At 46.6% G+C, this 144,179-nt stretch overlaps 2 protein-coding genes across 3 annotated transcripts in view; both read right to left on the bottom strand.

Annotated features, from left to right (window-relative positions):
• The window catches only part of LOC128347758 (TGF-beta-activated kinase 1 and MAP3K7-binding protein 1-like), a 16,669-nt gene extending 3,794 nt beyond the window's left edge, over positions 1-12,875 (bottom strand). Inside the window, 8 exon segments of the mRNA XM_053302838.1 lie at positions 1,389-1,533; positions 1,651-1,762; positions 5,446-5,559; positions 6,026-6,164; positions 7,725-7,811; positions 8,882-9,035; positions 9,471-9,607; positions 12,733-12,875. Of these exon segments, the coding sequence (XP_053158813.1) occupies positions 1,389-1,533; positions 1,651-1,762; positions 5,446-5,559; positions 6,026-6,164; positions 7,725-7,811; positions 8,882-9,035; positions 9,471-9,607; positions 12,733-12,765 (921 nt within the window). The 5' untranslated portion in view covers positions 12,766-12,875.
• Positions 12,876-56,309: 43,434 nt separating this feature from the next.
• On the bottom strand, positions 56,310-133,324 carry ATCAY (ATCAY kinesin light chain interacting caytaxin). 2 transcript variants are annotated; one of them, XM_053296503.1, is made up of 13 exons: positions 132,801-133,323; positions 130,216-130,350; positions 110,050-110,108; positions 101,504-101,728; positions 99,767-99,952; positions 98,740-98,842; positions 84,233-84,364; positions 77,518-77,604; positions 68,993-69,091; positions 67,786-67,821; positions 67,619-67,654; positions 65,847-65,879; positions 56,310-62,003 (listed from the first exon to the last, which is right to left on the bottom strand). In XM_053296503.1, the coding sequence occupies exons 2-13, from the start codon at positions 130,290-130,292 to the stop codon at positions 61,994-61,996; spliced, it is 1,083 nt and encodes a 360-aa protein (XP_053152478.1). In that variant the 5' UTR covers positions 130,293-130,350; positions 132,801-133,323; the 3' UTR covers positions 56,310-61,993. The 2 variants fall into 2 exon arrangements, with proteins under 2 accessions (XP_053152478.1, XP_053152479.1); XM_053296504.1 differs by lacking the exon at positions 77,518-77,604 and having other exon boundaries at positions 132,801-133,324.
• Positions 133,325-144,179: the final 10,855 nt, after the last annotated feature.

Here is a 144,179-nt window from a genome sequence, read left to right as displayed (position 1 = left end):
CACCCAGGGCAAGGTTGAAATGACTCAACCAGATGGCTGCCTGGATGAGCCCTGACCACAGGCACCCTGCTAGGAAGGAGGTGTGTGCTGTTTTCAGGAGAGAAAAGTGAGAGGTGTTTTCATGTAAATAAATGTATGAACAAAACAAAGCCATCAAGCCTCATCCATGCAGCTGGGACCTTCAAAACATTCTCCAGCTACAAAGCAGTTGCTTAAAATGGGACGGAATGCTGAAGGACACCTAATACATGAAACTGCAATAGGTAACCTAATATGACTTCTCTAGGGTGCTTTCATCAAATCCATCGAAAGACACATGGTGCTTTTAAGAGAGAGAGAGCATTCATAGGGCTCCTATAAACAAAGCAATTCACCCTAGGCATACATAAGTTACTGCTTCCCTCTGCTGTAGGCACTGCAGAACTGAGAGAGGGGAAGCACGTGGCCCTTCTCTTAAAGTGCAGTTTCCCTTGCCTACTCCCTTTCCTGAAGAATCACTGGAAAAGGAGGAAAGAGAGGGGGAAACCCCACAGTTTTTAGTCCTTGGAGCAAAATAAATACCACAGATCCAGCAAGACAGAAATAATGCCCTCGGCCTCCTGGTGGAATGACCTTTTGATGGACAGAGAAGGGATCATTTTCTTTAGGAAAAAGGAGGCCCAGGAATCCTTTGCATCTCACTCAGGAATGAACATAGAAAGCTGCCTTATACCAAGTCAGACCACTGGTCTATCTAGCTTAGTATCATCAACACTGACTGGCAGCAGCTCTCTAAGGTTTCAGGCCAGAGTCCTGTCTGGAGATGCCAGGGATTGAACCTTGAACGTTCTCCATGCAAAGCTCTAACATCGAGCTATGGTCCCATCACCATTTATCTTCCTGTGGGCTTTGGATGGAAAGTACTTGCAACTATTACACACATTTGTTTCTGTAATCATCAAGTTGCCCAGAGGGAAACTGTGCATTGATGGTTCACACGCTTGAGGACAAAGTGCAGATCTAACAGGTGCGAACATCTGGAGCATACTATGCAGATGTAATTCAACACAAGATGCGGTGAGAGCCAACAGCCTGGATGACTTTAAGAGGGGTTTGGATAACTTCATGGAGGAGAGGTCTATCAATGGATACTAGTCGGAGGGCTATAGGACACCTCCAGCCTCAGAGGCAGGACGCCTCTGAGTACCAGTTGCAAGGGAGTAACAGCAGGAGGGAGGGCATGGTCTCAGCTCCAGCCTGTAGGCTTCCAGTGGCATCTGGTGGGCCACTGTGCGAAACAGGATGCTGGACTAGATGGGCCTTAGGCCTGATCCAGCAGGGCTGTTCTTATGTTCTCATGAAGAAGTTTAACATGGAGCAGCCCTTTCAAATGGCTCCAGAGCTCTTACCTGATTAGCTTGCCCAGGCCCATGAGCTGCTTCCAGAGCTTTGTAGAGTCCTTCAGACATTAGAACAAGAAAGCCTGTGACTCCATCTAGTGGGTGCCCTCCATGGATTTCAGGCTCTGCTATGATCGGTTTTGATTTTGCAGCACTTCAAAAGAAAAACTGAGTTAAGTACTGAAGAGAGCAACAGAGACAGGCAGAAGGACGGGTCTTTAAAGTAAAAGCTGGGTAAGCAAATAAGATTGCACATCAAGGCTTGCCTCACCTCAGAAGTTCAATATCACTGTAACCATATTTGACTTTGTAGTCCCCAATGCGCCGCGTGCTCTCCTGCCCGCAGATGGCACCTATTTGCTTTATCTTCGCAGCATCCAAACCTGCCAGACAAAAAGAAATCAGCTCACTAGTTTTGGTGCAGGTGCTGAATTTCCTGCATAGGGGTGTGCACGGATCAGTTCGGAGGCCATTCTACTGGCCTCTGAACCGGTCTGGAGAAGGGGTGGTTTTGGTTCGGGAGGGTTAGGGTGGGGGGTTCCATTAAGGGCGGGGGGGGGGCTTTACTTACCCCTCCCGCCCTTTCCCGCGTTGGCACCGTAAATATTGTAAGAAATCTGGGCGGCCCCCTCGAAGCCCCCTGCTGCCACTGAAGCCCCTTTAAATCTTGCCCGGACCGGAGATTCCGGTGGAGAAACCGCCCGGCAGCGAGACGTCCGTCCGCCCGCCCGCTCCCTGCCTTGCCGAGTGCAAAGTGCAGGGAGCCTTCTGCGCACACGCGAAGAAGGAACTAGGAAGCCTTCTTCGTGCGTGCGCAGAAGCCTCCCTGCACTTTGCACTCGGCAAGGCAGGGAGCGGGTGGGCGGGCGGACGGACGTCTCGCTGCCGCCCGAGTGCGGTTTCTCCACCGGAATCTCCGGTCCGGGCGAGATTTAAAGGGGCTTCAGCGGCAGCAGGGGGCTTCGAGGGGGCGGCAGGGAAGCACCCTGCCGCCCCCCGATGTTTAAAATTCCGAGGAGCAGAGCCATAATTGGTAATAGAAGCGGGCGGCGAGGGATCCTGCCGCCCGGATTTCTTACAATATTTACGGCGCCAACGCGGGAAAGGGCGGGAGGGGTAAGTAAAGCCCCCCCGCCCTTAATGGAACCCCCCACCCCAGCACCGAACTGCAGCTCCGCGGTCCGGTGCACATGACTATTCCTGCATCTGCGCTCCATGTTAGGGAGAGGAAAATGCAGCCAGTTAAAATGGGCATGTCAACTGGCAAGAAAAGCTAATGAATGAGGCAAGTCACAAGGGGCTAGCAGGGAGGGAGTGACAGAGAATAGCTTTCTGCCAGTAATTATTAATCAGGAAAAGAGTGTCTGCATGCATGCACTCTGCCATTGCTTCTATGTCCCTGGCTGCATTCTCAGGATGAGAATGAGTGCAGTGCAAGAGTTAACTGTGAGTGGCAAGCCCCAGGTGCTTGCACGGAGTATATTATGAGAACCCAGAATTTTCAGGAAATCCCACTTAAATTGCTATGGTTAACCCCTGCTAACTTGGCAGAGGCACCTTTTAATGTGGCAATTCTCTTTATTTAGCAGGAGGAGAGTAACTGGCCCTATCCACCCCCAGCACAGTATTTCCAGTGACTGTTACTGGTGTGTGTCTTATGTTTCTTTTTAGAATGTGAGCCCTTTGGGGCCAGGATCCATCTGACTGATGTATTATTTCTCTGTGTAAACCGCCCTGAGCCATTTTTGGAAGGGCGGTATAGAAATCAATCAATCAATCAATCAAATAAATAAATAAATAAGACCAGGATCATGAACCAGGATTGGCTGCTGATCTTGGTCAAGCAGGAAACATGGGTGTATGAGGGTCAGGGGAGAACCACAGGTATCCAGATTTGCTCCCACCAACTAAAGTCTATGAAATAAGGAGCTCTTTGTAAGTGAAACTCACAGGTGTTGCTATCGAGCGGCAGGGGAGAGTGGATATTTTGCCTCTGAAAATACAGTCTTCATTGGGGAAGCGAGCTGGTCTTGTGGTAGTGAACATGAATTGTCCCCTTTGCTAAGCAGGGCCTAAGCAGGGCAAGGTGGTTTGCATTTGGATGAGTGCCTACATGTGAGCGCTTAGGGGATAGGGCCATAGCTCAGTAGAAGAGCATCTGCATGCTTCCATGCAGAAGGTCCCAGGTTCAATCCTTGGCATCTCCAGGTAGGGCTGGGAGAGACTCCTGCCTGAAACCCTGGAGAACTGCTGCCATTCAGTGTAGACAATACAGAGCTAAAGGAACCAATGCACAGACTCTGTATAAGGCAGCTTCCTATGTTCCTATCGAAAACTATTTCCAAGCACACACTGCTTGGCTAAAACCCAGATAAAAGGCTTTCTGTGGATAGTTTTGGAGACCCTTTCTTGCCATTTCAGTGGAGAGCTGCCTAAGTGGAAGAAGCACTCCTGGAAGTCACACCTCCCCTTTTCAAACTTCCTTCTTCAAGAGGGTGATTTAAAAAAAAAAAAAAAAGCTTACAAGGCAATTCTACATTCTTCATGTTCTCAGTATTCTACTCAGAAGCAAGCTGTAATCTGTTCTTTGGGCAATACTCCCTAGTGAGTGATTTTAGGATTGCATTCTTAAATGCCGGCCAGGTATGAGCAGGACTTTTAGCAGCAATTGGATTTTGTTCACACAGAAATATGCAAGAAGATATTTAAAGTTTTGATAGTGTGTTTTGAATTGTAACCCATTCTGAGTCACTAAGAATAGTGCAGGTGAAGTTGCAAAATAGAAGACAAAAGTGACTTCCCAGCTCGTAATGGCAACAAACCCCTTTCCTCAGTTGTTAGACATTTCTGACATTCAGGTATCCTGCTATGCACCCCCTGTGGAAGGAGATTAATCATCTTAACTTGCTAGTTCAGACATCCCTTGCCAACCAAAGAATGTGATGCTCTGCACGCCACACCCACACTCCTTCTTCTACTGGCTCTAGTGATGTGCACGGTCCGGAGAAGTCCGGACCGGCACCGAAGGGGGGCCTTGTTTTTAGGGCGGGGAGGGCTTGCTTAGCCCTCCCGCCTCCTTGCCCCCGCCAGCGCCCGTATTTTCTATTATAGGGGCGCTGGAAACCAGCCGCCGCCGCGGCGAAAGAACTCCCCATGCCAGCCCTCCCTCCCTCCCAGCTAGCTGCCCGCCCGCCCTCCCGCCCTCCCGCCCACTGCTCACCCGCTCACCGGATAGTAAACGAGAGGAGCTCCGGCACAGAGCTCCTCTCGTTTGGAAGGCCTCTGGCAGAATGGTGTTTTGCGCGCACATGCGTGCGCCGCAAAGCACGCCGTTCGCCGGAGGCCCGGTCTACCCGCCGGGAAAGGGCCGGGTAGACCGGGCCTCCGATCGCTGGGTAGACCGGGCCTCCGATCGCCGGAGGCCCGGTCTACCCAGCGATCGGAGGCCCGGTCTACCCGCCGGGAAAGGGCCGGGTAGACCGGGCCTCCGATCGCTGGGTAGACCGGGCCTCCGGCGATCGGAGGCCCGGTCTACCCAGCAATCGGAGGCCCGGTCTACCCGGCCCTTTCCCGGCGGGTAGACCGGGCCTCCGGCGAACGGCGTGCTTTGCGGTGCACGCATGCGCGCGCGCGCGCAAAACACCATTCTGCCGGAGGCCTTCCAAACGAGAGGAGCTCTGTGCCGGAGCTCCTCTCGTTTACTATCCGGTGAGCGGGTGAGCAGCGGGCGGGAGGGCGGGCGGGCGGGCAGCTAGCTGGGAGGGAGGGAGGGCTGGCATGGGGAGTTCTTTCGCCGCGGCGGCGGCGGGGGGGGGCGGCTGGTTTCCAGCGCCCCTATAATAGAAAATACGGGCGCTGGCGGGGGCAAGGAGGCGGGAGGGCTAAGCAAGCCCTCCCGCCCTTAAAGGCATACCCCCCACCCGGACCCGAACCAGGCAGGGCCGGACCGGTCCGGCAGTTCGGCCATTCTTTGGAATGGCCGCCGGACCGGTTCGGGCACACCACTAACTGGCTCAGCTGTGCCTTGAGGCCCACCCCTCTGCTCTTCCTGGAACACAGTACTCACCCAGCTGGGAAAAACGGAATAGCTCATCCTCATTCTCTGTAGTGTGATCCATGTTGAGTTGTGTCACTTGTAGCCCATCAACTGTAGATTTGCACAAGAGGGCCCGGTTTGTTCCTGCGGAGGAGAAGAGTATGATGCAAAGCAGGAGAAAAGAGGAACAAGAGGGGCAGACTGGAAAACCTACACACAGCCTTGATGCAACCCACTATCACAACTCTGAGGCAAAACCAGGAAGTAGAGCTTGTGAATACAAAAGCACCATTCAGGGGCGTAATGAGGCTGGAGTGGGCCCAGAGACAAAATTTTACAATGGGCCTCTCACTGATACACACACACTCACTTTACATGTGACTTGCCTCTGGGGGGCCCCTCAAGGCGTGGGGGCTCCCAGGCAGCCGCCTCCCCTTGCCTAATGGTAGTTACGCCCCTGGCACCATCCCTTCCCCACTTTCCCAAGGAAAATGTATCCTTTCAAGTACTAAAGAACTGCTCTGGTAGAAAGAAGATGAAGTAATCCAGCTGCCCTAGCTTGATTTCCCAGGAAACACCCACATAAAAACCATGTCAAAGAGGCACACACCTACATTGGCGATGTAGAGTTTGTTGTTAAGAATGACAGCCACAATAGCCATGGCTCCTCCAGAGATTTCCTTTTCTACAGCCTTCAACCGCTCCATGATTTTCTGGTACTGAGATGGTAGCTGGTGATGGGGGACTCCCTAGAACACAGGGTTGCGTTAACATCTAACAATTATCAGACACACACACACACACACACACACACCTGGTATTTTCTATATACATACCTCAAAACAACTGTACAGCATTGGAAAGGCTCTGGAGAAAACTCCAGAACAAAACAGCCAAGGAACTGTACTTCATTTAATTAAAGTTAGTTGTTCCTAAACACCATTAACCACACTACTGTATTCATGATCAGGGTTGTTTTTCTTCTCCTTTTACAACGCTTCACTTAGAGGGAAAGCAAGGATCCAAAATCACTTTAGTTATTATGGACAAAGAAAGAAGGGATTGTATTTCTTCTAGATTATGTACTGGAAAGTACAAGGGTGCAATTTTGTGCATAAAGGAAACAAGTTGTTCTAGTAAAAACTAATCAGTCTACTTTCCTTTCACAAGGAAAGGAACTGAACTAAACTTGGACTAAATTTGGTTCAAATCGAGGTCCACAAGTTAGATCTCTTGCACCTCAAATGTTCATGTGTCCGCCATCTTGTATTGGGGTGGATGACATCATTACAAACTACACCATTGAGGTGCCCCTGTGTGTCACTCACTATAACTGTACCAAATTTGGTTCAAATCGGTTAAGCGGTACACAAGATAGCCCACTTGTGCCTCCAAAGTTTACACATCTGCCATCTTGAATCGGTGTGGATGACTTCATCAGAAACTATGCCATTAAGGTGTCCCTGTGTGTCAATCACTGCAACTGTACCCAATTTGGTTCAAATCAGTTAAGCGGTTCACAAATTAGCTGGCTTGCGCCTCAGACGTTATTGCAACCACCACCTTGGATTGGGGTGGAGGACATCATCACAAACTACGCTGTTGAGGTGTCCCTGTGTATCACTCACTGCAACTGCACCCAATTTGGTTCAAATGGGTTAGGCAGTCCACAAATTAACCTGCTTGTGCCTCAGATGTTCACATGGCCACCATCTTGAATTGGAGTGGATAACATCAGCTCACACCACACTATTTGGGCATCCCTGTGTGTCCATATAGCTGTAGCAAGTTTGGTTCAAATCAGTTAGATGGTTCACAAGTTCGCCCACTTGCGCCTCAAAAGTTTATGTGTTCACCATCTTGGATCGGGGTAGATGACGTCATCACAAACTACTCCGCTGAGGTGTCCCTACAACTGTACCCAATTTGGTTCATATTGGTCCAGGCGTTGCAAAGTTGAAAGGGGGACACACACAGAAAATGCCAAGTGATCTCATAAGCCTACTGGAAAGTAGGCTAAAAATGACCAAAGTACCCTGTTCCGATTATGCCCTTCACCGTGCCTATATGATCTACATCAGCTCTGGCAAGTAAAGTCCTTAATTGCTCTGTTATTATGTGCTTCCGAGGCCATCAACAAGAGGGGGCAATTTAAAACATGAAAACACTAGAAATGGTAGTGAGATTGTTTCCCCTACCTTCAAATTAATTTGAAAGGCTGTAAGTGTCCTCAAAGAAAGAGAAATGTATCACTGAATACGCCCTACATTCAATTGTGTGTGTGTGTGTGTGTTTAAGTCAGATGTTACCTCTGGCAGTTGGGACTGCAGGCTGGCCTTTTCTGCCAATGCATCATCAATGGACTCCAAGAAACTCCTCTCCACCACGTCAAAAGCCTGGAGGGAGCCCAAAACCAAGTCAGTAGAAGCTTTGTAGAACCTGTTTCATGGGAATCGTTCAAATGCATTTCTTCCGGCACAATGCTTCAGCACCCTGCTAACTGAGCAAAGGAGCACCTTTTAAAGTGATGGTTCTCTTTATTTAGCAGGGGGAGAACAAAACTATCCATCCCCAGCACAACATCCCTCCAGTGGATTTGGAGGGATGTTTCCTTTTCTTATGTATCTTATGTTTCTTTTTAAAATTGTGAGCCCTTTGGGGACAAGAAACCCATTTTATTTATATCTATGTAAAGTACTTTGGGAACTTTTGTTGAAAGCAGTATATAAATATTTGTCATATTCAAATTACTACATAAGTTTCACAAATTTTTCAAGGGCTCTTGGAATGGACTAAAGTTACCCTGCTTGTGCAACTTTCCTTGTGCATTTATTGATGTTTTATATTTACATCCTGCATTTCTTCCATGTTGGAACTCAAAGCGGCATACTATGGGCTATGTCTCTGAGTAACAGTTGCAGGGGAGCAACGGCAGAAGAGGGGGCATGCTTTCATCTCCTGCTTGTGGGCTTCCCAAAGGCATCTGGTGGGTCACTGTGAGAAACAAGATGCTGGATGCGACAGGCCTTGGGCCTGATCCAGCAAGGATCTCCTTGGGGGCTTCCCAGGCAGTCTCCCATGCAGGCACTGACCAGACCTGGACCTGCCTAGCTTTGGCAAGGTAGCTGCATCATATGCTCAAGCTTCGTTCTCTCCTTAATACACGAGATCCTATCTAGATATGTTCTTCTTTTGCTCCGGCAGTTTCTCAGCAGCAAGAAGCTATTCCACACTGAGAAGGGAAACCCCTTCTCTGGCAGCAAGAAGCCTACAACCCCAAGTAGCCACCTATATAGACATGAGGAACAGCAGATGTAGAACACAGAACTTAAAGAGGGTACTACCTATACCATCAGATAAAGGGACTGCTATCACTTATTTCCTCACCCAGATCCTCTTGTGCCTTGTGCTGCAAGAGAGGGGCATAAACCCATGCCAGATGCCTCCAGAGACAGAACTCCATTACCTGCAGCAGGACCTTGCGCACGTCAGCATCATCGTGGTCTGCATTCAGCTGGCCCAGTAGAAGCTCTGCAGAGAGCCTCTCCCCTACAAAGTTGGTGATCCGGTTGCCATCGTAACCATTGAAGACGCCATAGAGGTAGCAGTTGTTCTCACTCCTGCCAAAGCCAGAATGAACAGGTTAAGAGAGCAGCATTCATTGTTTGTGGCCTGGAAGGAGCAGGAATAAGGACATGCAATAAGTATCACGAGGGTGTTTTTCACACAGGGCTTTTAGCTCGCGTCTCCTCCAGAATGGAGGGTGTGCATTCACATATCAGCCAGATTTACCCCGGGGGTCCCTGTGAGCTGTCGGGGAGCACTTTACACACAATTCGGGTTTTTCATTGCACGTTAAGAGTGTAGCGCGATCTATATCCAGGGTAAGAGAAAAATCCACTTTTTACGTCCGTTTTTTTGGGCAACTTCGAAGTCGCAGTAAAGCCCCACAGTAAAGCCTGCTGTGTGAAAAATGCCCGTGCTAAGGTGAGCTTGTTAGGAAGGCTGCCAGTAATGTCACTGAACCACTTCAAACACATCTGCAGGCTTCTTACCTGAATTTCAACCAGTTGTCCTCCAAGGGGTGAATTTCTATCCCCTTTCCATCTGTTGTGTAGGAACGGTTTGGGGCTGAACCCACACCAGAGAGCTGGCAGAGGGGCAAGTCATCTGTCCAGCTTGTTTGCTGCTCCTGGAAAAGACAGGAAAGAATCCCCATAGGACTTCCAGCAAAGCAGGAATAACAATTGTGCAGAGGTTGAAATGTTATGCTCTCCGTTAAGGTACTACAGTAAATTATCTGACAAACCCCTATCGAGTCCCCTTTCCCACCAGATCCCTTAATTTAACATTGAATCTTAATTCCTTAATTTTACATTGACTCTTAATGCAGTCAATGTTTCACTCATCATTCACGCATATCTCTCTCTCCCTTCTACTGTTCTTGCTTCTTTGAGCTCCTTGAGTCAACCCCTCCCTTCAAATTAAGCAAAACAAATAAATATCTAACACTGGGTGTTGAGTATGTGCACTCTGAGCTGCAGAGCAAAGTAAAAGAATATTCCTGCTTTTTAATTATTGTAACTGGAGATGAGAATTCTAGCTTTCTTGCCTTAACAGTTGTACTTCCTTGAACTGCTGAATTCCTAAGAGATAAGAAGTTCTTACAATAGTCTCACTAGATGTACAAGCTAGTGTTTGGAGACTGCAAGAGCTTTGTAAAGATTTGGCTACTGCTGTTTGTATATTGGTTTATATTTGTCTTCAAATAAAATAATAGAACAGTTGAACTTGCTCCATGCATAATTCTGATATTTTTGGTGCATACATGAACAGCTACCAACATTAGCTCTTTCCTTATGCTTTCTGAATTGTTACTGTTCAGGAAGCCCTGACTCTTCACTATCTACAAAACAGCAAGGGTGTAAGAAGCCTCTTTGTAAAAGATGAAAGGGTAAAATTACATTTCCAATAAAGAGTAGAAAGGAACTCGTACATTGGGAAGAACTGACATCATTCTGCCCTCCCACAGAACAATGAGAGAATCCTTCCAGAGGTCAGCTTCCCAAGAAAGACTACAGGAAATACTTCATAAAAGAGGTCTCTGTTTAAATGGCTTTGAAAACTGCCCTTAGTTTTGCTCAGCCACTACTGTTCCCCCATGCTGATCCTGCCGGTGTATTTGGACCAGCAGTTTTCGGCAGGAGGAGAGGGCCAATTCCCTTCTTGCTTGTGTGTACCCAACATGGCAGCATGCTTGTAACTCACAGACACACTATGATTGCTGAAAAACGCCAACATTTGGAACAGATCTGTACAACTAACCACCAATCTGAACACAGCCCATGTTTTAGTGTGGCTTGCCAAATGTTTGACAGGTCACTGCTTTTTCTGTCCCAACAAAGCCAGGAGGTTTTATCTAGCTGGGTCCACAAAGTCACTCACCACAGTGAATGCCTCTCCTCTCTCTGGTGAATCAGTCAGGCTGCAAGGATGAGCTTCCATCCTCCTCCTCAACTCTGTGGGGAGGATGGGCTCATCTCCACAGCTGGCCTGGATTGCAGAGGCACCCAAGCACCTCCATAGCTCAGCATGTCAGAGACAAGATCTGGCCCCTTCCCTTGTGAACCCAGATCTAGCTGCCGATAAGCCACCATACATGGCTGAGTGGTTGCATTCAGCTTGATGGGCCACAAATGGTGCAGCTTTTGTCTGGAAATTCCCGTATGATTTTCCTTGTACAGACACCTGACCTGAGACACATCTGTACAGGGATTTGTTTTAGGATCAGCATTTTAGCACTACGACCCAAGTTGAGGATACATTCCCTTAAAAAGCACATACAATGTAAAGAATCCTGCACCAACACCCTCCCTTTGGGGGTACATGTATACTGCAGCCTTCATTAGCCCCACTGTGCACCTTTGTGGGGTGCAAAGATGAGAAACCACCTTGGGCAGATCATATGAGAATGGTGAGGACCAGGTATGCAAAATGAGCACACCTGATGGGCCACACTGGGTGTGCACTTTTTCACTTTCAAACTATCATACTTTGGACACGTTATGGGAAAACACAGCTCTCTTGAGAAGTCCATAATGCTGAGAAAGCATTAGTGCATGGACTCAATTACAACAGCAATGAATGCACCATTAAGAGACCTTGAAGGCCAAGTTAAAGACAGATCATCCTGGATAGAATCTATCTATGTGGTCGCTAAGAGCCGACGCCGACTTGATGGCACTTAATCAATCAATCAATCAGTATTAACCAGGCAGGCTATTTTGCTATCCTTGCACTCCCACAAAAGTTCTTCCTTTCCTCAGGATTTAGTTTCCTGAAGCAGGTATATTACTCGTCCTTGTGCTGCCTGCACAGACCACACTCTGAACATCAAACGTCAGGAAAACCATCTCTCTTTACACTTTCCCTATTCACCTTGAAAAGAAATGTAAGCATTATATTCCTTCATTGGGGCAATTCATTCCTGACATGCATTCAGATTACCTGGCCCCAAACCCAATCTTAGAAAGTTTTTTCAGGTAGTTTCCCCTGCCACAGAACTGCAATTGCAGGAGAAGCTGCATCTGGTGACATTTCCCAGTGTTCAAATTACAAGGGGATCAGAGTTGGCCCAGCCCCCTGATCTTTTGCGATGGCCCCCAGCTACTATTTTTAGAAGGTGGGGCGTATGATTTGGTTAAACCTGATGGAAATCCAGCTTGTAGACTTTATTATTATTATTATTATTATTATTATTATTTTACATTTATATCCCGCTCTTCCTCCAAGGAGCCCAGAACGGTGTACTACATACTTGAGTTTCTCTTTCACAACAACCCTGTGAAGTAGGTTAGGCTGAGAGAGAAGTGACTGGCCCAGAGTCACCCAGCTAGTTTTATGGCTGAATGGAGATTTGAACTCGGGTCTCCCTGGTCCTAGTCCAGCACTCTAACCACTACTCCACGCTGGCTCTCTTCATTCTTCATTCCTCTGTCTTTCCTAATCCCTCCCATAATTTAAACAGCAGATTCCTCTCTTCAAGGAACTCCTAAGAGACACAGGAGCCCTTTTAGGGTCAGGCACTGACACTCTTACACACATCCTACACTCTCTGCAGCTACCCGGGGTGCAGGAATAAAGTCACCAGTAGCAAAGGAGGACAGGCACTCCTGCCTCTTTCACCGCTGTGTAATAGAGGGAATTACAGCACCCCCCAACCTTCCCCTTGAACCGGGGGATGTGTATCAAAGGTGTTTCCCTCTCTTTGGCTCCCCCACTCCCAGCCCCCCCTATGGAATGGGCTTGGCTGCTCACGCTCTGCAGGAGACTCCTCCTTGCCGCTGCCATCTTTCAGCAGAAGCGACATCCTCCGCCCTTCCCCTGGCAAGGGAGAGAGGAAAGCAGAGCAGGAAGGGGCAAGAGTGTTCTTTGGGAGGAGCTCGAACCTCGCAGAGTTTTTCAGCTTTGCCACGGCGCCTCTGGGAGGATGGAGGGAAGCACTGCAGGTCATCTTCCTTCCACCTTCAAGGTTGGGACTGGGCAGGACTTTATGGGGTATGGCGGAGACTTCGGGTATCCATGGGTATTCTACGCCCTGAAACTGGGATGGTGTCTTCTTACCGGCAGCGGGGCACTACAGAGCTGAGGGGCTATCCCAGAACCTGTGGCTTTTCGAAAATAATGCCTATAGATCTGCCAGGTGGTATGCAGTTTTGGCAAGGGACCGTGCCTCCCAACTGTTTAACAATGACAGCAAACAAATCAACTTTCTCTCCCCCACCCCCCACGTCTTCCTCCTAAATCCGGCTTCTAATTGCAAGAAAGCTTGGCGAAAAACCAGGAATGGGGTTTTGCGTGAAAGGACTGTGAGCTGGCGCTGAAAACAAATCCCTAGACTGAGATTGTATGCTCAGAGGCACCCTCTTCTCGTTGAATTCTAAGCATTAAATCCACGCGACCCTGGCACGATTTCGTGGACTCGAGGTAGTAGTAAAAACAAAAAAACAAAAAAACCCACTGGTAAACTCCAGTTAACCCACAAGCCTGAAGCAGGCCCTTTTCTGCTGTAGGAGAAAAGCTATAGCATCGTTGGTAGAGGACACATTTTGTGCAAAGGTAAAGTGTGCCGTCAAGTCAATTTCGACTCCTGGCGCCCAAAGAGCCCTGTGGTTTTCTTTTGGGAGAAGCTCCCAATTTCAATCCCTGCCGTCTCTAGTTAAAGGAGCTGCCCTGGGCATAGCAAGGGGTTGGACTTAAATACTTCCAACCAATGTCCTTTCCAACTCTAAAAAAGGGTATATTCTGTTCCAGACTTGTGGGCCATTGTATGAAACAGGATACTGGACTACATGGGCCTTGGGCCTGATCCGTCAGGGCTTTTCTAATATGATTATACAGCAAGATTGGGAGAAAATCCACGTCTGAGACACTCGAAAAACTGCTGTTAATGTGCAGACAATTCTGGGTTAGGTCAGTGGGAGCTTCATATGTTCATAAGGAGCGGAACCTGCTGAACTTCTGCAGATATTAAAGAGATGTCAGGAAACATATGGTTCAGCAATATCTTCTGGAGGCTCCCGGTGTGGGAACCACTGCCTTAGGGGACGGAGCCACTCTGGGAAGAGCATCTAGGTTCCATGTTCCCTCCCTGGCCTCTCCAGGATAGGGCTGAGAGAGATTCCTGTCTGCAACCTTGGAGAAGCTGCTGCCAGTCTGTGTAGACAATACTGAGCTAGATGGACCAACAGTCTGACTCAGTATATGGCAGCTTCCTATGTTCCTAACTTTAGGGTCGACAGAATGGCTGAATTGTGTCCAAACCATGGTGTGTTGCTGCAGAAACAGGCATAGATGAGGTCCCGGTACTTTTCCCCCTCAAGGGTCTCAGCAGGGGCACACGGCCCTTGACTTTCTACATGAAAATACATTTACACCTGATCTTCTTTTGATGGATCCTCTGTTTTCTTGATTGCCAATTTTTATTGGGAGCTCCTTGGGAGCAGGGACCTTTCTATTTTTTACTTTCTAAATTCTGTAGCATACCAGATAAGATACATGGATGGTACTGTATACATTCATAACAAATAATCATACTAAATGAATTAGGGTAGGCATCATTATGCTTCAGTGCCACTGCCTGCTCTTGCTCTGAGGCACCAATATTTAAAAATAAAAATTCTGCATCCAATCCAAATAATTTTATAAATGATTTGATTGTTCACATCATTTGCCTGCATTATTCTGAACCCCGTATCTGAATTTTTGTGTAAGGTTATACTTGTGGAGGGAACAGTGTAATGGAGATGTATGCCTAAACCAGTGAGCATACCTGGCTAGGAGAATATCAGTTTAGGTCATGTGGAACCATCTACCAGAGCTCTGTCCTGAACGCTGAAGCCATTGCAGATATAATTCCATGGGCTGTAAATGCCAAATGACATTTTGCAGCAGATTCCTCCACTGAGATGGGGGTTGGACTATAAGACCTCTAAGCTCCCTTTCAACTAACATTATATGTGACATGTTTCATGCAAATATGTAGAGGTAGCCTGATGGTCCTTTTAAAAACCCACAAAATCCCCCTTCTACCAAGAGGGACGGGGACTGGAGACCTTGTGAGCAGGGTGCATGCATGTTTAACCCATACTCCACTCACCCTTTCTGTTTCGAATAGCTTCCAAGCAGTATTTCTTCTGCAGGGTTTTAAATCAGGGGCGTAACTATAATAGGTCAAGGGGAGGCAGTTGTCTGGGGGCCCACTGCCTTGGAGGGGCCCCAGAGGCAAGTCACATGACTGACTCCCCCAGCCATGCACCTGCCCGGGCTTCCTTCAGGTGTATTCATCCTCCAAAACTGATGTGAGTGTTAAGACCTGGAGCTACCAGAACAGCATGTCTGTCTCTAGTACCATTAAATGACTTGCATAGTCCACAACTCACAAAACCTTTTAAAAAATAATTTAGAATTATCTTCTATTGTGGCACATAGGTTTTGTGTGTGTGTGTGTGTATAAATTTTACTATGTTTACTCAGCCTCATTTAAGATTTCTTTACTTCATGAGCTGAGCTTCAGTAAGTGGGGGGGCCTCATTTTAAAATCTTGTCTCTGGACCCACTCTAACCTTGCTACGCCCCTGTTTTAAAATGAATGTTTGTTTAAACCCTAGCAAGGAAAAGCTGCTTGGGAGGCCATCTGAAGTGCAGAAATAAATGGCCGGTCCCTTTCCTGCCCCTGCTTCTTTGCTCCCAGTCACTCTGGGAAGCAGCTCTTTCTCTTGGAAACAGGCCTCTGAGCCACAAAGTTCTTCCATGTGTTTTCTGAGTGCAACCGGCAGTTTAGCCTAATTTCTTCCAGTAGGGGGAGTCTAGGCCTTTGTTAGTCTACTTGTAAAAAATATTAGGCCCCCTTTGTCAGAGGCTGGTGTTGGTTTCTGCAATCTGTTCCCTGCAGTCTGGCAGGATCCCCTCTTTTCTGCACGTGTGTGAAGAAGCTGGACAAAATCCTGTGGAGACTGCAAGTAAAGCCTCACTGATCTGCTGATGGCATCCTGCTCCGCCACTTGAAGGGGGGCGCCCCAGAGACTCCCCTGTACCCCACCTGCCTGCCTGCTGGGGCTTCATTCAGTATAATTTAGTTTTGACTGGAGATCCCCCCCCCCCGCGTCGTCCTCATGGTCTTTCCCCTCTCCCTTCTCCTTCCCCCACACCCTTTTGCCTGCCTGTTGCCGGTTGCTGGCCCCGCCTCCTCCTTCCCTTCGCCCTCATTGGCTGGGCACTGCACGTGAGAGGCACAAAATCTTAGCTGCTGGCTGAGGCTGTCTTCAGTTGAGCAACAGAGATCATTGCAGCCAGGTGCCTGTGAGCCACAGCAATAGCCCTGGGAGGGTTGGGGGAGCTCAGCTAATATCCAAAGAAAGCTTTGCTTGAATTCAGCCAGCTTCTCTGCAGAGAGGAACTTCAGCTACTTAGTTTTGCAGCCTGCCCAGCTAGTTTGCTTTTTATTCCCTGAATTGATCACAGGATATTTGCATTGCAATAGTTCTTTTGGAAAGTGGAGGGAGAGGGGCGCCTGTTTAGAGCTCGAGGGGGAAGCCCATCTGATATCCAGATAGAGAGCTTTGCTTTAGTCCAGCCAGTGTCTCTGCAGAGAGGAATTTCAGCTACTTAGTTTTGCAGCATGCTCAGCTAGTTTGCTGTTTGTTTCCTGATCACAGGATATTTGCATTGCAATAGTTCTTTTGGAAAGTGGAGGGGGAGTGAGTGAGTGGGGGGGTGCCTGTTTAGAGATCGAGGGAGAAGCCTAGCTGATATCTAAATAGAAAGCTTTGCTTTAGTCCAGCCAGCGTCTCTGCAGAAAGGAACTTCAGCTACTTTTGCAGCGTGCCCTGCTAGTTTGCTGTTTATTTCCTGATCCCAGGATATTTGCATTGCAATAATGCTTTTGGAAAGGTGTGGGGGAGAGGGCTCCTATGTGGAGAGCAAAGGGGAAGCTGTTATCCAATCCAAATAGAAATAATTTCGCTACTGATCCCTGGGATTTCTGTGTGCCAAGCAGGGATTTTTAATTAATGGAGAGTTCACTGAAGCACCTCTACCAGCAAACCTGGCTGGAGCATGCCTCTGGAGTCTGCCATGTGTGTGTTAAAGAAAATGTGTATGTGTGCCTTTGTATAGTTTTTAAAGGTATCCATACATTTCATAGCTGTTGGATAATAATGGCTTGTATCAATTTGCTGAGGAATGCAATGCACTGGTCTGTTTGTAGAGAAAATGGGACTCCTCTTTATAGTAGGAAACTCTCCTTGTCTAACCTTGACTGCAGATTGCTTGTTTTTTATCTGCAAGAAAACCTAGGCTTCAAAAATGCTCTTGCAACAGATTTTGTCTAGGATATATTTAAAACAACAACAAAACAAATCTGCACTGATTCTTAATGCACTGACTCTTGGTGAATCTCTGATTTTGATGACTTCACTGAGTTGGATCCTTGCAGTGTAAATTGGCTTTTGATCAGGTTTCATTAGATTTCCAGTCTGTCTGGATAAATGAATGAAGGTTTGTCCTTCCTCTTTCTATCAATTCCTCCTTCCTATCAATTCTTTCATGAGAAAACTGTGACCAGACTCGCTCCTTTTTCACCTTTTTCACCACATGAATGCTGTATGTGGCTTGTCTTCACTTTTCTCCATTTAAATTATAAACAAACTTTGTAAAGGGTTTTTGTTTGTTGCATTTCATTGGTTGGGCAATATGTTTTTTTTTTAAGTCCTTCCTGATCAGTCATTTATTTTTGAGGAATGCTGTTCAACAATGCAGCAGCTTTGGGGGCATAAAGGAGAGTAGAAGGGAAGCTTTTGACAAATGTTAATTCCCCAAAGAGATGTCTTTTTAGAAAGCATTTTAGTTTAGGAAAAAACTATCCACTTCCTCCACATGATGTGCAGAGAGAACTTTCTTCCTCTCCCATAAGTTGGGGCCACCCAATGGAACTGCTGGTAAATTCTGAAGAGGCAAAAGAGAGTACTTTTTCACACATGCTGCCCTAGGATGTTGTGATGGCAGTTGACTTAGCTGGCTTGAAAAAGGGATTCGACAGAATCATGGAGGTTCTTTCAACAGGTGTTAGTCATTAAGGCTTTATGGAATCTCCATATTTAGAGTCCCTACATGGGTCTCTAATCCCCAGAAGCCTGTGTGTTTTCCTAGCAGTGCACAGGCTTGCCAGGGAGCAATTCTGTGCTCCCTGCCCGCCCCCACCCCAAACTCCCAAGGAACTCTGCAGTGCCCAACTACACCTGAGCCAGTGTTGGGTGGTGAATTAAAGGGCTTCCACCACCAGAGTGCTACCCAGGGCACTTGCCTCATATTCTGTTGCCTCCTGGTGGTGGGGGCAAGGAATTCCAAGATCAGAATTCTGATCTTACCGAAGCACTGTATACAGTTACAGCTTTTCACATCTTACATTGAACACAGGTACAGCAATACACTTCCTATCTGTACCATGTATGTGAGGGGCCTGTACCCAGGTTCAAATTTTAAATGAATGCAGCTACAGTCATTCACACAAAACAGACATCTGTACACATGTACAACATTGTATAGGCTAGAATACTACTGAATACTGGTTTCTGGGGAGCAACAATGAGAGAGGGCTTTTGCCTTCATATTTGTTTATGGGCTTTCCAGACATATCTAGCTTGACCCCTTAGATGCCCAAGAATGAATGACTGCAACTGTTAGTTCTTGTCATAAGTTCACTGAAGGTACTGCAAAACAACACTCCCCCTCACACTTTAATGAGCATAGTATGGAATAAAACTGGTTCAGAAATACCATAAGTTTCATGTTAGTGCCATAATTTGTTAATTAAAAGATTAATGAGCTTGATTTGTATTTTTGAGCTGATATTATTATAGTAAAGTTATCTGAAAGATGGGTGTCAGATGTTTAGACGGGCGCAATTTCAGTGCTTGCCCTAGGCGCTATTTTCCCTAGATACGCCTCTGCCTGCTCCTTCTGTCCTTACAAGCTAGCTCTAGGTGTTAAATCTCATTTCTTAAACATTAGTGGATAATGATGGGTGGAGATGAACCAGTGGAAATTTAATTCAGATGGGCCTGAGGCAGGCATTAGTGATGGTACTCTGCCTCCCCTGGTCGTTCACACTTAGAAATTCAGAGTGCTTCTGGAACTATCACAGAGCCTGGACAGGGCCGGATTAAGCTAGTGTGGGGCCTGTAGCATATGTTATGAAGGGGCCCCAAATTTAAAAAATGCACATAAATATTGAAACATAAATTATTTACTTGCATAGTAAAGTAATTCATTTTTTTCATTTGCCTAGAGTCCCCCCACCAACCACCCCATGCCTCCACTCAGCTGAGCCAGCCAGTCAACAAACTTTGCAAAACACCCCCCCACACACACACTTTTGTGACTCCTGACCATGGGTTCTCCTTTGGAGTTATTTTCACAAAGAGAAAGGGGGTTGGGGAACAAAATTCTGAATGTTTAAATTAAAATGTTCTCAGGAATTCTGTTCTCAGAAAATTCTGTTCTCAGAAAAAATTCTGTTCTCAGAAAAATGTTCTTAGGAATTCTGTACTTTGAGAAATCTGAACCTATTAGCAATTTTGGCACACAACAGTGGATGTTTGATTCCAATGTGTGCAGAACTTATTGGATCCCAGCAGCCATCACATTAAAAGGGCCATTTGACAATATTAAGAATATATGTTTAACCTCTTGTGCAAGCCTGACAGGAAGGCAGATGTATATTTAAAATAGTTGATGCATTGCAAATGAATGTGATTATGATAAGGTGCATTAGCAACTTCCATGAAAACAGAAGTATCCAAAAGACAATCTTTTGGCAGGAGGCACAGCCTCTTTCAATCTAAATTACACGAACATGCTTAATATTAAAAGGAGGAAACGCACAAATCATTCAGTGCAACCCTAAGCATGTTTACTCAGAAGTAAGTCCCACTGAACTCAATGAGCCTTACTCTCTCCCGGTTTCCATAGGACTTTCTGTTTGCACTCTGCAAAGTAGGCCATTAACAGTTTAACAGTTTCACTCACAACCTGCAGCTTGTCTCTGTAATCTGTCTCTCTTCTGCTTTCTTCCTGGAGCATAGAGTTACTGACTGCCACTTTTGGTCTTCCTTTAATCTGCTACAAACTTGGCAGTCAGCCTTGGTTTCATCAGCTTTCAAAACCAGTCTTTCTGATCTGCACGTTTTATATTTCTCTCAAAGCAGCAGTTAATCCTCTTTCAGTTGTTCCATATGCATGCAAGTCACAGTTTATAACACAGTATGTATCAAAGTTTATCCAGTACACTCATGGGTCACGTTCTTCAGTCAGGAGGCGTGGATGAACAAAGCAGTGCCAGGAATCAGCAGTGACATTTTCCCCTCCTAGTGGTGACCCCAATTTCTGGCTTCGCTGTTTGTGATGATGGTGGGGGGGGGGAATACTTCATCTTCAAATACTTCATCTAAAATACTTCAGAAAGCTATAATTCCTAGAGATTTAAGGAAGCTGTGATTTTGTTTACGTACATTTTTGTTTCTGTCCAGTGTCTTTATTTATTTTATTTGTTTATTTTTAAATTTCTCTACCGCCTTTCATTAAAATAATCTCAAGGCGGTTTACAAAACACTCAACAATATAAAACCATACAAACAAAACAATAAGAATTAAAATGGAATATAAAAATACAAATCTAATTAAAAGTTTAAAAAACATGTATATAATATAATGAAACAGCAGCAACACAAAACATTTAAAAGCCCGGGGAAAAGCCAAGATTTTTCTTGCTTTCTAAAAACTGTGATGGAGACTGGGAAGTGGAGGCTCACCAGGCGAGCATTCCAAATTCTGGGGGCAATGACTGAGAAGGCCCTGTCCCGCGTACACGACAGGCGAGCCTCCCTCATTGTCGGCACATGGAGGGGCCAGAAACGCAAAATGACTTCTCCTATCTGCAAGGTGTTCATTAAAATTAAAATAAAATGGAGAATTACAATAAAAACTAATCTAAAATAGATTAATACTAAGCAGAAAAAACACTGAGGCCTAGCTGAGCTGTTCCCCCCCTTCCCCAAAAAGTTGAGCCAGTGAGGAGCCTGACAAGTTTTTAGAAATCCAAAGAGACTTTCCATGGTGGTAAATAATGAAGATACTCAATACTGCCCTTTAATAGTGCCCTGTGCCACAAATTCATAAAGGAGTTTTGGGATTCAAAGTGAGACCAAGTGTGTTCTAAGATTCTTGTGGGCAATGAAATAATTTCTCATCTCTGGTTTGTATAGCTCATTTTGTGAATTTAGGAGATACTAGATCTCAGCTGAGTCATATGCCTGATTGGGCAGTGGATGCCATTGTGCTTGTGCAAAGGTTGACTGCCCAGTTCTTGGGCCTTAAAAGGCAGCTGGCTGCTGTTACGTATGTGCAAATGATAAAATGAGTTTAGGCTGGAAACTAGATCAGTCACACACACGTTATCATGTCCAAGTAGCGTTAAGAACAAATGTATCCCTGCTCTCATCTGTGTGTGCACATTGGAACAACACCTGGATAGATGCCCACCCTGTGGCAAAACCAGCCTATGAGCACATAGCAAACCACCCCAATTGGTCAAAAGCTACTGGTGTGTTGATAAGGGGGTCTAGACAGTTGTATACCCTCTGATTTTTAGAGAGGCAGTTGTCCCACTGGAAGTCTAACAGAAGATGCTAATCCACTGTTTGGCTTATACTAGAGTCCCAGCTACAACAGAACTCTTGTGTCAACACTAAAGCCCTCCAAGGTTTCTTGGAATCCTAATGGATACAATAACCTTCTTAGGCGGGCCATCCTAATGGGCCCCTTGGCCTTGCATAGGTGGGTTGTGGTTATTAGTCCAACCTTAACTAGATGGTGGTCTGTCCATGACAATGGGGAAATCACAGGAATCCCCACCCACGGAACACCACCCTGTTCAGAGTTAAAGACCAGATCAAGTGTGTGACCAGCAACCAGTTGGCTTGCTGCTACTAGTTGTAGGCAAAACAAATCTCTTGCTGGGCCCGACATCTGTGTGTGGTATGCCTTGCTGTCCTTCAAAGCACACTGATGGCAGAGGAGACTACACATGCTCTCTGCATTCCCCACCATCTGGAGTGCTTGATAAACCAAAGCCGTCATCTCCCCAGTGGCCCCGGTAATGAGATGTGGTTTGGGGTGATTGGGCCACCTACCCAGCGACCATGTCTACCATGCAGTCAACCTCTCCTGCCTGGAAGCAGGACTGGTTGGCTGCTGTTACTAGTTGAATCTTGCTGGGCCCGACATCTGTGTGTGGTATGCCTTGCTGTCCTTCAAAGCACACTGATGGCGGAGGAGAGTACACATACTCTCTACATTCCCCACCATCTGGGGTGATTGATAATCCAAATCCATCATCACCCCAGTGGCCCCAGTAATGAGATGTGGTTTGGGGTGATCGGGTCACCTACCCAGCAACCGTGCCTACCATGCAGTCAATCTCTCCTGCCTGGAAGCAGGAACGGTTGGCTTGCTGCTTCTGGCTGAAGGCACACTGAATCTCTTGCTGGGCCTGACATCTGTGTGTAGTATGCCTTGCTGTCCTTCAAAGCACACTGATGGCGGAGGAGAGCACACATACTCTCTACATTCCCCACCATCTGGAGTGCTTGATAAACCAAAGCCATCATCTCCCCAGTGGCCCCGGTAATGAGATGTGGTTTGGGGTGATCGGGTCACCTGCCCAGCGAATGCGCATCTGTGTGTAATATGCTTTGCTGTCCCTCAAAGCACACTGAAGGCAGAGGAGAGTACACATGCACTCTGCATTCCCCACCATCAGGAGTACTTGATAACCCCCCCCCCCCCAATTCAATTTTTATTAATTTTAACAGTAGTAATATTATCATTCATTGCAAATACACACAAAAAGGTGGACTTCCCACACACATCTCTTCGTGAATCATCAACTATAAAATTTACCATTGCTATAATAATAATTCAAAACATAAATTCAAACCCTTACAAACATAGCTAATCTACCCAACCTGCAGTTTTTTTTACTAAATTTCAAACCCTGCTCTAAAGTCCATAGTAGGAAAGTAATTCTTTAGATACAACAAGAATGGTTTCCAATCTTCTTTAAAACATTCCAAGTTTGGGTCTCTTATTAGTGCTGTAAGTTTTGCCATCTCTGCATATTCCAAAATTTTTATCAGCCAGTTTTCTTTTGAAGGCAGTTCATTACTCTTCCATTTCTGTGCATATATAATTCTGGCCGCCGTAGAAGCATACATAAGAAATGTTAAATTAGTTGTAGAGATTACACCTTGTGTTATTCCCAGCAGGAAGGATTCTGGCTTCTTAAGAAATGTCATTTTAAATATTTTCTTTAATTCATTATATATCATATCCCAATAGGCTTTAGCCTTCCCACAGGTCCACCACATATGAAAAAAGGTGCCTCCAGAATGTCCACACTTCCAACATTTGTTTGAAACATTTTTATACATTAATGCCAATTTTTTTGGTGTCAGATACCATCTATACATCATTTTATAATAGTTTTCTTTTATAGCATAACATGCAGTGAATTTTAAATCATTTTCCCATAACTTTTCCCAGGCTGCCATTTCTATATTACGCCCCACATCTTGAGCCCACTTAGTCGTTTTAACCATTTCCTCTCTTGTCTCCTCCAGAAGCAACAGTTTCTACATTTTAGAAACTAATTTTTCATCATTTTGACATAATTCCTTCTCAAAATTTGAAGTCTGATCCTCAAATCCAACTTTAAAGTCTTTCTTATATATCTCATTTAACTGATGATACTGAAACCAATCTCTAACCAAATCTTGTATTTCAGTTAAACTTTTTAACTTACAATCCTTTTCCTGAAAATGTAACAAATCCCTATAGGTACCCCAACACATTTGCATATTTACTTCTTTACGTGATAAGGCCTTAATCGGAGATATCCATAACGGAGTTTTAGGTTCAAACCAATTTTTGTATTTTAACCACACCCTCATTAAACTCCTTCTCACATAGTGGTTCAAAAAGTCTTTATGTATTTTACTTTTTTCATACCACAGATACGCATGCCATCCAAACCTCCTGTCAAATCATTCCAAATCAAGAATTCTAGGGTTCCTTAATGTTATTCATTCTTTTAAACATGTCAAACAAACAGCATCAAAATATAACTTTAGGTCTGGCAAGGTAAGACCACCTGTTTCCTTTGCATCTGTTAAATTCTTAAAATTAATTCTTGGTCTTTTCCCCTGCCAAACAAACTTAGTTATGTCCTTCTGCCATTGCTTAAAACAAGTTAAAGTGTTAATTATGGGAATAGTCTGAAAGAGAAACAACATTTTAGGCAAGACATTCATTTTCACCACTGAAATTCTTCCCATTAAAGACAAATTCATTTTAGACCATCTTTGTAGATCAATTTTCACTGAATTCCATATTTTAACATAGTTGTTTATGAACAACAAGGAGTTGTTATTTGATAACCAGACCCCCAGATATTTAACTTTCTTCTCACTTTCAACTCACTTATTTCAGAGAATCTGTCCTTGGTTTTCTGATCCATATTTTTAGTTAAGACCTTGGTCTTAGTCTTATTTATATAGAATCCAGCCAGCTGACCAAATTGTTGTATTTTATCCAAGAGTCTTTCAATCTTGTCCATTGGATTCTCTAAAAACAGCACAACATCATCTGCAAAGGCTCTCAACTTGTAATCCTGTTTCCCAATTTTGGGACCATGTAATTTATCATCTCCTCTGATAGTTCTACAAAGCACTTCTAGAACCAATATGAAAAGCAATGGGGAAAGTGGACGTCCTTGTCTAGTCCCTTTTTGTATTACACAGTTGTCTGATAGTTCCCCATTTACAATAATCTTAGCATATTGCTCCGAATAAATTGTCTTAATTGCCCTAATAAAATTGTTGCCAGCAGTCATTACCTCTAGTAATCTCCACATAAATTGCCACAAAATATTATCAAAAGCTTTCTCTGCATCCAAAAAAATCATCGCCATCTGTTTATCATTATGTTTTTCATAGTACTCCAATACATTCAAGACTGTTCTGACATTGTCTCTCAGTTGTCTCTTTGGCAAAAATCCAGCTTGATCTTCATGAATAAAATGCATTAATATAACCTTCATTCTTCTTGCCAAAATGGCAGCAAAAAGTTTGTAATCATTATTTAAAAGTGAAATTGGTCTATAGTTTTTAACTGACGTTAGGTCTTGATCTGGTTTTGGGATTACTGCAATATTTGCATACTTCCACAAATCCGGCATAACCCCTTTTTGTAGAATATCATTCATAGTCCATTGAAGAGGTTGTAGGATTTGATCTTTAAATGATTTATAGTACAAAGCTGGCCTTGTTGGGCTTAGCTTGATTTATTGCTTCTGTTACTTCCATAATTGTTATCGGAGCATTCATAATTTCTATTTGTTCCTTAGTGAGTTTTGGAACATTTTTGGTCCTGAGAAACTGCTCAATTTTTTAATCTTCAACTATTTTGCCTTTATATAATTCTGAATAATATTTAAAAAATTCTGCTCTTATTTCCTTTCCATCATAAGATAACCCATTTTTTATAAGTATTTTGGATATATAATTTTTCTTCCTCTCAGATCTAATTTTCCAAGCTAACAACTTGCCTGGTTTGTTTGCAAACTCGAATGTCCTTTGTTTAACATATTTCAAATCAAGTTCAAGTTCATTTGCTATCAACATAGAACGTTGTTGTTGCAACATTTTGATAGCTTGAGTGACTGTCTTCTTATTTTTAGCCCATAATAATTCCCTTTCCTTTTTGGAGATCTGCATCAATAATATCTCTTTTTTCAATCCTCTTTGCTTTTTAAAGTATGAATTTTGCTGTATAAAAAAACCTCTCATAACCGCTTTATTTGCATCCCAGACAATTTTATTGTCCATTCCCAGGTTTAAATTCAATTCAAAATAGTCCTTTAGTTTCTTTTTAGCTTTCTCCACAACGTCTGTTTTTTTCAAGAGGTATTCATTCAATCTCCAACGAAATGAAGTCGTTCCTTTCTTCTTCCATGTAAAACAAATTGGGTTATGATCTGAAAAGGTCCTAGGTAAAATATCCATCCTTTCCATACATGGTGTAATAGCTTTAGATGTCCAAACCATATCTATCCTTAAATGTGATTGATATTTTTCAGAGAAATAAGTATATTCTTTTGCATTGGAATTTTTAATTCTCCACAAATCATAAAGATCCATGTGTTCTACTAAATCAAAGAATACTTTGTGAAGTTTACCTTGTAAGTTCCTATCCGATATATCGGATTTTCTGTCCAAAGATGTCGAAACAACTCCATTAAAATCTCCCAATATAATCAAATTGACATTCGATAACTCCGCCATCTTTTGATCCAAGTAGTTATAAAATTCAACTTTCTTTTCATTAGGGGCATAAATTCCAATTATCACTGCTTTAATCCCGGAAATTAGAATTTCCAATGCTAATAACCTGCCTTCTTCATCTTTAAAAATCAATTTGGGTTCAAATTGTTGTTTGACATAAAATACTACCCCTCTTTTTTTTTTTCTTATCTGAAGAAACAAATTCTTGTCCTAAAGCCTTATTAACCAAAATTTTTCTATCTTGCTTTCTAATATGGGTCTCTTGTAAGCACACAATGTCCAAATTTTGTTTCTTAAGAAAATGAAAAACTCTATTTCTTTTAACTTTTGAATTTAAGCCATTAACGTTCCAAGAAAAAAATCTGTAATTTCATTTTTAATCCATGTAGTCTAGTTCTAATTATGTGTTGAGGAAGCAGAATACTGAGGAGATAAGTCTTTTTTGTATTTCCGCCAAAATTCTTGCACTTTAAGAAGCTCAGTGAATCTATTCTTCTTACCCTTGTAGAAGAAAGAAACTCCCTCTGGTAGTTCCCACCTAAAACGTATTCCATTGGCATTTAATGCATCAGTCAAAAATTTGTAATCCTTACGTTTTCTTAAAATTCTAGCTGGAATTTCTTTCAGAATTTTTATCTGGTGAGCTTCAATTGTGAGAGCTGTAGCAAAGTGAGCCTGAAAAATTCGCTCAGTAATTGATTTAGAAGTAAATTGCACCAAGCAATCTTTAGTTAATTTATTTCTTGTAGCGAAATCCGAATTTAGGCAAAAAGCTGTCTCAATCTGTGCCTCCATCTCTCCAGCTGTAATTCCCAAAAGTGATGCAAGTTCTTCCCCAAGTAATTTCTTAATATTCTGGTCAGCTTTCTCTGGGATGCCCCTGAACCTTAAGAATCTCTCTTTTTGTCTTAATTCCAGCAATGCCATTTGATCTAATAATTTTTCTTTGTCATCTTTCAGTGATCCCACATCTTTCTCTAAAGTGTCAACCCTTGATTTAAATTCTTTATTATCTTGTGCTAATTTTTTGACTGTTTCCTCAATGTTTGATGCTCTATCATTTATTTGCTGCATGTTCTGTTTGAGTTGAGTCATATCCAAAGTAACTTGTTGGAGAGCATTAGCGTTTGACTGAAGAATTTGTTTCATTTCTGACAGTGTCTGATCCAAATTTGCAGACATTTTGACTTCCTCCTGTAAGACCTAATCAGGTCAATTTTATATTGAATAGGTGTATAGATGGGTTAACCATGTTGTATTAGATAAATGAGTCTGATTGCTGATATAGTTCGGGTCTTGATCTTAACATGAGCCTTTGGGCAAATGCCAAGTTCCCCTATTCCAACACATTTTCCATGCTAGAGAAAATCGGCCTGTTGGCTTGGGCACGCTTCCTCATTTTTCGATAACTCTTATCGAGAACGTTCCCTCCCAAATGTTCCATCTGAGGAAGGGGAGAGGGTCACTCAACCTGCACCTGCATCTGGTTCCTCTTTCATATCTCTCCTGGTCATACAGCATACCTGGTTCCTCTTACCGATCTCCCCTGACCAATGATGTTTAAATGTCAAAAGTTACGGGTTGAGCAAGGGGTCATAAATGGTCAGGACCCCGTCTTGACCAATCATCGGTGCGTGGGCAGAGAAGTTGGGGTATTTAGAACCCTGATCTAGAGCAGGGAATGGTCATCATACGGACCAATGGTTGCCAAGGCTGAAGAATTAGAGGAGGATTGCCCAACTTGCCATACCCATACTCCGAAAAGGGGAACATCAGTCTCTCTTGGTAAGCTCAGGAGATAAACCACAAAGGGTGAGTGAAAACTCTTATGATCTATAGGGTGTCAGTTAGATATTATCTTAGTTGCTTTGTGTGAGAGAAATAACTCTGCTGTATGCTGTAATTCACCTGAATAAAATAAATCTGCTTTGATTGAATATATACCTTTCCTCTTCCCCTCGTATCTTCTTGGGTCTTGGGATTCTTGACAGCCAGCACCATCAAAATAACCCATTGATAATGTGAGGATTTTTGGAGCCCTCATTTATTCCTGGTTGCAAGAGTTTTGGGGTGACAAAGATCTCTTACACCCCACACCTGGACTTGGAAGGGAAAGTTTCCTAAGCTGTGGATGTATCTGGCTTTGGTGTATATATTTTTTGACATTATCTTTCTCTCTTTCTTGTTCTCCCCCCCCCCTTCCCCTTTCTTAGAGGAGAGAGAAAGGAGTAAAGCACTTTCACAGCAGGGTTTAATGTCCTTGATCTCAGAAGAGAAAGTAGAAGCCTGTAGTTATTTTCCAAATATAAACAGTTCTGCACCACAACTCATATATCTGTTGTCTTGTTTTTATGCTTGTTTTTAGCTTGATGTTTTTACTGCTTTTTATTGTATGTTTTAATTTTTGTAAACCACCTTGCGGTTTTCTTTTTACAAAAGGCGGTATAGAAATGTAAAAATAAATAAATAAATAAATCTTATTGCTAGCAGTTTAGTTTTCTCACAGTAGTGTGAACCGCCTTTTGGCTGTAATTGGCTGAATTAGTAATAGACAGCTTGAATGACAAACAGCAAATCTCCTCTTCCATAAACTTTTTCAAACAGCAAGAAAAATAGTTTCCACTAATAAGATCTTTTTCCAAATACTGAAAGCTTTTAAACATCAGTTAATCTCTTAAGTTCCAATAATTAGCAAGAAGATTGGGTTCCCCTCCTTAATTATAGCCAAAAAGAACTTACAGCCACGTCTTGTAGCTATCTTCCCAGTAAACGCAGGAGGAATTCCAGCAATTTATCATCAATCATGTTGAAAGGTGAGCTTCTTAAACTTTAGCAATTAATTAGATGCAAACCATAGAAATTGGCTGCCAGCCAGCTTTGGTCAAAAAGATTTCCGCAGAAGAAGACAGCTTGATTTAAATCCAGCCCCCGCCGCTCTTCACCTAAGACAGAATTGCGTCCTTCGACACAACTCTGAATTAGGGAGCTGGCAAAAGGGGGACAGTGGCTTATCTTGAGTCAGCCCTTTAATCCAGGGTGAGGTGGGGGGGGGGGGTTTGAAGCGTCAAAACCCCCTTAATTTCTTCTTCTCAGTCCTCCCCTGTCAGGGAGGCATGCAGCTGCGTTGGCAGTCCAACCGGAAGTCCCAGGAGTACTTCATAATCCAAAGCCATCATCTCCCCAGTGGCTCCAGTAATGAGATGTAGTTTGGGGTGATTGGGCCACCTGCCCAGCGACCGTGCCTACCGTGCAGTCAACCTCTCCTTCCTGGAAGCAGGACCGGTTGGCTTGCTGCTACTAGCTGAAGGTACACCAAATCTCTTGCTGGGCCCAACTGCTGTCCCTCAAAGCACACTGATGGCGGAGGAGAGCACACATACTCTCTACATTCCCCACCACCTGGAGAGCTTGATAATCCAAAGCCATCATCTCCCAAACTACATCTCATGAGATGTAGTTTGGGGTGATTGGGCCACCTGCCCAGCGACCGTACCCACTGTGTAGTCAAACTCTCCTGCCTGGAAGCAGGACTGGTTGGCTTGCTGCTACTAGTTGAAGGCACACCAAATCTCTTGCTGGGCCCAACTGCTGTCCCTCAAAGCACACTGATGGCGGAGGAGAGTACACATACTCTCTACATTCCCCACCACCTGGAGAGCTTGATAAACCAAAGCCATCATCTCCCCAGTGGCCCCGGTAATGAGATGTGGTTTGGGGTGATCGGGTCACCTGCCCAGGGAATGCGCATCTGTGTGTAATATGCTTTGCTGTCCCTCAAAGCACACTGATGACAGAGGAGAGCACACATGCACTCTGCATTCCCCACCATCAGGAGTACTTGACAATCCAAAGCCATCATCTCCCAAACTACATCTCATGAGATGTAGTTTGGGGTGATTGGGCCACCTGCCCAGCGACCGTACCCACTGTGTAATCAAACTCTCCTGCCTGGAAGCAGGACCGGTTGGCTTGCTGCTACTAGTTGAAGGCACACCAAATCTCTTGCTGGGCCCAACTGCTGTCCCTCAAAGCACACTGATGGCGGAGGAGAGTACACATACTCTCTACATTCCCCACCATCTGGAGAGCTTGATAATCCAAATCCATCATCTCCCCAGTGGCCCCAGTACTGAGATGTGGTTTGGGGTGATCGGGTCACCTGCCCAGCGACTGCGCATCTGTGTGTAGCATGCCTTGCTGTCCCTCAAAGCACACTGATGGCGGAGGAGAGCACACATACTCTCTACATTCCCCACCACCTGGAGAGCTTGATAATCCAAAGCCATCATCTCCCAAACTACATCTCATGAGATGTAGTTTGGGGTGATTGGGCCACCTGCCCAGCGACCGTACCCACTGTGTAATGAAACTCTCCTGCCTGGAAGCAGGACCGGTTGGCTTGCTGCTACTAGTTGAAGGCACACCAAATCTCTTGCTGGGCCCAACTGCTGTCCCTCAAAGCACACTGATGGCGGAGGAGAGTACACATACTCTCTACATTCCCCACCATCTGGAGAGCTTGATAATCCAAAGCCATCATCTCCCCAGTGGCCCCGGTAATAAGATGTGGTTTGGGGTGATCGGGTCACCTGCCCAGCGACTGCGCATCTGTGTGTAGTATGCCTTGCTGTCCCTCAAAGCTCACTGATGGCGGAGGAGAGCACACATACTCTCTACATTCCCCACCACCTGGAGAGCTTGATAATCCAAAGCCATCATCTCCCAAACTACATCTCATGAGATGTAGTTTGGGGTGATTGGGCCACCTGCCCAGCGACCGTACCCACTGTGTAGTCAAACTCTCCTGCCTGGAAGCAGGACCGGTTGGGTTGCTGCTACTAGTTGAAGGCACACCAAATCTCTTGCTGGGCCCAACTGCTGTCCCTCAAAGCACACTGATGGAGGAGGAGAGTACACATACTCTCTACATTCCCCACCACCTGGAGTGCTTGATAAACCAAAGCCATCATCTCCCCAGTGGCCCCGGTAATGAGATGTGGTTTGGGGTGATCGGGTCACCTGCCCAGGGAATGCGCATCTGTGTGTAATATGCTTTGCTGTCCCTCAAAGCACACTGATGACAGAGGAGAGCACACATGCACTCTGCATTCCCCACCATCAGGAGTACTTGACAATCCAAAGCCATCATCTCCCAAACTACATCTCATGAGATGTAGTTTGGGGTGATTGGGCCACCTGCCCAGCGACCGTACCCACTGTGTAATCAAACTCTCCTGCCTGGAAGCAGGACCGGTTGGCTTGCTGCTACTAGTTGAAGGCACACCAAATCTCTTGCTGGGCCCAACTGCTGTCCCTCAAAGCACACTGATGGCGGAGGAGAGTACACATACTCTCTACATTCCCCACCATCTGGAGAGCTTGATAATCCAAATCCATCATCTCCCCAGTGGCCCCAGTACTGAGATGTGGTTTGGGGTGATCGGGTCACCTGCCCAGCGACTGCGCATCTGTGTGTAGCATGCCTTGCTGTCCCTCAAAGCACACTGATGGCGGAGGAGAGCACACATACTCTCTACATTCCCCACCACCTGGAGAGCTTGATAATCCAAAGCCATCATCTCCCAAACTACATCTCATGAGATGTAGTTTGGGGTGATTGGGCCACCTGCCCAGCGACCGTACCCACTGTGTAATGAAACTCTCCTGCCTGGAAGCAGGACCGGTTGGCTTGCTGCTACTAGTTGAAGGCACACCAAATCTCTTGCTGGGCCCAACTGCTGTCCCTCAAAGCACACTGATGGCGGAGGAGAGTACACATACTCTCTACATTCCCCACCATCTGGAGAGCTTGATAATCCAAAGCCATCATCTCCCCAGTGGCCCCGGTAATAAGATGTGGTTTGGGGTGATCGGGTCACCTGCCCAGCGACTGCGCATCTGTGTGTAGTATGCCTTGCTGTCCCTCAAAGCTCACTGATGGCGGAGGAGAGCACACATACTCTCTACATTCCCCACCACCTGGAGAGCTTGATAATCCAAAGCCATCATCTCCCAAACTACATCTCATGAGATGTAGTTTGGGGTGATTGGGCCACCTGCCCAGCGACCGTACCCACTGTGTAGTCAAACTCTCCTGCCTGGAAGCAGGACCGGTTGGCTTGCTGCTACTAGTTGAAGGCACACCAAATCTCTTGCTGGGCCCAACTGCTGTCCCTCAAAGCACACTGATGGCAGAGGAGAGCACACATGCACTCTGCATTCCCCACCATCAGGAGTACTTGACAATCCAAAGCCATCATCTCCCCAGTAGCCCCAGTAATGAGATGTAGTTTGGGGTGATTGGGCCACCTGCCCAGCGACCGTGCCTACTGTGCAGTCAACCTCTCCTGCCTGGAAGCAGGACCGGTTGGCTTGCTGCTTCTGGCTGAAGGCACACCGAATCTATTGCTGCCAGCTGTGGCAGGGCTGCTGAGCCAGACATCTGTGTGTAGTATGCCTTGCTGTCCCTCAGTTCACACTGATGACTAAGAAGGCTACACATGCTCTCTGCACCCCAATCATCTTGCAATGACCACCATGCAGCCCTGACATGATCTCCCTGAATGTTCAGTACCAGGAGGGCACCACTTGCCTGGTGAAGGGGATCTTTTATTTGGGGGCGGCCGGTGCAGCTGGTATTGCCCACCATCTGGAGCAGCTGGTGATACAAAGCCATCAGCTCCTCAATGGCCCAGGTAATGAGATGTGGCTTTGCGTGATTGGGCCGCTTGCCTAGCGACTGCACCCACTGCGCAGTTAACTTTTCTTGTTTCGGAGCAGGACCAGTTACCTTGCTGCTTACTAGCCGAAAGCTCAACAAGCAAGCAGGAAGTAGACTTGACAGGACCTCCCTGAACATTCGATACAGGGAGGGCACCACTTGACGGCTGAAGGTGGTGCATGAGGGGATCTTGTAGTTGCGGGCAAGCAGTTGCTGCAGCCGGCATAAGATGGCATTCACCAGCATCTGGAGTGCCTGATCATCCAAAACTGATAATCATCTACACAATGGCCCGGGTAATGAGATGTGGTTTGGGACGATCGGTCTACTTGCTGAGCACCATGCAGTATACTTCTCCTTAGGAACAGGACCTGCTGCCGCTAGCTGAGGGCGCACCTAGCCTATTGCTGCCAGAAGGAGCAGAGAACCCAAGGTGATGTTGCAAGCACAAGAGCCTCACATGAGTACAGTCAGCAATGGGTTACAGTCAGCATTTGTGGGCTCCTCAACCACCAGTGTGCCTTGAAGGACAGCCCAGCATTCTACACACAGATGTTGAACTGTAGTGCAGGGAAGCAAGACTGATGGATTGTCCAAAGCGACTCTCACCCCAATGGCCTGGGTAAGGAGACGTAGTGCGAGCAACTGCATGTACCATGCAATAGACTTCTCCTCAGGGGCAGGAATAGCTGCCTTGCTGCCGCTAGCCAAGGGCACACCAGCCTATTGCTGCCAGAAGGAGCAGAGAACCCTGGGTGACCTTTCTATCAGAAGCACAAGAGCATTGTGGTCATCCCAAGACCCTTGGGGTCCTTGCCCCTGCTGACCCATGCCCCGCAACGGGTAAAGTCAGAATTTGTAGGCTCCTCATCCACCAGTGTGCCTTGAAGGACAGCCTAGCATTCTATACACAGGTGTTGGGCCCTGCTGCAGGAAGCAGTCCCAACACAACCTAACTAAACATTTGGTACAGGGATGGCACCACTCACGGTGGTGTGTGAGGGGATCCTGTAGTTGGGGGCAAGCAGCTTGAGCAACCAGTGGAGCCAGCGTTCCCCATCAGCTATAGTGGCTGATTGTCCAAAGACACCCTCACCCTACTGGCCCAGGTAATGAGATGTGGACTGGGCCAATTGCCAAGTGACAGCACCCACCATGCAGTAGATTTCTTCTCCTTGGAGGCAGGACCTGCTGCCACTAGCTGAGGGCACACCTAGCCTATTGCTGCCAGAAGGAGTAGAGAACCCGCGGTGACATTACAAGCACAAGAGCCTCGCATGAGTACAGTCAGCAATGAGTTACAGTCAGCATGTGTGGGCTCCTCAATAGGGGTGTGCACGGAACCGCGGAGCTGCGGTCCGGCACTGGGTGGGGGGTTCCAAAAGCCATTTGCAGCCGAGCCGGGGAAGGGGGGGTTCCTAGAAGTGGGGGGTTCCTAGAAGCCATTTGCAGCCGAGCCGGGGAAGGGGACGGGGTCGGCAGGAGAGCTCTCCTGCCGGCCGCCTGTGTATTGGAAGGGAAGGGGTGGCAGGGGTCCTGTGATTAAGCAGGGGGCGGCCGCCAGCCGAGACACGGGGGTATGGAAGAGCCGGGCGGCAGGGACTGGGAGCTACCCTGCCGCCCGATTGCAATTGAACCCAGAAATTTAAGGAGAAACGCGCGCCGCCGGAGGAGGGGGAGTGAAGCGGGCGGCAGGGAGGTATGCCGCCCGCTTACTCGAATATATACGTTCAGAATTCTTGAAGGGGTGAGTAAAGCCCCCCCTATTCTTTTTAGAACCCCCCACCCGAACCAAAACCACCCCGTGTCCGGACCGGTCTGGAGGCCTTTAGAATGGCCTCCGAACCGGTCCGTGCACATGCCTACTCCTCAACCACCAGTGTGCCTTGAAGGACAGCCCAGCATTCTACACACAAATGTTGAACTGTAGTGCAGGAAGCAAGACTGACTGATTGTCCAAAGCGACTCTCACCCCAATGGCCTGGGTAATGAGATGTGGTGTGAGCAACAGCATGTACCATGCAATAGACTTCTCCTTGGGGGCAGGCACAGCTGCCTTGCTGCCACTAGCCAAAGGCACACCAGCCTATTGCTGCCAGAAGGAGCAGAGAACCCCGGGTGACCTTTCTAGCAGAAGCACAAGAGCATTGTGGTCATCCCAAGATGCTTGGGGTCCTTGCCCCTGCTGACCCATGCCCCACAATGGGTAAAGTCAGAATTTGTAGGCTCCTCATCCACCAGTGTGCCTTGAAGGACAGCCCAGCATTCTATACACAGGTGTTGGGCCCTGCTGCAGGAAGCGGGCCCAACACAACCTAACTAAACATTTGGTACAGGGATGGCACCACTCACGGTGGTGTGTGAGGGGATCCTGTAGTTGGGGGCAAGCAGCTTGAGCAACCAGTGGAGCCAGCGTTCCCCATCAGCTATAGTGGCTGATTGTCCAAAGACACCCTCACCCTACTGGCCCAGGTAATGAGATGTGGACTGGGCGAATTGCCAAGTGACAGCACCCACCATGCAGTAGATTTCTTCTCCTTGGAGGCAGGACCTGCTGCCACTAGCTGAGGGCACACCTAGCCTATTGCTGCCAGAAGGAGTAGAGAACCCGCGGTGACATTACAAGCACAAGAGCCTCGCATGAGTACAGTCAGCAATGAGTTACAGTCAGCATGTGTGGGCTCCTCAATAGGGGTGTGCACGGAACCGCGGAGCTGCGGTCCGGCACTGGGTGGGGGGTTCCAAAAGCCATTTGCTGCCGAGCCGGGGAAGGGGGGGTTCCTAGAAGTGGGGGGTTCCTAGAAGCCATTTGCAGCCGAGCCGGGGAAGGGGACGGGGTCGGCAGGAGAGCTCTCCTGCCGGCCGCCTGTGTATTGGAAGGGAAGGGGTGGCAGGGGTCCTGTGATTAAGCAGGGGGCGGCCGCCAGCCGAGACACGGGGGTATGGAAGAGCCGGGCGGCAGGGACTGGGAGCTACCCTGCCGCCCGATTGCAATTGAACCCAGAAATTTAAGGAGAAACGCGCGCCGCCGGAGGAGGGGGAGTGAAGCGGGCGGCAGGGAGGTATGCCGCCCGCTTCCTCGAATATATACGTTCAGAATTCTTGAAGGGGTGAGTAAAGCCCCCCCTATTCTTTTTAGAACCCCCCACCCGAACCAAAACCACCCCGTGTCCGGACAGGTCTGGAGGCCTTTAGAATGGCCTCCGAACCGGTCCGTGCACATGCCTACTCCTCAACCACCAGTGTGCCTTGAAGGACAGCCCAGCATTCTACACACAAATGTTGAACTGTAGTGCAGGAAGCAAGACTGACTGATTGTCCAAAGCGACTCTCACCCCAATGGCCTGGGTAATGAGATGTGGTGTGAGCAGCAGCATGTACCATGCAAATAGACTTCTCCTTGGGGGCAGGCACAGCTGCCTTGCTGCCACTAGCCAAAGGCACACCAGCCTATTGCTGCCAGAAGGAGCAGAGAACCCCGGGTGACCTTTCTAGCAGAAGCACAAGAGCATTGTGGTCATCCCAAGATGCTTGGGGTCCTTGCCCCTGCTGACCCATGCCCCACAATGGGTAAAGTCAGAATTTGTAGGTTCCTCATCCACCAGTGTGCCTTGAAGGACAGCCCAGCATTCTATACACAGGTGTTGGGCCCTGCTGCAGGAAGCGGGCCCAACACAACCTAACTAAACATTTGGTACAGGGATGGCACCACTCACGGTGGTGTGTGAGGGGATCCTGTAGTTGGGGGCAAGCAGCTTGAGCAACCAGTGGAGCCAGCGTTCCCCATCAGCTATAGTGGCTGATTGTCCAAAGACACCCTCACCCTACTGGCCCAGGTAATGAGATGTGGACTGGGCCAATTGCCAAGTGACAGCACCCACCATGCAGTAGATTTCTTCTCCTTGGAGGCAGGACCTGCTGCCACTAGCTGAGGGCACACCTAGCCTATTGCTGCCAGAAGGAGTAGAGAACCCGCGGTGACATTACAAGCACAAGAGCCTCGCATGAGTACAGTCAGCAATGAGTTACAGTCAGCATGTGTGGGCTCCTCAATAGGGGTGTGCACGGAACCGCGGAGCTGCGGTCCGGCACTGGGTGGGGGGTTCCAAAAGCCATTTGCAGCCGAGCCGGGGAAGGGGGGGTTCCTAGAAGTGGGGGGTTCCTAGAAGCCATTTGCAGCCGAGCCGGGGAAGGGGACGGGGTCGGCAGGAGAGCTCTCCTGCCGGCCGCCTGTGTATTGGAAGGGAAGGGGTGGCAGGGGTCCTGTGATTAAGCAGGGGGCGGCCGCCAGCCGAGACACGGGGGTATGGAAGAGCCGGGCGGCAGGGACTGGGAGCTACCCTGCCGCCCGATTGCAATTGAACCCAGAAATTTAAGGAGAAACGCGCGCCGCCGGAGGAGGGGGAGTGAAGCGGGCGGCAGGGAGGTATGCCGCCCGCTTACTCGAATATATACGTTCAGAATTCTTGAAGGGGTGAGTAAAGCCACCCCTATTCTTTTTAGAACCCCCCACCCGAACCAAAACCACCCCGTGTCCGGACCGGTCTGGAGGCCTTTAGAATGGCCTCTGAACCGGTCCGTGCACATGCCTACTCCTCAACCACCAGTGTGCCTTGAAGGACAGCCCAGCATTCTACACACAAATGTTGAACTGTAGTGCAGGAAGCAAGACTGACTGATTGTCCAAAGCGACTCTCACCCCAATGGCCTGGGTAATGAGATGTGGTGTGAGCAACAGCATGTACCATGCAATAGACTTCTCCTTGGGGGCAGGCACAGCTGCCTTGCTGCCACTAGCCAAAGGCACACCAGCCTATTGCTGCCAGAAGGAGCAGAGAACCCCGGGTGACCTTTCTAGCAGAAGCACAAGAGCATTGTGGTCATCCCAAGATGCTTGGGGTCCTTGCCCCTGCTGACCCATGCCCCACAATGGGTAAAGTCAGAATTTGTAGGCTCCTCATCCACCAGTGTGCCTTGAAGGACAGCCCAGCATTCTATACACAGGTGTTGGGCCCTGCTGCAGGAAGCGGGCCCAACACAACCTAACTAAACATTTGGTACAGGGATGGCACCACTCACGGTGGTGTGTGAGGGGATCCTGTAGTTGGGGGCAAGCAGCTTGAGCAACCAGTGGAGCCAGCGTTCCCCATCAGCTATAGTGGCTGATTGTCCAAAGACACCCTCACCCTACTGGCCCAGGTAATGAGATGTGGACTGGGCCAATTGCCAAGTGACAGCACCCACCATGCAGTAGATTTCTTCTCCTTGGAGGCAGGACCTGCTGCCACTAGCTGAGGGCACACCTAGCCTATTGCTGCCAGAAGGAGTAGAGAACCCGCGGTGACATTACAAGCACAAGAGCCTCGCATGAGTACAGTCAGCAATGAGTTACAGTCAGCATGTGTGGGCTCCTCAATAGGGGTGTGCACGGAACCGCGGAGCTGCGGTCCGGCACTGGGTGGGGGGTTCCAAAAGCCATTTGCTGCCGAGCCGGGGAAGGGGGGGTTCCTAGAAGTGGGGGGTTCCTAGAAGCCATTTGCAGCCGAGCCGGGGAAGGGGACGGGGTCGGCAGGAGAGCTCTCCTGCCGGCCGCCTGTGTATTGGAAGGGAAGGGGTGGCAGGGGTCCTGTGATTAAGCAGGGGGCGGCCGCCAGCCGAGACACGGGGGTATGGAAGAGCCGGGCGGCAGGGACTGGGAGCTACCCTGCCGCCCGATTGCAATTGAACCCAGAAATTTAAGGAGAAACGCGCGCCGCCGGAGGAGGGGGAGTGAAGCGGGCGGCAGGGAGGTATGCCGCCCGCTTACTCGAATATATACGTTCAGAATTCTTGAAGGGGTGAGTAAAGCCCCCCCTATTCTTTTTAGAACCCCCCACCCGAACCAAAACCACCCCGTGTCCGGACAGGTCTGGAGGCCTTTAGAATGGCCTCCGAACCGGTCCGTGCACATGCCTACTCCTCAACCACCAGTGTGCCTTGAAGGACAGCCCAGCATTCTACACACAAATGTTGAACTGTAGTGCAGGAAGCAAGACTGACTGATTGTCCAAAGCGACTCTCACCCCAATGGCCTGGGTAATGAGATGTGGTGTGAGCAACAGCATGTACCATGCAAATAGACTTCTCCTTGGGGGCAGGCACAGCTGCCTTGCTGCCACTAGCCAAAGGCACACCAGCCTATTGCTGCCAGAAGGAGCAGAGAACCCCGGGTGACCTTTCTAGCAGAAGCACAAGAGCATTGTGGTCATCCCAAGATGCTTGGGGTCCTTGCCCCTGCTGACCCATGCCCCACAATGGGTAAAGTCAGAATTTGTAGGTTCCTCATCCACCAGTGTGCCTTGAAGGACAGCCCAGCATTCTATACACAGGTGTTGGGCCCTGCTGCAGGAAGCGGGCCCAACACAACCTAACTAAACATTTGGTACAGGGATGGCACCACTCACGGTGGTGTGTGAGGGGATCCTGTAGTTGGGGGCAAGCAGCTTGAGCAACCAGTGGAGCCAGCGTTCCCCATCAGCTATAGTGGCTGATTGTCCAAAGACACCCTCACCCTACTGGCCCAGGTAATGAGATGTGGACTGGGCCAATTGCCAAGTGACAGCACCCACCATGCAGTAGATTTCTTCTCCTTGGAGGCAGGACCTGCTGCCACTAGCTGAGGGCACACCTAGCCTATTGCTGCCAGAAGGAGTAGAGAACCCGCGGTGACATTACAAGCACAAGAGCCTCGCATGAGTACAGTCAGCAATGAGTTACAGTCAGCATGTGTGGGCTCCTCAATAGGGGTGTGCACGGAACCGCGGAGCTGCGGTCCGGCACTGGGTGGGGGGTTCCAAAAGCCATTTGCAGCCGAGCCGGGGAAGGGGGGGTTCCTAGAAGTGGGGGGTTCCTAGAAGCCATTTGCAGCCGAGCCGGGGAAGGGGACGGGGTCGGCAGGAGAGCTCTCCTGCCAGCCGCCTGTGTATTGGAAGGGAAGGGGTGGCAGGGGTCCTGTGATTAAGCAGGGGGCGGCCGCCAGCCGAGACACGGGGGCATGGAAGAGCCGGGCGGCAGGGACTGGGAGCTACCCTGCCGCCCGATTGCAATTGAACCCAGAAATTTAAGGAGAAACGCGCGCCGCCGGAGGAGGGGGAGTGAAGCGGGCGGCAGGGAGGTATGCCGCCCGCTTACTCGAATATATACGTTCAGAATTCTTGAAGGGGTGAGTAAAGCCCCCCCTATTCTTTTTAGAACCCCCCACCCAAACCAAAACCACCCCGTGTCCGGACAGGTCTGGAGGCCTTTAGAATGGCCTCCGAACCGGTCCGTGCACATGCCTACTTCTCAACCACCAGTGTGCCTTGAAGGACAGCCCAGCATTCTACACACAAATGTTGAACTGTAGTGCAGGAAGCAAGACTGACTGATTGTCCAAAGCGACTCTCACCCCAATGGCCTGGGTAATGAGATGTGGTGTGAGCAACTGCATGTACCATGCAATAGACTTCTCCTTGGGGGCAGGCACAGCTGCCTTGCTGCCACTAGCCAAAGGCACACCAGCCTATTGCTGCCAGAAGGAGCAGAGAACCCCGGGTGACCTTTCTAGCAGAAGCACAAGAGCATTGTGGTCATCCCAAGATGCTTGGGGTCCTTGCCCCTGCTGACCCATGCCCCACAATGGGTAAAGTCAGAATTTGTAGGCTCCTCATCCACCAGTGTGCCTTGAAGGACAGCCCAGCATTCTATACACAGGTGTTGGGCCCTGCTGCAGGAAGCGGGCCCAACACAACCTAACTAAACATTTGGTACAGGGATGGCACCACTCACGGTGGTGTGTGAGGGGATCCTGTAGTTGGGGGCAAGCAGCTTGAGCAACCAGTGGAGCCAGCGTTCCCCATCAGCTATAGTGGCTGATTGTCCAAAGACACCCTCACTCTCCTGGCCCAGGTAATGAGATGTGGACTGGGCCAATTGCCAAGTGACAGCACACACCATGCAGTAGATTTCTTCTCCTTGGGGGCAGGACCTGCTGCCGTTAGCTGAGGGCACACCAAGCCTATTGCTGCCAGAAGGAGCAGGGAACCTCGGGTGAAATTGTAAGCACAAGCACAAGATCATCATCGTCCCAAGATGCCTGGGGGCACTGCCCCGCTGACCTGTTCTCCGAAATTACTACAGTCAGCATGTGTAGGTTCCTTACCTACCAGTGTACCTTGAAGGACAGCCCAGCATACTATACACAGATGTTGGGGTCTGCTGCAGAAAGCAGCCCCGACATAACCTAACTAAAAGTTCGGGAGAGGGAGGGCACTACTTGCCTGCTGATGGTGGTGCATGAGGGGATCATCTAGTTCGGGGCAAGCAGCTTCAGCAGTCAGTGGAGACAGTGTTCCATCATCAACTGTAGTGGCTGATAGTCCAAAGGCACCCTCACCCCAATGGCCCGGGTAATGAGATGTGGTTTAGGGCAATCAGGTCCTTGCCCCTGATGACCCGTGCCCCGTAATGGGTACAGTCAGCATGTGCAGGCTCCTCACTCACCAATGCGCCTTGATGGACTGCCCAGCATTCTATACACAGATGTTGGACCCTGCTGAAGAATGCAGCCCCTACACAACCTAAGTAAATATTAGGTACACTTAGGGCATCACCCGCCTGCTGAATGTGGTACATGAGAGGAACCACTAGTTCGCGGCAAACGGCTTGAGCTGTTGGTGGAGCCAGCATTCCCCAACAACAGTAGTGGCTGATTGTTCAAACCCACTCCCACCCCAATGGCCCGGGTAATGTTCAATCAATTCAATTTATTGCGGTCGTGGGGCATACAGAAAACATACAAAATAAGAAAGATTAAAAACAAAATATACCAACAATAGTATGGTACAAAATAATAAACTGTAGCTCCTAAAATTTGGATCTTAAGCAGGATCTTAATCTAATAGCAACATAGAAGAATTTCGCCACCACCTTAGTAATCTTATTATCTCGATCCTCGAGACAGAAATTCAAATAAAAGGGTCAGCTCTTCCTGGGAGATGCTCTAATAGGGGGAATATGAGCTCTTTCCTGGTATCAGAGTACAGGGAACAATGAAGCAGCACATGCAAAACTGTTTCAGGGAGGCCTGCACCACAGGGGCATAGGCCATAATCTGACAATCCCTTGTTAAATCTTTTTTCCAGAAGGGCTGAAGGCAACACATTCATGCGAGCCCTAGTAAAAGCTATCCTAAACTTTGGAAAGTGTAGGAAAGCTAAATAATTAGCACCGCTATTCCCCAAGGGGGGCATGATACCAAAAAATAGGGGGGAACAGATCCTATTTTCCCTATAAACTAGATTCTGGTGCTCAATGTCATGAAGGCGTTGTATGAGTGTAACTTTCAGAGGGAGATAGACCCATTTGTATTATTTTGTTGTTAACACATGACAGCCAAGGACTGGGAAAGGAGTCTCTCCATAGAAACAGAAAATAGGAGGGCTCCTGAGTATCCAAGCAAAGTTTGATCCATCTGGTAAAAGTAAGTTCCCATGCTTTAGAGAGAATAGTAAAAAGTCCAGATTCCAAACATAATGTAGAGTAGGAAACACACCTGGGTACCCCAAAGATAGCCCTAAGAAATAGTGACTGAACCATTTCCATTTCTGGTGTTACTCCCTGGATCCAAAGTGGGACACCATAGAGTAATTGGGCTACAATCTTTGCTCGAAAAACTTGGAGGGCCATAGGCATATGCTGGCCTCCTTTAGAATAGTAAAATCGCAAAAAAAGTGTTAAGGGTTTTACGGGCAATAGAGATAGAATACAATCTTTGGGATTTCCAGTTAAGATTATGTTGGAAATGTATACCAAGATATTTAAATTTGTAAACCTGCTCAATATTTTCCTTATTTATCGCCCACTTGTAAAGTTTCCTAGCTTTAGTAAAAACCAGGACCTTAGATTTCTCATAGTTAATAATAAATTGTTGTCATTGCAGTATTAGGCAAAGGCTGTCAGCAATCTAAGAAGACCGAGTCGAGTCTGGGACAATAGCACCGCATCATCCGCGTACAGCAACACTGGCACACGAATGTCAGCCAATTTTGGGGCGTGTGAATCTATCTTTTCTAAGCACTGTGCTAAATCATTGATAAAAAGATTAAACAAGGTAGGGGCCAGAACACAACCCTGCCTGACCCCGCAAGTGACGGGAATTGGATCAGTTAATGCCCCATTAGGAGCATATCTGACTCGGATAGAGGAATCGACACGGAGCTGCGTAATCAAAAACAACAGTCTTTTGTCCATCGAGGACTTCCCAAGCTTAGACCATAGTAATTCTCTAGAAATAAGGTCAAAAGCAGCTTTTAAATCCATGAAAGCTGCAAAAAGTCTACCTTTGGGAGCACTGGAATATTTACATGCAAGATGGTTCAAAATCATGCAGTGGTCAAGTGTAGAACGACCAGCTCTGACGCCTGCCTGTTTGATCCCTAGGATCTGCTGGTCAGAAATCCATGTTTCAAGTTTGGATAACAGGTAGAGGGCATATACTTTGCCCACTACCGAAAGCAGGCTAATGGGTCTGTAGTTAAACGGGTCAAGATGAGAACCCCGTTTAAAAATCGGAACCACTATTGCTATTCTCCACTTAGCAGGGAAGATACCGGTACTGTTTATTGAAGTAAACAGATTAGCTAAGACGGGGGGCCCCCATTCCACATTGGCTAGCAAAACCTCAGGAAGAATAGCGACAGGACCTGGGGCTTTACCAGTTTTGAGATGGCTAAGCAAATCAACTATTTCATCTGACCCAACCGGGGGCCATAAGGGTAACACCTCAAATGAAGGTGGCGCAGAAAGCTGCGTGGGTTGAGCATCATTATAAAGAGCATAAAAGTGGGATTCCCATGTTTTAGCTGGAATCCTACACAACATATTAGAATGGTTTGTCACCCAAACAATTTTCGAAAAAGCACGACTGTCTTTTTGGTTTGTAGCCAATATTAACTTACTCCAGGTATTTTTTAATGCCTGAGTCTTGGCAGATCTAAGGCTCCTTTTGTAGGCCTTCTTTATCAAAAAATATGTTGGTGGAAGATTGTGATCTGAACTCAATCTATAATCTCTATATATGCCTTTCAACTGATCACGCAGCCTCCTGCAATGCGGGTCATACCAGTTATTAGGTCGTTTCCCATTATGCACACAAGAAGGGTGTGGGTAGCTAGAGGGCGAAATCTTTTGAATCAACATACCTTCTAGGTCCTCATATGCAATAATTGCTTGTGGACCCGGTTGATCTAGTACAATTAAGTTATACAAATTACTTCCTTCAGGGGAATCATATAAGGTATTCAACTCATTTTCAACTTTCTTTGACCACTTGATTTTACAGCCCAGCTTAGCTGATCTTTGCTCATACAAACAAGGGAAAGGGGTAGTCCCCCCTCACCTGAGGTAATTCAGGACAAAGCGAGCATCGGGAGATGGTCACTAAAGATTTGCTCGCCCACCTCAAAAGATGTAACCTGGGGGAGCAGGGAGCGAGAAACCAAAGCGTAGTCGACTACATTACTCCCCCGCGAAATGAATGTATATTCGCCTGGAATATCCAGCAAAATAGTACCATTTAATAATACCAGTTCAAACATTCTAGCCAAGTGGATCAGTTGAACTCCAGACCTATTGATAACTTGATCTTTTGATTGCTGGATTGGTGCAGAAAATCCCTCAATGCAATCCCCCCAGTTCCATAAATGAGAAGCCATTAGAGCACTGTCATCTGTACCGCATCTAGAATTGAAACCACCCATAAGGACGACCGCAGCATGCGGGTACTTTAGTGTTGCTTCTCATATATATAGATCTAATTGTTGTCAAATATTATTGGACAAACTGGAGGTTAGACCAGGAGGGATATATACATTAAACAGCAAAATATCCCCGCTTAGACCTTTAAGGAGAATAGTCATAGCATACGGAGGAAGATCAGGCAAACGAATAGATTCGACATTGAGGGCTAACGAAACACAACATGCTAAACCAGCCTTGGACCTTCCCTTATTATTATCTGAATGGGCTTTTAATGCATGAACAGTATAGCCACTAATAACCAAATCTTCTTTGGACCAAGTCTCTTAAAACATTAAAATGCCTCATTGTTGTAAGAAGGTGATAAACTCCACATCAGACCTTTTCCCAAGCCACCCAGCTATATTCCAGCTAAGAATTTTCCAATCAGATTGCCTACAGTTTGCATTGTGTTCCTCCAGTTCATCACGGGGATGTAAGTCAGATGGAGTCTCTATGGGTGGAGATCTAGAGCCGCTGCCTGGCCTAGGTGTAGCCAACAGGGGATACATTGGTGTAAGATTGAACTCTCCACCAGCAAATAAGGCAGAATCACCGCTCGACTTATGAAATCCCCACCTAGGAGAACCTAGCAGACGATGTCACTTCTGCACAGGAGGTTCCGCCAACTTTTCTAGGGCTCCACTTATATTTGTGGAGGGAAGAAAGAAATTGGAGATTTTAGTCTGCCTAAGATGGTGGAAATCTAAAGTAGGCAAGTTATTCAATTGATTAGAGGGAGCAGCAGGGGTCTTCTCCAGCAATACAGGTCTCCCTTTAGCCTCCTCAGGCACCTTCTTTCTGTGCTTGCGATTTTCTGCTAAAATATTCTCAAGAGAGATTAGCTTCCTGATATTAGCCCAAAGTCCATCCTTAAGAAGGGATCCATTATTTATTTTGAAAATGCTATCCTCAGCCTGGGATCCCAATGAGCTGGAATTAGAAGGAATAGAAGGGGAACAAAGGTTCTGGGGCCCCGGAGTCATCAAAGGATCCTTCGAGTATGGACCGCTCAGATCCACTGGTTCAGGAGACTCCTCATCCACCAAAATCTGCAAGAAATTAAAATCTTCTGACAGTGTTCCAAATTCCGAAATTGTTGTAAAAAATAGATCTTTGTATTTATCAGAAGGCGGGGGAATCGGGCTAGATGAAACATGGCCATCCAAAATGGGATCTCCGGACCAAAGGTCCTGAGGAGGATTCTGCACCACAGAAGAGGGGTGTCTCCCTTGAACTCCCTTCTGGGGATTCTCTTTCCACATATGAATCCACTCTGGCAAACTAGGGTTCACAGCCTTGTTAGGAGAATTCATCCAGTTCACATCCATGTCCACAACCTCCTCAAAGACCCTCGGAGAAATTTCCCACACAGCCAAACGATTCCTCATTCTTATCAGAGATTGTGGGATCAAGGCATGATCAAATGTAAGCAAAAGTTTAAGCGTATGCGCTTTAGAAGGGCTGAGTTCTGAAAATGACGTCAAATCAATGGCTTGTACAGGGAAGGCCAAAATTTGAGCAAGAGACCTACAAATCAGGGTTTTTGAATACCACCTCTGGCGATTGGTTGAATTCAAACAAATATCCAGAATGAGTTGTTTGGGTTGGTATATTAACCGAGATGTTCTCCCATTCCCTCCATAATTATGATATCCAGAATGAACTGAAGAGGAGACCCCTCCACGAATACTGGAGCCAGCATATGGTGGTATCTGGCTTGTGAGTGGAGGCTGAAATTCTGTCTGCACACTAGCATCAACAGGCTAGTAGTTCTCCTTCAAACTTGTTGCTATAGGGGCCCTGCATTTATCACTTAAAACAGACTTAGTTTCTTCAATTCCAAAGCCAGCTGATCCATTTGTTCTGAAACTCTAGAAAGGCGTTGGAAAAGATATTTCAAAGTTTCCAGCACTAATAAAGCCAAATTAGAGGAAAAATCCTCACTGGGATCGGGTAAGGACGCTTTCCTGGGAGTAGAGGGAGATAAATCAGCTGAGTTACTCAAGAGTATCAAAGAAGGCTCATCCACTTCACTTAAATTACTAACCGGAATGGAAGATTTGTAGCCTTCACACTTTGATTCTGAACAACTTGGAGTTTTCTTTTAACGAAAGGCGGTATAGAAATGTAAAAATAAATAAATAAATAAATAAATAAATAAACTCCCCACCGTGCTGCTTCTCATTCCAGCACCTAATTTATCAAAAGCGTGAGTATCCTCAAAAATATCTTCAGTACCTCTGCAATTCAGCTTAATTTCATTCTGGGGTTGCTGCAGGTGTCCTGGTTGCTCACAAAGTATATCCTTCTCCACTTGGAATGTTTGGTTTGCTTGAGATGTAAAAACCTCTTCTCCCAGGGATTCCCGAACTGAAGGTCTCTCTTCTAATTGCTGATTCAACTTTGTAGTTCGTTTGTTTTGCTTTCTTCTCATGTTTCAATTAAGGTTTCAACCACCTTATCAGCTACAACGCTGACAATAAAATAAAAACAAACTAAAACAAATAGTGATTAAGATAAGAAGTGGAGCAGAGAGAATCAGCGTCCCTCCCTCAGTGTCATTACCCGGAAGTCGCCCGGGTAATGAGATGTGGTTTGTTGCGATCGGGTAACTTGCCTATTGGCTGCACCCACCACACAGTAGACGTATTCTTCCTGCGTGCAGGAACGGTTGCCTTGCTGCAGCTAGCCGAGGGCACACCAGCCTATTGGTGCCAGAAGGAGCAGGGAACTCCGGGTGATGTCGCAAACTCAAGAGCATCGTGGTCGTCCCAAGATGCTTGGGGTCCTTGCCTCTGCTGACACGTGCCCCACAGTGGGTGCAGTCAGCATGTGTGGGCTCCTCACCCACCAGTGTGCCTTGAAGGACAGCCCTGCATTCTATACACTGAGGTCGTGCTCTGCTGCAGGTAACTGCCCCGACACAACCTAACTGAATGGTCGGTACAGAGAGGGCATCACTCACTTGCTGAAAGTGGTGCGTGAGAGGATCCTGTAGTTGGGGGCAAGCAGCCGGTGGAGCCAGCGTTCCCCACTCTCTTAAGGTGAAGTGTCTCAATGCATTGCTGGAAGAAAAAAAGAGAAGGGGAGGGGATGAAGAGAACAAGGCTGGCAGTCTGCCTCTGTTCCCACTCCCCACTCAGCCTCATCTTTTGCACATTTACTCAGAATTAATTTCACAGAGGATTGCAGATTTTTGTTTTTTTGTTCAAAGAGAGGAAGGATTTTGAGTCATCTCTCTTTCATCTCAAGCTGGAATCTTGTACACACTCTTTGGGGAGTAAATCTCATTGAACTCAGATTTGGGATTCTCTCCAAAAGACAAAATAGGGATAGTGTTTTACCAACGACTGTAATAGAGACAGCTGAAGCAGTATTCTGAAAGCCCACCAGCCAGACTTCACCCTCTGCTACTCTACAAATGTAAACCAGGTTTCAAACTACTTTCAGGGCATCCAAAGAACTCAGTTTGGATCTCTGAGGGGCAGGGAGGCTGCACGGGAAGGGGGAATCCCAATAAACAGGCTCCCCTGCCCCCCCACTCAAGACTGCATTTGCCCTTCTGAATCTCGGGGCTCTCAGTTCCCTCTCGGGGCTCTCAGGTTTCGCGATATATCCTCGTCTCACAGTAAGCTTCATCAGAAGTACATGAACAATTGTGTAATACAAGCGTGATAAACTTCACAGCTACTAAATGTGCATCACTTCTCCCTGGTGTGTGGAATTCTTTGTTGCTTCCTCCAAACGCATTCCTCCAATTGCTCCAAAGGAGTGTGAATTATTTCCAAAAGTTCTTAAAATTCCTCCCAGGGAGTTTGAATTATTTCCCAAAGTCCTTGTAGATCTGAATTGCTACAAAGCACAAACCACACATTAAAGAAAATCTTTTATACAAAATAATACAAACAAAATATATAAACATCAAAGATAATTACCTAATCAGTGCAACAGTTCATAAGACACTTAGCCTTTATCACTCCAACTTGAATAAACTGACCAAGCTCTCTTTCTCCAACTTTATAGCACTCTCGATTATCCACAGCTGTTGAACCTCCTACATCTGCCACTGTCTGGCAATCATCACACATAATTTGGGCACCACAGTTACAAAAAGCAAGATAGATCCAAATTCATATTTAAACCATGAGGTTGCAATGAATTTAATTTGTGTATATAAAAAGACTCCTGTCTATGTAGCCATCTTACCACATCAACATTACAATGTCTGAATCTTTCCTTCCTAAAAGTGGAGATCACCAAAAACCTAAAGTCATCAGACTGTTGACTAGGTTGCAAAAAATGTTCAGTTAGTGGTGCCTCCAATATGCCATTTCTTATTCTGCAATGATGTTCAAGAATACATTTTTTAACTGGGCATATAGTGCAGCCAACATATAACTTAAAACATGGACAAATGATGACGTATATGGCATAAACACAAAGGCTTAACATAATTTACTAGTGGGATGTTGAAAAGCTTTAGTGGGCAACAAAAATTTACACACTGCACAGGTACCACGTTTAAAATGGCCCTCCTTAACCCTTGACATAGTGGACAGCCCAGCATTCTATACACAGAGGTCGTGCTCTGCTGCAGGAAACAACCCTGACAAAATCTAACTGAATGTTTGGGACAGGGTGAACTGGGTGTGATTGGGCCACTTGCCTAGTGACTTGGGAGAAGTACCAGTTGACTTGCTACCACTAGCCTAATGTACAGCAGACCAATTGCTGTCAACAGGAGCAGGGACCACCTGGTGATGTTGTCATAGATGCAAGCACATCACATTTGTCCCAAGTTCCTTGGGGTACTTGCCATGCTGCTCCATCCTCCGCAGTGGGTGCAGACAGCATGTGTAGTCACCTCACCCACCAGTGTGCCTTCAAGGATATCATAGCAGTGTACACACGGATTTCAGTCCCTTCTGCATGCGGCAGACCCCACATGACCTCCCTGAACACTTATTACAGGGAGGGCACCACCCACCTGCTGATCATTATCTGCCCAATGACCCAGGTAGTGAGATGTGGTTTGGGATGATCGGGCCACTCAACGAGTGACTGCACTCACCATGAAGTAGACTTCTCCTTGTAGGCAGGACCTGCTGCCGCTAGCCGAGGGCACACCAAGCCTATTGCTGCCAGGAGGAGCAGGGAACCCCAGGTGATGTTGCAAACTCAAGCACAAGAGCATCGCCGTCATCCCAAGTCGCTTGTTGTCCTTGCCCCTGCTGACCTGTGCCCCACAGTGGGTAAAGTCAGCATTTGTAGGCTCCTCATCTACCAGTGCACCTTGAGGGACAGCCCAGCATTCTACACACAGATGTTGGACACTGCTGCAGAAAACAGCCCCGACATGAACTAACTGAACATTCGGGAGAGGGAGGGTACCTCTAACCTGCTGAACTTGGTGGGTGAGGTGTTCCTCTAGTTGGGGGCAAGCAGCTTGAGCAGCCAGTAGAGCCAGCGTTCCCCACCAACTGTAGTGACTGATTGTCCAAAGCCACCCTCACCCCAATGGCCCGGGTAATGAGATGTGGTTTGAGGGTGATTGGGCCAGTTGCCTAGTGACTGCACCCACCATGCAGTAGATTTCTTCTGCCTGCGGGCAGGAACAGCTGCCTTGCTGCAGCTAGCCAAGGGCACACCTGCCTATTAGTGCCAGAAGGAGCAGGGAACCTCAGGTGACATCACAAGCGCATTGTTGTCATCCCAGGACACTTAGGGTCCTTGCCTCTGCTGATCTGTGCCCCACAGTGGGTACAGTCAGCATGTGTAGGCTTCTCACTCACCAGTGTGCCTTGAGGGACAGCCCAGCATTCTATACACAGATGTTGGACCCTGCTGCAGGACGCTATGCCCACACAACCTAACTGAACATTTGGACAGGGGGCACCTTTTGCCTGCTGAAAGTGGCACGTGCGGAGGTGGCAAATTGCTTGAGCAGCTGGTGCAGCCAGCGTTCCCCACCAACTGTAGCGGCTGATTGTCCAAAGCCATCCTCAGCCCAATGGCCCAGGTAATGAGATGTGGTTTGGAACAATTGGGCGACTTGATGAGCAACTGCACACACCATGTAGTACACTTCTTCTCCTTAGGGGTAGGACCTGCTGCCACTAGCCAAGGGCACACCAAGCCTGTTGCTGCCAGGAGGACCAGGGAACCCTGGGTGTCCTTGGAAGCTCAAGCACAAGAGCATCGTCATCATCCCAAGTCACTTGTCCTTGCCCCTGCTGACCTGTGGCCCACAGTGGGTAAAGTCAGCATTTGTAGGCTCCTCATCTATCAGTGCACCTTGAGGGACAGCCCAGCATTCTATACACAGATGTTGGACCCTGATGCAGGAAGCACCCCTGACACAAACTAACTGAACATTTGGGAGAGGGAGGGCACCTCTCACCTGCTGAACTTGGTGGGTGAGGTGTTCCTCTAGTTGGGGGCAAGCAGCTTGAGCAGCCAGTGGAGCCAGCATTCCCCACCAGCTGTAGTGACTGATTGTCCAAAGCCACCCTCACCTCAATGGGCCGGGTAATGAGATGTGGTTTGGGGGTGATTGGGCCAGTTGCCTAGTGACTGCACCCACCATGCAGTAGATTTCTTCTGCCTGTGGGCCGGAACAGCTGCCTTGCTACAGCTAGCCAAGGGCACACCAGCCAATAGTGCCAGAAGGAGCAGGGAACCTCAGGTGACATCGCAAGTGCATTGTTGTTGTCCCAGGACACTTAGGGTCCTTGCCTCTGCTGACCCGTGCCCCACAGTGGGTACAGTCAGCATGTGTAGGCTCCTCATCTACCAGTATGCCTTGAGGGACAGCCCAGCATTCTATACACAGATGTCGGACCCTGCTGTAGGAAGCAGCCCTGATACGAACTAACTGAACATTTGAGAGAGGGTGGGCACCAATCAGCTGCTGAAGGTGGTGGTTGAAGGGATCCTTTTGTTGGGGGCAAGCAGCTTGAGTAGCCAGTGGAGCCAGTGTGCCCCATGAACTGTAGTGGCTGATAGTCCAAAGACACCCTCACTCCAATGGCACCCTGGTAAAGAGATGTGGATTTCCTAGTCACTTGGTAGCATAACCAGTTGGCTTACTACCACTAACCTAATGTACAGCAGACCTATTGCTTTCAACAGGAGCAGGGATCACCTGGTGAACTTGTTGTATGTGCAGGCACATTGTGTTTGTCGCAAGTCCCTTGGGGTCCATGCCCTTGCTGCTCCGTGCTCTGCAGTGGGTGCAGATAGTATGTGTAGTCTCCTTACCCACCAGTGTGCCTTCAGGGACACCATAGCAGTGTACACATGGATGTCAGTCCGTGCTGCATGTGGCAGTCCCCACATGACCTCCCTGAACACTTATTACAGGGAGGGCACCACCCACCTGCTGAAGGGTGGGTCATCTAGATAGGAATCCTCTAGTTGGGGGTAAGCAGCTGGAGCAGCCGTCATAAGACGGTGTTCCCTAGCATCTGGAGTGCATGGTCATCCAAAACTGATCATCATCTGCCCAATGGCCCGGGTAATGAGATGTGGTTTGGGGTGATCGGGCCACTTGACGAGCAACTGCACGCACCATGCAGTAGACTTCTTCTCCTTGTGGGCAGGACCTGTGGCTGCTAACCGAGGGCACACCAAGCCTATTGCTGCCAGGAGGAGCAGGGAACCCCGGGTGACATTGCAAGCTACAGCACAAGAGTGGCAGCGGCATTCCAAGGCGCTTGGGGTCCTTGACCCTGCTGACACGTGCCCTGCGATGGGTACAATCAGTATGTTTAAGCTCCTCACTCACCAGTGTGCCTTGAGGAACAGCTCAGCATTCTATACACAGATGTTGCACCCTGCTGCAGGAAGCAGCCCCTACACGAACTAACTGAACATTGGGGAGAGGGTGGGCACCAATCAGCTGCCGAAGGTGGTGGTTGAGGGGATCCTTTTGTTAGGGGCAAGCAGCTTGAGCAGTGGAGCCAGTGTGCCCCACGAACTGTAGTGGCTGATAGTCCAAAGACACCCTCACCCCACTCGCCCAGGTAATGAGTTTTGGATTGGGCCAGTTGCTGAGGGACGGTGTAGACCATGCAATAGACTTCTCCTTGTAGGCAGGACCTGCTGCCGCTAGCTGAGAGCATACCAAGCCTATTGCTGCTAGGAGGAGCAGGGAACCCAGGGTGACATTGCAAGCTCAAGCACAAGAGCATTGTAGTTGTCACAAGACACTTGGTGTCCTTGTCCCTGCTGACCTGTGCCCTGCAATGGGTACAATCAGCATGTGTATTCTTCAGCCACCAGTGTGCCTTGAAGGACAGCCCAGCATTCTATACACAGAGGTCAGGTCCTGCTACTTCTGCTTTTGGGGAGCAGGACCACCTGCCTTGCTGCCACTAGCCGAAGCCACCCCAAGCCTATTGATTCCAGCAAGAGCCAGGACCCCTGGGTGATGTCATTGTAGGCTTATTATCATTATCCTAAGATGCTTGGGGTCCTTGTCACTGCTGCCCCATGCCCTGCAGAGGGTACAGTCAGCATATGTAGGTTCACCAAGGCAGAGGAAAAAGTGATCCCACACCATGGTGCCACCATGCTTGCTGTCCCATTGCCGCTTCGGTAGTGGTGGGCCCGTGAGAGCGCCAAAGTTGAATCATAGCTTAATGAATGACAGTACTTGGAATATGGAACTTTGGATTGTTCTTCTGTGCAGTTATACTTCCCCAAGAGCACCAGAATTAAAAATATAAAATGAATATTTATTTATAAATAAATAGGAAACCACACAAGTACATATACTCATTTTTTGTTTACTTGGGCATAGGTGAATGCACTAATAGGAAGAAGCAGGTAGGGCACCCTTCTTCCTCTGCAATTTGTTTTGGCCAGAAATGGGTGCGATGGATAGGGAGAATCCTGCTGAATGAACAAGCCAAGGTTTTGAAAAACCATAATCAACTGCATTAAAAAGCAGCAATGTGAATGGCCCAGATTTACTTCAATTTATGCTTGGTTACACTTATACCCGCTTATGTGGCCTTTCTTTTATTTATTTATTTATTTATCTATCTATCTATCAATTCATTTATATAGCATATTTATATACCCTCCAAAACCTACTTCTCTGGGTGGTTTACAATAAAACAGAAATTTAAAACAAAACTTCAGCCTTAAAACATCAAAATAATTTGAAACTTTAACTCAGTGTTAAGAACTGCAAGTCTAATGAAAAGCCTGGGTGAACAAATGTGTCTTAGCTGCCTTCTTAAAAGCTATCAGATATGGGGAGCCTTTTATCTCAGCAGGGAGTGCATTCCAGTGCCTTGAAGCAGCAATGGAGAAGGCCCGTCCCTGAGTAGCCACCAGATGAGCTGGTGACATCTGCAGATAAGTCTCTCCAGATCTCAATGGGCAGTGAGGCTCATGGCGAAGAAGGTGTTCTCTTAAATATCCAGGGCCTATGCTGTTTAGGGCTTTTAATGATATAACGAGTACCTTGTTTTTTGCCTGGAAATGTATTGATAGCCAGTGTAGTTGCTTTAGTATAGAGTAATATGGTCTCTCCAAGATGACCCAGAGACCAACCTGGCTGCTTTACCAGCTGCCATTTCTGGACTATGTACAAAGGCAGCCCCACATAGAGCACATTACAGTAGTCAAGTCTGGAGGTTACCAGCATATGTACCACTGTTTTGAGGTCATTTATCTCAAGAAATGGATGCAGCTGGCATATCAGCTGATGGAAAGCACATCACTGCCTCAACCTGGGAAAACAGGGAGAGGTTTGGATCCAGAAGCACCCCCAGACTGTGTACCTCTTCCTTCTGGGGAAGTGTGACCCCATCCAGAACTGGCAGATCAAAATTATCTCCCGAGTTCTGACCCTGCACAATAAGTGCCTCTATCTTAACAGGATTCAGTCTCAGTTTGTTATCCCTCATCCAAGCATCACTGCCTCCAGGCAATTATTCACACATGGATTCATGTTGTGGGGTATCTGAAGAGCCAATCTGCTTTGCAGTAGATTCGCGGATGTTTAATTTGGTGGATTAAATGGATCATTCACATAGGGTCAGCTCCTCTCCACAATCCCTGCAGATCTTTTCCCTGTGTGCATTCCCACAGCTTGCTCTGGGTTTTTTCTCCGGGTTTGCATCCCCAGAGGAGGAGGCGGGAGACTTCTGTTTTGTTTTGTTTTGTAGTTTGACAGATGGTTACGGAAGACCGGCTTGCCTTGCCAAGCAACCGGATCAAACGACAGAACGCTTAACTGAAGAACCTGCTTAATCTGACCCAAATCTGCCTTCATCACCTCATCCACCCACCCCAACCCCAGACCATTTAAGATATAATTCAGGGGAAAGCAAAGTCGGGTGTATACTGGTGCCTGATAGCTCGCAGGGACTTTGGGGTAATCCAGCTGATATGTGGACTTGCAGCCTCCATTCCGGAGGGGATGCAAGCTAAAAGCCATGTGTTTAAAAGCTCCTGGCAGGCATTTAGGGAGTTTATGCCTTCTCCTGATGAAGCTGACATGGAGAAATAGATTTGAGTGCCATACTATATACTGTAGTCGTAATTTCTCCCAACTTGCACCACCTCCTCTTGCAGCAAAGCCCCACAATCTGAGAAACCTCCAGTTAGGAATCCTTCCTGGTGTCAAGCCTCAATCGGCTTCCTTATCATTTCCACCTATTGGTTCTAGTCTTGCATTCAGGAGCGAGAACATGTCTGCCCCTCCATGTGACCGTCTTCCAGATATCTGGATGGTTCTATCTCTCCTTACTCTCCCCCCACCCCAGCTAAACATATTCGGCTCATTCAGCAGTTCCTCGTAACTGTCTTTCAAGTTTGAATCTGTACAGAAGAAAAAGCCTCTCTCTTGAACATGATTGAAAAGAGTAAGATTTGTGGTTAGCTACAAGCTGCTTCTGGGGTGGGAGGGGGAGATGATGCCTCTCTGTTTCTCTGTCTTAGATTGTTTCATTGTAAATAAGCTATATCGATAGTCTCCTGTGCGCTTTCCAGATTAGACCCTAAAACGGGGTCAGGACATATCTCTGAAGTGTGCTCCCACACTTCCTGTGTTGTGACACCGCAGTCCCAATGGATGGGTGTCGTCCATAAGCCGGATGCCTTTTTTTGAATTTAAGCGCTGTGATTTAGTGCTATGATGATGTCATGTATCTGGCGTAAAAAAAGGTGTTGTTTTTCCGGTTTGTTAGTTTTCACGAGACTGCTCCCCCTGGAGGTTTTACGTTTTGACTGCAATTTGCGTGAACAAGGCATTTAGCCGCTTTTGAGCAGCTAATCTGGGAAGCACCCAGTACACTCTCCTCATAAGGAAACAGACTTTGTCAGAAACTGCCCGGAAAATCCCAAACCCTTTAGGAGGCGAGGAGTGCACAAACACCATAATGCAGCTTTGACATTCTAAGTTTTACATCATAACCATGTATGCAAATGCAAGAGACACACTTGTTGAAGACTCAGTCTTTTTAAATTAAACATCCACAGATTTTCTTGGCCTCAAACCAAGCAAGAAAAACAAGAGTAATACATAGCATAAACAGTAATCTGTATCTCCTAGAGTTAAACCATCTAAATACACACACGTTTGGGGGGGGATGTTTATTTCCCCACAATTTTACACGTATATTTTGGGCAGAAGGGATTCCACTTTAACACAGGAAAACCGCAGCTGGTTGTGTGTATGGAGGTGCTGTGTTTTGTCTTGATGTGAAACTTCACTTGGACAGTAGCATGCTATATTATTAATTACTGGGAATATACAAAAACACATCTATATATACATTACCTTTCTCCTCTGACATGTAATGTGAGCGAGCAAAAGTCTTGAGGCAAGAAGTGGGAACCTGGTGGGGTGGAGCAGACACTGAATGAACCAGACTGGACAGCTGTTTCTGCCAGGTTATATACATATATGTGTCTTGCATAAAATTTTAGAAAATCTTTAGATTAGAAATGGTTCAGATCCCTTTTGGTTATACTGTCATGATGCTCACCATTGTGGTTTGGAAAGCAATTATCTGTACTTCCTGTTCCTGCACATCACCATGTTGTTCAAGACAGAGTTATCCCATCTCTCCACTGCAATAGTGCAAAATTGGACATCGGGACAATGCAGAGGAACAGGAAGCATGAGGCAACCAAGCTGCTTGTTCTTTGCACATCAGCATTTCAGAAATTTGCTTGGACTGTGGGGTGTGTAAATCCTGATGTGTGTCAGGACTGAGTTGGGCAAAATATTTTATGACATTTATGTACCTTTATACTTCCCTTCATCAATGTTCTCTCTCTCCTCTCTGCAATTGCAAAACATTTCAAATTGGGAGGTAGGGGTATGTGTATGTATAGTGCAGTTTTCCAAATCTGAGCCTGCCCTTCCAGGGGGAGGGAACACACATGTACAGGAAATGCAACAATTAACTACAAGACAGTAGAAGACAAAAACCAATTAAATGTAGGAGAATGAGTTCTGGTTGTGGAGAGGCTGCACTGGGCCCTTAGAGAAGGATGCATAAACATTTCAACATAGGTGGCAGGATCAGGCCAAGAGTTAATCAATTTCAGCATATTTCCCATCATGGGCAGCCAGATTTTTCTGGACGCTCATAAGCAGGATGAAGGTGATGGTCAGTGTACTCTTTCTCTTTTTCATCTGTGTGCATAATGAGTTGTGTTTTTTTTCCTGGGTGGAAGGATCAAGGCAGTGTGTGCACACATGCATTCAGAGTGGGGCCTTCCTGATTTAACCTGAGTGGGATCTAAAATTAACTGAGTGAACATAAAAAAAAACTTCTGAGTTTTTCCTTAGAGGGAAAACTGATGGCCATCCACTTTTATATTCCAACCATCAACAGATTATCAAAGAGAGACTGCTTCTAAACCTTCTTTCAGGATAGCTGTCTTGGCTGCCAGCTCTCAATCAATCAACCTTTATTACAGTCATAGACCAGCATAAACCTTTAGCTCTTTTTAGACTTACTACTCAGTGAATTTGCCTAATCCCCTTTTTGTAAAAACATGAGCCCTTCTGAAGCAAAAGAGCATATACCCTGAGGTTAAAATAAATTGTCTTTGCAACCAATAGAAATCATGCAAGTCAACTACATTTGCACAATATTCTTGCATAATTCTATAACTCCTAGGATTTGGCATAATTCTAGGAAGGAGCGGCCTAAGAGCAATGCCTGAGTCTTGCTTCTTGATTCCCCCTGGCTTCTGAGAATTGGGCAAGCATGTCTCCATGGCCATAAGGACTATAAACTCAGGGGAATGAGTTTTAGAGTTCAGCACTTTCCTGTCCTTTGGCAGAACTATTTGCACACAGTGCTATCCTATGCCATCTGTTCCCACAAGGATATTGAGAGGACAGACATAACTTTTTAAAAAGAAGAACTGCACTTGAATATAATGTAGGGTTTTCAAGCGATGTTTTGTTCAAAACTACCTGCCCAAAAGAGGGCAGGAGCTGTATCTTTTTTCTTTTTCTTTTGGTTTTCTATTAAGCTTTTAAAATGAAGGCGCACAACAAGCTTTTTGTGCCTTGAAAGCATAAAACCTAGGTTCTGGTGTGTTACATAGGGCTGGAACATTTATATGTAGGCTTTTAAAAATGGTTGAAAACTAGCTTCATTGCAACTAGTTAAATCTATGAATATTCATACATCTTTTCATCTCAGTTAGTCCCCTGCTAACTGAGCAAAGAGGCACCTTTTAAAAGTGATGATTGAGCAGGAGGAGAGCAACTGGCCCTATCCACCCCCAGCACAATATCCCTGCAGTGGCTGTTGCTGGTGTCTACCTTATGTTTCTTTTTTAGACTGTGAGCCCTTTGGAAACAGGGAGCCATTTTATTTATATCGATGTAAACCACTTTGAGAACTTTTGTTGAAAAGCGGTTTATAAATATTAATTCATTCATTCTAGGCTGCAAGCACAACATTTTGAAGTTTTCCTGCATAAACCTTGTTGAAACGAAATGGGGAGGGTCTTGTACAGCCAGCCACCACCACCACCCTGCATTTTGATTCAGCTTGAGCTGCAAAACGTGCACATTGAATGTTCCCTGTGTTTGTTCTGTGGTGTCTTTTTACTCTAGATCTTGAAAGCACTCTCTGTGTATTAATCAAAGACCTGCACCAATATTTTCAGTGTTGAACTCATGATTCTTGCTAAATAAGAACACAAAATGTTCCCAACGTGATGACAAAATAGGTCTCCCCACCCTCGACAGATCACGATATTCTCAGATTTTATAGATATGTTTGCTCAGATGTGTCTTACCCTTTGAGATTGTGTCGGTAGTCATTGGACCCCTATTTCCAAACCCCATCACTTCACACTGTGTGTGTGGTGGGGCATATTTCCCAGCCTTTAACCGCAATACATTCCCTTGGCTCCAGAATGAGTCCCCCCACCCACCCCATTCTGTTAAAAGCAAATGCATAGCAAATTACTTCCGGAGAGAAGCAGGCAAAACAAAAATCAGCAAAACAAAAATGGGAAATAACCATTGTAAATCTATGAATTTCTGCAGAAAATGTCCTGTATGGATCTGCCATTATCCAATTTGGGAATATTCTGATACACTCTTCCATGCTATTTTTGCCACTCAGTCATAGAAGAACACACACTTTGCCTGTGTGTGCCCCCTTCAGGTTCAGTTCCCAGCATCTCCAAGCTAAGAAACTGGGCTAGATAGACCAGTAGCCTGACTTGGCAGAAGGCAGTTTCTTATGTTCTTTGAATATACTCAAAACTGTCCAATGGCCATTTCTTGTCCGGCCTGGAAGATGTCTCTGCAACTGTTCTGATTTTCTTTATAGTACACTTTAAGCACATGATCTACAAAGTTTCAAATGTCTTGATTGTGACCCATACATTTCCCAGAAGCTTTAATGATTTGTGGGGTGTGCCTTGTACACAAAGTTACCCCACAGGATAGATATTCCACTTTCATGGCCCGCAAGGGGCTATGGCTGAAGTGTCCCAGAAGCATATGGCTTCAAGAATGTCAATATGTTCCCACTGGGTTAACGTCCTCCTTTGCTTATGAACAGTTCAGCAAAGTCATCATTGAAAGTGTGTCCTGTTTCCATGTTGCTAACACTCTTTCGCCTGCTTTCACATGGTTTGTTGGTGCATGTTAAACAAGAATGTGAACAAGCAAGCCAGATTTATGTTCCAGGCTGTTTTGCAGCACTTGAAAGAAAAGGATGCCCACTGCTGACATCAAGGAGACTTCAAAAAAGAAAAAAACCTCCTCGGCCTTGCAGGGAAGAGTTGCCAATGTAATTTTGCCAGCACTGCCCTCTTGTGGAACTTGAAAAACATGAGCGCCAAATATAAAGCAGCACATACTGAAATGTTGAGCTACCAGGATCTTGATGTTGCTGGAGTGGAAGATCTAAGCTTGTAACTGTGCGGGTGGGTGATTCAAAGGAGGAACAGTGAGATGTTTCATTCTGCTGGTTGTGATATTAGTTTGGAAATGGCCGTGTTAACGAACAATCTCAGTGCCTGTAAAGTCAGTGTGGTCTAGCGGTCATTGCTTCAGACTTGGGCTGGGGAGACCTGGCCTCAAATTGCCACTCAGCCACGTAGTTGCCTGGGTGATTTTGGGCTGGTATGATTTTAAGGATATGGGAAAGCCTTTCTATATGCTTCCCTGAGGTCTTTAGAAGAACACTGGAATACAATCATAAAAATGAAGGGTGTGTGTGTGTTTCTCAAGCCATGTGATCGCAATATTATTCCTCATCTTTTTGTAATATGTGTATTTCCTAACTCTGTCCCTTTTGGTTTGCACCACTCCCTGTACAAGACCCTTATAGCTCAGTGGTAGAGCTTCTGCTATGTGTGCAGAAGATCTGCGGTTCAGTCCTCAGCATCTCCTGGGCATTTTCCCACACAGGGCTTTTAGCTCACATCTCCTCTGGAATGGAGGTGTGCATTCACATATTGGCCAGATTGATCTTATCTCAAAGTCCCTGCGAGCTATCAGGGAGCACATTACACACGATTCAGGTTTTTCATAGTGTGTTTGAGTGTAACCTGATTTATATCCAGAGTAAAAAAAATCACTTTTTGCATTGGTTATGGGGGGCAACTTCAAACTCGCAGAAAAGCCTGCTGTCTAAAAACCCTCCTGGTAGAGGTGGGAAAGACCCCCATCACAAACCCTGGAGAGGCTCTGCCGGTCAGTGTAGACAAGACTGAGCTAAATCAACTGATGACTGAAAAAGGCAGCCAGCTGTCTTCCCTTTTTTGCTTAGCTGAGTTGTGGGGTGCATGTCCATGCGTCAGCAGCTTATCTCAGACTTTTGGAGGTATACAAAGAGAATGATTGTCCACTGTGTCAATTTCCTTGAGTTAAATTCATATCCTTTTCCCAACCTTGGTATGAAGTGACTTGTGAAAACATTTCTAAAACCTGCCACCGAAGATCCTCTGTCATCTGGGATGAAAGCCACGATGGACACCATTCAGGAAGGTCACAGCAAATAAAATTGACCTTCACATCATTCACCCTGCAAGGCTTCAGCAAAAGGGTTGCCATGGTGTCACAAACCTCGTCTGAAAGGGGAAGAAGGCTGGCTTTGCATGTTTCCTGGCCGAACTATTTGCATGGGGCAGCAGCCTGTGTTATGATGCATCCGTAGGAATGGATATGCACTTGCTGACCCAGCGTTGCTATGCCAGCCTGCAGCGAATAAAGAAAAAACTGAGCACTCTTTCTCCATTTTGGTCTGAACGCCATGTGGTAGGCAAAACAATAGCCTGCTGTTGTGCTTGAATCTTTGTATGTTTGCACCACAAACTCTCTGCAACAGGTGTGAAATGTTAAGGCCTGAGAGCCATTCCGGGGAAGTGGAATTCATTGACTGCTGTACAATGGAGTGTCTTCCAAATGGCCAAAGTGACTTTGTGTGTCTTCAAGATGTAGCGGCAGATTCCTTGGTCTTACAGGACTGAAGATGAGATGGTCATGAGGTCTTAACATCAGGAAGGTCATTTTACAGCGGGTAATAAATCAGGCTGGGTCATTCTTCAGATCCTTCAAGAATAGTGTTGTCATTCATGACATTCTAGAAGCAGAGGAAAAAGAGAAATCAGCAGGGTTACTATTTGAAGCCTTTAATGATAAAGATTCAAGACAAAGAGTGAAAATACTGTAGTTGGGCCAAAATCATAGCCCATCTCAATTTGTTTTAATTGGTTTTATCATGTTGTGAACCGCCCTGAGCCATTTTTGGAAGGGCGGTATATAAATTAAATACATAAATAAATAAAATCTCATTCACTGATGTTGTTCTTACACTCAGCCAACACTAGGCTAAGGAAGCCAAGTTTGTCTTGCCAGCTCATAAGAACCATAAGAACATAAGAATAGCCCTGCCGGATCAGGCCCAAGGATCCAGCAGCCTGTTTTGCACAGTGGCCCACCAGATGCTGCTGGAAGCCCACAGGCAGGAGTTGTTGGCATGCCCTCTCTCCTGCTGTTACTCCCCTGCAACGGGTACTCAGAGGCATCCTGCCTTCGAGGCTGGAGGTGGCCTATAGCCCTCTGACTAGCAGCCGGTGATAGACCTCTCCTCCATGAAGTTATCCAAACCCCTCTTAAAGCCATCCAGGTTGTTGGCTGTCACCACATCTTGTGGCAGAGAATTGGTCCTAGATTTCCTGGCAATCAATTTCATGGGATGACCCCTGGTCCCGGTGGCGCCTCGGTGGCAAACCCACCAAAGAGGCTCACCTCCTAAATGAGGTTAAGGGAGCAAGTGCTCCCTTAGATTGTTCCCCTGCTTGTGTGCTGCGGCAGCTGCTTATAGCTGGTGCTGTGACACTGACGGGCTCTCGCCCATCACTGTGGGGAGCCTCACAAGGCACTGCACACTCACATGGTGCATTGTGGGAGTTCCAGGGGTGGGATGATGCGTCTCATCCTCTGTGCTGCTGGGCAAAGCAGGGGACCATCAGTGCATGGGATCACACGTCCTGACCCTCCTGGACTGGCAGTCTGATCGTCTGTGGGGAAGGCGAGTTTCTGCTGCCTTCCCCACTGCCTGCCACCCAGCCCTTCTCACTGATCCCAAGAAAGGGCTCCCTGTTACTTTAGCAACAGCCAGCTAAAGTCTTCTAGAGCAGGGATTCTCAACGTTGGGTCTCCAGATGTTATTGGACTTCAACTCCCATATTTCCCAGCCCCTGTGGCCTTTGGTTAGGGATTATGGGAGTTGTGGTCCAGTAACATCTGAGGACCCAACGCTGAGAATCCCTCTTCTAGAAGCTCACAAGCAGGGCTTGCTATACTTAGCACCAATTTATTGTTGACTAACACAAGAGAAAAGAGGCATGAGGGCAGGGCTTTTTTGGCTTCCACCCTTTTCAGCTGCTCCGAAGTTGTTGGAAAGGTGTGGCTATAGTGTAGTTATGGAAGATTTGAAGTATTCAGCAGTGTTGGATTGGCTGCTGTTGAGGTGATGTGTTATCCTCAAGGTTGAAGCTACTTGGGAATAGTGTCCCCAGTGTATATATCTAGAAGTTCTCGCGTACTTCTAGTTTTGCTGTATCTGATGGCATCTCTTGCAACAATCAAGTCAGTTTGTGCTCACCTGTGTTGACATTTGGCTAGTGGGAGTTCTGATTTTTGTTGTTAGAATTGCAGATTTGTGATTACAAAAGTGTTTATCGAGATCATTTGCCAAATGGTTTAATTGCTTCTCCTGATTCTGATTGGTGGCTTAATTACAGCTCTTAAGAGGAAAGAGCAATATTTTCCCCAATATATTTCCAAAAAAGAATTTTTATTTTCAGTATATACCTATAGCAATATATTTCCAAAAAGAGATTCCTGCACATTTTGAGGGAAAAGCTCTTCTTCCAGGGAAAATACACAAGCATAAACATAAAGATTTTTCTCCAGCAGGTTACTGCTTTTGCCAACAATCTGTGCAGATTTGGGGGCTGACAGATTGATATAATAGGTGGTTAAAAGTAATTTCAGAGCAGCTAACGAAGGCAGATGCTGAAACATCTTGTCCTTATAAATTTATGTTATATTAGTCTACAATAAATTGGATACATATTTTTATTGACGGCATCCTTCTGTGATTCAGATAATACCTATGGAGTGCTGTTTGAAGCTTCAAAAGTAATCTGTAGTACTCAGCACTGACATTCTTTAGAAGCTTCAGAGCATTGCTAGTCATTGACGAGAATGGGCAAAAGCTGTACCTACAAATGGCAGTTGTGATGTCCAGTTTGTAGATTGATGGTGGAGGCATACATAGCACACAACATTTAATAATACAAATCTGGCTGGATTGAACACTTAATCAGCATCCTGTTTCCAACAGTGGCCAGTCAAATGACTCAAGAAAACCCAAAAGCTGGAAATGGAGGGTGGGAGGGAACCCCATTGTTTAAGCCCCGTAACTGGTATTCTGAGATACAGTGGTCCCTCGACTTACGAACTTAATCCGTTCCGAATGCACATTCGTAGGTCGAAAAGTTCGTAAGTCGAAAAGCGGTTTCCCATAGGAATGCATTGGAAACGGATTAATTCGTCCCGGAGCCTAGGAAAAAGACCCAGACACCCAGTTTTTTGTGCAAAACTCTTTATCAAGTGCACTTTAAAGGCATGCAAACTGCACAGCAACATTACTTTTCAACAATAAACATTTACAACAGCACTTTATCATTTTTTTGGGACCTGATGCAGGTCACTTCAGGGCACTTTAAAGGCAGGCAGGCACACTCAACATGCCTCAGCCAACATTTCTAAACCTTACTCAGCACAGTTTTTGGACCTGATGCAGGTCACTGCAGTGCTTTTCAAAGACAGGCAGGCACAATGAACATGCCTCAGCCAACATTTTAAAGCATTACTGTACACACCTCAGCTTTGGAACATGTTAAGGACACTTGTGTGCAATTCTAAGGCAGGCACTCTTCGAAGGAGCATGCCTCTTTCTTTACACCACACATCTCAACTTGGGAACATGTTAAGGACACTTGTGTGCAATTCTAAGGCAGGCACTCTTCGAAGGAACATGCCTCACCCTCAGGTTACATTTCTTTACACCACACACCTCAACTTGGGAAGAGGAAAAACAGGAAATGTAAACTTGCAAACAGCAATGAACTTTTAAATTTTCAAACCAAAAAAATCATTTCTGGGAAGAGGAGGCAGAGGGTGACAACTGGGAAGAACAGCAAGGTTCTTCCTCCTGCCTTGCCTGCTTCACCACAAACTGGTCCATGGTCTGCTGCCTCTGTCTCTTGCGGAGCATTGCTCGCCATGGGGCAACGACCACATTATCAAAGTGCTCCACAGCTTCCTGGGCTGCAGCCTTATCCTCACTGAGATCGTTCACAAAAATTCGTAAGTCGAGGATACCGCATCTAAAATTCGTAAGTCGAGGAAACCGCATCTAAAACCGCCAACGGTTTTCCATTCGGATGTTGAAAAATTCGTAAGCGTGCGGCCACTTTTTTCGTTCGTAAGTCGAAAAATTCGGATGTCGAGTAGTTCGTAAGCCGAGGGACCACTGTACACTGCTTTTGAACATGGAGGCTCTATTTAGCCATTAGCCAACAGTCTTCCCTACTTCATGACTCAATTCTACTGCTGTTCAATTTCATTGGTTGACCCCAAATTCTTTTGTGAGAGTAAACTTTTTCCCCTCCATTTTCTCCACACCATACATAATTCTATAAATAATCATTTCCCTTCCCCTGCCATCAGTGTGTGTATCTTTTAAATTTAAAACCCCAAACACATTGGCCTTTCCTTGTAATAAAGGCACTACAACCCCTTGATCATCTTGGCTCTTTCTGCTCAGATGCCATAACCCTGATTTAGAAATTCATCCTTTAAAAAAAAAAAAGTTAAATGTTGCAGATAATTAAAAACAAACGACACAGACCTTGTTTCCTGATCATCTGCAGGCAGCATAGGCCTGTTTTGGAAGACAGAATAGTAAATCATTTTCTAGGATTAACAAGAAAACATAAATACATTCCCCATCTTGAAGAGGCAGTCTGAGAGGTGGATTTGCACCTTTTGGGAGTTTTAGGGACCTCTTAGCAGGATGCAGTGATTTAAAGTAGGGAGTTGAACTGAATCCATAAAGTGGTTCATGGGTTTTTTTTTTCTTTCCTTCAGTGAACCTGAATGGAACCTAAACCTAACATCTTTCTGCAGCCTTCTAACAAAAACCAGATTAAAATCAGATGGCTGACATACAAAGCAATGAACACACAGCAAGCAAATTTGTGCTGGCACAAGAAGTTACCTGAGTTTTGGATTTGCAGAATTGTACTCTGGCACAAATGTCCCCATTCCAATAAGTGAGGCAGCTGCAAAACTGTCATGCAAGCATATGTATGCCTATGGTAGCTCAACACTAGTTGTGTAGCTAATGCAATGGTTTTGTGCTAGAACCAATGACCTTCTATTGTCATTTTCCTGATCTTATTGTGTGCATTTCGCTTGTGTGTGTATGTATACACACACACACACACACACACACACACACACACACACACACATATATATATATATATATATATATATATATATATAATATAAAATTATATGGAGTAATATGCATTTTATGGAGATATACTGCAAACAAAAGCTTTTAATATTTTGCATCAAATCTATCTAAATTTGTTTGAAGCAGCTGAACTAGTAATTAAAAACTTGGAACTTGTGTTTGAACTGGGATGAACCTGAATGAAACTAAATTTTTAATGGTTTAACTTAACTCTCTTGACTTGGAAATGAGGAATGCCCGCTTTCTTTATGGGACTGTGTGTATACAAGACATGTGGCTGTTTAAAGTACAAGTCTCTTTGCACCTTCAAACATATACTTTTGCAGGTGCCTGGATTAGGGAAGTAATGAAAGGGGTACTCAATTTGGTATTATGTTACATTTTTATACCACCTGCTCAACACATCTCTAGGTCTAACCTCCACTCCCAATACCCACAGTAATGAAATAGTTCAATGTAGATTATGACCAGTGTTTGTACTAGTCTCTTAAAACAAAAATAATGAGACTTTATAGTGAGGATCTCAAGCTTTGGCTTGGCACCCTGCCCTCTGCACCACTATAGCAACTCAAAAGAGGGTGCTGCTTTTGCCCACTTGGGTGCTGCCAATGCACATAAGAACATAAGAAGAGCCCTGCTGGATCAGGCCCAAGACCCATCTAGTCCAGACTCCTGTTTTGCACAGTGGCCCACCAGATACCGCTGGAAGCCACAGGCAGGAGTTGAGGGCATGCCCTCTCTCCTGCTGTCACTCCCCTGGCAACTGGTACTCAGAGGCATCCTGCCTTTGAGGCTGGAGGTGGCCTTTAGCCCTCCGGCAAGTAGCCAATGATAGACCTCTCCTCCATGAAGTTATCCAAACCCCTCTTAAAGCCATCCAGGTTGTCACATGGCCAGAAGGTGACACAGTGTTTGACCTATAAAGCCTCAGGCTCTAGAAGAAAGGCCAAGCTGCTCTCAGATTGGCCATACCTGCTTCTCTTCTGACCCCTTTGCCCACAGACCTCGCTGTTTCCTCCGTGTTTGCTTCACCCCTTCCTCTCTGCTCCAGCTTGCCTCTTCAAGGACAGCCAATCTTTTGCCTCCACAACTCATATGTGGTGATGCCACCTCTGACAAATTAATAGTAGAATAATTACCTCTCTCTCTCGGTCATGTCCTGCTTCTCTTCTGCCCTGTAAGAATGATAAATTGCATTTTGGAGCATGCCACTACAAAGCAGCAACACAGCAAACAAACGGCACTAAAATCCCAGTTGAGTCATTAATGTCTCTGCATCATTCCCCACACTCAAAGTTACTCCTACCTTTCTCTTCTGGCTCTGTTTCTCTCCTCTTCAAACCTAAAACAAAACAAGACTTCAGTGGTTAAACCAAAAACCTCTCCCTTGTGAAAGCATCTTCTCCTTGGAAAAGAGAAGGCCATGGTGGCTCCCCTTCTCGCTTCACTTGGGTATTTGTTTTTGTTGTTGTTTTAATCACCTTTCTAAATTGAGAAGTGATTGGGAAATAGGAGCTCGTTAGGACAGCTTTTCCTCCTACCTTAGTCAAATGCTGGGTATAAAAATTGAGTAGGATGGCGTTGTCCAGCTCTGCTCCCGTCTCCCACACAATCACTTCTCCCTCATCTTACCTAGTTGTTTGCTCCCACACAACCCAAAACCTTGGTAGAACACTTGTCCTACCCTGCTTTCAGGTGTGTGAACAGCCTCCTTGGCTCTTTTTTGTCTTTGGGGGGGTCTTTTTGTTGTTGTTATTGTTGTTGTTCACAACCCACTGGGGTTGGGCTGGGGACGAAGGTCCTTGCCCAGTACTGCTGGGTACTTTTTAAAACGTGGACGACAAGATATTGGATGTGAGACTTTCTGTATGCTAGGTAGATGCTTTGTTTTGGCATGTCCCCTAATTGTTTTAACACATACAACTGAACAGAATTCAGATTCAGGCTAGCCCAGTACAATCTACTTCAACTAGCTACGACTTCTCACTATCTGAGTACTTGATGTTTGAGAGTACGCACCTGGAGATGCCAGTAGTTTGCCATTTTTGTGTATGCAAAGCCTGTGCTCTACTACTGAGGCATGGCCCCCTTGTCCTGCACCCCCCATTCCTCTTCCTTTCACTGCAAGACAAGGCCTTGGAAGAGTGTGGCTGCCGACTTACTCAAGATTCCCCCCCTTCTCTCCACAAGTAGCAGTGACCCCAAGATCCTTGCAAGTAACGTAAGTGTAGAGAGATGCCGGGTTCCTCACTTGCCTCACCCACCATTCTTTTTATTGGTTGCCAAAGGCCTATTGTCAAGCAAAGTGGGTGAAAAGTTAGTGGCAAGGTGGGATAATGAGGGGATGATAAGCTAATGGAGTGAGTGGAGGATGGACCATTAGCCTTTGTGTCTAGGGATGATGGAAGTCATAATCCTACATCGTATGGGGGCCCAAGGTTGAGACCTAATGGACTGAAGAAAGTTAGTAAGATTTTCAAGGTATTCTGAGAAGTCCAAAGTGTGATACTTACTGTAGGATGCAGTCTGGAATCTGGACATGCTCCATGGGTATGATATGCTCTAGTTCTTCCAAAGTGTGAACATACTGGATTTTATTGATGAATTTCACACTGAGAGAAACAATGCACATATTTATATACACATTTGTTCATTTTAGAATCACATGAACACAAATTTATTTATTTATTTATTTGACACATTTGATATACCGCCCACTCCGAAGACTTGTTTTGTACAAAAACATGCAAAACAAGACAGCATTAAAATTACATTCTAAATAAAACTAAAGTGACTAACGGGGGGCGGGGGATAGATAAACTACAGGGTAAAAGCCTGGCAAAAAAGAAAAGTCTTCAATAAAGATTTAAAAATCGACAAAGAAGGAGCTAAACGAATCCGCAGGGGAAGGGAATTCCAGAGGAGTGGGGCGGCAACTGAGAAGGCCCTTTCACAGGTTCTAGCGCCCCGAATCTCTTGGAAATCGGGGACCAACAAAAGGGCCATCTGACCAGACGGGATGTAACTGGATGGGAGAAGCAGGTCTGTAGGTAAACAGGTGCCAAACCCCACAAGGTTTTGACGGTCAAAACCAGGACCTTAAATTGAACTCGGTAGCGAATAGGCAGCCAGTGCAATCAATACCTAGTATTGGCTTCATTAAGGTTCTCTACAGTTGTTAGCGATGCTACATGCTTGCTGGAGAGCCATTAAGAATTAAACCAGTTTTGTGGAGAGTGAGATTTTGAATTTGAATGAGTTGCACCCAATGCAAAGAATGTTTGGATCCAAGGGTGGTTCTAGAACTGGGATGGGGGAGGGTGGCACTGCTACCAGGTTCCAACATGTAGGGTCAACACAAGCCATGGGGCAGTAAGTCCAGTAGGGTAACCTTGTTGTGGATGGGAGAGCAGCGTGAGCTCAGGAGAGCTCCAGGCATGGAGGAACAGGGAGGGTGGAGACATAGCTGGTGAAAGGAAGAACAGGAGTTGGTCCCAGGTGTGCCAGGTCTGCTAAGGTACAGGCCATGTCTAACTAGGACTGCATGTGGACAGGGTGGGAATTTCAGAGCAGTTATCCCCTGAGCAAAGAGGCACCTTTGAAAGTGGTGATTCTCTTATATTTAGTAGGGAGAGGCAAATGGGCCTGTCCAATCCCAGCACAGGATCCCTTCAGTGGCAGTTGCTGGTGTCTATTTTATGTTTCTTTTTAGATTGTGAGCCCATTGGGGACAGGGAAAAACAGGTTGCTTACCTGTAACTGATGATCTGGGAGTGATCTGTTGACATATATAAGTCTGGGTTCTGCGCCTGCACAGGACCTCATAGGTGGATCCCTTAAACTCCTTGGTACCTTGTGTGCACAGCATGTTGGTTAATTCTGTCAGGCATCGTCTTATTTGGTTCCTGAATGACCATGCAGCAGGATGATTGCTGCAAGTCTTTGGAATGCAGGTAATATATAGTCATTATGAATGTCAATGGATCACGCCCAGATCATCAGTTATACATAAGCAATTTATTTATCTGGATCGTGATCACTTGCCATTCATAACCCTGGGTGATTAATGAGCTCTCCTTAGCGGGAGGGTGCAAGAAGCTATTGCAAAACCCTCTTCAAAACACTCCTTTGTCAGCCTCTGCTGGAGAGTGAAGATCTAGAGCAGGCTTGCACAACTCAAATGACCTGGTGGGCCAAAACTGACCATGACTTTGCTCATGGGGGCCGAGGTCAATTTTTAGGGTGCTGATTATTAAAGTAACATTTAATATCAATCAATTAAAATAAAATGCATTGTTCTTCTGTTCTACCTCTGCCAAATCATCACGCTTAACACGGAGCACTTCTAAGGAAAAAAATTAGAGACGTTTTTCTCTTAATTTTTGATAAGATTATACTTTGAGCTTTCACCACACAGGCTTTTAGAAGAGGGAAAGAGAGAAGCGAGATGGGGAAAGAAAGAGGGAAAGAATGGGATAGGCTTGGCTTGAGAGAGAGAGAGGGATAGAAAAAGGAAAAGGGGATGGGGCAGGCTTGAGGGGAGAGAGGGAGAGAAAGACAGAGAAAAAGCTAGAAAAATACAATGGCAAATTGTACTCAGGCAAGAGCTACTTTTACAATAGAATTTATTAGAACCTGCATTGTGAGGCTTCATTTTTGTATGGGATGTGACCTCTTTTCTTGTGTTGTTTTTTGAGAAGGGGTTTAGGCAGGGGTGGGGTGTATAAAGAGAGAGAGAGAGAGAACATTTGGCCTGTGGAGGTGTGTATCTCCATTATGCTTTATAAATCTTTAGTGTAGGCACCACAATCCTCTTGTGTTTTTCATACAATATGAATTCCTAAAGATTTCGGCCACAATCCTACAAAGTTATGTGTGGGAAATAGTTGTTTCTGCAGCTGGACACAGCCTTGAAGTTCTACCTCAACAACAGTTGAGTTCTACCTTCGCCACAACAACAGCAACACCCCCTCTTGAGCAGCAGCAAACAGAACAGTCTACGTAAAGTTGCTTTGGCTACCTCCCCCGCAACTCACCACCTTCTTAACCTACAGGGGCCAAAATGTCGAACCTCAATGCACTATAAAGGCCCACTCTACTAAGGCCTTGGCAGCACATTAGTCTGGGATACAGACAAGTTATATCTGTACAGCTGCTACTTGGCAAACATGGCAAACTCTGCCATGTCAAACGCAACTTTAATCGCTTGCGTTGAAGAACTTGCCTTTGGGGTGGTATAGAAATGTGTTAAATAAATAATAAATAAACTGCTACTCGGACTTTCAAGAAACGAGTACAGAAGACTGTCTCAGCACCCCACCCACCTGCCTTTCTGCCTCAGTCCGGCTGTTGGCGCAAAGCTCAGGTGGCTCAGAAGCCCATGTGTGAGAATCCTTCTGTGTCTGTGATCTAAAATTTACAGTGACTCACTCGGCCTCCCTGGACAATAGACTCTTTTTCTGCTGCTGCTCTCAGGCAAGATAATGGGGCGGAGGTCCCCCACTGGATGTATGGAGATGGGAAGGGGGTGGGGGGAGGCAGCCAAAGCAACTTAAGTGGACTATTCTGTTTGTTGCTGCTCACAAGAGGCTGGGGTTATTGTTGTGGATTCCACAATGCACCTTTTGAGTTTGTCAGGTGTTAAGGAGATATGTCCATGCACGCGGCATAACTGGAAATTTTTACAGACAAGCAAGCAGTGGAATAGACTTTTTGGTCTAGTAACCTTCAGGCTTGTGCCCTTCTTTCTCAGCCAGTATAAATTGTGACGGCCAAACTTAGCAGAGGTCAATGACCAAGGAATTTGGTGATGGATGTTTTTAATAAGTATTCGTTGTCTTCTTGTACTCTGTATAGAATTTCCAAATGTTTGGATGTTGGTGTCAACATTTGGAGGACCTCTCAGGCAGATTGGGTTGTCTTAGAAATTACCAGCAGCATAGGTCATAAACTGGATCTTTTAGGTCTGCCATTTCTGCAACCTATAGCTGGTAAGATTTAAGCTCCTCATCAGGAGAGAGAGATGTAGTAGGTTGAACAGAAATTGTGCCAGATATGCAGAGGGGGAGATGGTAAACCTATGACTATCCGGGGCCAGAAAGCCTGGTGCCTTACTTAAATCTGCCTGGTGTTCCGTGTCCAGAATCCTCTGTTTGATGGCTGTTTTCGCCTTGTCCCAGCCCATTGCAAGCAGAAAGGATGGGCAGAAGCCCAGCTGTGCCACTTTGTTGTAGACTGCCCGTTTCCAGGAGGACTGAAAGTTGTCTTGCAGGGTTAGCGGGGCCAGGCCCCGTGGGCAAAAGGCTAGTTTGGGCCAGTGGTTGAGAACTGTTATCCAAACCTTAGCCTCCACTTTTATTATGCCAGTTTCCGGCCGTAGCGTGGCGTTGGAGACACAGCAAGGCACTTGTAGGGTCCCTCTCAAGAATTTAGATTGAACACGTTCCAGTATAGCAAGATTGGATGGAGATCCTTGGTGGACGTCATATAATAATTGTGCCAGCAACTTGGCTTCATATAGTTTGAGCGTTGCAGGTACGTAATGGCCACCTCTAGAACGAAGGAACCTCAAGATGGCAGAGGAGCTCCTCTGTGCTGCTAGGGCAACGTGTTCACAGTGGGCCCTTCTTGAGCCAGAGGCATTACGTACCACCCCCAGGTACGTAAAGCAAGTGACTTGCTCAATTCTGTGTCCATCAATATTCCAATGGTAGGTCTTCGGGCTTTTAGCAAAGGCCATGTCCTTGGTTTTTATTTCCAGTTGTTCACTCTTGCAGTGATGAGAAACTGCTGACATTGCCCTTCTGAGGCCTACAGGGATCCTTGAGAGGGTAGCAGCAGCATCTGCATAGAGTAGGATGGAGATGGCTCTTCCGGCCAACTTCCAGGTGGAAGTCAAGGTTGTTGAGACAGCTCACCATGGCATTGATATAGAAGTTGAACAATAGTTGGGCCAGGATGCATTCTTGTATCTCTCCCTTCTGGGTTGAAATAGGGTTCATCTGGTGTCCTTGGGGGCTACATCTCACCTTAAGTGATGTGACTGTGTGAAGGGCGTGGATCAGATAAAGAAGGCATCGATCAATTGAGGATTCGAGCTTTTCCCAAAGCTTAACTCAGGAGACAGAGTCAAATGCAGCCTTAAGGTCTATGAAGGCAGCACAGAGGGAGGTAGAGTTGTTAGAAGAGTACCTTTCAATGAGATGTTGGAGCACCAGGCACTGATAAGTTGTAGATCTGACTTCCCTAAAGCCCACTTGTTCATCTGTCAGCATCTCTTCTTGCTCTAGCCAGTCCTTGAATTTCCCATATATGTGCCTCACATACAGCTTGCTGATGGTGTTGAGCAGGCTAATGGGCCTATGATTGGCAGGGTCATCCCTTTGTCCCTTTTTGAATATGGGGACGATAATTGCCCACCCGTAGGGATGCGGCCCTGGCAGTCAATATGAGTAAATAACGAAGCTAGGACTGGGGCCTACCACTCCAGATTACTTTTTATAAGATCTGTAGGGATGAGGTCTTCTCCCTTCCCACTTTAGATTGTGAGACAAGGGACTCAACCTCCACTACAGTGACCGGTGGCCAGCTACCAGACTTTTATATCCTCTGGAGGGGGACCACAGTTTGCCATTACATCCTCGTATGGGCTCTGGAAGTGAAATTCCCAGGTTGTTGGAGGGATGTGGGAATCTGTTGGGGTTATGCCATTGTAGGAAGAGTTGGCTGTGATGAGCCAAAATGTGGAGGAGTCCTTATCCTTGGCTGCCTGGATGAGTCGTGACCAAGTGGGCCCTCATGGCCTCTCTCTTCTTAGTTGTTGATAGGGTGTCTGCTCCAGTGCTAGCACTGTAGGAGAGGTAAGCAGATGTAAGGGCTTTCTTTGCTTCTATGCAGTCCTTATTGAACCAGGGTTTGGATGGACGCCAGAGAGGCTTTGAAGAGTAGTCCAACTTCCTAATGAAATGTTGTTGGAGTTCACGTACTAAAGCGTCATACTTCTCCAAAGGGGCAAGAGACTCATCTTTTGAAATGAAGTCTCGCTGATAAGTCAGGAAGAGTTCTACTGCAAGCAATTCTTGTATTGTTTGATCAAGCTGAGGTGTCCATTTAGCACAGCATCTCCCCTGACCCTCTGGTAAATTATTGGGAGTGTAGCGAGTCTCCAGACGTAGCTCTTGGGCCAAGGGCACCAGTTGGAGGAGGAGTGGGAAGTGGTCACTATCTACATGATGCATGACTTCAAAGTTCACAACCAAAGGGAGCAGGTTCCCGGTAACAGCAATATAGTCTATGGTGCTTGTTTTTGTACTGGATAGATGTGTAAATTCTCCTGGGTGGTCACTTTCCAGTGAGCCATTTAGGATTTGAAGGTTAAGTCTGGCGGTCGTTTGTGCTAGGCAGAGTCCTGCAAAATTTGCTCTCTGATCCTTTGACAGGCGGGACAGGTGTAGGAGCTCAGATCCTGGGTGAGGGGTGGATAGCTGATGTTGACTAAATCAGGTGTGGTCATCTAGTCCCATCATAGCTTTGAAGTCACTTCCCATCACCACCAGCGCTTTGGGGTTCGCCAGCAGCAGGTCATTTGTGTATTGCTCAAGCTCAGTCCATAGAGAGCAAGTTACAGGTTACAGCAAATTACAGTTACTGAGGTGGTAGGTATACATTAATTAACAGCAGCGAACTGGGACCAAGATGGATTAACAAGGCCATAGCATATTGTTTTAACGAGGTGAGGGGTGTCAGCGTTGCCCACAGGGAGGTGGAGACAAGTATTGCCAAGCCTCCTCTGAGCCTTCCATGCCCAGTCCCAGGTACCACTGCCAAAGAGAGAGAGTGGGATCCATTGAGTGTAAGGTCAGCTGCTGTCCAGGTTTCCTAAACTAGGATTATGTCAAATTGTGAGAAGAAGCTGTTGCAGTCTGTGTCTCTGCAACGAACCCAGCCGGCGAGGTTCCATGATGTGAGCTTGATCCCATGCTGGTCTGGGGGATGTCTGCAGGACTTTATGATAACTTTGTCTGATGCCAGCATCCAGTCGACGTGGCAGCTTTCGAGCCCACACAGTGGGGCTGGGGCTGGCTGGAGATTACAGTCTGTGTGTGGGCATTGCCCCTGTGTAAATTGTTCTAAGTCAAGCCTGAGTTTGTCCAACTTAGTAGAGATTTCATTCAGTTTGGAGGTCAACAAGATCAGAGTCTGGGCTGTCACAGGAGGTAATGGGCAAGAGTTTCCGGGGGAGATGAGTGGCAGACATGGCAGATTTAGGGGCCCTTTTTCTCTGTTCCTGGGGATATCTCCTGTCTGGTCGATTTGCTGAATCGGTGGTGATTGGATTTATCTGGAGCTCCCTTGTGCAGTCCTTGTTGGGTTGGGGAGGAGGGCATTCTAATTTATCAGTGGGCAGGGCTATAAATCTGTTTGTAGTATGTGGGATGGTACTCACTGTTTCTCTTTGTTTTGATGGCGAGAGGAAGAGATCAAATTTAAGCTGTTTCCCCTTCCTCCTTCTTCCAGATTGAGTTTGGGCATCATTTTCAGTCTGGGGGCTTTCTTTGCTATCCCTGCTTCGTTCCCCCCCTTTTGATGGCATGATGGATCGAGGGAGAGGTGCCTTGGAGGGAGTTCTGAAGGGAGCCTCGTGAGGTAGCTGCTAGCCGATCGCCATCTTGGCTCCTTCCCAAAGGCGATGTCCAAATCCAAAGAACAGTCCAATAAACAGTCCAAAGCCAGAAACTGTATAAATTAAACTCTTTCTCTCTCACACACACAACCAAACCCAACCGAGGAGCCGCAGCCACTGAGGTGCTAGATGGCACCTGGCTGCCAGAATGAACTAATGTGCTGTGCACGTGAGGCGGATCTCGGTGCCCACAAGTAGCTTGGGGAATCCACCTGTAAGGTACTGCAAAGGCGCAGAACCCAGGCTTATGAATGGCAATGGGTCACAAGCCAGAGCCATCTTACTTACTTACTTACTTACTTACTTATTTATTTACTGGCTTTATTTCTCTATGTTAGACATTTTGAGAACTCATGTTGAAAAGCAGCATATGGATTCGAAGCGGGAGGAGGAGAGCATCTCTCTCAGGTTCAGAGTTGGAATCTGCTCTCCACAATTCCGGTAGAAGGAATACAATTGCAAAAGAACTGCCCAGGCAAGCTGAGTAACCATTGTGCAGGCAGAAGTGCATTTAAATGAGTTGGACTCAGCTTTGTGGGGCCGAACAGGAAGCATTTGGATCCTTTAATGTGGGATAGGGGAGGGTGGCACTGCTTCCAACATGCAGGGTTGAGGTAGGCTTGTGGGGCAGTTACCCCCTTTGGGGGTGGGGAAGCCAGGAGCATTGGCAGGGGGAAAGGGGCCACCATGTGGAGGGGGCATTGGCAGTTGTGCACATGCAGCAACCCCTAAGAGCTGCCCAGCCAAGGCCTGGGGGCTTCCGCTTTGTCTCCAGTTCTGAGGGCTCTAATTCCCTGGAGGAGAAATAGGAGTGTGGTTGCTGTTTGCTAAAGCTTGATGGCCATTAAATAATGTTTCTTTTCAAGATAGATCAAAATAGCATTAACAGCTGTTTTTTAGGCCAGTCGCTCCATCTCAGCCTAATCTGCCTCACAGGAGGGTTATGGGGATAAAATGGAGAGGGAGGGGCATGTTTGCAACGCATCCAATGCAGGACTGCTTGGGGCAGCTCACAAAAGTAATACATCTCAATAAAACGAGGTAGTGCAACATATACTCTTAGTAAAAAAACCACCCCAAACCCGAACTCATTTAATACTAAGTTTAAAAACCCACCAGATACAAATTGCAGGTCAAAACACTAAGACGCCTCTCTAAAAAGAAGGGTCTTCAAATTGTTTTAAAAACCCAGAGAGAGGAAGTATGGTGAAGCTCCACTGGGAGAGCATTCCAAAGCTGCAACTGAAAGGGCCCTGTCTCTAGCCCCCGCCAACCAAATTTTGGGTCAGTGGCGAGGCCATGAGCAGGGCCAATGTGGCAGAAATTGGTCCTCCCTCTTTCCAGTTCTCTCCTTACCTGATGAATGGCCTTGATATAGCCAGCACTGTCCTAATGAACCAGGAAGGGTGAACGATTATCAGTGCTTTCAGGTTTTTCCGTAATCTGTGTGGAAGTCAAGGTAATGCAAGAGCAGGTCAGAGCAGCTTCCTGGAGTCATAATGGTAATTCTATACCAGCTCCAAACCTTGATCTCAACCAAATGCCCTATTAAGTTATCTTTAGATTATGCACTTTGTGTGTGTGTGTCTTTCATAATGCTACTTAGGGCGTGATCTAGCCAAAAAGCCATTTACTTTGGAGCTACAGACTTAACTCTTCCAATGCAATTAATTAATGGATCTTAAAAGGTATACCAATGTAGCACTTTCCTTGTGATCAAAAAGGCTTCCTGTTCATTATCTTAGCCTTACAGCAGCCATGCCAACCCTGTCCTTGCAGACAAGGCTACTGCAGTGTCCTGAATCCTAGAGGACTCTGTGGGGAGCATGCAAACCAACCAACCAATCTTTATTAATACAGTCACAGACCAGCAAATAACCTCAGTAGGGTTAAAGAAAAGAGAAGTAGACATAACACAGTAGCACCGGTAATACTGTATCCAACGGTAACCCCCTATACAGAGTAAATTCAAGCCCACTTATCTGAGTTCGCTATGCAGGAACTATTGTTTGTTGCCGGATTTTACTGGCAATCAATCAGAACTTGGTGACATTTTGGAATGTTTCATCTTTCTAGTCTGACAGCAAAAGACTTGGATAAAAGAAATCCGAGTGACCTGGAAAATTGGTTAAAAGCGGGGAGATATAAAGCTGGCGAGAATCCCTATATAGTTCACAGTAGAGTAAAACATGAACTGTAGTTTCAATATCTCCGTGGTGCGCAGGGGCAGAGTCTTTGAGCATATGGGATTTTCTTACATTTTCCTTCTAGCAGCACTGTGGTAGATAACACGTTAGAACCGGCTAGTGTAAACATCCTGTAATATTGGGAGATTGTGATTTGGGATAAAAATCCAGCAGGATTAAAACTGAATTGTTGACTTCCAAAAAAAATACCCTTGGGGATCAAAGATTATTCTATTTGTGTGTCCATGTCAGCAGCATGCTGTTTAAGGGCTGCTTTAGCTTGGGCATATCCCATTCTTAATAAGGACTCCGAGTTGTGGCCACATATCACAAATACATAATATTGAGCACAGATGTTATATGTGAACACAAAACTAGGTTCAACCATAATTTGGTTTAATTCGTCCAAACTTTTCTCAAAGTGAGAAAAACCAAAGTGGTTGTTTGCAAAGGCTTGCCCTTGGCTGAACTATCCACAATCCAAGTTGTGTGTTTATATATAAATAAGCCTTCCCCCGGCAGCATATCTAACACAATTGGAAGTCTCAAAGCACAGGAGGGCCTTCACCTTGGCATGTTACCACACCCTCCCCTCAGCCATGTTTGAAGGTTGTTACAGAAAAGGAGCATTGGTTACTTACTGTGAAGGCTTCTTCTAGCTGCTGTTGTGGAAGACCTCTCCTGTGGGTTATCATCCTGTGCTTACTCCAGAGAGGCAGGATTTATGCAAATTAAGTAAGAAGCCTATAAAAGCCCAGGGAGGATAGCCCCTCCCAGTTTAGGTTATCAAGCTACGCTTCTAGTCAGAAAAGGAACAAGAAACAGTAAAGTCATCGCCCAGTAGTCACGATGCCACGGGTGGGTCGAAATGTCTTCCACAACAGCAGCTAGAAGAAGCCTTTGTGGTAAGTAAACAATGCTCCTTTCTCAGCTGCTGTGGGAAGACATCTCCTGTGGGACATACCACAGCGAAAGACCTCGGGAGGGGGAATCTGGATTATTGGAGAGGAAGAACATGCTGGAGAACACGCCTGCCAAATGCAGCTTGAGAGGAGTGCATCAGGTCAATTTTATAATGTTTGGTGAAGGTCGATGGTGAGGACCATGTTGCTGCCCTGCAAATTTCTTCCAAAGGAGCGTTAGTGGAGAACACTGCGGAGGTGGCTGCTCCTCTGGTAGAGTGTGCAGTAATCTTGAGAGGTGTTGGGAGGTGTTAAATCTCATAGGCCAATGAAATATAGGCCTTGATCCAGCGAGCGAGGGTGGCAGAGGAGACCCATTGTCCCATGGTAGCCGGCAGGAAGGATACGAAGAGAGAATCTGTAGACTGGAAGTGAGCAGTTCTAGAGAGCTAAGTCTTGAGGCAGCGTCTAACATCCAATTTGTGCCAGTCCCTTTCCCTTGGATGGGATGGATTAGGGCAAAAGGATGGCAATATTAGGTTTTGAGACCTATGGAATAGAGATGCCACTTTGGGTAGCACTGTGGGATCTGGAATCAACGTCACCAAGTCTGTGGAGAAGTTACAGAACTTGGGGTGTGCTGAGAGGGACCTGAGTTCTGAAATCCTTCTGGTGGAAGTAATGGCCATGAGGAACACTAGTTTCATGGACAAGATGTGTAGAGGTATAGAATGGATGGGCTCAAATGGAGGACTCTGAGCACTTTATGGAGGACCTGTAAAGCAAACCATGTACCACCGGAGAAGACAATGTAGCTCCCCGCAAAAATCTCCATAGTTGGGGATGTAAAGAGATGGCTTTCCCTTTAGATTTAGACAGAAGAGACGAGAGTGCAGCTGTGTGCCTTTTGATGGAGTTGGTGCTGAGACCTTTGTCCAGGCTGTCTTGTAAGAAAGAGAGACGCTCAGATAGGGAACAAGTGATCGGAGCCAGGTTCTTTGTTCCACACCAATGCAGAAAGGCTCTCCATGTGGTCTGGTAGACACAGTTGGTAGAGTCTCTACGAGAAGCCAGCAAAGTGTTCAGGACACGCTGATCATAGCCCTGGTGACTGGGGACGTTTCGCTCAGTCGCCAGGAGGCAAGCCTGAACCAGCCAGGGTCGTGGTGAAGAATCTGTCCCTAGCTGAGTAAGTCTTCTGAGATTGGCAGAAAGAAGGGGCCATCTTCTGCAAGGTATTGGATTTCAGCAAACCATGGGTGCCGAGGCCAGAACGGTGCTACTACGATGATTCATGCTCCCAGTAGGCGAATGCGACATAGAAGCCTGCTCAGTAAGGACACTGGAGGAAAGGCGTAGAGTAGGCCTGGCAGCCAGCAAGCTGACATGACATCTATGTTCTCTGCGAGGTGACACAGGAATCAGGAGACAAACCTCGGGAGTTGGCTGTTGCGGCTGAATGCAAACAGGTCCAGTTCTGGAAGATGTAGTTTCCTGGTGAGCATTCTGAAGACTCGGGGGTTGAGTCTCCATTCAGCTGGATGCAAGTCCTGTCTGCTCAACCAGTCGGCCTGCACATTCAAGGAGCCACTGACATGGTGGGCCAATAGAGAGGCCAGGTGATGTTCCACCCATTCTAGCAAGAGAGTAACTTCCTGATGGAGCGACCAGGACCTGGTCGCCCCCCCGCCCCCACCGTCTGTTTATATGGACTTTGGCCGTCATATTGTCCGTTCGCACTAGAATCTCTTCTGCTTAAAGGAGGGCTGAAGGCTAGTTGGGCTAATTGAATGGCTCTCAATTTGAGCAAGTTCATGCTGTGTTTCCTGTCTTCTGGGGACCACTTGCCCCTTGAACTGTATTGGAGAGGCAGTGGGCTCCCCAGCTGTGAAGGCTGGCGTTGGTTGTCAGGATAACTCTGGGGGGATCCAGGAATGGTTTCCCCTTGTTTAGAGTGTACAGTTCCTGCCACCAGCGGAAGGAGTCCTTGAGATGTTGAGGTAAGAGGACCTGTCTGGTGCATTTGTTCACTATGTCGTCCTGGAATGGAAGTAGAAACCATTGTAGAGGACAGAGGTGGAAGCGTGCCCATGGAACAGCTTCTAGAGTTGATACTATCAAGCCCAGCTGTTGGGCTAGGTCCATGATCGGAGCTTTTGGACTGGATAGGAGTCTTTGTAGTAATTTCTGGAGCTTTAGTTTCTGCTCTTCTGGAAGAAAAAACTTGTCTTTTGAGGTGTCGATGGTGACCCCTAGATGTTGAAGATGGGAGGTCGGGTGGAGATGACTCTTGTGGCTGTTGATAGTGAGCATCTAACTCTCTGAGAGTGACCTTGACATCCCGATCTGCATCCTCCCTTGATTGGATGAGCAAATCATTGAGATAAAATAAGAGTTGAACCCTTTGGAGTCGGATATGTGCCTCTAGAGGGGCCATGACTTTCGTGAATATCCGAGGTGCTGACGAAGGGCAGGGCCATGTATTGAAAGTGTTGCCCTTGGCAAAAGAAGTGAAGGAAGCGCCTGGAGCGTGGATGAATTAGCAAGTGGAGGTAGGCCTCTGTCAAGTCGATTGAAGATAGGAGATCTCCGTGTTGTAGGTTCTCTGCGATAGAGCACAATGTTTCCATTCGGAACTTTCTTTGGCAGACCCATTTGTTTAGGTATTTAAGATCTAGCACCGCTCTGAAAGTACCGTCCCTTTGGGGTATGGTAAATAATATGGAGTAGATCTCCTGCTGGAGTTGTGTTTAGGGGAACTGTTTCTATAGCAAAGATGGCCACTAGGTGGCTGATGGCTTGCTGCAGAGCTGTGTGCTTCATAGGAGACCTGGAACGTGGTGTTGGGAGATACCTGTCCCTTGGGAGTGATGTAAGCTCAATCTCGCAGCCGTGAAGCACAGTATCTAGGACCCACCTGTCTGACACGGAGTTCTCCCAAGTATGAAAGAATTGGGAGAGGCAGCCTTTTATGCCGTGACAGTCTTCTGAAGGGGCGTTTCTGATCATTCTTAGGGGCTGAGGTCAGCACCTTCTTTTTATCCTTTGTCTTGATCAGAATGTCTTTTAAGACATTGTCTACAAAAAGTTTGGTCGTGGAAACGTAATGGACGCTAAGTTGGATTGAGATGCCGCGTCGACTGGCCGGTGTTTCAGTCAGAGGGAACGCCTGGCTACCACGTTATTGGCAATGGCTCTGGATCCAAAGTGCATGGAATCTAAAGTAGCATCCGCTATGAACGCTTGGGCTTTGGAGGGTTTTAAGGCAAGTTGTCTGAGCCTGGCTGGTTCTGGAGGAGGCGACTGCAACAGTTTGTCTGTCCACAAGAGAGAGGCTCTGGAGATGATAGAGGCAGCAATAGAGGCTCGAATTGTTGTTCTTTTTAAAGATAGAATAAATGGAAATAAAAGGCTTAGAAGCAGGATAAAGTAAAGAATATCCAAGAAAAAGGGGAGTAGCGAGATTTAGACTTGAGCTCTGTCTGCTCTGGAGTTGGCAGGAGCTGGGAAGGGCTATCCTCCCTGGGCTTTTATAGGCTTCTTACTTAATTTGCATAAGTCCTGCCTCTCTGGAGCAAGCACGGGATGATAACCCACAGGAGATGTCTTCCCAAAGCAGCTGAGAAGATTCCACTCTCAGAGCGACAATGGAGCACATCCTCCTTCATTGCTTGTACTACAGAGACATCCACTTCATCCTGCCATTGCTACACAAGTACCCAGGGCATACAAGCCAATTTTACATCTCTTTGCTGCTCTCTGACACTAAGTCCACTATAACATAGCGTTGCCAGGTTCTGTGCGGCAGCATCCAAAATCCGCCAGATGCTGGCATGTAGTGGGTCCTACTAGCTCAGCTTCCAACTTTATAGCATAGTTCCAACGCACTCATCAGCCACTACCATAGGGCACATCATCAAAGACTTGTGCTCCTACAGCCTTACAGCTTTATGGCCCCATACTTTTACTGTTTTATAAACAATATAGTTTTTACAGCTTTTCTGTTTCTACAATTGTATAACTTCATAGTCTAGTATTTACTGTTTTGCTGTTCTATCACTTATGCCTTTTTTGCTTCCTATACCTTTTATGTTTTTATGGCCCCATATTTTTACTGTTTACAGACAATATAGTTTTTACAGCCTGTATATTTCTACAATTTTATCGCTTCATAACTTCTAGTCTAGAATTTGCAGTTTTATCCCTTGTGCATTTTATGCCTATTATGCCTATTATGTATTTTTAAGTCTCTCATTGCTTGAAATAATCCTTATTCTTTATGTTGGTCTATGACCTTGATAAAGTTGGCTGGTTGGCTGATCAAGTGTTTCTTTGCACAATTTTTTTTTTTTGGCCAGGTTTCAATTTTTGTATCAAACTATGCTTTTGGAGAAGATGGGCTTTGTTTTCAAATGGTCACCTGGCTGGTCTTGCAACCTAGTTTGGGAAATTTGCCCAGTGTTTGAGCTTTATTGTAGCATTGGTATTAGAAAGAAACAACACTTTCCTTTTCTCAATAATAGTTCATGGGAAGATCCAGAGGAAGTGGCTTTGGTTTTTGTACTCTATACTAAAAAGCAACCCGGGCTTGCCCGGCCGCTTTGGTCACTCTAGATAACCTTGGGCCGATCGCATGCCCCTGTGGCGGCGGCGACGCATTCGAATGTCTGCCCTATCGACTTTTGATGGTACTTCCTGCGCCTACCATGGTGACCATGGATAATGGGGAATCAGGGTTTGATTCTGGAGAGGGAGCCTGAGAAACAGCTACTTGTGCTATCTCCTTAAAAGATTTCACTGCAGGATTTCAGGGCTTCAGCTTTGTAAAAAGTTGTATATGCTGCAATACTGCCCTCCAAAATGAGTGTTGAGCAAAAATTGCCTTCTTGATCATGAAATGAGACTACACAGACAGGTTTATTTTTATGCTGTTGGCAGATTGTAAAACGTAGTTATGTCTTATGGAATAATTCCTTGCCTTACCTTCTGTCTATCATCTGGTAGCATTTCTTCAGCCAGCCGATCCCTGGCATTCTTCGGCGTGGTGTGGCACCATTCAGGTACACAATCATGTAGTCCTCGGCTACAAGCAACTCCAGGCTACTAATCACATACCTATTGGAATAAAGTGAGAAGCAAAATGGGAGGAGAGGAAAAAGCTGAAATCACAGTGGAATTAATAAAAAATACTGGTTAATTTACATTTTAAAGAATATATTTTATTTAATAGGAAAAGAAAAGGAAATAACATGATTACATTATCATCTCTTGAAATTCCAAAAGTTACATATGACAATCTGGGATTCTGCTTCCATCCTTTGCCAACTTCCTCCATCGCACCAGATATTACAGAAACATATAAGTAATGTGTAAATCAACCCTCAGTATTTAAAAAAAGCCAAATCTTGGGTGTGGATGTTGACCGAGTGATAAATTATAATTTATGAAAGGTTCCCAGGTTAATGCAAAGGTTTCATCTGAGGTATGGAGTACTGCTGTCTGAGTGAATAACTTCCTTCAGGTCTATGGGCACTAGTTAATCTCAAATCTCAAGTGCCTCTGAAATGGCCTATAAGGTTTAATAAAAGTTTATTTATAAACTTCAGATCCAGTACTGCCCAAAGGGCTCCATCTTTTGGGGGAACTGTGAAGAGTATGGAGTACTGCTGTCTGAGTGAATAACATCCTTCAGATCTTGGAGAATGCTTCATGACCCAGGAAGGCAGGTGAAAATGTTGCTGTTTGTATGCTAAGAAGATACATGCCTTGATGCTCTGTATTGGAAATGTTGTTTTTATGGAAGAACCCAAGCAGGTGTCTGCTGTCTGAGTGAATAACTTCATTCAGCTCTACAGACACTCAGTAATCTCTGCTCTGAATCTGACTTTTGGGGGGACTGTGATGTCTGAGTGAATAATTTCCTTCAAGTCTTTGGGCACTAGTAAATCTTAACTAGTCTTTTGGGGGACTGTGAAGAGTATGGAGTACTGCTGTCTGAATGGATAACTTCCTTCAGGTCTTTGGGCACTAGTTAATCTCAGCTAGTCTCTTGGGGGGACTGTGAAGAGTATGGAGTACTGCTGTCTGAATGGATAACTTCCTTCAGGTCTTTGGGCACTAGTTAATCTCAACTAGTCTTCTGGGGGGACTGTGAAGAGTATGGAGTACTGCTGTCTGAGTGAATAAATTCCTTCAGGTCTTTTGGCACTAGTTAATCTCAACTAGTCTTTTGGGGGACTGTGAAGAGAATGGAGTACTGCTGTCTAAGTGAACACCTTTTTCAGATCTTGGGAATGCTCCATGACCCAGGAAGGCAGATGAAAATGTTGCTGTTCGAATGCTAAGAAGATACATGCCTTGATGCTCTGTGTTGTAAATGTTGTTTTTATGGGAGAACCCGAGTAGGTGTCTGCTGTCTGAGTGAAGAACCTCCTTCAAGTCTACGGACACGAAGTAATCTCACCTCTGAATCCGTCTTTTGGGGGGACTGTGAAGAGTATGGAGTACTGCTGTCTGAATGGATAACTTGCTTCAGGTCTTTGGGCACTAGTTAATCTCAGCTAATCTCTTGGGGGGACTGTGAAGAGTATGGAGTACTGCTGTCTGAGTGAATAAATTCCTTCAGGTCTTTTGGCACTAGTTAATCTCAACTAGTGTTTTGGGGGACTGTGAAGAGTATGGAGTACTGCTGTCTGAATGGATAACTTCCTTCAGGTCTTTGGGCACTAGTTAATCTCAACTAGTCTCTTGGGGGGACTGTGAAGAGTATGGAGTACTGCTGTCTGAATGGATAACTTCCTTCAGGTCTTTTGGCACTAGTTAATCTCAACTAGTCTTTTGGGGGACTGTGAAGAGAATGGAGTACTGCTGTCTAAGTGAACACCTTTTTCAGATCTTGGGAATGCTCCATGACCCAGGAAGGCAGATGAAAATGTTGCTGTTCGAATGCTAAGAAGATACATGCCTTGATGCTCTGTGTTGTAAATGTTGTTTTTATGGGAGAACCCGAGTAGGTGTCTGCTGTCTGAGTGAAGAACCTCCTTCAAGTCTACGGACACGAAGTAATCTCACCTCTGAATCCGTCTTTTGGGGGGACTGTGAAGAGTATGGAGTACTGCTGTCTGAATGGATAACTTCCTTCAGGTCTTTGGGCACTAGTTAATCTCAACTAGTCTTTTGGGGGACTGTGAAGAGTATGGAGTACTGCTGTCTGAATGGATAACTTCCTTCAGTTCTTTGGGCACTAGTTAATCTCAACTAGTCTTCTGGGGGGACTGTGAAGAGTATGGAGTACTGTTGTCTGAATGGATAACTTCCTTCAGGTCTTTGGGTACTAGTTAATCTCAACTAGTCTCTTGGGGGGACTGTGAAGAGTATGGAGTACTGCTGTCTGAATGGATAACTTCCTTCAGGTCTTTGGGCATTAGTTAATCTCAACTAGTCTTCTGGGGGGACTGTGAAGAGTATGGAGTACTGCTGTCTGAGTGAATAAATTCCTTCAGGTCTTTTGGCACTAGTTAATCTTAACTAGTCTTTTGGGGGACTGTGAAGAGAATGGAGTACTGCTGTCTGAGTGAACACCTTTTTCAGATCTTGGGGAATGCTCCATGACCCAGGAAGACAGATGAAAATGTTGCTGTTTGAATGCTAAGAAGATACATGCCTTGATGTTCTGTTTTGGAAATGTTGTTTTTATGGTAGAACCTGAGCAGGTGTCAGTTGTCTGAGTGAAAAACCTCCTTCAGGTCTACGGACACGGAGTAATCTCTGCTCTGAATCCGTCTTTTGGGGGGACTGTGAAGAGTACGGAGTACTGCTGTCTGAGTGAATAACTTCCTTCAGGTCTTTGGGCACTAGTTAATCTCAACTAGTCTCTTGGGGGGACTTTGAAGTGTATGGAGTACTGCTGTCTGAGTGAATTACTTCCTTCAGGTCTATTGACACTAGTTAATCTCAACTCTGATATGGCCCATATGGTTTCCCTCCAGATTTTCTTTTTACTAGAAGTTTGTTTATAAACTTTAGATCATGTCCCACCCAAAGGGATCCGTTTTTTGTGGGGGACTTCGAAGAGTATGAAGTAACCTCTCTATAGCCTCTATTTGTCGAAGATGCTGAATGGCCTGTAGTTGGCATATGTGTGTCATCGTGAGATATTGGAGTGGGTAAGAATTCGTTTCCTGGAGGGTGGTATAACTCTATTCTGTAACCTCCTGAGACTATATAGAGCCCTCTTATCTGAGGTTGAAGAATCCCATGCATGCCAGAAGTCCATTTTATGTCCGCCCATCTTTAGTGCTTGAACATCAGGACTGAATGGACTGTTTCCCCTCTTAGTCTCTCTGCAGTGAAAAGCTGGGCAGAATGTCTTGTAGGACTGGCTAAACATATGTGGACTTCTCTTATCTTCCCTTTTAAAGCTGAGGGTTGTGCCTTTCTTTTGTCCTTGGTTTCTACTAAAATATCTTTGAGTGCTTCATCCCCAAAGAGCTTAGAGCTCAGGTAGGGAACCGAAGTGAGGTTGCATTTGGAAATATTATCTACATGCCAGTGCTTTAGCCAGGTGTGTGTTTTTTGGTCATTATGTTAGTGCTTAAAGCCTTGGCAGCAAACCTAACACCATCTAGCATTGCATTGGCCATGAAGTCTGCAGTCCTCTGAATGGAGCCTCAGTAATTTCTGCCTTAGATGAGCAGGGTCCGAAGGAGGATCATTCAGGAGTTCATCATCCCTACATTAGAGGCTCTAGATACTAGTGATGCTGTGGTGTCTGCCCTAATTGCCAGGAGCTCTAGTTTATGTGCCTTGCAGACAGCTGCCTCAGGCTTTTTATCTGTAGGTTCTTTTAAGTGTGAAGTCCCCATCCTTCAGGACCATAGTGCCACTGAGAAGGGCTACAACTGGGGCATCGGTGAGAGGAACCCCAATGAAGTCCAAAACCTCATCAGAGAAGTTATACAGCTTGTTGACTATGGTGATATTAGGTCTCTTACTGATAGCAGGCCTGTCCAGTTCCTGTCTAAAAGCATTGAGGAAACCCTCAGGCATGGGAACCTTGACTGTGGAGAGTTTTGAAGTTAGTACAACCAGATAACCTTTGGATTGAGATTCCTTGGGTTTGATCTGCAAATCATCAAGCCCCAGTACAGAAATAGCCTGTGTGATGAGAAAGTGAAAATCCTCCTGGAGGAAAAGGTGTTGGTTGGCTATAATAGTAGAAGCCTCATCAGAAATGTTTGCCCTCCTCTGACTCTGATAGTTCCGGTCTTGGATCTGGTCATGCGCCAATAGCATCTGTCCCCCCAGGTGGTGCATAGATGTAGGAGATTCATCCTTTGGCAGTTCAGAAGAATGGCAGGGTGAGGGAAGCCTCTTCTTGTTGGTCTTTTTCTTAATAGACTTTAAAAAAATTCCTTGGGTTTGGGGGAGGAAGGTAATGAGGATGAGAAACCTTTCTCTCGCTTCTTGCATTTCTGGTGAGTCTTGCATGTCCGGTGACTCTCATACATTGACTGTTGGACTGATTGTTTTATCCACTTCTGCAAGTCAGAGGTGACCAGCCCCAAAGTGGCTTGCACGGTGCCTGCAGGAGGAGGAGGCATGGAGGGAGGGAGTATTAGTATCTAGTCCCAACCCAACTGCAGGATGTAGAGGCCTCACTGGCCCAGCATCCTCAGTAATTTCCTCTGGAGCATCCTTCTTGCTTTCTGGCCGGTCCTCATTGTCTCCTTCACTGTCCGGCACTTGGTTGAGAGCAGCATCCAGTATATCAGGGGAGCGGGCTGTGGGGAGAAAGGTGGGGAGGTGGTCGGGGAGCACTGCCGCACAGGTGAGAGCATTGGTGGTGTTGGGGAATGCGCCTCCGTCAGAAGTGGGCACTTGATTGATGCAGAGTGCCGGGTGCCTTCTGTCCAGTTTTTCAGCCAACAAGTTTCTCATTTACATAGTCCTGCCTTGTGGAGTATGTGGGTGGGGATAACCCATGATGAGTGACCTCCCACACCAACAAATAATAAAGTGAGAGCAAAGCTTCTCTTGTGTTGGGGTGGGAGGAAAGGTGACATCACAGGTAGTAGCCAATCTCTCTTTCCAGAGCTTAATCCTAGAGAGCAAAAGGGACGTTTGCGTTGGACACAATGAGGATACTTTCACTGAGACCAGACCTCCTGCTCCACAAATGTTATGTCTGTCTTTACCCTACCTACAATATTTAATGGCATGTCATTAATAAAGTCTGCATATTATTAATGGATGCCAAGCCACTGCCATGTGGTGAGTAAAGCATCTGATTGCACATATGTCCAAGGCTGGCAAGGGTACCTGTGCTAAGCTAGACAGGCTTTCAAGATAAAATCTTATTAGACCCTCTTTGTTAGATTTGGGCATTTGCAAATAAATTGGGGCTTCCTTCTGTTGGTTTCCTTTGGGGACTTTGGTCCATCTTCATCATTATGGGTTCATATTTGTCTCTGTTTATTAGAAGGACTAGGAACCCTTGCGGAAAACTGAAATTGGAGTTATTCATTACTTTAACTGGATACTATGGACCACTGTAAGAAAGAAAATGAGGTATGAAGAGCTGGATGAAGCAGTGAACTAGGTAGGATGCTAGAGCCACATCCATTGGAGGAGGGGAAACTATTGACTCCCCCTCCTCTGTCTTTGAATTGCCCATACACTTGGTAACTTACAATTTCAATCATGAAGCCTAGAAAGGAACATTGGTAGTCTTACTGTGAAGGTTCTTTCTTCCCATTATGAAGTACAGGCCTACCCTGACCTTCTCCCTGATATACTCCTTTCTTCCCAGTGTTCAGAGGATATCCCTTTAAATGGGTTGTCATGCCCACTTGCTCCCAGACAGGATCTCATGTTCCCTTCAGGCTCTCAAGTTGCCTCTGGGCTAGGACCACCCAGTTTTGTGAAGGTCTTGCGATGATGCTAACAGAAAATGAGAGACCCCAGCAGGATAGAACTATAAACACATCAGAAATTAGTGTGAAGTAAGATAAACATATTAAAGGTAGAATGCAAACAGCATACCACAGCAATATAACGTGACCTGCAGAGATCACAGGGAACATGCATGAAGTAACTCAGGAGATAAGCCTGTTAGTATATTGCAGGGCATGGCACATAGGGTCGGTGGCTGAGTGCCAATCAAGCTGAAATATGAAGAAAAGAAAAGAGGACAATCACCCACAACACGAGTGGGTTGGATACCCTCCAAACACAGGGAAGAAAGGGCCTTCATGGTAAGACTACCAATGTTCCTTTCTCTCTCAGTATAGGAAGGTATCCCTTTAAGTGGGACATACCAAAGCAACAGTCTACAGATGGACAGCATTGTTAGACAGTATAGTCTGAGGGAAAGCTAGCAAGAGACCACCTGCTGGAGCACCGTTCTCCTGAATGCAGCTTAAGAAGATTGGTATACTGACAGCTTGCAGTCGTGAATGAAGGGAAACTATGAAGTCCAGGTGGATGCTTTGCAGATCTCTTCAATCGGAGTGTTGGCAGAGAATGCTCTTGAGGTAGCCACATTCCCAGTGGAGTGTATGGTTATTTTAAGCAGAGGAGGAAGATGTAGTGCTTCATAGGCTAATGTTATGCAGGCCTTTATTCATCTGGCCAGGCTTTCCTTGGCTGGCTTGGATCCAAATGAAACCAGTTGGAGTGTCATGAAGAGGGCTCCTGTCCTGCGTATATCTTTGGTTTGTCTGATGTAGATTTTCAGGGCTCTTCGCACATCCAATTTGTGCCATAGAACCTCCTTTAGATGGACTGGTGCAGGACGAAGAATAGTAGTATGATATCTTGATTCCTGTGGAAAGCTGAACTAACCTTGGGTTGGAATGATGGGTCTGGTATGAGGACCACAGAGTCCAGCTGAAAAATACAGAGATGTTTCCTGATGGATAATGCACCTAACTCAGACACTCTCGTGGCTGAAGTGATCCAAATGAAGCCAGTTGGAATGTCATGAACAGGGCGTCCGTCCTGCGTATATCTTTGGTTCGTCTGATGTAGATTTTCAGGGCTCTTCGCACATCCAATTTGTGCCATAGAACCTCCTTTGGATGGACTGGTGCAGGACAAAGGATAGTAGTATGATATCTTGATTCCTGTGGAAAGCTGAATTAACCTTGGGTTGGAATGATGGGTCTGGTTTGAGGACCACAGAGTCCAGCTGAAAAATACAGAGATGTTTCTTGATAGATAATGCACCTAACTCAGACACTCTCCTGGCTGAAGTGATAGTAACTAAGAAAATAACTTTGTATGTTAGTACAAAGCCAGTAGTTTGAGACAGTGTCTCAAAGGGGGGGGGCTGACTCAGTGTGTTTAGGACCTTGTCAAGGCACCAGGTAGGAAATCTATGTGTAACTGGAGGGTCAAGGTTGGTAGCACCCCATAGAAAGGGTCTGACATCCATTTGCTGGACAGAGATTTCTTGGCCTGTGGTCGGAGGACAGATGGCAGAGCTGGTGCCTGCCTCCATAAGGTTGCCAGGCGTAGACCCTTATTCAGGCCATCTTGGAGGCATTCCAGAAGGTGTGATACTGAAGCCTTCATTGAGTCGGTTTGCATTTTCATAGCCCATTTGAGAAACAACATCCAAGTTGCGGATGGTGGACTAATGCCTGGAAACGAGAATTGTATCTTGCGTGTGTTTAGAGTAACCTTTTGCCACTAGTAATGCTCTTCCAGTAGCCAGTATCCGCATCCAGTAGATGCGGATGGTGGACTGATGCCTGGAAATGAGAATTGTATCTTGCGTGTGTTTAGAGTAAACCTATGCCACTAGTAATGCTCTTCCAGTAGCCAGATGTGAAGGTGAAACCAGAATGGGTCTGGGTGAAACAGTGGACCTTGAGGGAGGAGGTCTGGTCTGTCTGGAAGCAGCCATGGGGGGCTGGAAGATAGACTGTTGAGATCTGAGAACCAGGGACATCTGGGCCAGAAGGGTGCCCCTAGGGTTAGTTTGGAGTGCTGTAGAAGCTCTGGAGTATGTGCGGTATCAGTGCAATTGGCGGAAAGGCGTATATTAGGCCTCCCGGGGGCCAGAGGGTCACCCCTGCAGCCTTATGGCAGTGGTATCTGCTGAAGAAGGATTCTAGTTGATCGTTGAGTGGTGATGCGCAGAGGTCCGGTATGGGCAGGTCGAAGCAATTGACCATCATCTGAAACACCCAAGGGTGGAGCTGCCATTCTGCTTGGTTTGTTTGGTTATGGCTGAGCCAGTCTGCCTGGGTGTCGTCCAGGCCATGCAGTTGTTCTGCTTGAAGAGAGAGGACATGAAATTCTGCCCATTGGAACAGGCGATCTGTTTCCTTCATGAGGGAGTGGGATCTCGTGCTCCCTTGGTGATTGAGATGTGACTTTGTTGCCACATTGTTTTGGAGAAGGACATGACAGTTACGGGTTTAATGAGAAAAGTGCCGAAGTGCCAACCTGGCTATACTAAGTTCTAGCCAGTTGATACTATGGGATAACCCGTCCAGGGTCCATGTGCCCTGTGTGAACTGGGTCCCACAATGCCCTCCCCGCAATCCTGTTTTGCTGGCATCCATGGTGCACTATTTGCTTGGAGGCCTGAATGGGGGTCGACCAGTCCAGGGCTGGTAAAGACCACCAACGTAGAAAGTGTCATAGTGAGTCCATAAAGGGAACCTGGTAGTATTTGGTGGCCAATATTATTAATTTGATTTGATTTCAAATATGTTGTCAGGACAATATGTTGTCCTGATGAGGCAGGAGGGTCCATTGCAGTGGCCTGGAATGCCACTGTGCCCATAGGATGATATTCAGACAAGAGATAATGGACCCGAGAAGTTGGGCCAGAAGCATGAGGTCTGCAGATGGCTTGTGCGGTAGCTGTGCTATGAATCAGCGCCCCGCCCAGTCAGTTGCCCTCAATCAGGCTCGTGCATGCTGCAAGGGACTGCTGTGTCTCAACTCCCTGACTTCTTGCACCTGCGTGCCCTGAGAGATAACACCGGCAGTGAGAGTTCCTCCTGGGATTTATAACTCTGCTCTGCCTCCTGCACCAAGCCCTCCTCCTGGCCCGTTACAAGTGCCTCCTCCCTCAGATCACAGAGCTGGTCCTCGGGATCCTCAGGTAAATTCACTGCCTCCCACTCCTCTTCCAAGTCCTCGAACGAAGTCCTGACAGTTGACTCACAAATGTTCTATTTGCTGAGCATGGACGAGGGAGCTCTTGGGACCATTGACCAGAAATTCATGCTGTTGCAGAAGCACCTGTTGGATGTCTGGATGCTTGGAATAGGGACTGCAATCTGATGAGGAAATCATCTAAATAAATGTACTGGTGCAGGTCTTGGAGGCTCATGTGGGTTACCAGCATAACCATCAATTTGCTGAACACCTGAGGGGCGGATGAGAAGCCAAATGGAAGGGCCCGGTACTGATAATGGTTTCCATTGCATGCAAAGCAAAGAAACTGGCGATGAGCCAGTAGTATGCGGATGTGTAAGTATGCATCCTGTAGATCAACTGATGTGAGGAAATTGCCTCTCTGCAGGGATTGAAGTATGGAGTGAAGAGTTTCCTTGTGGAATTTGTGTTTCCGGATGTATTTGTTGAGAGCTTTCAGGTCTAACATCGCCCTCCAAGAACCGTCTTTTTGGGGCTCTAAAAATAAAATAATGCCAAGACATAATTCTGTCGATGGCACATCCTCTATGGCTCAAATTAGAATTAGATGTTGAATGGCCTATGTTTGGCTATGTTTGTTCAGGTTCCTGGAAGTTGGTGTGGTCCAGAAATGTGAAGGAGGAGTATCTTCAAAGTCTAGAATGTATCTGTCTCTTATGGTGTTGAGGACCCATTGGTCTTTTGTGGAGGCCATATATGATAAAAGTCTGTAAGCCTGCCCCCTACTGGAGGGGGATGGGGATTGCACCCCTGGATGATGGTAGGGGTTTCTCACTCTTCTTTGATGATGCCCCTGAAGAGGGTGGGAGGAGGAACAACTGGTTTAGCATGTGATGAGGCAGTTGGGAAGACCTCAGCCAAGGGTTTAGTAGGGTTAGACCCCACCAACTCTGAGTTAGTTTGTAAAGTTTAACAAGCCTTAGCCAGTAATATCTCAAAGTTCTCATGTTTAAATAATTGGGGAGGGCTAGCTGAACCATGATTAGGATCTGATGACCATTCCCCTTCTTCTTTATCAGGTGTGGTATGTTGCAAATCTGAAGTGGAAGCCTCAGACTGTGTTCTGGTTCAGGGCATGTGAGCATAAAGAGCTGTACTGACTGGCTGTCTAGGTGAACTAGCTGGAGTAACCACCGATGATGTCTTCTGTACACCAATTAGGACCAACTCCCTAATCCAGTTGGATAGGTCTGGTGGCAAGCTGTCCCCATGCAGGGAGGTTGGAGGTCAGGATGGTGCTGGGCGTGTCCTGTTCTAAACCCTGTGGCAGGAAGCCGGAACTGCCGGGGTACTCATGATGATGTCCTCGGGAGGTGGTGCAATTGGGTTCTCCCTGTTCAGCAGGGTTAGTAGCTGCAGCATTGGCTCCCTGTGGGGTTGGAGTTGCAGCCCGCCCTCACTTGGGGGCTGGTGGGGTCGCCACCTCTACCTTTAGCCGGGGCTTGTAGGTAGCAGGCGAAGCCCAGTCCATGTTGAATGTTACTGCTGGCTCTGGTTCTTTGTGCACAATCACTTGTACAGTGATCGGAGAGGTTCTGCAGGGAGGGGATGAGTCTTCTTCCAGAGATGTTTGAGCCACTTATGCCACTCTTATCCAGGCCTTCTGGATGATGAGTTGGTGTGGGAGGAGTCGGAGCATCTCCCCATGCATCTCCGCATGCAGTCTCTAGAGGCAGTGTGGTGCTGCCTCACATGGGCTGCTTGGGCACAGTCCCTCCTGTGCATCCTTCCTCTGGGGGCCATCGGGGCTGAATCCTGCAATAAGGAGGGAGTAGGAGCTGCCTGCTGCATTGGTCCCAGGAGACAGTAAAGCAGGGGAGAAACGAAAGTAGAGCGAGAATAATATTATATATATATATATTTAAGAAAAAGCACAGGGGAAGGAAGGAAAAGGTGAAGAGATAGTATTGGAGCCAAAACGAGGAAAGGAGGAGAATCAAGGAGAGAGAAAAGTAGCAAAAAACTTTAATAGATGCTGGAGCTCTGAGGAGACCTCTTTCTAGGATTGAGACAGGATCAAAACTGGGCAATCCTATCCCAGAGGCACCTTGAAAGGATCACGAGATCCTGTGTGAGAGCAATAAATCCTGTGTGGGTAGGACAACCCACTTAAAGGGATACCCTCCTACACTGGGAGAGAAACTCTTCTTTTTATAAATAAATTGCTGAGTTTTGCAGCCCACATGAAAACTCAACTGTTCCCCTCAGGAGGTTTTTCACATGGGGCTTTTAAAGCTCTTTAGCTCACATCTCCTCCAGAATATATCACATATTGGCCAGATTTACCCCGAAGTCCCTGAGAGTTATCGGGGAGCAGTTCACACACAGTTCCAGTTTTTCACAGTCCGTTAGCCCAATTTATATCTGTGGTAAACAAAAGCCACTATTTGTGTCAGTTTTTTGGGAAAGTTTCAAGTTCACAGTAAAGCATCCCAGTAGACTTGTAGCAAAGCCGTCAGTGTGCAGGGCCGTCCCTAGGGGGGCGCGGGACTAGGAGCAAATCAGCATGTGTGGGGCCGCTTTGACATTTCAATCTAATATACATTATATGTAAAACACAGACCCAAACATACACATTTTAACACATTTGCATAACTTTCATTCAAAAACTGCAGTAAAAATCTTACTTGGAAGGAAGACACTTGGATTCCTAACATGACTGTACATTTATTGCAAGGGGGAAGTATCATTCTAACAAGGCACTCCACACTTTTGCACAGGGGCAAAATTAATGCAGTCCTTCCCCCCTCATTAAAGGATTGGGGGGGGCAATTCTGTTTTTAAAGGGTGGCGAAAAACAACTCTGCACCAAATTGTTCAGTGGGTGACATTCCTTCTACTTAAGAGGCCCCCTCCCATTTTTACATAGTTTTTCTTTTCAGTTAAAATCTAATGAAACACCCCAATTAATTTGAAGTGCTTGGTTTTAAATGAATTCACTCTCACTAGAATAAGTTATAGGGAATGAGACTGAACTCTTTTACACTAACTGTACTAAATTGAAGATAAATATTAAGTTACTTTTAAGCAAGATGTTGATTTAAAGAAAATCTCTGTTACTTAGTGGCTACAGTTTCTAGGATTTATTCTGAATGAATTATTTCAGAAATTAATGAGTTTACAATAACCTGCAATGATCTATAACCATTTTAAAGAAAAAGTGTAATTTTTTAAAGCCAAAATTACTGCCTGATGGAAAGTACCATCCATACAAATGGACAGAATGCCCACAGCTCCTCCATTTCAAAGGAAGAAAATTAATCATCTATTGGCATTGCCTTGTACTCCACTAATGTAATACCATCCAGTACATAATTGGATTGCGTACAATGCATCTAGGTACACTCAACTCAGAGTTCTGTGGTGCTCACTCACTGTATGGTTATAGTTAAATAATCTATTATACATTTTGAATAATTTGTGCAAAATAAAGTCATACTTAACTTTCTAATGACCTACAGAGACCAAATTTTGCATGAACAATCCTGTCACTGAAATTAGTTGGATGTTCTACTTTTTACAGTTTTACACCTGAATATGCTGGGGGAAAGCTTTAAATATATTGTTTGTACAGTCTTTTTTAGAAGAAATCCTCAATATGTTTTTAAAAAGCTCACAAATAAATATAACTATCAGATTTTAACTGTTATTGTTCTCAACAGATGTTTACCACTGATTATTATCAGGTCAGTAACTCCAAAACCACTTCATGCCCAAAAGAAACTGAAATGTTTTCTCAGATTCACATTTGCCGTGTATGGCCACTATTCCATAAAATGAATAACATTTGTAGTTCAGAGCAGCATGGGAATTCAGCTCTTCCAACATTCAAAACTCCCAAGACCCCAGGTCCAGCTCAGCCCACACCACAGCCATAACACACAACAGGAGGAGGAGACAATACTGTAATAGAGACTCAGTGAATGATTTTACTCTCTCTTGTCTCTCGCTGCTGCCTGCTGTTCCGGTCCTCCTCCAGAGTCCAGCGAGCTCCAGCCTCCTCCAGCACAGCACCCCTTCTCGCCTACCTTCTTCTTGGAGTGTTGCTGCCACATGCATCCTGCCACTGCTCGCTCCTCCCACCCCAGGCAGCACACACATATTTTTGACGTGGCAGCTGCCACTGCACCACCAGGAGCCGAGGCAGGCATGCAGGTGGCTTCGCCAGTTGCTGCCTTGGCCACCGCCACTCCCCACCACCACCGCCACTCCCCACCACCGCCACTCCCCACCACCACTCCCCACCGGCACTGGGAGCCAAAGCAGGCATGTGGGTGGTTTTGCCAATTGCTGCCTTGGCCACTGCCATCTGCCACTCCCCCCCCCCCCGCAACCACACACATGGCAGCGCCGGGAGCCACTGCTGGTGTGCGGCCACTGCTGGTGACGCAGCGCCAGCGTCACTGACATCAGTGGCATGCACCACCGCCAGCACTCAGCCCCTGCTCCCCCCCACCGCTCAAGCAGATATAATGGCAATGGCTACTGCAAGCCAAGGCAGCATGAGGCTGCTGAGAAACCAGCTGTTTCTGCTTGCGCTGTCACCACAGAGCCGCCGCTGCCGCAGCCACCAACACAGCCCCTATCGGCGCAGGGCCTGGGGCAATCACTGGTCGCCCTGCCCTAAGGATGGGCCTGGCTGTGTGTCAAAGTCCCAGCTGTTGGTTGTCTAGAATCTCGAAATACCCAATTCCCTGTTTTAAGAGCAAAGAAAGCAAAATATTTGAGGATTGAGCTTAACTGATTTGCTCAGTTTGCTGCCCCATTCTGTGATAGTGTGGTGGGGCATTTCAACAGGTATTCAGGGGCAAAACTGAGAAGCACGATGGTAGCGGTAGTGCTCCAGTTGATAGTCTCAGGTTTCCCCCCAGAAAACCTCTCCAAGTGAAGTTCTATCATGAGATTGGGTTGTTTCAAAAGAAATTCTGGGGGGGAAGATTCTGGGGAAATCCCAGAAAATTATGGGAAGCTGTCAGCAAATGCAGAAGCACTGTTTGTCAAAATGGCTGGTGGCACTGAAATGATGGAAGGAGGGGCAGCCATTTTGCCCCAATTTTAGCCAAAAGCGGTGGAGAACCTTTTGCTCAGCCCTGCACATTCCAAAGAAACAGACTGTCCAGTCAACAAGCACCATGTCCCATGGTAACTACCCAGGCAGTAATGTTCCTGTAGCAAAGTTTCCTCTTTATATCTAGTTTGTTGGGTTTTGCCAGCTCAAGAGGTGTGTCAGTTTGCACAGTCAGGAAAGCAATCTCGGTGGAGCTTACAGCAAGATTCCCCCCGCCCCTTCCTGCTTGGAAGGAAACACTCACAGGAAGAGATTCTCCATGATGTAATGGTAGTCAGGCAGGTTGCTATCTGGCAGGTAGCAGGCAGCAAAGACGATGATGGCGTTGAGGCCTTCCCCATAATAACCTGAGAAATGAACATAGCATCAGCACATGGGTGTATTGCAAGTATCTTTACCCCACTCTGGTAAAGCTGCTGTAGCAGCGGGTGGGGACAAGTTTGCCACTGAGCTGCCTCCATTGCTAGTCGGATCCCCCCTCCATGGGTATAGAATAGGCTTTGGCTGGCTGTCCTTTTGGAGGCTGAGTAGGAATTTTTTGCACCTCCCCTTGTGTGGGGTGTTTTTTCGCCTGTTCTGTAACCCTTGTTAGTTAGCTAGGTCACAACAGGCAAAGGGCGGTGCAGGAGGCATTCAGTGGGAGTTGGGGGTTTACACTGGTGGACATCCTAGGGCTATTTAAACCAGGGGTGTGTGCACTCTGTCCTTAGAGTCATCACAGCACAGGACTACATTTCACATTCACATCTACTTCAAGGACTTCACAACTTCAAAGGCTGTGTGGCTTGGGGGCGTGAAGTCCACAAAAGGGCCCGGACCTTTGGGTTGGCTATGAGGGACAGGTATCCAGTGGGTATGAAGGACAGGACAGGCATTGCCCCGATGCCATGTTCTGAGCCAGGGTACGTCACCCACCAGCCTGGGGAAGGGCTATGTTGTCTAACCTCAGCACAGGTTTGTCCCGCACTGCCGCGGGTGTGTGTGAATTTTTCATCAGCAAAATCCAGCTCTTGGTTTTATTAATGAAGTTGGGACCCTTTTTCCAAAGTGATGGTTCAGTGTGTTTATTGGTGTCGTGCTGGTGGGTGTGGGGACAAATGGCATGTGTTTGTTTCACATGTGGGGGACAAGTGAACATCTTGAGTTATGTACTGGATTGTTTAAATAGGTGTATGACATTAGAAGGACATTGTGAGATTCCTTCCTGTGAAGAAAAGAAGCGAATGGAGACAGGTGTCTGGGGGGGACACCAAGTGCCTGTAAGCCCTCACCTCCGTGTGTCACCACTTTCATGTATGGTTTGATCATTTGCAGGTCAATGCGGTGCTCCTGCTCGCCAATGATGACTGTCCGCCAGAGGCGTCCATTGGTAGCACTTCCATCTACCGCAGCTCCATCCCCGAATAAGTCGGCACTGTCCCCTGGCATGTTTTTGGCTGTAGCCACAGGAGTGTCATCTGGAAAAGGGGAAATAAAACTCAACACTTTCAGTCTGCTCAGAAAAGTAATCTGGGAGGTTGTTTCAAATCCTTCCGATTTAAAACAAAAATATGCCATTTGGGCTAGGAATGAGGCAGGCAGCATGATGATGCATTTCAGCGCCTTAGAGGTGAGGGCTTCCCACACTTGTAAAGTTGTGCCATCGGGTCATTGTCAACTCCTGGTGACCACAGAGCCATGTGGTTTTCTTTGGTAGAATACAGGAAGGGTTTACCATTGTCATCTTCCATACAGTGTGAGATGATGCCTTTCAGCATCTTCCTATATTGCTGCTGCCCGATATAGGTGTTTCCCACAGTCTGGGAAACACCTACATACCAGTAGGGATTACCAGTTACATACCGGGGGGATTTGAACCGGCAACCTCTTGCTCCCTAGGCAAGATCCCTTATAATGGCTACAAGTCTCTTATAATGGCTACCAGTCAGAGGGCTGTGGGCCACCTCCAGCCTCAAAGGCAGGATGCCTCTGAGTACCAGTTGCAGGGGAGTAATGGCAGGAGAGAGGACACACCCTCAACTCCTGCCTATGGCTTCCAGCAGCATCTGGTGGGCCACTGTGCGAAACAGGATGCTGGACTAGATGGGCCTTGGGCCTGATCCAGCAGGGCTGTTCTTATGTTCTTTAAGTTACTCCCCCGCTGTGCCATTAGGTGGCCTAGGGTAGTTTTAATCTGTTTTATATGATTCTTAGGTTTTAGTTGCTGTTTGTTTAAATTGTAAACTGCCCTGAGATTTTATATATGACAGTATATAAATGGGTTAAATAAATAAATCCCCACCACTGGAGGTGTTTCAAATTATAACTTTGATGAACTGTACTTCAAGGGCCCATAACTCAGCCATCTTTCTTTCTCATCTGAAATTTCACATGGATAATCTTCAAAACTAACTGCCCTAGCATGGGAATTTCAATCCAATCTGATCCTTTGTCCAGGAAATATAAGCTGAAGAATATAATGCCCCCTGAAGCCTATCTATAACGATAGAATGTGATTTTTTTCACACTTCCTGTTTTATATAAAGCCAAAGTCACGCCATAATCCATTTTGGAGCAAATCCTCGCCTGAGCATGATTCACACTTTATGGTGCTGCTGTGTTAGGTGCTGTGCTGTAGGAAACATAGGGAACAAACAGTGCAGGAGATATCAAGGATGAATCTCTGGAGCCTGAAGGGGGGTCTAGCAGGTATGCTTGCAGGTAGACAGGCAACTAAGGAAATCCTTACAAGTTCTAAGCAACTAGATACACAGGCGAGGATGGTGGATGCCTAGGCAAAGCTGAATCTGACCTGGAAGCCTTTGTAGTTACATTAGGTCAGCAGAAAATACTGGGTGATGAAGACACTCATCTGGGGTAATGACGTAGCCCAGGGAACCTTCCAGTCTGCACACAGATGGGAAGGTTGCCTATTCTTCCTCCAGAGATTCCCAGCAGCCACATTTGACACCAGTATTATCTTCAGAAAATGTGTAAAACGCGAAGAAGAAAGTGTCGACCCTCCTTACCTTCCCATTCCAGTTCATTTCCATTCCCCAGGAACTCGAGGGAATCTGTCTCATCTGGAGTTTCAATGTCATCCACATTGATGTCCAGATCATCAGGCGTGTCCAGGAAATCGTCAGACAGAAGGGAGCCTTCACTCTGGTCTAACGAAATGTTGATTTCCGGAGCAACGAGCGTCTTCCGCTTGTGATGAGCTCCATTACTAAAATTTAATGTGCTTGGAGGAGCTATGGGTTCATAAAGAAGACAGACAGACAGTGAATGAGTTGGGGTAGAGCTGTAGCTCAGTGGCAGAACTGCTGCTTTGCATGCAAAAGGTCCCAGGTTCAATCCTGACAGCATCTCCAAGACAGGGATGCGAAACACCTGAAGAGCTGGTCTTGTGGTAGCAAGCATTACTTAGAACATAAGAAGAGCCCTGCTGGATCAAGGCCCATCTAGTCCAGCATCCTATTTCACACAGTGGTTCGCCAGATGCCACTGGAAGCCTACAGGCAGGAGTTGAGGACATGCCCTCCCTCCTGCTGTTACTCCCCTGCAACTGGTACTCAGAGGGATCCTGCCTTTGAGGCTGGAAGTGGACTATAGCCCTCCAACTAGTGACTTGCCCCCTTAGCTAAGCAGGGTCTGCCATGGTTGCATATGAATGGGAGACTACGTGTGAGCATTGTAAGATATTCCCCTTAAGGGATGGAGCCACTCTGGGAAGAGCATCTAGTTTCCAAGTTCCCTCCCTGGCATCTCCAAGATAGGGCTGAGAGAGATTCCTACCTGCAACCTTGGAGAAGTTGCTGCCAGTCTGTGTATATAATACTGAGCTAGATGGACCAATGGTCTGTCTCCGTATATGGCAGCTTCCTATGTTCCTATGTAAACACCCTTGTATGAAACCGTGAAGAGCCACTGACAATCAGTGTAGGCAGTATTGAGCAAGATGGACCAAAATTTCAACACATTAGAAGACAACTCCTATTTCTAGTTATGGGGATGGGGCCCTAGCTCATTGGAAGAGCACCTGCTTTGCCTGCAGAAGGTCCCAGGTTCAATCCTGGCCACATCTCCAGGTCTGGATGGAAAATACTCAATCTCAATCCCTGGAGAACTGCTACTTGTCAGAATACTGAGCTAGATGGGCCAAGGGTTGAAAGCAACTTCCTGTGTTTCAGTCCAGAACAGCAGGAAATGACTTGTGGAGAAAACATCTTGTCTAAGTAATATAGTAGGAAAATTGCAATGACTCAATGGTATATCATGCCTGTTTTCTTAAAACACATGAATACAGTAATATATAAACATTGTGGGTGGGTGGTTTTCATTTAGAAGAAGAAAAACAAGAGTTTGTTAAAGAGCTCAGGAGGGGAGAATTCTTTGTCTGCCACAGCTACAGCAGAAGTGCTCAGGTAAGGGAGCACTGCTAATAAATATTGTCTGGAGACACAGAGGTAAAGTTCTAAATAAAGTAGTTTGTTTAGGAAATCCATCAAGGAGATAGTTTGAGACCTGCATGCCTCATTGCTAGCTACATATAGGAAGAGGGGAAGGGAGAAGAAGGAAGTCAAAGGGGAATCAGAGTAGTTAAAGCATGGTCAGAGGAGGGATGCCCTTACGGGCTATCTCTACCCATATTGCCCCAGTGGTCAATAGGGTTGCTGGTGCTAAGAGTTGATGCCATCAGGAGCTGCATCTCCAATAGAGGGTACCACCACAAACTGCGGGGGGGGGGGACTCTGTTTGCAGGAAACCGAACTCAACTTTATTCTGTTTTAATCTAGTAGTCCCAATGTGTTTGGGGACACAATCATTCTTCAGGGGGGAAGGCAAAAAATATCATCAGAAATAACATTCTCAAAAGAACTAGGACTTCCTGCAAGATTGTTTATTGTATGATGATGTGGAATATAATATTCAACAGTCCTTGTATATTACATCTTTAACGTTTCAAATTCAATAAATAAGGGTGATCATATCAGACAGACATGGCCCAAGAGACTTTTGGGTGCCTATAGCAGGGACCTCAAATGCTATCCCACACTAGCAATTAAATAGAGAATAAGCAAAATTATTGATAGTCCCTGATCATGAGAAGAGCTTCCTCAGGGTCTGCGGGGTTACCAGGTTTCCCCAATCCTCTCCACAGATGATCCCTTACCTTATGCTTGGCAGGTGGATCACCCACCCAGACGAGCGACAGCTCTCCTGCGGGCTGCCCAGCAGCTCAAGAGGTTGGACACAGGGAAGTGCTGTCATGTGGCACCCCCCCAAGCCCAAATAATACACTGTGTGAGTGTGGTGCATTACTGGGAGCCCCCTTCCCCTCTGTGTGTCCGCCATGGCTGCAAGCCTGCGGGTGCTTCCCAGAGGCATCTGGTGGGCCACTGTGTGAAATAGGATGCTGGACTGGATGGGCCTTGGGCCTGATCCAGCAGGGCTGTTCTTCTGTTCTTAAGCAGCCGTGGCAGACACATGATCACGTAGCCTGGTTTTGGGGCGCTTTCACGCACAAAACCTTGATTAAGCTGTGGGCTACCTTACAGGACTTGCCGCTGCACCGCCTAACAAGGATTGTACCTCTTCTCTGAGGGTTTCAGTCTCGGGGGTGTACCGAACACCTGTAAAGTCTGGCAGAGTTATGAATTCAATAGCATATCCCGTTGGGACTATGCGCAACATCCAGCGGTCTGATGTTATATTGCGCCATGCTAAGGCATGACTTGCCAGTTGGATGGAACTACTGGCTACACACAAGGCGGTGTTGGGCCCTGTGTTGACCAATGGTAGGGATTGTGTAGGTATAGCATTTATCCCCAAGTGGGCAACGTTGTTAAGCATTAATTGGTGTCACAGGTGCTGTTTATTCAGCTGGCCAGATTCGTTTTTTGTTTGTTGGTCAGCCCTGTTTTCCCCCAGATAGGACCTCTTATTGTATTGATTCCAGGGCTTGCGGTAATCTCTACAGTCATTACGTTGAAAATAGTTTTGACGTTTCTGGGGCGGCTGGTACCTATTCGTATTGTACCTCTGAGTCTGGGCCATGAAGGTTCTCACCATCAATTTTGATTTTTTCCACTGTTCCATTGTATCATCAGTGGATTCCGCAAAAAGGCCTTTGCCATCAAAAGCCAAGGATTCAATATGGTCCTGCATGTCCTGTTGCAAGGACGTCGAGCGGAGCCAGGCATGTCTGCGTAACATAATTGCCGAGGTTACTGTCCTTGACTCTGACTCTGCCAGATGTTTTGCGTTAGCCAATTGCTGGCGTGTAGTAGTAGTGGTCTGAAGAAAGGTACCTTCAAATTTTTGCTTGAACTCTTCCCGTGAGAGTGCAGCTCGCCGGTCAGAGAGTTTCTCCCACAAGCAGTGCGTATACTTAGCCAGGCAAGCCATATAATTAGCGATCTTAATAGATAGGCATGCTGTCGAATATGTGTCTGCCTGTGTAGTATGGCGTCTTCCAATTCCTAGCTTTCATAGTGTAACACTGTAGAACATGTTGGCCATAACAAACACAATAATTGACAGCCTATATATTTTCCCCTGGATAAAGAAAAGGAAGAAATTCTCTACAAAAATATTCTACCATGGCCCAAAATCAAGGCATAGACAAAGGTGGCCAATCAGAGGCTCTCCAGCTGCTCTTTGAATACAACTCCCACCATTCCCAACCACAATTTATTGCATCAGTGGATGATGGGAGTTGTAGTCCTACAGCTGGAGGGCCTCTGGTTGCGCCCCTAGAATTAGACTTGATGTTTCCCTCTGCCCAGGAGAAAAGTAGAGTGGCCTCTGGATGGAGGGACCTGGATCAGGTCCCCCCCTGACGATTTACACGGGCCTTTGCCGTGACATCATGTCCTTTATGAGGACATGATGGCCCCAAACTGTGGTCTGAAACGCTTCCAGGGCCAAGCGGATGGCCCGAAGCTCCGTCCAGTTGATACTGTGCTGTCTTTCGTCCTTGTTCCAATGACCTTGTGCCGATAGGTGAAGGCAGCGTGCCCCCCAGCCCCAGTCGCTTGCATCTGTGGTTGCCAGCATTTTCGGAGGGTCCAGAAACTCCCACCCTGGAACAGGTTGCCTGGGTTGAGCCACCAGCATAGGGCTTTCTGAAGCTGAGTTGGGAGGGAGAGCCACACTCTTCTCTTTTGCGCTATCTCCTGTTGATAGGGAAGCAGAAACCATTGAAGTGGGAGCAGGTGAAAATGCACCCAAGGAACCACCTCTATTGTCGCCACCATCAGACCTAACACTTGTGCCAGGGTTGCTAGGGTTGCTGATGGAAGAGCAAGGATGGTCCTTATTTCTTGTGTGATCATTGTGAATCGGTCCCATGGAAAGAACAAGCGGTTCTCAACTGTGTTGATCACTACACCCAGGTGGCGAAGGTGGTGGCTTGGCGTCAGGTGACTTTTCTGATGGTTTATCAGGAAACCGTGGCGTTCCAGCTCTAAGATGGTCATCGCTAGGTCTCGTTTTGCTTCGTCCAAGGAGTGTGATTGCATGAGCAGATCGTCTCAATATGCAAAAAGACGAATCCCGTGAAGGCGAAGATGTGCCACCAGGGGCACGAGGACCTTGGTGAACACCCAGGGTGCGGCTAACAGTCCGAAGGGGAGTGCTGCGTACTAGAAATGGCGTCCTGCGTATTTGAAGCGAAGCAGTCTTCTGCTCTCCAGATGTATTGGTACGTGCAGGTACGCTTCCTTCAGGTCGATAGATGTTAGGAAGTCCAGGTGGTGTAAGCTTTCCGATATCGACCTTAATGTCTCCATACGAAAACGCTCCTTCTTGACCGATTTGTTTAAGACCTTTAAGTCCAGCACCGCCCGTCTTGACCCGTCCTTTTTGGGGACAGTGAACAGAATAGAATAAACGCCCCTCCCGTCCTATTCTACCGCCCCGATTTCTATGAGGTGATGGATGGCTTGAAGCATCTCGGAGTGTTTTTGCCAAGAGCAGGATCTTGGGGTTGGTAGAAACCTGCGGGGGTGGGGGTAGGGGTGTCCTGTTCTATTCTGTAACCGGTCTGGATGACTTTCAGCACCCAATTGTCTGTCACAGAAGACACCCAGGTCGGGAGGAAGTTTGTTAGACGGCCTCCTAGTTGAACTAAGTCTGAGTCATTGCTGGGTTTTTGGCTTGGGCTGGGTGGCCGGCTGTCTGAAACTACCTGTACCCCTGTAAGAGGCACGCTTGCGACCCCAGGAGCCTCTTTGTAGTCTGTTGTCTCTGCCCCGGCCCCTAAAGGACCAGAAACCTCGAAAGGGCTGAAATTGTTGAAAATTTTTCTTAAAAGGTGACCAGTCAGATTTATGCACTGCTGTGGGCATGGTCTTGTGTTTATTGCTAGACTCCACAAGCACATCCTTTAGGGCTTCCTCCCCGAAAAGTTTTGTGGCGTCATAAGGAACTGCTGTAAGATTACACTTCGAGGTGCTATCTACTGTCCAATTTTTTAGCCACAGATGTCTCCTCCCCAAGACTGACGCTGCAGCCACTCGCGAGGAGTACCTGATAGAGTCCAAGGTAGCGTCTGCTATAAAAGCCTGTGCTTTTTGTATTTTGACCAATTGTTGCCTCCACTTAATAGTATCTGAGGGAGGATCGTTTAGCAAATTGTCTAACCATAGCAGGGAGGCCATAGATGCCGTTGCTGCTGCTCTGGTCGACTGAGCACAGTTATCATGGGTGCGCTTAAACGCTGACTCTGCTTTCTTGTCAGCTGGGTCTTTAAACGTTACCTCACTGTCCCGTGGGACGAGGGAATTTGATACCAGTTGCATGATTGGTGCATCTGAACTCTTCTGGTGAGAGCGCAGCTCGCTGGTCATAGAGTTTCTCCCACAAGCAGTGCGTATACTTAGCCAGGAAAGCCATATAATTAGTTATCTTAATAGATAGGCATGCTGTCGAATATGTGCGTCTACCCAGCGCGTCTAACTTCCGTCCCTCTTTGTCTGCCTGTGTAGTATGGCGTCTTCCATTTTTTGCTGTAGAGGCGCAGTCTATCACAAGAGAATTTGGAACTGGATGTTTATGGGGGTAAACATTGTCAGCCTCCTGGATCCTATACAGAGTCTCTAATTTCTTCGAGGTTGGGGTCGAATTTTGTAACACATCCCAAGCTGATCGTGCTGCATTTGTGATGACCAGCAGCATGGGGAGATATACCGGTTGAAGACCTGGGGTCTTCTTCATGAAGTTGTAGATAGGGTCGTCTACTTCTGAGGATTTTGGACGCAACTCTAGACCTAGGAGTTCTGCCATCTCCATTAATTGCTGATGATACGTTTTCAATTGCTCATTTGGTGAGACCGACAAAGGCGGAGGGACTTCCAGCGGTAAGTCTGGCAAATTTGGTAAGTTTGGTTCTGAATCACTCCTCATGGAATCGGAGTCATAGCTGTCATTATCAGATGAGTAAGAGGCATTAGGAGAGGCAACGTGTGCAGCTGAACTCGAGGCTCCTGAAGTGACCGTGCTTTGCAGAGTAGACTTGGCACGCGGTGTAGGTTGGTGAGGCGGGTCGTCCACCTGGACGAACACAGTTCTTGACATAATTTTTGTTGCGGGTTGCATGGCTGTTTGCACTGCCACTGTCTTTGCTGGCCGGTGTGAAGTTTGTGACTCACGGGAATGGTGTGTGAGCTGATTTCTCAGTGGTGTGACCTGAGTTCCAGCATCGCTTTGCTGTCATCTATGAACTTGCCACTGTTTAAACATGGCATAATCCTCCTGTGGCAGTGTAATAGAGGTTGCTCCCCATCCATTGTGGGGCAGTAAACCCACAGACTCAGGTGTCTTGGGAATAACTGGTGAACATCCATCATCTGCTGCTGAATCCTCAACATCCTCTTCCTGTCCGTCGAGGTCTAAACCAGGGTGGAGGAATCCTCTAAAAAAAGTGGAAGGAGTAGTTTCCTCTGAGCGAAGCAGATGGGACAACATTGGATCTTCCCCTTGGGCTATTGGGGCGAGTTCTGTATCATATGTTGGCTGTGCAATGAGAATAGCATCCTCGGTATCGAGAATAGCTTCCTCGGTATCGAAAGCTGTATGAATAGTACTGTCATCTTCTAGTGCAGCTACTTCTACCTCGAGCGTAACAGCTTCTTCATTAGATTTATCTGAAGTGGAGGCATGCCCCTTTGATGTAGACGGGAGGGCAATATGCGTTGAAGTCGAGGGGGTTTTCGATGTCGAGGTATGTCCTCGTGACTTAGCTGTGTGCTCCTTTGGCTTCAAAGTGTGTTTTCCAGAATGGTTTGTCTTAGTCTGTGCCTGGGAAGCCGGTATCGAGCTTGGCTGCGCTGGAGATATTTGTGGCGTTGGAGCTGGAGAGAGTGAGAACGCACGATGTCAGAGGCGAGTCTCTTGCAACCTCGAAGGAGAAGGGGTAGTCTCCACAGCACCCGCATGGCAATGTTACTTTTGCTTAGTTAGTGATGCTGAAGCCGATGCCGAGCCCACTCGATGTCGTGGACTGGAGGCATGGCTCAATGGCTCTTTATGCTTTCTTTTCTCTGGGTTTTTAGACTGCGAGGATTGTGCAGTTCCCGGAGAAAGCAGGGAGCTCCCTGTAGGTGGGCGCAATGCATCCTCCATCAGGGCGACCTTCAGACGTGCCCACCTATTTTTTAAAGTCTGTTTTGAGAAGCCATCACAGATATTGCAAGATGCGGCAGGGTGCCCCTCCCCAAGGCAAAGGAGACAAAGCTGATGCCCGTCAGTTGAAGGGGGTTTGTTTCCGCAGCCCTGGCACTTTTTAAATGTCGTTTTTTCACGGGTGCTGTCCTTAGATTTTCCACCCCTAATCGTGGTGGGGTTAGGCACTGATCCCTCGCTCATGGGGATGGGTTAGGGGAGTATGGGGCACAAAAAAACGCTGAGCTTATCGATTACCGTTCCGTTAGTCCATTGCCAATTTTCTGTCCGGTGTCCCCCCCCACCGTTATATGCTTTATTGTAGAAGGAGTTTCAAAGGTTAGTCTGTCCAGAGGTGAAATACACGTAAATCAAGAATATAATTAACTGAGGAGCTTTAACTTTCCGAGGCGTCTGACGCCTAGGCGGTCAGAAAGAAACTGAATAGTGGGACGCCTAACCGCCAATATAGTGAACTGCAGGCTCGTGCAGAGGTGGTTAATAGCGTCTCGAGGAGCTAACGACTACTACCTGGAGCAGGTCTGCGCAGGCGCAGAACCTATGATTATGACTGTCGCAGGGAATCACTATCCAGATCCCTCTGTTTCTTTCTTCAAGTTGCGGAGGGTTTAATATTGGCTACACAAGAACAGGCACTAAGAACAAATGCAGTAAGAGCAAAAGTAGAAAAATCAACAACAAACAGCAAGTGCCGCCTTTGTAAAGAAGCAGATGAAACAGTGGACCACCTCATCCGCTGTTGTAAAAAGGTCGCACAGACTGACTACAAATAAAGGCATGACAAGGTAGCAGGGATGTTGATGATGATTTAAAACGTTTCTATACCACCCAAAACTTGCATGTCTGCATTTTTCAGATAATGTGCCCTTTGAACTCTGATACTTACATAATGTGTTCTCGGTTGGGCTTCCCAAAGACTCCATTCCTGCCTCTTCAGGCAGAGGCCTGGAAATTGGACATGAGGGCAGCAAGAGAGAGAGAGAGAGAGAGAGAAAACACAGAAGTTTAAAGTAGAATCCTTTCTTGGTCAGCTTTGTGAACAAGTTTCTTCTATTATTAGCTAAAACAGAAGTTAAGTTATAACATTAAACCATGGTATCTCTAAGCCATATCCTGGCTCATTAAAAAAAACATGGTTAAAACAAATGGCTGTTTGCTAGGTTTGGATAATATAGCAAAGAGTAGTTTGTTTTAAATTGGGTACAGAAGCAAATTTCCTTCCTTTATGTATATAGGGCAGACGGGGACACAGATAACTGAGGTTTGTGCTAGGGACAAGAAGTCATGATTTAATCTTGGTTTAGTGTAATGTCTGAACACGTCAGCCATCTTGAATTGGGGTGGATGATATCATCACAAACTTTGCCATTGAGACATCCCTATGTGTCCCTACAGCTGTAGCAGATTTGGTTCGAATCAGTAAAGCGGTCCACAAGTTAGTCCACTTGAGCCTCAAAAGTTTATGCATCCACCATCTTGAATTGGGGTGGATGACATCATCACAATTTACAGCGTTGAGGTGTCCTTATTGTCCCTACAACTGTACCCAATTTGGTTCATATTGGTCCATGCATTGCAAAGTTGATAGTGGGGAACACACACACAGAGAATGTTGGGTAATCTCATAAGCCTACTGGAAAGTAGGCTGAAAATATAGGCCCATGTATTGCACAATGTTACGGACATGGAAGGATGTTGCAATAGCTCAGCGAATGCTTGAGTACTGCTATGCCAGGAACTTGCAATGCTGAGTGGTGGATCTGCATGTGCAACTGCACTAACACAGGAAAGATGCCAGAGCTAACATGATGTGCAACTTGTGCATTTGCACAAGAGCAGCTTTGAGTCCAGTGCTGCATTTGTGCAAGAAGTTGAGCAGTTGCAATTCTTGCCCACAACACAACTATATCTGCACAAATTCCTAGCTTTCGTAGTATAACACTGTACAACATGTTGGCCATAACAAACACAATAATTGACAGCCTATATATTTTCCCCTGGATAAAGAAAAGGAAGACATTCTCTACAAAAATATTCTACCATGGCCCAAAATCAAGGCATAGACAAAGGTGGCCAACCAGAGGCCCTCCAGCTTGTAGGACTACAACTCCCACCATTCCCAACCACAATTTATTGCATCAGTGGATGATGGGAGTTGTAGTCCTACAGCTGGAGGGCCTCTGGTTGCGCCCCTAGAATTAGACAAAGGGCAGATCCCTAGGTCTTGTCTAAGAGCACAGAAAGGAATATTGGCTTACTAAGAAGGGTTCTTTTCCCCTGTGTTCAGAGCTCATCAGAGAGGGTTGTGCATTGAGCATTCTCATGTGACGTAATTTCCTGCTGGAAGCCACCTCTCAACCCCAGTTCCAGGGCTGTAATGATGAATGTGGAAAGTCAACTGGAGAGAGCTGAGATAGATAGGCCTGTATTAAGGGAATAACTTGGAGAGACAGGGAGAAGAGACAAAACATATCATCTTGAATAGAGACCAAGTGACAGATATATGTGTCTAGTGACAAGGGGAAAAGGAGGAGAAAAAAAGACCTAAATGCTGTGACCCTGAGAACAGTCTACTCCAATAAAAGAGGCGAAAACGAGTACAAATGAGCATGTTCGTCCGTATATTCTCGCCCAAGCAAAAAGAGAATGTAGTCCATACATCCGGGTGGTAAAGACTGTATTAGTAATTTGAACAGTTGGTGATTTTGTAAACTTTGAAATTTTTTGGATGTTCTTATTAATGCTATTAATTGTTATTAATTGTTAATCTGGTCTGTGACCACAATAAACTCACTACAGTGTTTCCCCGAAAATAAGACATACCCATAAAATAAGCCGTAGCAGGATTTCTAAGCAGTTGTGCAATATAAGCCATACCCCGAAAATAAGACATAGTGGTGATCTCTCCTGGCTCAGTAGCAGGCTGCTTGCTGTTACAAAATTGTCCTCCAGCAGACACCTTTTGGCGAGAGGCGGGACACTTTGCAGGGATCTGCCAGCGGTCGCAGCGAGATGAGCAAAAGTGGGGTGGGGGGGAAGCAGAGTAGAGGACTTAGGCTAATCCCGGAGCTGGCACCATCTCCTCCAGAAGCAGCAGCATCCAAGCACCGGGGAAGCGAGAGGGGCAAGCAGTGGGGCAGTGGGGCAAACTCTTCTCTCTCCCTCGTCCTTCTGCCTAGAAACAAAGTTCTCACACTCCTCGTTCTTCTGCCTCTCCTTCCCGCTCGCCCAGCGCGTCTCTGTCAAGCGCTTGGCAGCTACCACAGCTCTGCCTCCTCCTGCAGCCGCTGCTGCTGGCCTGGAAAGGGAGAAGCACGCACGACGGAGCGCCCCGACCTCAAAGCCACGCGGCGAATGGCACAGGGACTGACTCGCCAACCAGTCGCTCGCCCAGAGGCAGCCGAGCGCCTCCCGGGTTCTCCCGCTCGGGCCACGGAACGACGCCTCGCGCGGCCAGTAGCAGCCCCACCGCTTCCTCCTCCGCTCAATGGTAGAGAGGTGGGAGGGGCTAGCAAGCTAGGCTGCCCGGATCCCCCCTGGGGTGAGCAGCCGCTCTTGCCTGGACTCACGCTGGAGGCTGTGCTTAGACTCGGGCTTACTCGTAAGCGCGGCGGTGGCAGGAGGCGGCGAGAGTACCGGTACGGTAAGCACGGCGGTGCCGGGCGGGAGTGCGCAGAGCACTCCAGAGTAAAAAACCAGAGATTTTTACCGTACTTCCCTCTACCATATGCCTCAGCTTGCAGCCTGCCACCGTTACCAGTATCGTTACGCCCCTGTCTGTGGGTCTCTCTCACCCCACACACACACACCAGTAAAGCTGCTGCTGAATAAATGTAGATTGTTGTACCACACTTAATAAAAATAAGACATCCCCTGAAAATAAGCCATGGTGTGTCTCCTTGAGGAAAAATAAATATAAGACAGTGTCTTATTTTCGGGGAAACACGGTACTACTACTACATCCGGGTGGAGCTGATGAGCTCCGAACACAGGGAAAAAGAACCGTTCATGGTAAGCCAATGTTCCTTTTCTCCCTGTGCTGGAGCTCATCAGAGAGGGACTTGCCCAAGCGAAGAATATGAAAGAGGGAGGGAAGGATATATCAGACTACTTGGTGAAGGACCATGCGGCCAAAGGCAGGCGGGGGCAGGGGGGGCATCGAAAATGAAGAGATCTTGTAGTGTTGGATGAACGGAGGACCATTGGGCCGCTTGGCAAATCTCCGGAAGTGGGATGAGTGCACAGAAGACTGCAGAGGTGGCCGCGCTTCTGGTGGGGGTGTGCTGTTATACCTCCCGGCAGAGGAAGGTTAAGTGACCCGTAAGCAAGGGGGATGCAGGAACTGATCCAACTCAAGAGGGTGGCCTTGGAGACCCTGTTACACAGGGTAGGAGGATGAAATGAAACAAAAAGGGAATCAGACTTGCGAAGGTCCTTGGTGCATACCTTGGTGCGTGTAAATGTGTAGGGCCTTGTGCATGTCAAGGTTTTGCCAAAGTTGTTCCCGGGGGTGGGAAGGGGAAGGGCAAAAGGAAGGGAGAACAATCTCTTGTGACCTATGGAAGGTAGAGTTGATCTTAGTGACAAAGGTAGGGTCGAGTCTGAGGTTAACAGAATCAGAGTGGAAGGTGCATAGCTGCTTATGTACAGAGAGAGCGCCTAGCTTGGACATCCTGCAGGCTGATGTAATGGCTATGAGGAATAGCTCCTTGAAGAACAAGGTATTCAGGGGAATAGAGGAGAGAGGTTCGAAGGGGGACTTCGTCAGGGCGTTCAAAACCCTGTTAAGGTTCCAGGATGGTAAATACTGAACTGTAGGGGGTGCTACGTTAGTGGCTCCCCTGAGAAACCTTGAAATATGTGGATGGAGGGCAGAGGCACCCGTAGAGGTGGAGGAAGTGTCCAGCACTGATGCAAGTGCTGAAGCTTGACGTCTCAAGAGTATTGGGCTGGAGATGTAAGTCCAAACCAGCTTGAAGGAAGGCTAGCACTTCTGGAATGCCAGCAGACAATGGCTCTTTGTGATTGGTGCGTGTAGACCCTGACAGTGGAGTGTCTTCGAGAGTGTTTTGTACTGGCTTGGTTTAGCCCTGGGAGGCTAATTTTGTGCAGTCAACCTCCAGGCAAAGAGCTGTAGCCACCCTGGGTCTGAATGGAGAAGAGGGCTTGGGAGAGCAGATCTGGGCAACTGGGGAGTTGCCACAGGGGTCTAACTGACAGATTGAGAAGTTCGGGAACCCAAGGTCTGTGAGGCCAGTGGGGAGCAATGAGGATCACCTCTGCCTGTTCCTGTAGTATCTTCCTGAGGACTTTGGTGATGATCACCGTGGGGGGAAAGGCATACAGTAGAGTCCTTGGCCACAGTGATGTTAAGACGTCTGTTGATTCCGCCTAGGGGGAGTGGAACCTTGTGAAAAAGCAAGGGAGGAGATGGTTGGCTGGGGACGCAAAGAGGTCTACCTGGGGGCGACCGAAGATTTGAACAATCTGTAGGAAGACGTCGGGGTGCAGGGACCACTCCGCCGCATTGAGGAACTGTCAACTGAGCCAATCTGCTTGGATGTTTTCCATCCCTCTGAGATGTTCCGCAGTTATGGAGACTAGGTTGGTCTCTGCCCACCGGAAGAGCAGTTTGGATTCTAGCATCAGGGATTTGTATCGCGTGCTGCCCTGTTTTGATGTGGGCCTTGGTGATGACATTGTCTGTCCTGACTAGGATGTGGCTTCCCTGAATAAGGCGTTGGAAATGACGGAGTGTGAGATGGACCGCTCGGAGCTCCAACCAATTTATGGACCTTTTGGCTTCTGTCAGGGACCAACGTGCCTGAGCTAGATGGCCAAGGCAGTGGGCTCCCCAGCCGAGGAGGCTGGCATCTGTCATAATTACGAGGTGGAGAGGCTTGGACAGAGGGAGGCCCTTGAGGAGGGCCAGAGATAGCCACCACAGTAGTGACTGCCTGACTGTCTGTGGGAGAAGTATCAGGTGGCAGGTCGAGGACATGATCTGTTCCTGAAAGGGAAGTAGCAACCATTGAAGGGAGAGGGAATGCACTGGCCCACGGAATGCATTCCAGACATCCTATCATGGATCCCAACATCTGGGCAAGGTCCATGATGTCCGCTGAGTGATGGTGGGTCATAGGGTGCAGCTGGGAGATGATCTTTGCCCTCCTTTCTGGTGGTAGAGAGACAGAGTCTTGAGTTGTGTTGAACAGGGCTCCCAAATGGATGAGCAACTGGGAAGGGGTGAGGTGACCCTTCTCTAAGTTCATTACGAACCCATGATCCTTGAGGTATTGCAGGGTGTTGCAAACATCTTCCAGGGTGACCGGATGAGGAGGTCATCCAGAAATTGATGGATGTTCACCCCCTGGAGGCTGAGGTGAGCTATGAGTGCCACCATGACCTTCGTGAAGACCCAGGGAGCAGAGGCAAGCCTGAACAGAAGGGCGCAGTATTGGAAGTGGTGATAGTTGTATGAGAAACATAGAAAGACTCTGTGTTCTGGCCTGATGGGAATGTGAAGATAGGCTTCAGAGAGGTCTATTGATGCGAGATAGTCTCCTGGGCGAATGGCCTCCTTGATGGTGTGGAGGGATTCCATTCTGAACTTCTTTCGGTTAAACTGATTGAGAGATTTTAAATCTAGGATTGCCGTCCAGGACCTGTCCTTCTTGGGGACAAGAAAGAGGATGGAGTACATACCTTGAAATTCTTGCAGAGATGGAATATGTTCCATCGCTTGAATTTGGAGGAGATGGTGAACCGCTTGAATCAACCAAAGGTGTTTGGCTGGATTGTTGGAGCGTGGGGACAGGAGAAAGCACTGGCGGGGAGTAGAGGTGAGGTTGAGGAAGTAACCATTGGAGACTGTGTCAACGATCCATTGGTCATTGGATGTGGACATCCAGCTTGTGGCGAAATCCAATAACCTGCTGCCCACGGGGATGGAGTCATTGCTTCCGTGGCGGAGGAGAAGGGTCTGGGGATTAGATCCTCTGAAGTTCCCTCTAAATCTCTGACGCCATTGTGGTCTGCCAAAACCTCTGTTGTTTGGGGGTCAGAGTTTGCAGTATTGCATGGATGACTGTTTGTGGATTTGTCTATTGGGCCAAAAGGACTGGTTTGGGGCTCGAAAAAATCTGCATGAATCCTTGCAGATAAAGGGCATGACTTTTTTTTTGTCCCTAGTTTCGACAAGGAGAGGATCTAAGGCTGGACCAAAGAGGTTGGTGCCTGAAAAGAGGGCTGAGGTCAGAGCAAGCTTGGACTTAGTGTCCACATTCCAACTTTTTAGCCAAAGGGATCTGCTCACTGCTACTCCTGTGACCATAGCTCTAGTCTAGAAGAATGTTGAATACAGTCTAGGCTGGAGTCTGCCATGAAGGCAGCTGCTTTTGCCATCTTGTTAATGCCCTGAGGGGGTTTGGTGTTTTCAGGAGGAACCAGGGCTACCAGCTCCTTGGCCCAGAAAACAGGCACGAGCAAAAATGGAGTTGGTGGTGGCAGCCCTGATGGCTGTGGCTGAAACATTGTGTACTTTTTCCAGAAGTAAGTCACACTTCCTGTCTTCCTGGCTCCTTAGTTTTTCTTGGCCCTCAGTGTTAAGGATCAAGCCCAATACCAATTGGGCTACTGGGGGATCTATTTTTGGAGTTGCTACAAGATACATGACCTCCTGTGGTAAGTAATAGTGCTTCTCAGGAAGATTTCCAATAGGTTTAGAGGATGCTGGGCGTTGCCATTCAGAGCACATTGCCTTGCGGAACAAGGGTGGAAAAAGTTCTGCAGTAGTGGTATTAGAGCCAGAAGGAAAAATGTTCTGATCCAGCGTAGTGGAGGGTTCTGTGGTTTCAGAGGGTGCTATGTTGTTAATGATCCTCTTTGCCTTAGAGAGGAGAATGTCAAAGTCAGCTGAAGAAAAAAGCCTAGAGGAGCTAGGGATGGGGATGGTGGTGGTAATCTCCTCATCTGATAGCTCACCATCCTTGTTGGTAGAATCAGGAGTGTCTGCTGGTTCCCCTGTCCCAGGGCTGTCCTCCTCTGCAGAGTCCGAAGCGGGGCTGGCAGGTCTGACTGGGGGGAAGGGGGAGCCAGAGGGAGGGGGTGGGTGGGAGGGGGAATTTGTGGAGCAGGGACAGTAGGAGGAGATCAGGGGAGCAGAATAGGCACTGCTGGAGTCCCTGCAAGAGGGGGGGCGGGGATGGGGAGAACCCCTAGGATGTTTTGACCTGACTGCCTCTTTGGAGGAGCAGGAATGCCCATATTTTCTCTTCCATCTGAGAAGCAGTGTCCTGGGCACGAATAGATCTTCTTCTGCCATAGGTATAGCGCACCTGCGCAGGCTGGAGTCGGGAGGAGGAGGACAGATGCTCTCCATCCCTTCTATAAGCACACTGGGGTGCTGGTGCTGGATTCAGGACAATAGCTGGGGCCGCAGGTGGCTCAGCGTTTGGAGCCGCAGGTGGCTCAAGCGGCTCGGTCACGAAACATTCACTCCTAAAGAACTCCCTTAGCCATTCCATAACATGCGGAGCAAAGGGAGGGGTAAGGATAAGCTCCAAATCGGAGCGTTCAGAGTTGCCACGTTCAACAGAACGACGGGAGAAGGAGGCTCTGTCGGCAGTGCGGGGGGAATGCACGGACCAGCCAGTTCCCCCTCAGACACTGGGCCCATCCTGGGCGAGGGTAGGGACACCAGGGAATCGCCAAAAGGGCATTGGTCATCTGCCCTAGTCGGCATTGGTTCTTGAGGACGTGGTTTCGGTTTTGACTTCTTACAAACCGCCTGTATTAACCGCCTCTCACTGAGTCGCACAGAACTCTCCGACCTTGAGGCAGGTGACCTTTTAAGTTTCTTTTTCTTTGTAGGCTGATCCCCGCTATGTTTTGTCTTTTTAGGAGCTTTCTTGTAAAATTGCTCCAAGGTTTGCGCCTCCTGCTGCAAAATGGTGGGTGTGACAAGTGTGATAAAAGCCAATTCCGGCTGTTGGAGGGGGGCCATGGATGTAGGCAGTCCAGGCTGCCCAGGTCCTGCGGCAGCTGAGAACCCTCTGAGAGGGAGCCCCTCAGGAGCTCTTCGGCGTGAGCCAGCTCCATAGCAGTCTTCTCCAAGTACAAAGAACAGAACATAAAAGCCTTTTTAGAGTCCAGTTAGCTGAATTATAAAGCAAAAAGTTTGTTGAAGGGAGAAAAATTTTGCATCCAATTTTGAGACTAGCTCTTCTCCCACCCTCACACAATCTAGATAGTGAGGAGAGGAGAGAAAAAGCAAACAGAAAAAAGAGAAGGCAAAAAATGTTATAAGTTGAAGAGTTCTCAGAAAGAATATGCCAGCTTGAGCAAGACAGAACTGGAACTGGGGTTGGGAGGCAGCTCCAGCAGGAAATTATGATACGTGATCCAATCCTGTCTCAAACATGCTCAGTGCACAACCCTCTCTGATGAGCTCCAACACAGGGGAAAACAAGTGATTTAAAAGGTTTACTTTTTCAATGTGAGTATAGAAATGTTGAACAAAATACAAATCAATTCCATCAGTTGCTGATGACACTATGATGCTTAGAAGTCCAGGCAATGAAAACAGAAATAGAAGGCTATAGAAATTGGCTAGTGTGTGTGTGTGGGCGGGGGGTTGTTGGCATTTGGAACATGTGCGTTTCATTAGGGGGCCTTGTACGTTTCCCCCTGTCATTAGAACCCTGTTCTTAACCTTTCCACATTTTCCACTTGCATGTTTGTCTTGGGGAAATGTGGCCATTTCAACTATCATGACTGTTCAAAGCGAACCATGGGGTTGCCCAAATTAACCTGCTTTCAGCTCTGTGCCAGAGTTCAACAGCTAGCCTAGAAATGCACTCAATCACAGCCATAGTTCTATATCATCATAGGCTACTCGCCACCATGGGCTGTTGTATTGGAGAGTTAGTATGATTTAGAATATGGAGTATTAGACATAGACTGGGGGAGAGGGGGGTGGGGAATTCCAGTCCCCACTCAGCCATGAAACCCTATAGGGAGGAGGAGAGCTGGTCTAAGGGAGGAGAACTGGTCTTGGGTAGCAAGCATGAATTGTCCCCTTTGCTAATCAGGGTCTACCCTGGTTTGCATTTGAATGGGAGATGTGTTTGAGCACTGTTAGACATTCCCCTTAGGGAATGGGGCTGCTCTGGGAAGAGCATCTAGGTTCCAAGTTCCTTCCCTGGCATCCCCAAGATAGGGCTGAGAGAGATCCTTGCCTGCAACCTTGGAGAAGCTGCTGCCAGTCTGTGTAGACAAGGCTGAGTTAGTTGGACTAGTGGTCTGTCTTGGTATAAGGCAGCTTCCTATGTCTCTGTGTCCCTACCAGCCTTCCCTCTGTGCTCTCATACACAGTTTATTTGAAATAAAATCAAAACTCAAAGCTAGTGCAAAATTCTAACTGTTCTGAAAAGGCATAGCACCACTCAGCCTCTGTCCCCCTTGTGACATGCTTTTGCACCACCAAAAGTAAAAGAAGCTGTATAATTACTGGGGATCTAGAGATAATCCCCCACTCCCCTTCTGAGTCAGAGCTTGTACATTGTGGAAGGTATATGCTTGATCAAAGGCACATCTGTTAAGAAGCTGCTGTTTTTTAGCTACCTGAAACTTTTGCAAAGCAGGAGAGGGGAGCACCCCCCCCCCAATACACATTAATAGCTTGTTTTTATGGGGCCTAGTAGGCTGCTCTGACCTCTATCTTACAACATCAAGAGCTCATCTGGGTAATAAAATACATCTTGCAGTATGGCACAGAGCCATCATTCTGTATAAGGGGAGATTAGCAACATCAGCATGTATTAAAAATATAACATCCGGAGAAGAGCTCTTTCCTTACCTTCTTGGGGAAAATGAACAAATTCCTAATTTCTGGTCTCGAAGCTTCAACAGCGTCCCTCTCTTTGATCTGGGGTGTGCATGTGTGCGTGCGTATAAATATATAGGATTATTTCTTCTCTGGAGTTTCCTGAATCAACACAGCTGATGAGGAGGGGAGGTCATGTGTCACCATTTTGGATTGCACTGGTCATATGACGCTCGAGCCCTGCCGTATAAGGTACCTGCTTCCCCTCTTGCCAGTGATGAGCTGGCAGCTGACTGAGCATGCTCCCTGCATCCTAGCCCTTGAGCATCAATAGAGCATCATAAACAGTAGGGCTGACATCTCATGGGCAGCTGAGACAGCCCATAGGCAGAAAGAGGGCTAAGCTTTCATGGAGAGGGTTATCGTTTCCTCATTGCGTGCGTGTGTGTGTGTGTGTTCGGTCTCGGCTCATTCTCATTCTCGGTTTTGCAGACTCAGACCTGCACCACACGCTTCTGTAGATCTCTCTTGCATCTCTGCAGCTGGGGGAAATGGAATTATCTCCCCAAGTGATTCCCACTGAGCCTGGGGCATATTAATTGCTCTCCGCCCCCTGCTTTTCAAAACTGCTCCATTCACCTCCACCAGCTGGGCTCTGCCTCTGCACAACTATTTCAGCCAGATGGGGTGAAATCTGTTAAGCTAACGTCAGCTGGAAGGCTTTGATATACAGGCAAACATATCTGGGCTTTGCATTTTTTAAAAACATAAGGGTAATTCTTTTACTTACATTATTTTCCAGCTTCAAATGCAGCCTGCCAATTTAATTACTACCGGGATGTGTGTATCCACACTTAATTGGCTTAAAAGAATCCTAACTTTTAAATTAGGTGGATTCAGATATTTGGAGCAGAAATAAGGGGTTCAGATTTTGTGTATTCTACTTCCCCCTTGATCACACATCTTCAACTAGTGAACTCTGACTCTCACCCAGGAACCTTTCAAGACATTACATGGCAGAAAACCAGGACCTGCAATCACAACAGCTTTTGGGGACAGGATCATAGCTTAGTGGCAGAGCATCTGCTTCTCGTGCAGGTTCAATTCAATCCCTGGCAGCATCTTCTGATAGGGCTGGGAAAGACTCCTGCCTGAAGCCCTGGAGAGCTGCTGCCAGCCAGAGTAGACAATACTTGGCTCCGTGGACCAAGGGTCAGATTCAGAAGGTGGCAGTTTCCAATTTTCATTTGTGAGGAAAGCCCATAGTGGCAGAGCCTGTGTTTTGCAGGAGGAACATCCCAGGTTCACTCCCTGGTAGCATCTCCTAGTAGGGCTGAGAAAGACCCCTGCCTGAAAACTTGGAGAGCCATTGCCAATCAGTGTAGACAATACTGAGGTAGATGGACCAATGGTCTGATTTGTTATAGGCAGCTTCGTTCTCACCTTTCTATGCAGCATTTCACAATGGCAAGGGAGTGTCCTTTCAGGGGAGTGGGTGGGGAGGAGATTTCCTTTTCTGTTTAGACAGAAAATATACCTTCTTGAGTCTCCAGCCATAACTGCACCACAGGTTCAAACTGCAAAGCTCAACACCCTTTTCTAGACAAAACTAAGGTACTCATAGATGCACCCGGTGGACACAGCCAACACCATGTGGTCTACAAGTGAGCCATAAATAGAAAACACCAATTAAAGGCATGCAAAAGCAGATCACTCTGGTTGACACAAGCAAGGGAATTAAGGCACGGCACACAAGGGAAGTCAGGAACCTGATGCATATACAAATGTATTATGCATTTATATTTTGAGGGCACCTCTGGAAGATATTGTATTTGTTTCCATTTTACAGCTGGGTAACACAGAGGCTCAGAGATCAGCCTATCTCTGATCACCATTCATCCATGGTAGAAACTACAGCACAAATTCCATACAATATAAAACCCCAATGAACGCTGAGAAGCTGGACAGCCACCTGTCAGAGATGCTTTAGCAGTTTTCTGCGCCAAGCAGAGGACCTCTAAAGTCCTTCCCAACTTTAATGACAGGTGATCACTAGCCCCCAAACCCTCACCCCATATCAACCTGTACTGAGAACAAAACTAACACCACAAGAATAGAGAACTTAGCACAGCCAAAGGAAGCAAGTTAGTGCTAAAGTCAACGGCTTCGTTTAGTTAAACTGCTGAACATCTGTAGCCCGCCTGCCACAAAGCAACAAGCAGCTTGATCTATTCGTGTTTATTCCGATCTCATTTCAGAAGAGCTCCTGCCCTTTGCTACCAGGATGTGTTCCTTATTATCTCTTTGCGAAGATTAAAAAATGTGTTTGTGAAAGCAATGCATTTTAAAATTTTGCCACTTGCTAAGCCTAGGGTCCATGGCTTAGGTCTGGGTGGTCCATGGGAAATTAAATATATGATTCAAGGTACCTCCCCAAAAACATAATCAAATATGGTGCATCCTTTATTTTTCTTGATTTTTAATTTTATTTTTGCTGTCGGCAAGAGGCCCCAGAGTGAAATAAAGTACCCTTGGTACTTTTAAAAGTAGAGAGAACCAGAAGAGGTAGAAAACAGGAAGATACAAAACTGCATTGCACAGAGGTATGCCAAGGTGCAGAAGTGAGGGAGTCTGTAAGGCGGTAACCATCAGATCCAACTTGTTCCTGCATCACCATCCATGGGTACCCATGGACTTCAAGTTGCATGCAAAGCATATGCTTCCCTACTACTGAGCTATGGTCTCAGCATAGCCAGCCTTCTGCTGAATCAAAGGATTCATAGAAAGCATTGGAAGGGACCTTAGAGGTCTTCTAGTCCAACCCTTGGTTCAGTGCAGGAATCAGCTACAACATCCCTGACAGGCAGCCACCCACCCTCTGCCTGAAAACTTCCAGCAAAGGAGAGCCCACCACTGTAAGAGGGAGGCTGTTCCACTGCCCCACAGCTCTTGCAATCAGGAAATGCTTCTTAATGTCTAGCCTGAATAGGCCTCATTGTCATTTCAACCCATTGGTTCTAGTCCTCAGTAGCTACAGAGAATTTTGCTGCTCTTTCTATCTGCCAGCCCTTCAGATATTTTGGTAACATACTTCCCCTTAGTCTTTTCTCCCCTAGGCAAAAGATACCCAGCTCCTCCAAGTGTTCTGCACAAAACATGGTTTCCAGAGCCCTCCCCAACCTCCAGGGCCGGAGCCACCCATTGGGTGAACAGGTTCAAAGAACCCGGGCCTCCACCAATCAGGAGCCACAGGTACATCCCCAGACAAGCCCCCCGTGTCTGACGCCAGATGCGGGGCGGGGGGTGTTATTTTGGTCCCAAACAGGGCCGCATGGCCCCGCTTGGAGCCAAAATCTGCCCGCGTTGCGTTGGCAGCATGGCCAGAGTACTTTCCTAATCTCGCTGCCAACATGGCGGGGCCAATCGATCTCCCTCCCAAACGGGGCCATGCAGCCCCATTTAGGAGAGAGATCGGCCCTCGCTGCATTGGCAGCATGGCCGGAATTGCTCTCCCTGCCTTTAAGGCAGGGAGAGTCGCTCCGGCCCACGCTGCCCAATCTCTCTCCTAAATGGGGCTGTGTGGCCCCATTTGGGAGGGAGGCCGTGTCCCCTATGTCTGACATCAGGCCCCCGTGTCTGATGTCTGATGCGGGGCGTGGGGCCAGGGGGCGGTGGCCGCACATGGGCTGCCGCTAGCCTCCCTACGCTGCTGACAACCTCCAAACACATTCCAGACAGTTATCAATGTCCTCTTTAAAATGAGATGCCCCAAACTGGAAGCTGGTCAAAACTTCCAGAATTCCAAGGGAGATTTGACTAGCGCAGAATAGAGTTCACCTATCGTATCCCAAAGCTATCTGCTCTGAGTGACATTGTCTCTTCCAGTTCTGCTAGCTTTTTAACTGATGCTGCTGGAGCCTTGAACCTTCTGTATCCAAATCAGTGGCTGCACCATTGATTTACAGCCCTCCAGCTAAAGCAAAGGCATAACTTTAAATGAAGGTGCCATCTACTGAGCCAGACCCTTGGTCTCTCTAGCCTAGTTGATCTCCTCTGACTGGCAGCAGCTCTTCCACCTAGTCCTCCTATCTGTCGGGAGATGTTGAGAATTGAAGCTTTTCTGCACTGAGTTTTTACAGTGCTTTTGCACACTGAAGCTTGGGGTACATGCATATGAGGGCGGAATTTAGCCCGAATTCAGTACTGAGACAGCAAGGGACTGTTTATATGGCAAGTGGAATTATTCAGGTTTGATCATTATGAATGGAGCTTAACTCAGAATATCTGTGTCCAAGAATAGTTGCACTTTCTTAAATATTTTCCTGGGATACTCTGTCATTCTGCAGAGTATGATTCTGATGTGTGGAGAGGCCCCGCAGATCAAGATGAGATGGAGGTGTGACTTTGCCGAGTGTTTGCTGACATGATAACACTCTGGGCAGACTTGTTTCCTGTGCCCTGGAGTCAACTTCTGTTCGTTTCTTTTCTCTCTCTTTAATTTAAAAAACCCTTCCTTCCTGAAAAGCCTGATTCATTAAAAAAAAAATTAATTTGCTGTGGGCCTTGTGCAAGGTTGACACATGTCTCTATAGCCAGCTACAAGGTTTTTAAAGATAGAGGTCAATGGAAAATTGGGGGGGGGAATCATAAGTTGGGAAGAGCTGGCCATTGAGCTCTGATACCAGGCACAGTTGAGGCACAGGATAGTGGAACTCTGTGTATTAAATTTGAAGCTGATGGGTCAATTGTTTGATTTTTAATAAAACCTTTAGACAAGAGGGGTGCTTTACTTAAAAAAAAAATCCCTGTCAATCTTGTGCAAATTTGGCACCTGGTCCTCAGCTTGACTCCGAATTATGCCTGAAAAATGTTTATTTCCATTTATTCCCACTTTGACTACTCTTGCCCTAAGTCATCTGATGTTAGACTACTTCCTCCTGCAATAAAGCTGGCAGTCTGCAAAGGCTCCTAGAGCCTTCCACATGCAAAGCACAAACTCTAGCACTGAGCTCCAGCCTCTTTGGATAAAAGAAGTGTGTTTGTGTGTGAGAGAGAGAGAAAGAGAGAGAGCATGCATATATGAAGCTGCCTTAACACAGAATCTGACCACTGGTCAGTCCAGGACTGGCTCCTCTGAGAGCGATTTTCTAGGCAGAGAGAGAGAGAGAGAGAGTCCCTTCAGTTCTGCATGGGATATATCAAGGATTGAACTTGGAATCTTCTGCATGCAAAACAGGCCCCTGAGCGAGGGGCCATCCCCTACCAGGGCTGCAGACAGAGGCTCTTAGATTCCCCACTGCAGCTGCAACCTTCATAGACAGAGTGTGAAGCTAATGATCCAGTGGCAAGGAAGACGGGAGGCCACCTCGCCTGGATGGTTCCATCTGCTCCTGAGTCTTGCACTCCGGCAGCTGGAACGAGACAGGGAGCCCACTGTCCTAGGGACACAGAATCCCTGTGACACTCCGGAGGCCTCTCGCTCCAGCTGACAAGCGACTCCTTTGCACGGCTGGGCCATCTTTGAGGCAAGCCGGCTCTGCCTAGTGCCAGTCAATAATAGCATTCTTCACAGTGCCTGCGTAGTACAATAGATTTATTTTTTTGAAATGTATATGCCGCCTTCCCATTAAAAATGCCCAAGGCAATGAATGTCCAGTCAAGCGCACCACAAGAGCTAAAAGAGATTAAAAGAGAGACATTCAACAGAAAGTGGAGAACGCAACACAAAACAGTTCACCACACCAGCGAGCTTCCTGACAGGCAGCATAGAAGTGAAATTCTTGTCTAAAAAGGGTCTTTTAATGGGATGAGTAGGTGCTAACCTGATGAGCTACTTGAAAAGTTCCACACTGTACATATGAAACTGCCTTCTGCTGAGTCAATCCCTTGGCCTGTTTAGCTCAGTATTGTTTACTCTGACTGGCAGCAGCTCTCCAAGTCCAAGGTTTTAGGCCGCAGCCCTTCGCATCCCTACCTGGAGATGCTGCCAGGGCCTTTCCCAGACAGCAGGCTTTATCATGGGATTAAGGGGGTAAGGTGCTGCAAGTTACAGGGCATATTGGATATTTTGAATTTGCCCCCAAACCCGATGCAAAATGTGGATTTTTAACTCCGTACATTTATAAACCAGGCTAAGCTCCAGTGCACAATGAAAAACCCGAATCGTGTATGGAGTGCTCCCCAATAGCTCGCAGGGACTTTGACATAAAGTTGGACAATTATGTGATTGCACACCTGCCCTTCCAAAGTAAAATTGCCATCTGGCAGAGCTCTAGGGATTGAACCTGGGGTCTTCTGCAAGCACAATACATGCTCAGCCACTACCCTATGGCTATAACTGATGAGTCGTGCCACTGGTCCATCTTGCTCAATATTGTCTACAAAGACTGGAAGTGGCTGTCCCAGTTTTCAGGCAGGAGTCTTCTCCCAGCCCTGTGAGGAGCTGAGGGCAGGCCCTCCTGCTGTTGCTCTTCTGCAACTGGTATTTAGAGGCATCTTGCCTCTGAGGCTGGAGATGGCCAATAGCCATCAGGACCAGTAGCCATTGATAGACCTGTCCTCCATGAATCTGTCCAAGCACCTTTAAAGCCATCCAAGCTATGGCCGTCACCACATCTTGTGGCAGAGAATTCCATAGATTAATGATGTGCTGTGTGAAAAAGTACTTCCTTTTGTTGATCCCATCTGTTTCACAGGATGACCTCTGGTTCTAATGTTGTAAGAAAGGGAGAAACATTCCTCTCTGACCACTCGTTCTACACCATGTATCATTTTATACACCTCAATCATATCTCCCCTTAGTTGCCTCTTTTCCAAACTAAGAAAGCTGCAGATGCTGTCGCCTTGCCTCATAAGGAAGGTGCTCTTTAAATGTGAATTAGAGATATAACCTGTAGAACTAGCATTCCCTCCATCAGAGGTTTCCAAGCTTGGGTCCCAAGGTGGTGTTGAAGTACAACTCCCATGATCCCCAGCTAAAATGGCCAGGGACTGATGGGATGATGGGCATTGTGGTTGGGATTGATGGATATTGTATTCTAGCCACATCTGGGAACCGAAGCTTAGGTAAATCTGCTCCTCATGGACATTTCAGGACACACAAAAACAAATAATAGTGAAAATCCTGCTGCTTTCCCCTTGTTTCCCCTTACGCTTGAAGCATTCTCCAGAATGTGATGTCCCCCCCCCCTCTCATTTTTCTCATATCTTTTCTCAAAACTCACCTTGGACCTCTGGCTCAACCCCACTAGTCACCATATTCCACACCCACCCATCTGAATCTGCCAGGGGGCTCAGATTGCCCCATCAAGCCTTTCTCTCAGGCCCACACAAATCTGGTGGGTGGGGGTCAGGGAAAGGGCTTTTAAAATAGTGCCCACTCCCCCATCTTTGGAATGGGCTTCGTCAGTCTCCTTTCTTGATTCGATTTTAAAAGAACTTTAAAACCCTCCTTTCAAAAGAAGCTTTTAAAAACTGGCTATAATTGGGTTTCCAGTGTTAATCACTTTTAATCCTGATAGCTGTTTATCTTCTGCATAGCTTATAATATCTGCTTCTGTCTTTTATTGTATTTTATGATGGTTTCTTGTGTTTTATTGTCTTTTGTTTATTATTGTGTGTTTCATGCTTTTATTCTCTTTCTGTAAGCTGCCCTGTGCCCTGGTGTGCTGGAGGGGTGGGATAGAAATGTTTTAAACAAATCCTGTAATGAAGCCTAAGTCCATGTACATGAACTAGCTGCATATTCTTTCCTAGTTCTTCCCGCATCCATTTCGCAACCCCTCCTCTGTTCTCTACCTTGTGCCTTTTTAAAAAAAGTGTTTGTGAGCCCTTCAGGGCAGAGATTTCTTCTTATTCTTTGCAAACTGCCACCTGCACGGATGAGGTTACCAAAGTGGCCCAAGGTATGGGGTGTTTAGGGCAAGGTGCCAGATGCTGCCTTGGCCCTGTGTCCTTGGTTGAGTCCAGCCTCCTTTCAAAATGGACCCTTGTGAGCTTTGAAAGTAGCACAAGGGACAGCAAGAAGGAAAGACTCTCAGCAGCCTCCTCTTTCCTCCTGGTGTTTCTTGTAGGGCATGTGAGGAGAGGCACTCCTTGCAAAGCTTGCCAGGGTCGGATCAGTCCCAAAGAGCTGCTTTGATGGCAGCAATGAGGGTATCTGGCGCCCCAGCAATCCACACCTGAGGTGACTATCTCAGTGTGCCTAATGAAAGGACAGCCTCGGATGCTCGATAAATAATATACAGCAGTTTCCGGTACTGAAGGCAGCTAGATGGGAAGACCTCCAAGATCTCTTCCAACTCTATGATTCTGTTATTCTAATAGACTGGATCCAGTTGACATGACTCCAAAGCAACTGTTTCAAGTTTATTCTTATGCAGGGGCATAGTGATCATTGAGCGAGGAGGGACAATTGTCCCCAGGCCCCAAGGGTCTGGGGGCCTCTCAAAGCTCACCCTTGGCCAGGGCACCCCCTTGCCCACTCCTGCACCCAGCCAGTTAGGAAAGCATTTGCCAGCTGGGAGCACGAGGCACACCCTCTTCTCTCCAGCCAGCATTTCACGCTGGCTGGGAAGGGATTGACTCTTCTTTGGGCATTGGCCACTCCCCAGCATCTGATGTCAGATGCAAGGGGGTGGGGTCAGTGCCAAGAACAGGGCTGTGACACCCTTGGACAGAGTTTAATTTCCTCTGTCAGTGGTTGGTGAAATCACTGAAAGGGAGCATCTTTCCCTGGAAAGGTAAGGGAACTCCCTTTCAGCGATTCCACCAGCCGTTGACAGGTGAAATCAAACTCTGTCCAGGGCTGTCACAGGAATACCCAGGGGGCAGAGGAACACTCGGGGCAGGGGAGCTGCTGGTCGGACTTTGTTCCACAGCCCCCACCAAGCTAACTACTCCCCTGTTCTTACAAATACAATGGATATTTGTATACTACTTTTTAACAAGAGTTCCCAAAATGGAAATAAATAAAATAAATAAATAAAACTAGCTGAACCTGTGCAGAGCATCTGCACGCTAGTACTTGATTGCTCCCCTCACCCCCTGCCACAGCCCCCCTCCCCTCAGAGATCTCCCCACCCTCACCTGAGCCACATTCCTGCTACTGCTCCTTCTCCTCCATCCCATTGCTTCCATTCCCCTCACCCCTCTTGGTCGCAGCTGCAGCGTTGCTGGTGCCCATTGACCAAGATGCAGCCCCCTGTCCCCAGAGACCTCACCCGAGCCCTGCTTCTGCCCACAGGAGTAGCTGCAGCAGCGGTTGACTGGGCCCTTCCTCGCTGCCACCACCACCATGGACATTCGTTCCCCTCAGGCCACTGACAGGCCCAGGCCCATCCTTTGCCTGCCTGCCTCCCTCCACCAAAGGCCTCAGTAGTTCCAAACAGCAGCAGTGGTTGACTGGGCCCGTCCCTCACCCTTCCTTCCTTCTTTCTCTCTTCCCCTCCCCTCTTTTTCTCTCTTTCTCTCTCCTCCACTTGCCCTTCCCCCGTCTTTCTACCCTCCCTCCTTCTCTCTCTCTCTCCCTCCCCCTTCCTGAGTTAACAGTTCTTGTTCATCTTGTTTCCTCATCTAATTCACACAATAGCAGCCTCCTTCTCCTGAGGGGCTCTTTCCTCCCTCATGACCCCTCTCTTTGCAGACCCTTACCCACTATCCTTTTATATAGATATACATAGATTCATCTCCTCTAAGAACATCTTCCAGCCAGTAACAGTTGCATTCAAACTGATCTTAACCATCACAGTCTCCTCCTCCCTATCCTCATATGGAATCCCCACTGCTCAGTCAGGTGCTTCTGCTTGCAAACTCTTGCGAGAGCTGCCACACATGGGATTAGCCACAAGTATGCCTAAGAGAATGATATATATAGATGGCTCCCTGTCCCCAAAGGGCTCACAATCTTTAAAAGAAACATAAGACAGACCCCAGCAACAGCCACTGGAGGGATGCTGTGCTGGGGATGAATAGGGCCAGTTCCTCTTCCCCTGCTCAATAAAGAGAATTACCATTTTAAAAATGTGCCTCTTTGTTCAGTTAGCAGGGGGATTCTTAGCAAGAATGACCACCAACCCTACCCTCCTCCTTTCAGCCCTGGAACACTTTTGACAGACCGGAAGACACTCTGAAGATCCGCTGCCAGTTAGTGTTCGACAGCACTGAACTAGATGGACCAAGAGACTGGACTTTCATTTCTCTGCCCTCCACCTGGAGGAAGGAACCAACCTGGGGAAGTCTTCATCCTGCCACTCCTCCTTCACATCCACATTCTCCATGCGCAGCGTGGCTTCAGTCGTCCCCATTGTGCTCTGTCTTGGGAAGTGGGCAGCACAGGAAGGTTAACTTGCTGTTAATCTTGGTCTGGAACAGAGGATGCAAGAAGTTCAACATTTAACTATCTATCTATCTGTCTGTCTGTCATATTTCTATACTGCCTGATATAGACATCTCTAGGCGATGTACAAAGTTAAAACATAACAAATGTGAAAACAATTCAAAATGGTTAAAAACTCATAAAACAGATAAAAACAATCTCAATCTAAATAAAAACATTAAAATACGTCATGAAATGAAATGCTACAAATATGGCAAATATTTATATACTGCTTTTCAACCAAAGTTCCCAAAGTAGATTACATAGATATAAGTAAATACATTTATATAGCTACCCTGTCCCCAAAGAAACATAAGATAGACACCAGCAGTAGCCACTGGAGGGATGCTGTGCTTGGGATGGATAGGGCCAGTTGCTCTCCCCTCTGCTCAGTAAAGAGAATCACCACTTTTAAAAGGTGCCTCTTTGCTCAGTTAGCAGGGAACATCATAGTGTATTGATGTATTCCATACATTAGCATCGTGTAGTCCTCTGCTCTGCTGATCCTTTGTGCACTTTGGTACAAGCCACAAAACCAGGTTCAGTCCTGGGCAGCATCTCCAGATAGGGCTGAGAAAGATTCCCACCTGAGAGTCACTGCCAGTTAGTGTTAGACAACACTGAGCGAGATGGATCAAGAGTCTGACTCATAAGGCAGCTTCCTAGGTTTCTAACCTCATTTGATGTGCCAAAGGTAGAAGGGGCCATGTGACATCCTAGAGGTTTTTTCTCTCCCATATAGGAGAAAGGAGAGGTAGCAGTAAGATGGCATAACATCATGGAAATTGAAATGCCTCCCGAGGGCAGAGGTGGCCTTTTCATGAGGCGAGGTGAGGCAGAGTAGCCCAATAGATGCTTTAGAAACCTGCCACTTTTCCTGTTTTATGGACTTAGTTGAGACTACCATGTCAGCAACCCTTGGCCACCATTTTCAGTTCTCACTTCTTTCTTTCTTTCTTTCTTTCTTTCTTTCTTTCTTTCTTTCTTTCTTTCTTTCTTTCTTTCTTTCTTTCTTTCTTGCCCTAGAGTCACCTTATGCATGCCAGCACATTTGCACATGGATTAAATCACACCACAAAAAGGAAACTGGAGGGAATTTCTTGTGCCCTCATAAACAGTTGTGCAGCCTACGGGAGAAAACGTAAGCTGGAAACTGCAGCAAACTGTATATGCCTCAAGTGCAAAATTAACTTTTGAAATCCTCCAGGTTGACTTGGGAAGATGAGCAGAGTGAAACGTGGTGCTATGGAAACCCACACGATGGAGAGAGTAAGAGGTAATCATCCTCGATTCTATCCTCACATTGCCCACTTTTATTTCATTTGTTTTTTAAAAAAAAATTAATAGAACTTGGCTTCTCCCAATATCTCTGACCTTGTTCTAATAGCTGCCACAAGAATCTTAGTTGTATTTTCAATAACTGTTGTGTTATAATCTTCCATCTCTCTCTGAACATATGGATCAGGGCCAAGGCCTATCTAGTCCAGCATCCTGATTGATTGATTGATTGATTGATTGAATTTATATATCACCTAGTATATATCTAGTATATATCTAGGTGATGTACAGAATTATATTATATTATATTATATTATATTATATTATATTATATTATATTAATCGCTCTAGGTGATGTACAGAATTAAAATATAACACATTTAAAATTCATAAAAAGATAAAAACCAGATAAGTAGCCACTGATTACCTACCCACCTACCCAAACACACCATCAGAATTCCCTGGGTATGAACAGAGCACAGGAAACTGGCTCGGATATCCTTATAATAATTACAGGATATAAAGATGTGGGATGATGATTCCATAGCCCCACTTCCACTGGGCAATTCCTTAAATGAAATGCAGTTATATACAAATATTTTGTTTTCTCATAAAAGCAATCACTGTTCTGTTTTCTCATAAAAGCAATGGCCTACCTGGCATGGCTGTTTTTTGGCATGGCTGAGCTAACATACGCTGGGAGCTTTTGGGCAATTGACCTGGGCGGGTGGCATAAGATGCAAAGTTCTGTGTGCTGGCAAAACATGGCCTAGGTTCCTCAGTGCTGTAACTCCTTGCAGGAAGACTGAGATTTTGATGGAAGGTGCAACATTAGAGATTCCCAGCAGTGGGACACAGAAAGCCTGACAGCTCAGCCTGTGCCGGGTTAGCCTCGTCTCCAGCCCACAGGGTCTAGTGGTCCTTCCCTTGGCTCAGAATCCTGCCCAGCGTGTGCAACTGTTCTCCACAGAGGTGTGGCTGCCGACCCTTGCATCCCCACACCCCCTGGAAATCCATGGGGTTGCAGGGGCACAGAAATCCCACCGCTTGTGCAGAATGAAAAAACACACTCCTCCCTGCAAAGCCACAAGCATCGCCATGCTGCCCTCCCCAACCACCCAGAAGCCTGGGGGGTGCATTATAATCAACCACTACTCACGGCATGCAAGTGTCTCCTTGCTGCTGTCACTCAGAATATCCCGGCTAAATTCCTGTGGGGCATCGTGCCCTGGTCTAGGAGGCTTTCCGTAAGATGCCGGATAGTTTCATCTGCGGGGCATCAAAGCAACGCAGGGCTGGGTTGTGGAGCCGCATCATGCCGCACCCGGCACGACTCGGCCTTCACGAGCAAAGATGTCTTTTCCGTTTCTGGAGAGCTTGCTGTCTGGCGATGCCCCTCTGCCTAGTCTTTCGTGGCTCAGCTGATGTGCTGCGTTGCCTCCAAGGTATTTTTCTTTCTTGTCATTTCCCCTCTCCCAGCTGCAATGTGGCTGAAGCTTAAACCCACTTAAGACAGCTTAATTGCTTTGCTTTTGTGTGCTGGGGATGGGGAGGGAGGCGCTGTGTGAGGGGAGGGAGGTGGGGTGGGGAAATAAAGGCCCCCTCTCTCGAGGTCTCGCCGCCTCCAATTGGACAAGGAAGCAAGGCAGCTCTTGGCCCTGGCCTCATCCTGCCAAGGTGTTCAGCGCTGCTCATTTTCGTTAGAGAGATGCTCAGGGTGGTGGTGGTAGCATCCAGGAAGTATCTGGTGCATTATTGTTTTTTTAACATAGTGGCATCATTTGCTAAAAACAGATGAGGTGGCCTCATCCATTTTGAAAAGATTTGTCATGCTTTTTAATTTCACGCTAACACATACACACACGCTCCCTCTGTCCCTGTGATGGAAATCGGTAGCCTGGAGACAGCTGTCCCATTTTCCTGCTTGTGAAGTCTCAGGGGATGGAGACCTTCTGCTAATACATAGCCAAAAATAAAATTGAAAAGGTGTATTGGGTGGGACAGACATTTTGCTGAAATTAAAGACTGGCTTTATAGGAAGGTGGGCAGATCTCTGGAGCAGTCTGCCTTGCGCAGTGGTGGGCCTCCTTTGTGGGAGGTTTTCAAATGGAGGCTGGATGGCCATCTGTTAGGAATGTTGTAGCGGATTCTGGCTCTGAGTAGAGGGTGGACTACAAGACCTCTAAGGTACCTTCCAGTTCCAACATTCTGTGACTGAACAGTGGAACAGTCTGCCTTGCACAGTGGTGGGCTCTCCTATTCTGGGGATTTTCACAGAGGTTGGATTCTATGGTTCAGCAATGGAATAATCTGCCACCGTCAGAGCAGACAGTGTAGCAGCAAGGTGGATTAGGATACCTCCAGGGTCCCTTCCAACTCTAGAAATCTGTGATTCTGTTTGCATCTGTAAGGAGAGCTGGTCTTGTGGTAGCAAGCATGAACTGTCCCCTTGGCTAAGCAGGATCCATCCTGGTTTGCATTTAAATGGGAGACTACATGTGTGAGCACTGGAAGATATTCCATTTAGGGGATGGGGCTGCTCTGGGAAGAGCACCTGCATGCTGGCATGTAGAAGGACCCACTTTCCCTCCCTGGCAGCATCTCCAAGATAGGGCTGAGAGAGACTCCTTTTGGAGAAGCCGCTGTCAGTCTGGGTAGACAATACTGAGCTATGTTCCTACACAGCAAATACTAAAAACTGAATAAAGGCCTCATGTGAAAGTGAAAATGTGTATATATCATTATGGTCACATTGTACAATTATGAATACCACAGTGGATGGAATGAATCTTTCACCTTCTCCTGTAGAAGCTAGAATGTGGGTTCACCCAATGAAACCATTCATTTGGGACAGACCAATAGGAGCCTTTCATCACATGACAGAATTAATTTGTGGAATTCACTGCCAAAAGTTGTGCTGGTGGCAGTGGCTGCAGCAGCTTTAAAATACATAAATACATATCTGTTCCCTGTATTTGTCTGTCACCAGCTATTAACTATGACTGCTAAATAGAACCTCCATGTTAAGAAGCAGTCTATCTGAATACCACAAATGAATAGTCGAGGACAGCTGTTGCCTTCTGGCCCAGATGCTGAGCTTCCCAGAGGCATTTGCAAATACACTATAGGAAACAAAATGTTGCACTAAGGATGTGAAAAAATTTTATTGTTTTGATTTGTACAATAATTGAATCCCCCCTGATTTATTTGGGGTCTGAATCTCCCTTCCCCCAAATCACCCCAGATTCTATTTGTACCCAAATTTTATGAATCGATTCAGGGCAAAAAAGGGGGTCCTGGGGTAAAAGAGTGTGGTGGGTGGTAGTGCCCAATGGGTGGAAACTACCATCCAAATTTCAAAGAAATTGGACAAAGGGGTGATTTTTAAAGAATTTTTGAAGTTGACATGTCTTTAAGCTTTTCCCCATAGGGAATAATGGGGATTTCAGCAGCCTTATAGATCCACATGGGGGGGGGCACCAGGGTGGCCCAGCATGGGTTGTGATGGGTGGTAGTGCCCAGTGGTTGCAAGGAAACTACTAGCCATATTTCAAAGAAATTGGGCAAAGGGGTGATTTTTAAATGATGTTTGAAGTTTTTGCATCTTTAAGCCGTTTCCCATAGGAATAATGGGAATTTCAGCAGACTTAGTTATAACTCTCCAGCGGGGAGTGCCCAGTGGGTGGAAGCTACCATCCAGATTTCAAAGGAATTTGGAAAAGGGGCGATTTTTAAGATTTTTGAAGTTGGCATGTCTTTGGGGCAGATTCGAGGCAGAAAAGGGGTTTTAGGAGCAGAAGAGTGGGTCAGGTGGTAGTGCCCTGATGGGTGCCTGCTAACACCCAGATTTCAAAGAAATTTGTGAAAGGGGTGATTTTATTCCCCCCCCCAAATTTTGTGCGTCCCTGTGAATTTCAGCAGCCCCATAACTCCACTTGGGGGGCACCATGGTGGCCCAGAACAGGGTGTGGTGTAGTGCATATAGGGTGCCAACCATTCCTAAAAGGACAAGCCCATGGGGCACTGGGTTTTGTAGTTTCTTAGGTGTTCTTCTGAGAGTAGATTCTCTGGTAGGAAATGAGTGCGGATTCAATGTTTGTCATGTAGAGCTTAGCTTTTTTTAACAAAATGAAACCTGGCGATCCATGTATTATTTTTATTTATTTATTTAACACACTTCTATACTGCCCAAAATACGGCCCCAATAATTTAATTTTAAAAAATTTAATTTTTAAAACAACATTTTAAAATGATGTTAGAGTTAGGACAGGGCAACTTTGAATCACCATTTTTTCCTGTGGTGGAAATATACAAAATCAGTTTTAAAAAATCATTAAAAATCAACCAGGTGCCCCAATGCCTTGGAATCTGGGTGGTAAGTGGAACCCATGGGGACCTACCCACCACCCAAATATGGTGCCCCTAGGTTCTTTATAAGTGGTCTGAATCGATTCAAATTGAATCAAATCCAAATCGAATCTGGGGTGATTTGGGGGCACAGATTCAGACACAAAACAAATCAGGGGCAGTGTTCCCTCTAAGGTGTGTGCATGTACATGCACTCACAAGTTTTTTTATGTCTGCTTAGTTAATCTGAGATCCCGATTAGGTTGAATGAAGAAGACCCCATACCATGATTTTCTAAAGTGGTTCCCATATTGTATATTTGGAGACAGCATGGTGTTAGTGCTGGACTAGGAATGGGGCGGGGGGGCCAAGCTCAAATCACCCCTCAGTCATTAAACTCACCGGGTGACTCTGGGCCAGTTACTTACCTCTCTGCCTAACCTACCTCACAAGGTTTGTTGTGAGGATAAACATAACCATGTACACTGCTCAGGGCTCTTTGGAGCAAGAGCAGGCTATGTGTTGTAAGTAAAATAAGCAGGGTTTTTTTTTTTTTTTAAAAGAATAAACTCTCAACAAAAAGACCTTTAGAAGTTTACTAACGTTTCATTTTTTCTTTGTGCAATAAAAGGTCTTTTTGTTGAGAGTTTAGAGTTAATATGCACATTGCATCACCAACATATCGACTTAAGAATAAATTTACACACACACACCATCATTTTGTAAATAATTTAGAAGCATACTCCAACTGGTGTCAAGTTTCAACTCCTCACCTGTTATCAAAATAGTTGTATGGGTCATTTGTTCTTGGTATGTTGGAACTGCCAGTCAAGAGCAGGTGCATGCCTTTTCAAGCACTTCAATATGATCACTTAATAATTTGCCCCTGACCTGGTGAATATGCATTACCGCCATTCACAAGTGATGCTTCGTTTCTGCTTTGAATGTAATCGAGCCTCTTCCAGCTAAAGAAAGAGAAGACGTCCTCTCCCCTGAAGGCCCATACAGCCCTGTAGCTAGACTCCAATGTAATGCCTAGACCCTTGGTGGTAACGGTTGCTAATTGCAAGGTGTAAGTACTCTTTCTGTATTAGCTTCCCCCTATCCCTGCATTCTTCACTGTTCCCCATTTAGTCAGTGAGACTGACATGGTCACAGGGTGGGAGTGGGGGGAATCCATATGAAACTGACATGTCTTTCTCCAGGAAGTTTTTCACATGGGGCTTTTAAAGCCCTTTAACTTGAATCTCCTCCGGAATGGAAGGGGTGCGTTCACATAGTGGCCATATTTACCCTCAAGTCCCTGCGAGTTATCTGGGAGCAGTTCACACACAATTCAGTTCACACTGTACATTAAGAGTGTAGCCTGATCTATATCCAGGGTTAAAAAAAAAAAAAATCCACTATTTGTATCAGTCAGTCAGTCACTTTATTGTTACGGTCACAGACCAGTACAATATAAACAGTACATTAAGTAAAAGATTAAAGGAGCTTAAAATACATTTATATCTAAAATTGAAAAAGTTAAGACAACAGTAATTCCTTATTAACCAATCGCCGATGAGTACTAATAGCAGCAGCACAGTATCTAGCAACAATATTTGTAACTGTAAGCTCAGAGTCTGACAGTAGCAAAGAACAATAAAAATGGCTCTGACAACCTGGAAATTTACCTAATAATGGTGTAATAAATGCTTCACGGATATCCTCATAAAATAAACAAAATAATAAAACATGTTCGATGGTTTCAATCTGCTCCAAACCACAAGGGCAAAGCCTCTCTGAAAAGGGGTTCCCCTTATAACGACCCTCAAGAACCGCTGAGGGTAGACTATGACAACGAGCTAAGGTAAAAGCTGCTCTGTACTTAGGGATTTCGAGCCGTGTCAGATAATTCATTGAGGAAACTAAATATCTACGTTCTTCTGTGATATAGAATCTTGAGACCTTACCAAGATCAGTTTGTCTCTCACAATCTAAAATTCGCTGTTTAATTAACGATTTTGCTTGATCATATCCCACATTACATAGGAATAAGGAGGAAAGGCCCAGTGTAGTTATTTTAGCCTCAATAGTCTGAATCCATCTAAATCGATGATTGTCTTGTAAAACTAAAGGGGCTAATCCAGCTGGATGATAAACTAGTCTAAGCCAATAACCTAAAATAGGGAGATACATGTCTCCTTGCTAGTTTAGGAGGGTGAAAGTCTGGGTCGTTAATGTGAGCCACCATAGCATTAATATAATAGTTGAATAAAAATGGGGCAAGAATGCAAGCCTGCTTAACACCCTTCTGAGTTAATATCGCTCTTGTTAGATGTCCTTGAGGATTAGATCGAACCTTAAGGGAAGTATCCAGGTATAGTGCTTGCAGTAGATACAGCAGGTGGCGATCGATGGAAGAGGACCCCAGTTTCTCCCAAAGTTTTACCCGTGAAATGGAATCAAAGGCTGCCTTAAGGTCAACAAAGGCTACGTATAAAGAGGTCATGCTGTGAGAGGAGTATTTCTCAATAAGATGTTGTAACACCAGACATTGGTCAATTGTGGATCGACCCTCCCTAAAACCTGCCTGTTCCTCTGCAAGGAGATTTTCTTGATCCAGCCAATCTTGTAGTTTATTGTATAAATGCCTTGCGTAAAGCTTGCCAATGATATTAAGTAAGCTAATAGGCCTATAATTGGCCGGATTGTCCTTCGTCCCCTTCTTAAAGATTGGGACGATGATCGCAGTTCTCCATGCTTTAGGAATTCGGCCCGTTCTATCTACATAAGTGAAGAGCGAGGCCAAAATTGGAGCCCACCAATCTGGATTGTTTTTAATTGCCTCTGGGGGAATAAGATCTTCCCCAGGAGCCTTGCCAGAACTTAACTGAGCAATTAGAGAATGACTCTCAGAAATCGATACTGGGGGCCATGAAGGAGTGGTCTCAATATCATAGGGAGGGAGTCCACAGCCAGCGTTTGGATCTTTATATAAATCATGGAAGTATTTCTCCCATGTTTCAGAATGACTATGGCAGCTTAAAGAGCTAAGACCAGATCTAGGGGAGTGTCTGATTAGGCGCCAAAATAGTGCAGTGTCTCTAGTTCTTACCGCCTGGATGAGCCTCTTCCAGCTCTCTTTTATTGCCTCTTTTTTCTTATGGGCCAGCAAGGACTTATAATTCCTTTTTTTGGAGAAGCAAATTCTGTGCATCCTACAAGCTAGAATTTCTTTTATACATCTGATAGACAGTAATAAGAGCTTTTTTGGCACTGATACATTCCCAGTCAAACCAGTGCTGAGAGCCCACCCAATGCTGCTTGCAAGGCTCACGTTTCTTACTGATTAAAAATTGTTGAAGTTCAGAAACTAGGGTGCTATAAAGCGCTAAAGGGGCAAATGAAAGATCATTGCTTAGGATGGATGCACGAATATCCTGTAAGTGGTCAGAGACTATCAGATCTTTGAGCCCCTGTTCCAGATGTAATGACCATCTTATTCGACAGAATGAGCTCCCAGCCTCAATAGTTAGGGGATATAAGATCTCTGTATGAGGATGGTGTAAAAGGGACCTCAGACATAGTGAGATAGGGAAGTGATCGCTGTTGAACCTAGGGGTGACCTCTAGGCTTTCCACATAAGGCAGAAGATTCTTAGAGATAATAAAATAGTCAATTACACTCATCTTAGTACCTGCAAGGTACAGTAAGTAAACTCGGCGGGGTAATCTTTGGGGCATGATCCATTCAGTATGGCAAAATTAAGGTTAACGGTCATGCGGCTCATGCACAAACCTGCATAATTAGAACTTTTGTCCCTTGAGAGATGGGTAAAAGGAAGCCCATCATTCTCCAAACTATTGGGAAAAGCCTTCTGTTGTGCATATAGTGTAGGATCATCTGGACCTATCCTGGCATTTAAATCCCCACCAATCAGCACAAAAGCATCAGCAAAGGACAGAAGAAGGTCTGCAATATAATTTTCCAGCTCAGACCATATTACTCCAATTTGCTATTTCTTTTTTTGCGGTGGAAGGTAAATATTAATAATCAGCAATTTAAGCCGACTCAATTGAATCAGGACAGCCATAACGTACTGATTAAATGAGGAGAGCAAAAAGATTTCCCAATCGATAAAGCTCTTAGCTCTGATATACGTCTGGCTGACATAATCACCACCAAAAAAGCCAATTTAAAGGACAAAACCCTGATTGGAATAGTTGAAATGGGTTCAAACGGAGTGTGTTGAAGAGCTTTCAGAACCGTGTAAGAATTGCAGAAGGTGTTTCAGTGAGGTCGCACACCTAGGGATGGAATGGCTTGTCGCCCAACGCAGGAAAGCCCGCCAAGTATACTGGTATATACGGTTGGTAGATGGTCTGCGCGATGCCAACATAGTACGGAGAACCCCTTGTGAATACCCGGACTGGTTCAGGAGACCCCTCTCAGTTTCCAGGCGGTCAGCCTTAACCAGCTCGGGTTGGGGTCTAACACAGGCCCTTGAGACAGGATATGGCTGTTGACCGGGAGTTCCCACGGTGGTTCCACTGTGAGGTGTAACAGCTCTGAGAACCACGGCCTTCTGGGCCAAAATGGGGCTATGAGGATCATTCGCGCTTTCAATATATGTACCCTCCGCAGGACTCTGGCTAGCAAGGGTGTTGGGGGGTAGGCGTACAACAGGCCCTTTGGCCATGGACTTGAGAGAGTGTCTACTGCCACCGCTTCCCTGCATGGAAATCTGGTCATAAATTTCTCCAGTTGTGTGTTCTTTGGTGTGGCGAATAAGTCTATTACTGGCATGCCCATCCGCTTTGTTATTTGTTGGAAGACCAGGTGGTCCAGAGACCATTCCCCGGGATGGAGATCCTCTCTGCAGAGCCAGTCTGCCACCCGGTTTAACTTTCCTTTTAGATGATGGGCTGTTAAGGACTTGATGTTTCCCTCTGCCCATGAGAAAAGTAGAGGGGCCTCTGGATGGAGGGACCTGGATCAGGTCCCCACCCCCTGACGATTTACATGGGCCTTTGCCGTGACATTGTCCGTCTTTATGAGGACGTGATGGCCCCAAACTGTGGTCTGAAACGCTTCCAGGGCCAAGCGGATGGCCCGAAGCTCCCTCCACTTGATACTGTGCTGTCTTTCATCCTTGTTCCAACGACCTTGTGCCGATAGGTGAAGGCAGTGTACCCCCCAGCCCCGGTCACTTGCATCTGTGGTTACCAGCATTTTCGGAGGGTCCAGAAACTCCCTCCCCTGGAACAAGTTGCCTGGGTTGAGCCACCAGCATAGGGCTTTTTGAAGCTGAGTTGGGAGGGAGAGCCACACTCTTCTCTTTTGCGCTATCTCCTGTTGATATGGAAGCAGAAACCATTGAAGTGGGCGCAGGTGAAAACGCGCCCAAGGAACCACCTCTATTGTCGCCACCATGATGCTAGGGGTGCTGATGGAAGAGCAAGGATTGTCCTTATTTCTTGTGTGATCGTTGTGAATCAGTCCCATGGAAAGAACAAGCGGTTCTCAACTGTGTTGATCACTACGCCAAGGTGGTGGCTTGGCATCAGGTGACTTTTCTGATGGTTTATCAAGAAACCGTGGCATTCCAGCTCTAAGATGGTCATCACTAGGTCTCGTTTTGCTTCGTTCAAGGAGTGTGATTGCACGAGCAGATCGTCTAAATATGCAAAAAGACGAATCCTGCGCAGGCGAAGATGCGCCACCAGGGGCGCCAGTACCTTGGTGAACACCCGGGGCACAGCTGAAAGTCCAAAGGGGAGTGCTGCGTACTGGAAATGGCGTCCTGCGTATTTGAAGCGAAGCAGTCTTCTGCTCTCCGGATGTATTTGTACGTGCAGGTACACTTCCTTCAGGTCGATAGATGTTAGGAAGTCCAGGTGGTGTAAGCCTTCCGATATCGACCTTAATGTCTCCATACAAAAACACTCCTTCTTGACCGATTTGTTTAAGACCTTTAAGTCCAGCACCGCCCGTCTTGACCCGTCCTTTTTGGGGACAGTGAACAGAATAGAATAAACGCCCCTCCCCTCCTGTTCTACCACCCCGATTTCTATGAGGTGATGGATGGCTTGTAGCATCTCGGAGTGTTTTTGCCAAGAGCGGGATCTCGGGGTTGGTAGAAACCTGGGGGTGGGGTGGGGGAGTCCAGTTCTATTCTGCAACCGGGCTGGATGACTTTCAGCACCCAATTGTCTGTCACAGAAGACACCCAGGCGGGGAGGAAGTTTGTTAGACGGCCTCCTAGTTGAACTAAGTCTGAGTCATTGCTGGGTTTTTGGCTTGGGCTGGGTGGCCGGCTGTCTGAAACTACCTGTACCCTTGTAAGAGGCACGCTGGCGACCCCAGGAGCCTCTTTGTAGTCTGTTGTCTCTGCCCTGGCCCCTAAAGGACCGGAAACCTTGAAAGGGCTGAAATTGTTGAAAATTTTTCTTAAAAGGTGGCCAGTCAGATTTACGCACTGCTGTGGGCATGGTCTTGCGCTTATCGCTAGACTCCACAAGTACATCCTTTAGGACTTCCTCCCTGAAAAGTTTTGTGGCATCATAAGGAACTGCTGTAAGATTACACTTCGAGGTGCTGTCTACAATACTAACACAGTATTGCAGTCCTTTCCGGCATCAGTATCTGCAAGAAACTCTCCAATTTATACCTGTCTAAGATTTCCCACAGCTGGAGGTGGCATTATAAATGTCACCTTCAAGCATGTGCGCATGCAGATAGATGACTCAGCAATAAAACAATTAACGTAGGTTACCAAGCCATAAAAAACCAGGTAATTAAAGGCACAGAGTCCACAGTACTAAACCCTGGAAAGCTGAAGGCATCCTGCATTAGTGTAGCAAAACTCACAACCCAGCCTCACCAAGTCTGGTGTGAACATCGGTAAAAAGGAGAGAAAAAGGAAATGGAAAGGGGCACTCGAATAACATAACTCAAAATGGGAAATAGCAAAGGCATACAGCTACACAGGTCTCATGCACAAAGGTCAAAAGGAGACTACGATAGGTGATTGGTGAAGCTAAATCAATACCAGGCAGTCAGCAGTATCTGTCCCTTAATATGGAAACAAAAATTCCAGAATAGGAGAATACTGAAGATACAATGGTCAAAAGAGTCAAGGGAAAGTACTCTACAGATAGCTGGACAGATCTAAATAGGTGTTGAGCCCAGATGGCTCCAGCTTCTGGTAGGTGACGATATTGCTTTTGCTTCTATTTGCAAAAGTGCCTGATGGACATCTACAGACATGAAACGACGTCTTTGATATACATGCAGCACAAAAAAACAGATGTCATCACTCACATGCTGAGATTCAACAAAATGACGGACCAGAGGTGCGTCCATAACTCATGAGTTAATCCTGGACCTGTGTTCAGCAATCCTGACATGTGCACATCTCTCAGTCATACCAATATACCATTTCCCACATGGGCAGATGACAGCATATACAATAGCCCTGGTCCTGCAGGTAGCAAAAAATCTGAGTGGTGTAGATACACCAGTGATAGGGTGATGCACCTCTTTGGTACGGATTGCTAAAGAGCAAACCGAACATCCCCCGCATGGGTGAAAACCTGTAGTGACCTGCAGGGGTGTATAGGTATCTAAACAGTCTGATCTAGTGAGTATATTTCTGATACTAGTGGTCCTTCAAAAAGCCGTAATTGGTGGAGATTGGCAACCTGGAATGTCATTAATTATATTCCAGTGCTTCCGAATAACCCTTTGGATCCTGAAAGCCAAGGGAGTATAGTCAATTGACCAGATGACTCTGTGTGTTGTCTCCCGAGGTTGATCCTTAAGAAGATCTGTTCGATCCCTCTGCCTGGCTCGATCCCTGGCACTTTGAACCACTCCCAGGGGGTATCCTCTCTGGATCAGTTGTTGTTCAAGAATCTCAGCCTCCCTCTCAAAATCTACATTCCAAGTAGAGTTACGTCTGATACGTAAAAACTGGCCATATGGCAAACCTTGCTTGAGATGTCTAGGATGATGGGATCTGAAGTATAAATAAGCGTTCTTATGTAAAGGTTTCTTAAACGGGGTAAATATGAGTCATCTCCTGGGCCCCACCCGAAACCAGGTGTCTAGATAAGGAACTTGATAAACATCCCAATGGTTGGTAAATTTAATGTCTGGATGCAGACAGTTCAACCAATTAACAAATTCCATAAATCTGTCCCTGTTC

Source organism: Hemicordylus capensis, chromosome 2 (genome assembly GCF_027244095.1).
Source record: "Hemicordylus capensis ecotype Gifberg chromosome 2, rHemCap1.1.pri, whole genome shotgun sequence".
Taxonomy (NCBI): Eukaryota; Metazoa; Chordata; class Lepidosauria; order Squamata; family Cordylidae; genus Hemicordylus; species Hemicordylus capensis.
This window is presented reverse-complemented; position numbering and strand designations above follow the sequence as displayed.

What these genes read in the sequence shown, in the direction of transcription:
- ATCAY (XM_053296503.1), bottom strand. Translation starts at nt 130,292, where the DNA reads ATGGGGACGACTGAAGCCACGCTGCGCATGGAGAATGTGGATGTGAAG. An exon ending in CCCAACCGAGAACACATTAT is followed by an intron (nt 101,729 to 110,049) that starts GTAAGTATCAGA and finishes ATGAACCCATAG; the next exon opens with CTCCTCCAAGCACATTAAAT. An exon ending in ATATCAAGGCCATTCATCAG is followed by an intron (nt 69,092 to 77,517) that starts GTAAGGAGAGAA and finishes TGTTTCTCTCAG; the next exon opens with TGTGAAATTCATCAATAAAA.